At 55.4% G+C, this 105134-nt stretch overlaps 4 protein-coding genes and 4 long non-coding RNA genes across 10 annotated transcripts; 6 read left to right on the top strand and 2 right to left on the bottom strand.

Annotated features, from left to right (window-relative positions):
- Window positions 1-13767: 13767 nt before the first annotated feature.
- LOC138734174 (uncharacterized) lies at window positions 13768-14586 on the top strand. Its single transcript, XR_011339536.1, has 2 exons — window positions 13768-14272; window positions 14361-14586. It is a non-coding gene; the product is annotated as an uncharacterized lncRNA (long non-coding RNA).
- Window positions 14587-22579: 7993 nt separating this feature from the next.
- LOC138734173 (uncharacterized) lies at window positions 22580-23398 on the top strand. Its single transcript, XR_011339535.1, has 2 exons — window positions 22580-23084; window positions 23173-23398. It is a non-coding gene; the product is annotated as an uncharacterized lncRNA (long non-coding RNA).
- Window positions 23399-31372: 7974 nt separating this feature from the next.
- LOC138734168 (uncharacterized) lies at window positions 31373-32170 on the top strand. Its single transcript, XR_011339532.1, has 2 exons — window positions 31373-31856; window positions 31945-32170. It is a non-coding gene; the product is annotated as an uncharacterized lncRNA (long non-coding RNA).
- Window positions 32171-36720: 4550 nt separating this feature from the next.
- LOC138734167 (uncharacterized) lies at window positions 36721-44958 on the top strand. The gene is made up of 3 exons (XR_011339531.1): window positions 36721-36818; window positions 44544-44644; window positions 44734-44958. It is a non-coding gene; the product is annotated as an uncharacterized lncRNA (long non-coding RNA).
- Window positions 44959-45666: 708 nt separating this feature from the next.
- On the bottom strand, window positions 45667-60841 carry LOC138734166 (ranBP-type and C3HC4-type zinc finger-containing protein 1-like). Of its 3 annotated transcripts, XM_069881748.1 has the most exons (14): window positions 60575-60841; window positions 59672-59846; window positions 58921-59022; window positions 55603-55744; window positions 54306-54396; window positions 53087-53366; window positions 52046-52167; window positions 50424-50597; window positions 49325-49485; window positions 48285-48396; window positions 47420-47599; window positions 47106-47204; window positions 46198-46341; window positions 45667-45835 (listed from the first exon to the last, which is right to left on the bottom strand). In XM_069881748.1, the coding sequence occupies exons 1-14, from the start codon at window positions 60830-60832 to the stop codon at window positions 45755-45757; spliced, it is 2121 nt and encodes a 706-aa protein (XP_069737849.1). In that variant the 5' UTR covers window positions 60833-60841; the 3' UTR covers window positions 45667-45754. The 3 variants fall into 3 exon arrangements, with proteins under 3 accessions (XP_069737849.1, XP_069737847.1, XP_069737848.1); XM_069881746.1 differs by lacking the exons at window positions 49325-49485; window positions 50424-50597 and having other exon boundaries at window positions 48277-48396; XM_069881747.1 differs by lacking the exons at window positions 49325-49485; window positions 50424-50597 and having other exon boundaries at window positions 45745-45835.
- A 494-nt stretch (window positions 60842-61335) lies between these two features.
- On the top strand, window positions 61336-75128 carry MAF1 (MAF1 homolog, negative regulator of RNA polymerase III). The gene is made up of 8 exons (XM_069881749.1): window positions 61336-61425; window positions 62119-62239; window positions 64876-65004; window positions 68425-68590; window positions 69444-69565; window positions 70722-70841; window positions 72588-72701; window positions 74098-75128. The coding sequence occupies exons 2-8, from the start codon at window positions 62157-62159 to the stop codon at window positions 74117-74119; spliced, it is 756 nt and encodes a 251-aa protein (XP_069737850.1). The 5' UTR covers window positions 61336-61425; window positions 62119-62156; the 3' UTR covers window positions 74120-75128.
- A 2185-nt stretch (window positions 75129-77313) lies between these two features.
- On the top strand, window positions 77314-82528 carry VPS28 (VPS28 subunit of ESCRT-I). Its single transcript, XM_069881744.1, has 9 exons — window positions 77314-77383; window positions 77498-77526; window positions 79095-79132; window positions 79843-79932; window positions 80500-80605; window positions 80692-80793; window positions 81921-81974; window positions 82051-82142; window positions 82227-82528. The coding sequence occupies exons 1-9, from the start codon at window positions 77353-77355 to the stop codon at window positions 82342-82344; spliced, it is 660 nt and encodes a 219-aa protein (XP_069737845.1). The 5' UTR covers window positions 77314-77352; the 3' UTR covers window positions 82345-82528.
- TONSL (tonsoku like, DNA repair protein) lies at window positions 82464-101091 on the bottom strand (the record flags this gene model as incomplete). The annotated part of the gene is made up of 13 exons (XM_069881735.1): window positions 82464-82678; window positions 82820-82953; window positions 84835-84908; window positions 84980-85152; window positions 88220-88361; window positions 91901-92208; window positions 93443-93521; window positions 93609-93759; window positions 96050-97377; window positions 98287-98450; window positions 99918-99990; window positions 100658-100747; window positions 101027-101091. Coding segments are annotated over 13 exons (2951 nt in total), but the record flags the coding sequence as incomplete, so codon positions are not given.
- Window positions 101092-105134: the final 4043 nt, after the last annotated feature.

The following is a 105134-nucleotide window of genomic DNA, read 5'->3' as shown; positions in this document are numbered from 1 at the left end:
AATCCCTCCTCTCGACACCAAAATCCATCCTGGTGACACCACAACCCTCTTCTAGACAACAAAACCCATCCCAGCAACACCCAAACCCGGCCCGGTGACACCGAAACCCAGCCTGGTGTGGCCAAAGCCCATCCCGGTGACACCAAAACCCATCATGGTGACACCAAAACCCTCTTCTATGGGTGTGGGAGCCGGACCCCGAGTAACGATGAATCTCAATATGAGTATGGTCGTTCTCATTTATTCGTAAACACAACACTCCTTATATACCTTTCCAGCAGAGCATGCGCCAAGAAACAACTTACAATTGGTTCATTCAAACTGTCCACGCCTTAAAAGTTACAGGATTGGTTCACAAGGTTTGAGCGCGCGAAAGGTACCGGGCCGGGCCGGTCCGACCGGTTCAGGGACTTTCCGGCGCTGAGTCCCAGGCTTTTGTTATGCACCTCTCCCGGTCAGCATACCGAGGAAGGCTTAAAGGGGAACGCCAGGTTTAATCCTGAATGTTGAGCCCTGGGTTGTTCACTGCTATTAGATCATATATTCACCCTTCCACACTCTTCTAGACACCAAAACCCATCCCGGTGACATCAAACCCCTCCTCTCGACACCAAAACCCATCATGGTGACACCAAAACCCTCTTCTAGACACCCAAACCCATCCCAGTGACACCCAAACACGGCCCGGTGACACCAAAACCCATCCTGGTGTTACCAAAACCCAGCCCGGTGACTCCAAAATCCATCCCGGTGTCACCAAAACCCATCCCGGTGACATCAAACCCCTCTTCTAGACACCAAAACCCATCCCGGTGACATCAAAACCCATCCCAGTGGCACCAGATCCCTCCCGTAAACAACAAAACCCATCATGGTGACACCAAAACCCATCCTGGTGTCACCAAAATCCATCCCAGTGACACCAAATCCCATCCCGGTGACACCAGATCCCTCCTCTTGAAAACAAAACCCATCCCGGTGACACCAAAAACCCATCCATGTGACACCTAAACCCGTCCCGGCGACACCAAAACCCAGCCCAGTGGCACCAAATCCGTCATCTCGACACCAAACCCCATCCTGGTGTCACCTAAACCCATCCTGGTGACACCAAAACCCATCCCAGTGTCACCAAGACCCATCCCAGTGTCACCAAGACCCATCCCAGTGTCACCAAAACCCTTTTCTAGACACCAAAACCCAGCCCGGTGGCACTGAAACCCAGCCAGGTGGCACCAAAATCCCTCATGGTGAGACCAAAACCCTCTTCTAGACACCAAAACTCAGCCCGCAGTCACCAAAACCCATCCTGGTGTCACCAAAACCCATCCCAGTGTCACCAAAACCCATCCCAGTGTCACCAAAACCCTCTTCTAGACACCAAAACCCATCCCGGTGGCAGCAAAACCCTCTTCTAGACACCAAAACCCATCCCTGTGTCACCAAAACCCTTCCAGTGACACCAAACCCCATCCTGGTGTCACCAAACCCCATCCCAGTGGATGTCTCCATGTCTCAGATCGCCAAGGACATCTGCACCTTCCTGCGCTGGGCGGCCGAGCCCGAGCACGATCACCGCAAGCGAATGGGATTAAAGGTTTTTCGGGGGGCTCCGACCCATCCCCTTCCCCCCCCCCACCTGGGGCCCCTCCTGAACCCCCTTTTTTTCCTTCCTACCCCCCCAGATGCTGCTTCTCGGGGCTCTCCTGGCCCCCCTCTCCTATTACCTGAAGCGGCACAAGTGGTCGGTGATGAAGAGCCGGAAGATGATTTATCGGCCCCCCAAGTAGAAATTAAATAATAAAAAAAAGGGGGGGTGGGAAATGTGGGGGATCCCCCCCCCCAACCAGGTCCCATAGAGGGAGCCCCGAGCTCCATCGCGGGGTGGAAATAAAGGATTCGTTCCAGGGAGGAGGTTGAGGAGCTGGAGGGATCCTTGGGGTCTGAGCCGGGGGGTGGGATCCATGGGGTGAGATCCATTCCGTGGGGTAGGATCCATGGGGTGAGATCCATTCCGTGGGGTCTGAGCCATGGGGTGGGATCCATGGGGTGGGATCCATTCCATGGGGTCTGAGCCGTGGGGTGGGATCTGGGGGGTGGATCCATGGGGTGGGATTGGAGCTGTGGGGTGGGATCCATGGGGTGGGATTGGAGCTGTGGGGTGGGATCCATGGGGTGGGGTCTGAGCCATGGGGTGGGATCCATGGGGTGGGATCTATGGGGTGGGATCCATTCCCTGGGGTCTGAGCCGCGGGGTGGGATCCGTGGGGTGGGATCCATTCCATGGGATTGGAGCCATGGGGTCTGAGCCATGGGGTGGGATCTATTCCCTGGGGTCTGAGCTGTGGGGTGGGATCCGCGGGGTGGGATCCCTGGATTGGGGTCCGTGCGGTGGGATCCGTGGGGTGGGATTCGTGGGGTGGGATCCATGGGGCGGGATCTGTGGGGCGGGATCCCTGGATTGGGGTGCGTGGGGTGGGATCCCTGGATCGGGGTGCGTGGAGTGGGATCCGTGGGGCGGGATCCCTGGATCGGGGTGCGTGGGGCGGGATCCCTGGATCGGGGTGCGTGGGGTGGGATCCGTGGGGCGGGATCCCTGGATCGGGGTGCGTGGGGCGCTCTCTGTGCTGCACACGGTGGGTTTATTGGTCGCCTCCGGAGCCACCGACCCCGTCACGGGGCCACCAGCAGCTCCTCCAATGTCACCAGCAGCTCCTCCGGGGCCACCAGCAGCTCCTCCAGTGTCACCAGTAGCTTCTCCAGGGCCACCAGCTGCTCCTCCGGGGCCTCCAGCAGCTTCTCCGGGGCCACCAGCTGCTCCTCCAGTGTCACCAGCAGCTCCTCCGGGGCCACCAGCAGCTCCTCCAGTGTCGCCAGTAGCTCCTCTGGGGTCACCAGCAGCTTCTCCGGGGCCACCAGCAGCTCCTCCAGTATCACCAGTAGCTTCTCCAGGGCCACCATCAGCGTCTTTGGTGCCACCATCAGCGTCTCTGGGGCCACCAGCAGCTTCTCCGGGGCCACCAGCAGCTTCTCCAGGGCCACCAGCAGCTTCTCTGGGGCCACCAGCAGCTTCTCCAGGGCCACCATCTGCTCCTCTGGGGCCACCAGCACCTTCTCTGGGGCCACCAGCAGCTTCTTCGGGGCCACCAGCAGCTCCTCTGGAGCCACCAGCAGCTTCTCTGGGGCCACCAGCAGCTTCTCCGGGGCCACCAGCTGCTCCTCCAGTGTCACCAGTAGCTCCTCTGGGGCCACCAGCAGCTCCTCAGGGGCCACCAGCAGTGTCTCCGGGGACACCAACAGCTCCTCTGGGGCCACCAGCAGCTCCTCCAGTGTCACCAGCAGCTCCTCTGGGGCCACCAACAGCGTCTCCGGGGCCACCAACAGCGTCTCCGGGGACACCAGCAGCTCCTCTGGGGCCACCAACAGCGTCTCCGGGGACACCAGCAGCTCCTCTGGGGCCACCAACAGCGTCTCCGGGGCCACCAGCAGCTCCTCTGGGGCCACCAACAGCGTCTCCGGGGACACCAGCAGCTCCTCAGGGGCCACCAGCAGTGTCTCCGGGGCCACCAACAGCTCCTCTGGGGCCACCAGCAGCTCCTCCAGTGTCACCAGCAGCTCCTCTGGGGCCACCAACAGCGTCTCCGGGGCCACCAACAGCGTCTCCGGGGACACCAGCAGCTCCTCTGGGGCCACCAACTGCGTCTCCGGGGACACCAGCAGCGTCTCCAGGGACACCAGCAGCTCCTCTGGGGCCACCAACAGCGTCTCCGGGGACACCAGCAGCTCCTCTGGGGCCACCAACTGCGTCTCCGGGGACACCAGCAGCGTCTCCAGGGACACCAGCAGCTCCTCTGGGGCCACCAACAGCGTCTCCGGGGACACCAGCAGCTCCTCTGGGGCCACCAACAGCGTCTCCGGGGACACCAGCAGCTCCTCTGGGGCCACCAACAGCGTCTCCGGGGACACCAGCAGCTCCTCTGGGGCCACCAGCAGCTCCTCTGGGGCCACCAACAGGTTCTCGGTGCTACCAGCAGCTTCTCCACCTCCTATGGGGCCACCAACAGGTTCTCTGGGGCCACCAGCAGCTTCTCTGGGGCCACCAACAGCTCCTCTGGGGCCACCAGCAGCTTCTCCAGCTCCTCTAGGGCCACCAATAGGTTCTCTGGGGCCACCAACAGCTGCTCTACAGACACCAACAGCTTCTGGGTGCCCATGGTGGCATCTCCAGCTCTCCCAGTGGTGTCTCCGGGCTCTCCGGTGGCCGTGGTGGCCTCTCCGGGGGGTCAGTGGCAGTTGTGGCACTGGGGGTGGCAGCGCTGGCCCGACACGTTGCAGCGGCAGCCGCCGCTCGTGTCACCCGGGCCCTGGGGGGGGACACGGGGGTCAAGATCAGGGTCAAGGTTGAGGTTCTGGTTGGGCTGGGGTCAAGGTTGAGGTTGGGGTCAAGGTTGAGGTTGGGGCCAAGGTTGAGGTTGAGGTCAAGGTTGGGGTCAACGTCGGGGTGGGGCCCATGGGGTGTCCCAGTGCCCCCAGTCCCTCCCAGTCTCTCCCAGTCCCTCCCAGTGCCCCCAGTCCCTCCCAGCCCCCTCCCAGTCCCTCCCAGTGCCCCCAGTCCCTCCCAGTGCCCCCATTATCCCCTCCCAGTCCCTCCCAGTCCCTCCCAGTGCCCCCCAGTGCCCCGTGTCTCTCACCGCGGGTCCCCACCGGGGCCCTTTGGTGACCCAGCAGATCTCGGTTTGGCAGAGGCGGCAGCGCAGCCAGTCGCACCCGTCCCGCTTCTGCACCACCACGGCACAGCCGGGGCAGCGCATGGCGTCCCCGCGCTGCACCAGGGTCTGCGGGCACCCGAACCCGGCCCGGTGACACCAGAACCCATCATGGTGGCACCGAAACTCAGCCCGGTGACACCCAATCCCTCCTCTCGACACCAAAATCCATCCTGGTGACACCACAACCCTCTTCTAGACAACAAAACCCATCCCAGCAACACCCAAACCCGGCCCGGTGACACCGAAACCCAGCCTGGTGTCGCCAAAACCCATCCCGGTGACACCAAAACCCATCATGGTGACACCAAAACCCTCTTCTATGGGTGTGGGAGCCGGACCCCGAGTAACGATGAATCTCAATATGAGTATGGTCGTTCTCATTTATTCGTAAACACAACACTCCTTATATACCTTTCCAGCAGAGCATGCGCCAAGAAACAACTTACAATTGGTTCATTCAAACTGTCCACGCCTTAAAAGTTACAGGATTGGTTCACAAGGTTTGAGCGCGCGAAAGGTACCGGGCCGGGCCGGTCCGACCGGTTCAGGGACTTTCCGGCGCTGAGTCCCAGGCTTTTGTTATGCACCTCTCCCGGTCAGCATACCGAGGAAGGCTTAAAGGGGAACGCCAGGTTTAATCCTGAATGTTGAGCCCTGGGTTGTTCACTGCTATTAGATCATATATTCACCCTTCCACAAATCCCCCTTTTTGTTTTTGAACAAGCCAGGCTTCAACATTACGTGCAACATTATTTTTCTTACATATAACATTACACAGCTAAAAGTGCTGTCCCTTAAATAACCATTATCAACAACATTAATCCAACTATAACAAGTACACAAAACATCAGGGTAACAAACTTCTCATCTCATCGCTTATTCACTCGCGTTGTCTTCTTGCGCTGGCAACTGGTCGTGTGCCATAGATGACTCTCGATAGGGTCGAATGCTTCTAGCTGGTACCCATTTTGGACCACCCTCTGTGGAAACACACATATACCCTCAACCATTGAATATAACAGTAACAGGTCCTTTCCATACCCCAGTTATCGGATCCCTATATAGCACTTGAAAGCGAGGAATAGTTGTTTTTTCACTTAACTTTATGCTCTGATGGTGTATCACCACTGATGGCTCTTCTCTGTTACCCATTAAACACAAATAATTCAACGTAAACAATGCTTTACTTAACCTCATTTGCGCATCCATGTTTTCCCCTTTTTGCTTTCGCAAATAATCTTTCAAAACTAGATGCGTTCGCTCTACTAAAGCTTGTCCAGTAGGGGAATGCGGAATCCCTGTAAGGTGTCGAACTCCCCATTTAGACAAGAAGATCCTCGTTTTTTGGCTACCATAAGCAGGTCCATTATCTGTTTTTATAGTCTCAGGCACCCCCATAACCGCAAAACAAGATAACAAATGTTTACAAACATGTTGTGCCTTTTCCCCAGGTAATGCAGTCGCCCAGACAAATTTTGAGAAGGTATCAATTGTTACATGAACATATTTCAACCTTCCAAATTCTGCAATATGTGTAACATCTGTTTGCCAAAGTTCTAAAGATTTTAAACCCTTAGGGTTAACTCCTACCCCTATTCCCGGGCCGTGATTCCCACATTTTGGGCAAGCCTGTACAATACTGCGGGCTTCATTTTCTGTTAAATCATACTGTCGTTTTAAACCTTTGGCATTCTGGTGAAAGTGTTCATGGCTCTGCCTTGCTTGACAAAACTTATCCATGGGCGGCATATGTTGAGCTGGACTAACCAAGCTATCAGCTATTTGATTTCCTTCTCCCAGCCCCACGTCAAGTTGGTGACTACGAACATGAATAATACAACAAGGCTCAATACGTTGTTGAAGTGTTGATTGCAACTGCATAAATAATGTCCCTAGTCTGGGATTGTTTGTTTCTCTTATAAGAGCATCTTCTAACCTGGGCACTACTCCTGCTACATATAGCGAATCTGTGACAACATTGAGAGGAACATTCAACCAATTTAACAAGGCCCAAGCTACGGCAGTTAACTCCAAAGTCTGAAGAGAATCTTGAGGTTGTCCCTCTATAACGTGTTTATGCCATGCGTTGCCATCATGCCATACACAGACAGCACGATGCAATCGTTTTCCGGCATCAGTATAAACAGTAAGACCGTCTGTCAGTGGCTGTGTGCTGACCTTTGTTTTTTCCAACCACTGATTTCGGCACAATATTTGAAACCTTTTCCCTTGTGGATGCTGTGAATGTATCTTCCCTACAAATCCTAATAGGGCTTCCTGAATTGGCGTTACATTTCGTAACCACCACTCCAGGTCTACAGCATTAACTGGGATGCTAATATCTGCAGGCTCTTGTCCAGTGAGCTCAATGATTCGAGATCTACCCTTTCGTACCAATTCTGCTACAGCATCAGGTCGAGTTTGGATACTTGTTTTTGGCTGCACTCTTAGAAATACCCATTCCAAGATGATAAATTCATCAAACCCATCTTTGTCAGTGGCATCACTATCCAGTAAGGTAGAGACTGTCTCCCCCTTTTTGTTTTGCCACTGACAAATGACGGCATACGGTGATTCTAAACCATTACACACTATAAATGAAATAGGTATATCTACGATTCGCCGAGATGACCAAGAAGTTTGCTATTTGCAAACAATTTTTTGCAGCAGGCTATGGTGTTCTGCAGTAAGTTCGATCTCGTGAGCTGGATCCGCATTGCGTAATAACGCAGTCAGCGGGGCAATTTCAGTGTTTGAAATCCCCACACAGTTACGTACCCACTGAATGTCACCTAGCAATGTCTGTACATCTTTCACTGTTTTTAAACAAGTTTTGAGCTCTATCTTTTGAGGCCGAATTTGAGCATCGGTGATATGCCAACCCAAATATTTCCAGGGGCTTGATCTTTGTACCTTGTCAGGTGCAATAACAAGCCCTCTTGCTGCTAACATGTCTATTAAGATTTTTAACGCCATGTCGCTAAAGGGTTGGTTTTCTCTTTTAAACTAGAGAATTAAACAAAAATAATTTCTAAAAAAGAGAGACCACTCCCAGATTCTTCTGGAGCCTATCCCTTTGGGACATGAAAACAAATCATTTTTCAGAATATACCAAATTTAAGATGATCTTTAAGGCACCGATTGCAACATTTATGGAAAAGGACATGTGAAAACAAAATATATTACAACATATTAATACAGTTGGAAAATTCTAATTGAATGTGAGGTCATGAGAGATGCTGTTATCTCCCTCTTTCCTTATCCGTTTTCTTGAATTACAGGAAAGGCTAAGTGCATAAGCCCTTCACTGTTATTTGGAGTCATCAAGTGTCCCTGCATTATAGTATCCTTAATGACCCTGCTACCAGATGTGGGTGGCGCTGAAGGAATCAGTTCCTCGATGGGAGGAGTAGAGGGCCGCAGTGAAGGAGGGGCGCCAGAGCGAGGGCGGCGACCGCAGAAAGCCGTTCCTCCCTCCCGACGCACTTCCGCGTCCTCCTCAGTCGAGCCGGAACCGCTCAAAGAATCAACTTCCGGTTCGATCGGCTGTTGCGCGGTGATCCCGTTCCACTCCTCATCTACTTCATCCTCCCTTTTCAAGTCACTAACGGTTTTACACACAGTTCCTATCATGCCTTTTACCGCAGGCAGTCCGAATAACCGCGAAATCGGACCTGGTTTGGCTGGAACCCTTTCAACGTTAGATGCAGGTCCCAGCATCCGAATTGCTGCACGAGCTACCTCCCTTTCCGCGTTCATCTCCTTTAATGTCTCTAAAACGAGACGCCAATCTGCACGGACGGCCTTAACCGCTTTTCGTTCCTTTTCGGATCCCGAAATAGTTTTGTCCCGCAACGTATCCCCGTAGTTTTGCCAGTCCGTGACCGAAAATATCATCTGCAGGTCTTCAAAATGACCCAATCTTTGACCTAACTGTATTAAAACTACTACCTGCTTTACGGGTATATCATGCCCTCTCTTAGAGAGGATTCCCGCCAGCAGAGTGGCCGCAGCATCTGTTTGCATAGCTGCGCCTAAGGGGTGAGTCGCGACCTCACACTCCAGCATTTATCCTGCCCCGTTGGACCCAGATAATGCTACCCTCAGCCGGTTTGTTCTCCCAACCCGCCTCCTCTCGCTACTTAGAGTAGTCACGGAGAAATTAAAAAAGAGGAACCTGAACCATCCTCTGCTACCAGATATGGGCGTGGGAGCCGGACCCCGAGTAACGATGAATCTCAATATGAGTATGGTCGTTCTCATTTATTCGTAAACACAACACTCCTTATATACCTTTCCAGCAGAGCATGCGCCAAGAAACAACTTACAATTGGTTCATTCAAACTGTCCACGCCTTAAAAGTTACAGGATTGGTTCACAAGGTTTGAGCGCGCGAAAGGTACCGGGCCGGGCCGGTCCGACCGGTTCAGGGACTTTCCGGCGCTGAGTCCCAGGCTTTTGTTATGCACCTCTCCCGGTCAGCATACCGAGGAAGGCTTAAAGGGGAACGCCAGGTTTAATCCTGAATGTTGAGCCCTGGGTTGTTCACTGCTATTAGATCATATATTCACCCTTCCACAAATCCCCCTTTTTGTTTTTGAACAAGCCAGGCTTCAACATTACGTGCAACATTATTTTTCTTACATATAACATTACACAGCTAAAAGTGCTGTCCCTTAAATAACCATTATCAACAACATTAATCCAACTATAACAAGTACACAAAACATCAGGGTAACAAACTTCTCATCTCATCGCTTATTCACTCGCGTTGTCTTCTTGCGCTGGCAACTGGTCGTGTGCCATAGATGACTCTCGATAGGGTCGAATGCTTCTAGCTGGTACCCATTTTGGACCACCCTCTGTGGAAACACACATATACCCTCAACCATTGAATATAACAGTAACAGGTCCTTTCCATACCCCAGTTATCGGATCCCTATATAGCACTTGAAAGCGAGGAATAGTTGTTTTTTCACTTAACTTTATGCTCTGATGGTGTATCACCACTGATGGCTCTTCTCTGTTACCCATTAAACACAAATAATTCAACGTAAACAATGCTTTACTTAACCTCATTTGCGCATCCATGTTTTCCCCTTTTTGCTTTCGCAAATAATCTTTCAAAACTAGATGCGTTCGCTCTACTAAAGCTTGTCCAGTAGGGGAATGCGGAATCCCTGTAAGGTGTCGAACTCCCCATTTAGACAAGAAGATCCTCGTTTTTTGGCTACCATAAGCAGGTCCATTATCTGTTTTTATAGTCTCAGGCACCCCCATAACCGCAAAACAAGATAACAAATGTTTACAAACATGTTGTGCCTTTTCCCCAGGTAATGCAGTCGCCCAGACAAATTTTGAGAAGGTATCAATTGTTACATGAACATATTTCAACCTTCCAAATTCTGCAATATGTGTAACATCTGTTTGCCAAAGTTCTAAAGATTTTAAACCCTTAGGGTTAACTCCTACCCCTATTCCCGGGCCGTGATTCCCACATTTTGGGCAAGCCTGTACAATACTGCGGGCTTCATTTTCTGTTAAATCATACTGTCGTTTTAAACCTTTGGCATTCTGGTGAAAGTGTTCATGGCTCTGCCTTGCTTGACAAAACTTATCCATGGGCGGCATATGTTGAGCTGGACTAACCAAGCTATCAGCTATTTGATTTCCTTCTCCCAGCCCCACGTCAAGTTGGTGACTACGAACATGAATAATACAACAAGGCTCAATACGTTGTTGAAGTGTTGATTGCAACTGCATAAATAATGTCCCTAGTCTGGGATTGTTTGTTTCTCTTATAAGAGCATCTTCTAACCTGGGCACTACTCCTGCTACATATAGCGAATCTGTGACAACATTGAGAGGAACATTCAACCAATTTAACAAGGCCCAAGCTACGGCAGTTAACTCCAAAGTCTGAAGAGAATCTTGAGGTTGTCCCTCTATAACGTGTTTATGCCATGCGTTGCCATCATGCCATACACAGACAGCACGATGCAATCGTTTTCCGGCATCAGTATAAACAGTAAGACCGTCTGTCAGTGGCTGTGTGCTGACCTTTGTTTTTTCCAACCACTGATTTCGGCACAATATTTGAAACCTTTTCCCTTGTGGATGCTGTGAATGTATCTTCCCTACAAATCCTAATAGGGCTTCCTGAATTGGCGTTACATTTCGTAACCACCACTCCAGGTCTACAGCATTAACTGGGATGCTAATATCTGCAGGCTCTTGTCCAGTGAGCTCAATGATTCGAGATCTACCCTTTCGTACCAATTCTGCTACAGCATCAGGTCGAGTTTGGATACTTGTTTTTGGCTGCACTCTTAGAAATACCCATTCCAAGATGATAAATTCATCAAACCCATCTTTGTCAGTGGCATCACTATCCAGTAAGGTAGAGACTGTCTCCCCCTTTTTGTTTTGCCACTGACAAATGACGGCATACGGTGATTCTAAACCATTACACACTATAAATGAAATAGGTATATCTACGATTCGCCGAGATGACCAAGAAGTTTGCTATTTGCAAACAATTTTTTGCAGCAGGCTATGGTGTTCTGCAGTAAGTTCGATCTCGTGAGCTGGATCCGCATTGCGTAATAACGCAGTCAGCGGGGCAATTTCAGTGTTTGAAATCCCCACACAGTTACGTACCCACTGAATGTCACCTAGCAATGTCTGTACATCTTTCACTGTTTTTAAACAAGTTTTGAGCTCTATCTTTTGAGGCCGAATTTGAGCATCGGTGATATGCCAACCCAAATATTTCCAGGGGCTTGATCTTTGTACCTTGTCAGGTGCAATAACAAGCCCTCTTGCTGCTAACATGTCTATTAAGATTTTTAACGCCATGTCGCTAAAGGGTTGGTTTTCTCTTTTAAACTAGAGAATTAAACAAAAATAATTTCTAAAAAAGAGAGACCACTCCCAGATTCTTCTGGAGCCTATCCCTTTGGGACATGAAAACAAATCATTTTTCAGAATATACCAAATTTAAGATGATCTTTAAGGCACCGATTGCAACATTTATGGAAAAGGACATGTGAAAACAAAATATATTACAACATATTAATACAGTTGGAAAATTCTAATTGAATGTGAGGTCATGAGAGATGCTGTTATCTCCCTCTTTCCTTATCCGTTTTCTTGAATTACAGGAAAGGCTAAGTGCATAAGCCCTTCACTGTTATTTGGAGTCATCAAGTGTCCCTGCATTATAGTATCCTTAATGACCCTGCTACCAGATGTGGGTGGCGCTGAAGGAATCAGTTCCTCGATGGGAGGAGTAGAGGGCCGCAGTGAAGGAGGGGCGCCAGAGCGAGGGCGGGCGACCGCAGCCAGCCGCTCCTCCCTCCCGACGCACTTCCGCGTCCTCCTCAGTCGAGCCGGAACCGCTCAAAGAATCAACTTCCGGTTCGATCGGCTGTTGCGCGGTGATCCCGTTCCACTCCTCATCTACTTCATCCTCCCTTTTCAAGTCACTAACGGTTTTACACACAGTTCCTATCATGCCTTTTACCGCAGGCAGTCCGAATAACCGCGAAATCGGACCTGGTTTGGCTGGAACCCTTTCAACGTTAGATGCAGGTCCCAGCATCCGAATTGCTGCACGAGCTACCTCCCTTTCCGCGTTCATCTCCTTTAATGTCTCTAAAACGAGACGCCAATCTGCACGGACGGCCTTAACCGCTTTTCGTTCCTTTTCGGATCCCGAAATAGTTTTGTCCCGCAACGTATCCCCGTAGTTTTGCCAGTCCGTGACCGAAAATATCATCTGCAGGTCTTCAAAATGACCCAATCTTTGACCTAACTGTATTAAAACTACTACCTGCTTTACGGGTATATCATGCCCTCTCTTAGAGAGGATTCCCGCCAGCAGAGTGGCCGCAGCATCTGTTTGCATAGCTGCGCCTAAGGGGTGAGTCGCGACCTCACACTCCAGCATTTATCCTGCCCCGTTGGACCCAGATAATGCTACCCTCAGCCGGTTTGTTCTCCCAACCCGCCTCCTCTCGCTACTTAGAGTAGTCACGGAGAAATTAAAAAAGAGGAACCTGAACCATCCTCTGCTACCAGATATGGGCGTGGGAGCCGGACCCCGAGTAACGATGAATCTCAATATGAGTATGGTCGTTCTCATTTATTCGTAAACACAACACTCCTTATATACCTTTCCAGCAGAGCATGCGCCAAGAAACAACTTACAATTGGTTCATTCAAACTGTCCACGCCTTAAAAGTTACAGGATTGGTTCACAAGGTTTGAGCGCGCGAAAGGTACCGGGCCGGGCCGGTCCGACCGGTTCAGGGACTTTCCGGCGCTGAGTCCCAGGCTTTTGTTATGCACCTCTCCCGGTCAGCATACCGAGGAAGGCTTAAAGGGGAACGCCAGGTTTAATCCTGAATGTTGAGCCCTGGGTTGTTCACTGCTATTAGATCATATATTCACCCTTCCACACTCTTCTAGACACCAAAACCCATCCCGGTGACATCAAACCCCTCCTCTCGACACCAAAACCCATCATGGTGACACCAAAACCCTCTTCTAGACACCCAAACCCATCCCAGTGACACCCAAACACGGCCCGGTGACACCAAAACCCATCCTGGTGTTACCAAAACCCAGCCCGGTGACTCCAAAATCCATCCCGGTGTCACCAAAACCCATCCCGGTGACATCAAACCCCTCTTCTAGACACCAAAACCCATCCCGGTGACATCAAAACCCATCCCAGTGGCACCAGATCCCTCCCGTAAACAACAAAACCCATCATGGTGACACCAAAACCCATCCTGGTGTCACCAAAATCCATCCCAGTGACACCAAATCCCATCCCGGTGACACCAGATCCCTCCTCTTGAAAACAAAACCCATCCCGGTGACACCAAAAACCCATCCATGTGACACCTAAACCCGTCCCGGCGACACCAAAACCCAGCCCAGTGGCACCAAATCCGTCATCTCGACACCAAACCCCATCCTGGTGTCACCTAAACCCATCCTGGTGACACCAAAACCCATCCCAGTGTCACCAAGACCCATCCCAGTGTCACCAAGACCCATCCCAGTGTCACCAAAACCCTTTTCTAGACACCAAAACCCAGCCCGGTGGCACTGAAACCCAGCCAGGTGGCACCAAAATCCCTCATGGTGAGACCAAAACCCTCTTCTAGACACCAAAACTCAGCCCGCAGTCACCAAAACCCATCCTGGTGTCACCAAAACCCATCCCAGTGTCACCAAAACCCATCCCAGTGTCACCAAAACCCTCTTCTAGACACCAAAACCCATCCCGGTGGCAGCAAAACCCTCTTCTAGACACCAAAACCCATCCCTGTGTCACCAAAACCCTTCCAGTGACACCAAACCCCATCCTGGTGTCACCAAACCCCATCCCAGTGGATGTCTCCATGTCTCAGATCGCCAAGGACATCTGCACCTTCCTGCGCTGGGCGGCCGAGCCCGAGCACGATCACCGCAAGCGAATGGGATTAAAGGTTTTTCGGGGGGCTCCGACCCATCCCCTTCCCCCCCCCCACCTGGGGCCCCTCCTGAACCCCCTTTTTTTCCTTCCTACCCCCCCAGATGCTGCTTCTCGGGGCTCTCCTGGCCCCCCTCTCCTATTACCTGAAGCGGCACAAGTGGTCGGTGATGAAGAGCCGGAAGATGATTTATCGGCCCCCCAAGTAGAAATTAAATAATAAAAAAAAAGGGGGGTGGGAAATGTGGGGGATCCCCCCCCCCAACCAGGTCCCATAGAGGGAGCCCCGAGCTCCATCGCGGGGTGGAAATAAAGGATTCGTTCCAGGGAGGAGGTTGAGGAGCTGGAGGGACCCTTGGGGTCTGAGCCGGGGGGTGGGATCCATGGGGTGAGATCCATTCCGTGGGGTAGGATCCATGGGGTGAGATCCATTCCGTGGGGTCTGAGCCATGGGGTGGGATCCATGGGGTGGGATCCATTCCATGGGGTCTGAGCCGTGGGGTGGGATCTGGGGGGTGGATCCATGGGGTGGGATTGGAGCTGTGGGGTGGGATCCATGGGGTGGGATTGGAGCTGTGGGGTGGGATCCATGGGGTGGGGTCTGAGCCATGGGGTGGGATCCATGGGGTGGGATCTATGGGGTGGGATCCATTCCCTGGGGTCTGAGCCGCGGGGTGGGATCCGTGGGGTGGGATCCATTCCATGGGATTGGAGCCATGGGGTCTGAGCCATGGGGTGGGATCTATTCCCTGGGGTCTGAGCTGTGGGGTGGGATCCGCGGGGTGGGATCCCTGGATTGGGGTCCGTGCGGTGGGATCCGTGGGGTGGGATTCGTGGGGTGGGATCCATGGGGCGGGATCTGTGGGGCGGGATCCCTGGATTGGGGTGCGTGGGGTGGGATCCCTGGATCAGGGTGCGTGGAGTGGGATCCGTGGGGCGGGATCCCTGGATCGGGGTGCGTGGGGCGGGATCCCTGGATCGGGGTGCGTGGGGTGGGATCCGTGGGGCGGGATCCCTGGATCGGGGTGCGTGGGGCGCTCTCTGTGCTGCACACGGTGGGTTTATTGGTCGCCTCCGGAGCCACCGACCCCGTCACGGGGCCACCAGCAGCTCCTCCAATGTCACCAGCAGCTCCTCCGGGGCCACCAGCAGCTCCTCCAGTGTCACCAGTAGCTTCTCCAGGGCCACCAGCTGCTCCTCCGGGGCCTCCAGCAGCTTCTCCGGGGCCACCAGCTGCTCCTCCAGTGTCACCAGCAGCTCCTCCGGGGCCACCAGCAGCTCCTCCAGTGTCGCCAGTAGCTCCTCTGGGGTCACCAGCAGCTTCTCCGGGGCCACCAGCAGCTCCTCCAGTATCACCAGTAGCTTCTCCAGGGCCACCATCAGCGTCTTTGGTGCCACCATCAGCGTCTCTGGGGCCACCAGCAGCTTCTCCGGGGCCACCAGCAGCTTCTCCAGGGCCACCAGCAGCTTCTCTGGGGCCACCAGCAGCTTCTCCAGGGCCACCATCTGCTCCTCTGGGGCCACCAGCACCTTCTCTGGGGCCACCAGCAGCTTCTTCGGGGCCACCAGCAGCTCCTCTGGAGCCACCAGCAGCTTCTCTGGGGCCACCAGCAGCTTCTCCGGGGCCACCAGCTGCTCCTCCAGTGTCACCAGTAGCTCCTCTGGGGCCACCAGCAGCTCCTCAGGGGCCACCAGCAGTGTCTCCGGGGCCACCAACAGCTCCTCTGGGGCCACCAGCAGCTCCTCCAGTGTCACCAGCAGCTCCTCTGGGGCCACCAACAGCGTCTCCGGGGCCACCAACAGCGTCTCCGGGGACACCAGCAGCTCCTCTGGGGCCACCAACAGCGTCTCCGGGGACACCAGCAGCTCCTCTGGGGCCACCAACAGCATCTCCGGGGCCACCAGCAGCTCCTCTGGGGCCACCAACAGCGTCTCCGGGGACACCAGCAGCTCCTCAGGGGCCACCAGCAGTGTCTCCGGGGCCACCAACAGCTCCTCTGGGGCCACCAGCAGCTCCTCCAGTGTCACCAGCAGCTCCTCTGGGGCCACCAACAGCGTCTCCGGGGACACCAGCAGCTCCTCTGGGGCCACCAACTGCGTCTCCGGGGACACCAGCAGCGTCTCCAGGGACACCAGCAGCTCCTCTGGGGCCACCAACAGCATCTCCGGGGACACCAGCAGCTCCTCTGGGGCCACCAACAGCGTCTCCGGGGACACCAGCAGCTCCTCTGGGGCCACCAACAGCGTCTCCGGGGACACCAGCAGCTCCTCTGGGGCCACCAACAGCGTCTCCGGGGACACCAGCAGCTCCTCTGGGGCCACCAACAGCGTCTCCGGGGACACCAGCAGCTCCTCTGGGGCCACCAACAGCGTCTCCGGGGACACCAGCAGCTCCTCTGGGGCCACCAGCAGCTCCTCTGGGGCCACCAACAGGTTCTCGGTGCTACCAGCAGCTTCTCCACCTCCTATGGGGCCACCAACAGGTTCTCTGGGGCCACCAGCAGCTTCTCTGGGGCCACCAACAGCTCCTCTGGGGCCACCAGCAGCTTCTCCAGCTCCTCTAGGGCCACCAATAGGTTCTCTGGGGCCACCAACAGCTGCTCTACAGACACCAACAGCTTCTGGGTGCCCATGGTGGCATCTCCAGCTCTCCCAGTGGTGTCTCCGGGCTCTCCGGTGGCCGTGGTGGCCTCTCCGGGGGGTCAGTGGCAGTTGTGGCACTGGGGGTGGCAGCGCTGGCCCGACACGTTGCAGCGGCAGCCGCCGCTCGTGTCACCCGGGCCCTGGGGGGGGACACGGGGGTCAAGATCAGGGTCAAGGTTGAGGTTCTGGTTGGGCTGGGGTCAAGGTTGAGGTTGGGGTCAAGGTTGAGGTTGGGGCCAAGGTTGAGGTTGAGGTCAAGGTTGGGGTCAACGTCGGGGTGGGGCCCATGGGGTGTCCCAGTGCCCCCAGTCCCTCCCAGTCTCTCCCAGTCCCTCCCAGTGCCCCCAGTCCCTCCCAGCCCCCTCCCAGTCCCTCCCAGTGCCCCCAGTCCCTCCCAGTGCCCCCATTATCCCCTCCCAGTCCCTCCCAGTCCCTCCCAGTGCCCCCCAGTGCCCCGTGTCTCTCACCGCGGGTCCCCACCGGGGCCCTTTGGTGACCCAGCAGATCTCGGTTTGGCAGAGGCGGCAGCGCAGCCAGTCGCACCCGTCCCGCTTCTGCACCACCACGGCACAGCCGGGGCAGCGCATGGCGTCCCCGCGCTGCACCAGGGTCTGCGGGCACCCGAACCCGGCCCGGTGACACCAGAACCCATCATGGTGGCACCAAAACCCAGCCCGGTGGCACCGAAACTCAGCCCGGTGACACCCAATCCCTCCTCTCGACACCAAAATCCATCCTGGTGACACCACAACCCTCTTCTAGACAACAAAACCCATCCCAGCAACACCCAAACCCGGCCCGGTGACACCGAAACCCAGCCTGGTGTCGCCAAAACCCATCCCGGTGACACCAAAACCCATCATGGTGACACCAAAACCCTCTTCTATGGGTGTGGGAGCCGGACCCCGAGTAACGATGAATCTCAATATGAGTATGGTCGTTCTCATTTATTCGTAAACACAACACTCCTTATATACCTTTCCAGCAGAGCATGCGCCAAGAAACAACTTACAATTGGTTCATTCAAACTGTCCACGCCTTAAAAGTTACAGGATTGGTTCACAAGGTTTGAGCGCGCGAAAGGTACCGGGCCGGGCCGGTCCGACCGGTTCAGGGACTTTCCGGCGCTGAGTCCCAGGCTTTTGTTATGCACCTCTCCCGGTCAGCATACCGAGGAAGGCTTAAAGGGGAACGCCAGGTTTAATCCTGAATGTTGAGCCCTGGGTTGTTCACTGCTATTAGATCATATATTCACCCTTCCACAAATCCCCCTTTTTGTTTTTGAACAAGCCAGGCTTCAACATTACGTGCAACATTATTTTTCTTACATATAACATTACACAGCTAAAAGTGCTGTCCCTTAAATAACCATTATCAACAACATTAATCCAACTATAACAAGTACACAAAACATCAGGGTAACAAACTTCTCATCTCATCGCTTATTCACTCGCGTTGTCTTCTTGCGCTGGCAACTGGTCGTGTGCCATAGATGACTCTCGATAGGGTCGAATGCTTCTAGCTGGTACCCATTTTGGACCACCCTCTGTGGAAACACACATATACCCTCAACCATTGAATATAACAGTAACAGGTCCTTTCCATACCCCAGTTATCGGATCCCTATATAGCACTTGAAAGCGAGGAATAGTTGTTTTTTCACTTAACTTTATGCTCTGATGGTGTATCACCACTGATGGCTCTTCTCTGTTACCCATTAAACACAAATAATTCAACGTAAACAATGCTTTACTTAACCTCATTTGCGCATCCATGTTTTCCCCTTTTTGCTTTCGCAAATAATCTTTCAAAACTAGATGCGTTCGCTCTACTAAAGCTTGTCCAGTAGGGGAATGCGGAATCCCTGTAAGGTGTCGAACTCCCCATTTAGACAAGAAGATCCTCGTTTTTTGGCTACCATAAGCAGGTCCATTATCTGTTTTTATAGTCTCAGGCACCCCCATAACCGCAAAACAAGATAACAAATGTTTACAAACATGTTGTGCCTTTTCCCCAGGTAATGCAGTCGCCCAGACAAATTTTGAGAAGGTATCAATTGTTACATGAACATATTTCAACCTTCCAAATTCTGCAATATGTGTAACATCTGTTTGCCAAAGTTCTAAAGATTTTAAACCCTTAGGGTTAACTCCTACCCCTATTCCCGGGCCGTGATTCCCACATTTTGGGCAAGCCTGTACAATACTGCGGGCTTCATTTTCTGTTAAATCATACTGTCGTTTTAAACCTTTGGCATTCTGGTGAAAGTGTTCATGGCTCTGCCTTGCTTGACAAAACTTATCCATGGGCGGCATATGTTGAGCTGGACTAACCAAGCTATCAGCTATTTGATTTCCTTCTCCCAGCCCCACGTCAAGTTGGTGACTACGAACATGAATAATACAACAAGGCTCAATACGTTGTTGAAGTGTTGATTGCAACTGCATAAATAATGTCCCTAGTCTGGGATTGTTTGTTTCTCTTATAAGAGCATCTTCTAACCTGGGCACTACTCCTGCTACATATAGCGAATCTGTGACAACATTGAGAGGAACATTCAACCAATTTAACAAGGCCCAAGCTACGGCAGTTAACTCCAAAGTCTGAAGAGAATCTTGAGGTTGTCCCTCTATAACGTGTTTATGCCATGCGTTGCCATCATGCCATACACAGACAGCACGATGCAATCGTTTTCCGGCATCAGTATAAACAGTAAGACCGTCTGTCAGTGGCTGTGTGCTGACCTTTGTTTTTTCCAACCACTGATTTCGGCACAATATTTGAAACCTTTTCCCTTGTGGATGCTGTGAATGTATCTTCCCTACAAATCCTAATAGGGCTTCCTGAATTGGCGTTACATTTCGTAACCACCACTCCAGGTCTACAGCATTAACTGGGATGCTAATATCTGCAGGCTCTTGTCCAGTGAGCTCAATGATTCGAGATCTACCCTTTCGTACCAATTCTGCTACAGCATCAGGTCGAGTTTGGATACTTGTTTTTGGCTGCACTCTTAGAAATACCCATTCCAAGATGATAAATTCATCAAACCCATCTTTGTCAGTGGCATCACTATCCAGTAAGGTAGAGACTGTCTCCCCCTTTTTGTTTTGCCACTGACAAATGACGGCATACGGTGATTCTAAACCATTACACACTATAAATGAAATAGGTATATCTACGATTCGCCGAGATGACCAAGAAGTTTGCTATTTGCAAACAATTTTTTGCAGCAGGCTATGGTGTTCTGCAGTAAGTTCGATCTCGTGAGCTGGATCCGCATTGCGTAATAACGCAGTCAGCGGGGCAATTTCAGTGTTTGAAATCCCCACACAGTTACGTACCCACTGAATGTCACCTAGCAATGTCTGTACATCTTTCACTGTTTTTAAACAAGTTTTGAGCTCTATCTTTTGAGGCCGAATTTGAGCATCGGTGATATGCCAACCCAAATATTTCCAGGGGCTTGATCTTTGTACCTTGTCAGGTGCAATAACAAGCCCTCTTGCTGCTAACATGTCTATTAAGATTTTTAACGCCATGTCGCTAAAGGGTTGGTTTTCTCTTTTAAACTAGAGAATTAAACAAAAATAATTTCTAAAAAAGAGAGACCACTCCCAGATTCTTCTGGAGCCTATCCCTTTGGGACATGAAAACAAATCATTTTTCAGAATATACCAAATTTAAGATGATCTTTAAGGCACCGATTGCAACATTTATGGAAAAGGACATGTGAAAACAAAATATATTACAACATATTAATACAGTTGGAAAATTCTAATTGAATGTGAGGTCATGAGAGATGCTGTTATCTCCCTCTTTCCTTATCCGTTTTCTTGAATTACAGGAAAGGCTAAGTGCATAAGCCCTTCACTGTTATTTGGAGTCATCAAGTGTCCCTGCATTATAGTATCCTTAATGACCCTGCTACCAGATGTGGGTGGCGCTGAAGGAATCAGTTCCTCGATGGGAGGAGTAGAGGGCCGCAGTGAAGGAGGGGCGCCAGAGCGAGGGCGGCGACCGCAGAAAGCCGTTCCTCCCTCCCGACGCACTTCCGCGTCCTCCTCAGTCGAGCCGGAACCGCTCAAAGAATCAACTTCCGGTTCGATCGGCTGTTGCGCGGTGATCCCGTTCCACTCCTCATCTACTTCATCCTCCCTTTTCAAGTCACTAACGGTTTTACACACAGTTCCTATCATGCCTTTTACCGCAGGCAGTCCGAATAACCGCGAAATCGGACCTGGTTTGGCTGGAACCCTTTCAACGTTAGATGCAGGTCCCAGCATCCGAATTGCTGCACGAGCTACCTCCCTTTCCGCGTTCATCTCCTTTAATGTCTCTAAAACGAGACGCCAATCTGCACGGACGGCCTTAACCGCTTTTCGTTCCTTTTCGGATCCCGAAATAGTTTTGTCCCGCAACGTATCCCCGTAGTTTTGCCAGTCCGTGACCGAAAATATCATCTGCAGGTCTTCAAAATGACCCAATCTTTGACCTAACTGTATTAAAACTACTACCTGCTTTACGGGTATATCATGCCCTCTCTTAGAGAGGATTCCCGCCAGCAGAGTGGCCGCAGCATCTGTTTGCATAGCTGCGCCTAAGGGGTGAGTCGCGACCTCACACTCCAGCATTTATCCTGCCCCGTTGGACCCAGATAATGCTACCCTCAGCCGGTTTGTTCTCCCAACCCGCCTCCTCTCGCTACTTAGAGTAGTCACGGAGAAATTAAAAAAGAGGAACCTGAACCATCCTCTGCTACCAGATATGGGCGTGGGAGCCGGACCCCGAGTAACGATGAATCTCAATATGAGTATGGTCGTTCTCATTTATTCGTAAACACAACACTCCTTATATACCTTTCCAGCAGAGCATGCGCCAAGAAACAACTTACAATTGGTTCATTCAAACTGTCCACGCCTTAAAAGTTACAGGATTGGTTCACAAGGTTTGAGCGCGCGAAAGGTACCGGGCCGGGCCGGTCCGACCGGTTCAGGGACTTTCCGGCGCTGAGTCCCAGGCTTTTGTTATGCACCTCTCCCGGTCAGCATACCGAGGAAGGCTTAAAGGGGAACGCCAGGTTTAATCCTGAATGTTGAGCCCTGGGTTGTTCACTGCTATTAGATCATATATTCACCCTTCCACACTCTTCTAGACACCAAAACCCATCCCGGTGACATCAAACCCCTCCTCTCGACACCAAAACCCATCATGGTGACACCAAAACCCTCTTCTAGACACCCAAACCCATCCCAGTGACACCCAAACACGGCCCGGTGACACCAAAACCCATCCTGGTGTTACCAAAACCCAGCCCGGTGACTCCAAAATCCATCCCGGTGTCACCAAAACCCATCCCGGTGACATCAAACCCCTCTTCTAGACACCAAAACCCATCCCGGTGACATCAAAACCCATCCAGTGGCACCAGATCCCTCCCGTAAACAACAAAACCCATCATGGTGACACCAAAACCCATCCTGGTGTCACCAAAATCCATCCCAGTGACACCAAATCCCATCCCGGTGACACCAGATCCCTCCTCTTGAAAACAAAACCCATCCCGGTGACACCAAAAACCCATCCATGTGACACCTAAACCCGTCCCGGCGACACCAAAACCCAGCCCAGTGGCACCAAATCCGTCATCTCGACACCAAACCCCATCCTGGTGTCACCTAAACCCATCCTGGTGACACCAAAACCCATCCCAGTGTCACCAAGACCCATCCCAGTGTCACCAAGACCCATCCCAGTGTCACCAAAACCCTTTTCTAGACACCAAAACCCAGCCCGGTGGCACTGAAACCCAGCCAGGTGGCACCAAAATCCCTCATGGTGAGACCAAAACCCTCTTCTAGACACCAAAACTCAGCCCGCAGTCACCAAAACCCATCCTGGTGTCACCAAAACCCATCCCAGTGTCACCAAAACCCATCCCAGTGTCACCAAAACCCTCTTCTAGACACCAAAACCCATCCCGGTGGCAGCAAAACCCTCTTCTAGACACCAAAACCCATCCCTGTGTCACCAAAACCCTTCCAGTGACACCAAACCCCATCCTGGTGTCACCAAACCCCATCCCAGTGGATGTCTCCATGTCTCAGATCGCCAAGGACATCTGCACCTTCCTGCGCTGGGCGGCCGAGCCCGAGCACGATCACCGCAAGCGAATGGGATTAAAGGTTTTTCGGGGGGCTCCGACCCATCCCCTTCCCCCCCCCCACCTGGGGCCCCTCCTGAACCCCCTTTTTTTCCTTCCTACCCCCCCAGATGCTGCTTCTCGGGGCTCTCCTGGCCCCCCTCTCCTATTACCTGAAGCGGCACAAGTGGTCGGTGATGAAGAGCCGGAAGATGATTTATCGGCCCCCCAAGTAGAAATTAAATAATAAAAAAAAAGGGGGGTGGGAAATGTGGGGGATCCCCCCCCCCAACCAGGTCCCATAGAGGGAGCCCCGAGCTCCATCGCGGGGTGGAAATAAAGGATTCGTTCCAGGGAGGAGGTTGAGGAGCTGGAGGGATCCTTGGGGTCTGAGCCGGGGGGTGGGATCCATGGGGTGAGATCCATTCCGTGGGGTAGGATCCATGGGGTGAGATCCATTCCGTGGGGTCTGAGCCATGGGGTGGGATCCATGGGGTGGGATCCATTCCATGGGGTCTGAGCCGTGGGGTGGGATCTGGGGGGTGGATCCATGGGGTGGGATTGGAGCTGTGGGGTGGGATCCATGGGGTGGGATTGGAGCTGTGGGGTGGGATCCATGGGGTGGGGTCTGAGCCATGGGGTGGGATCCATGGGGTGGGATCTATGGGGTGGGATCCATTCCCTGGGGTCTGAGCCGCGGGGTGGGATCCGTGGGGTGGGATCCATTCCATGGGATTGGAGCCATGGGGTCTGAGCCATGGGGTGGGATCTATTCCCTGGGGTCTGAGCTGTGGGGTGGGATCCGCGGGGTGGGATCCCTGGATTGGGGTCCGTGCGGTGGGATCCGTGGGGTGGGATTCGTGGGGTGGGATCCATGGGGCGGGATCTGTGGGGCGGGATCCCTGGATTGGGGTGCGTGGGGTGGGATCCCTGGATCGGGGTGCGTGGAGTGGGATCCGTGGGGCGGGATCCCTGGATCGGGGTGCGTGGGGCGGGATCCCTGGATCGGGGTGCGTGGGGTGGGATCCGTGGGGCGGGATCCCTGGATCGGGGTGCGTGGGGCGCTCTCTGTGCTGCACACGGTGGGTTTATTGGTCGCCTCCGGAGCCACCGACCCCGTCACGGGGCCACCAGCAGCTCCTCCAATGTCACCAGCAGCTCCTCCGGGGCCACCAGCAGCTCCTCCAGTGTCACCAGTAGCTTCTCCAGGGCCACCAGCTGCTCCTCCGGGGCCTCCAGCAGCTTCTCCGGGGCCACCAGCTGCTCCTCCAGTGTCACCAGCAGCTCCTCCGGGGCCACCAGCAGCTCCTCCAGTGTCGCCAGTAGCTCCTCTGGGGTCACCAGCAGCTTCTCCGGGGCCACCAGCAGCTCCTCCAGTATCACCAGTAGCTTCTCCAGGGCCACCATCAGCGTCTTTGGTGCCACCATCAGCGTCTCTGGGGCCACCAGCAGCTTCTCCGGGGCCACCAGCAGCTTCTCCAGGGCCACCAGCAGCTTCTCTGGGGCCACCAGCAGCTTCTCCAGGGCCACCATCTGCTCCTCTGGGGCCACCAGCACCTTCTCTGGGGCCACCAGCAGCTTCTTCGGGGCCACCAGCAGCTCCTCTGGAGCCACCAGCAGCTTCTCTGGGGCCACCAGCAGCTTCTCCGGGGCCACCAGCTGCTCCTCCAGTGTCACCAGTAGCTCCTCTGGGGCCACCAGCAGCTCCTCAGGGGCCACCAGCAGTGTCTCCGGGGACACCAACAGCTCCTCTGGGGCCACCAGCAGCTCCTCCAGTGTCACCAGCAGCTCCTCTGGGGCCACCAACAGCGTCTCCGGGGCCACCAACAGCGTCTCCGGGGACACCAGCAGCTCCTCTGGGGCCACCAACAGCGTCTCCGGGGACACCAGCAGCTCCTCTGGGGCCACCAACAGCGTCTCCGGGGCCACCAGCAGCTCCTCTGGGGCCACCAACAGCGTCTCCGGGGACACCAGCAGCTCCTCAGGGGCCACCAGCAGTGTCTCCGGGGCCACCAACAGCTCCTCTGGGGCCACCAGCAGCTCCTCCAGTGTCACCAGCAGCTCCTCTGGGGCCACCAACAGCGTCTCCGGGGCCACCAACAGCGTCTCCGGGGACACCAGCAGCTCCTCTGGGGCCACCAACTGCGTCTCCGGGGACACCAGCAGCGTCTCCAGGGACACCAGCAGCTCCTCTGGGGCCACCAACAGCGTCTCCGGGGACACCAGCAGCTCCTCTGGGGCCACCAACTGCGTCTCCGGGGACACCAGCAGCGTCTCCAGGGACACCAGCAGCTCCTCTGGGGCCACCAACAGCGTCTCCGGGGACACCAGCAGCTCCTCTGGGGCCACCAACAGCGTCTCCGGGGACACCAGCAGCTCCTCTGGGGCCACCAACAGCGTCTCCGGGGACACCAGCAGCTCCTCTGGGGCCACCAGCAGCTCCTCTGGGGCCACCAACAGGTTCTCGGTGCTACCAGCAGCTTCTCCACCTCCTATGGGGCCACCAACAGGTTCTCTGGGGCCACCAGCAGCTTCTCTGGGGCCACCAACAGCTCCTCTGGGGCCACCAGCAGCTTCTCCAGCTCCTCTAGGGCCACCAATAGGTTCTCTGGGGCCACCAACAGCTGCTCTACAGACACCAACAGCTTCTGGGTGCCCATGGTGGCATCTCCAGCTCTCCCAGTGGTGTCTCCGGGCTCTCCGGTGGCCGTGGTGGCCTCTCCGGGGGGTCAGTGGCAGTTGTGGCACTGGGGGTGGCAGCGCTGGCCCGACACGTTGCAGCGGCAGCCGCCGCTCGTGTCACCCGGGCCCTGGGGGGGGACACGGGGGTCAAGATCAGGGTCAAGGTTGAGGTTCTGGTTGGGCTGGGGTCAAGGTTGAGGTTGGGGTCAAGGTTGAGGTTGGGGCCAAGGTTGAGGTTGAGGTCAAGGTTGGGGTCAACGTCGGGGTGGGGCCCATGGGGTGTCCCAGTGCCCCCAGTCCCTCCCAGTCTCTCCCAGTCCCTCCCAGTGCCCCCAGTCCCTCCCAGCCCCCTCCCAGTCCCTCCCAGTGCCCCCAGTCCCTCCCAGTGCCCCCATTATCCCCTCCCAGTCCCTCCCAGTCCCTCCCAGTGCCCCCCAGTGCCCCGTGTCTCTCACCGCGGGTCCCCACCGGGGCCCTTTGGTGACCCAGCAGATCTCGGTTTGGCAGAGGCGGCAGCGCAGCCAGTCGCACCCGTCCCGCTTCTGCACCACCACGGCACAGCCGGGGCAGCGCATGGCGTCCCCGCGCTGCACCAGGGTCTGCGGGCACCCGAACCCGGCCCGGTGACACCAGAACCCATCATGGTGGCACCAAAACCCAGCCCGGTGGCACCGAAACTCAGCCCGGTGACACCCAATCCCTCCTCTCGACACCAAAATCCATCCTGGTGACACCACAACCCTCTTCTAGACAACAAAACCCATCCCAGCAACACCCAAACCCGGCCCGGTGACACCGAAACCCAGCCTGGTGTCGCCAAAACCCATCCCGGTGACACCAAAACCCATCATGGTGACACCAAAACCCTCTTCTATGGGTGTGGGAGCCGGACCCCGAGTAACGATGAATCTCAATATGAGTATGGTCGTTCTCATTTATTCGTAAACACAACACTCCTTATATACCTTTCCAGCAGAGCATGCGCCAAGAAACAACTTACAATTGGTTCATTCAAACTGTCCACGCCTTAAAAGTTACAGGATTGGTTCACAAGGTTTGAGCGCGCGAAAGGTACCGGGCCGGGCCGGTCCGACCGGTTCAGGGACTTTCCGGCGCTGAGTCCCAGGCTTTTGTTATGCACCTCTCCCGGTCAGCATACCGAGGAAGGCTTAAAGGGGAACGCCAGGTTTAATCCTGAATGTTGAGCCCTGGGTTGTTCACTGCTATTAGATCATATATTCACCCTTCCACAAATCCCCCTTTTTGTTTTTGAACAAGCCAGGCTTCAACATTACGTGCAACATTATTTTTCTTACATATAACATTACACAGCTAAAAGTGCTGTCCCTTAAATAACCATTATCAACAACATTAATCCAACTATAACAAGTACACAAAACATCAGGGTAACAAACTTCTCATCTCATCGCTTATTCACTCGCGTTGTCTTCTTGCGCTGGCAACTGGTCGTGTGCCATAGATGACTCTCGATAGGGTCGAATGCTTCTAGCTGGTACCCATTTTGGACCACCCTCTGTGGAAACACACATATACCCTCAACCATTGAATATAACAGTAACAGGTCCTTTCCATACCCCAGTTATCGGATCCCTATATAGCACTTGAAAGCGAGGAATAGTTGTTTTTTCACTTAACTTTATGCTCTGATGGTGTATCACCACTGATGGCTCTTCTCTGTTACCCATTAAACACAAATAATTCAACGTAAACAATGCTTTACTTAACCTCATTTGCGCATCCATGTTTTCCCCTTTTTGCTTTCGCAAATAATCTTTCAAAACTAGATGCGTTCGCTCTACTAAAGCTTGTCCAGTAGGGGAATGCGGAATCCCTGTAAGGTGTCGAACTCCCCATTTAGACAAGAAGATCCTCGTTTTTTGGCTACCATAAGCAGGTCCATTATCTGTTTTTATAGTCTCAGGCACCCCCATAACCGCAAAACAAGATAACAAATGTTTACAAACATGTTGTGCCTTTTCCCCAGGTAATGCAGTCGCCCAGACAAATTTTGAGAAGGTATCAATTGTTACATGAACATATTTCAACCTTCCAAATTCTGCAATATGTGTAACATCTGTTTGCCAAAGTTCTAAAGATTTTAAACCCTTAGGGTTAACTCCTACCCCTATTCCCGGGCCGTGATTCCCACATTTTGGGCAAGCCTGTACAATACTGCGGGCTTCATTTTCTGTTAAATCATACTGTCGTTTTAAACCTTTGGCATTCTGGTGAAAGTGTTCATGGCTCTGCCTTGCTTGACAAAACTTATCCATGGGCGGCATATGTTGAGCTGGACTAACCAAGCTATCAGCTATTTGATTTCCTTCTCCCAGCCCCACGTCAAGTTGGTGACTACGAACATGAATAATACAACAAGGCTCAATACGTTGTTGAAGTGTTGATTGCAACTGCATAAATAATGTCCCTAGTCTGGGATTGTTTGTTTCTCTTATAAGAGCATCTTCTAACCTGGGCACTACTCCTGCTACATATAGCGAATCTGTGACAACATTGAGAGGAACATTCAACCAATTTAACAAGGCCCAAGCTACGGCAGTTAACTCCAAAGTCTGAAGAGAATCTTGAGGTTGTCCCTCTATAACGTGTTTATGCCATGCGTTGCCATCATGCCATACACAGACAGCACGATGCAATCGTTTTCCGGCATCAGTATAAACAGTAAGACCGTCTGTCAGTGGCTGTGTGCTGACCTTTGTTTTTTCCAACCACTGATTTCGGCACAATATTTGAAACCTTTTCCCTTGTGGATGCTGTGAATGTATCTTCCCTACAAATCCTAATAGGGCTTCCTGAATTGGCGTTACATTTCGTAACCACCACTCCAGGTCTACAGCATTAACTGGGATGCTAATATCTGCAGGCTCTTGTCCAGTGAGCTCAATGATTCGAGATCTACCCTTTCGTACCAATTCTGCTACAGCATCAGGTCGAGTTTGGATACTTGTTTTTGGCTGCACTCTTAGAAATACCCATTCCAAGATGATAAATTCATCAAACCCATCTTTGTCAGTGGCATCACTATCCAGTAAGGTAGAGACTGTCTCCCCCTTTTTGTTTTGCCACTGACAAATGACGGCATACGGTGATTCTAAACCATTACACACTATAAATGAAATAGGTATATCTACGATTCGCCGAGATGACCAAGAAGTTTGCTATTTGCAAACAATTTTTTGCAGCAGGCTATGGTGTTCTGCAGTAAGTTCGATCTCGTGAGCTGGATCCGCATTGCGTAATAACGCAGTCAGCGGGGCAATTTCAGTGTTTGAAATCCCCACACAGTTACGTACCCACTGAATGTCACCTAGCAATGTCTGTACATCTTTCACTGTTTTTAAACAAGTTTTGAGCTCTATCTTTTGAGGCCGAATTTGAGCATCGGTGATATGCCAACCCAAATATTTCCAGGGGCTTGATCTTTGTACCTTGTCAGGTGCAATAACAAGCCCTCTTGCTGCTAACATGTCTATTAAGATTTTTAACGCCATGTCGCTAAAGGGTTGGTTTTCTCTTTTAAACTAGAGAATTAAACAAAAATAATTTCTAAAAAAGAGAGACCACTCCCAGATTCTTCTGGAGCCTATCCCTTTGGGACATGAAAACAAATCATTTTTCAGAATATACCAAATTTAAGATGATCTTTAAGGCACCGATTGCAACATTTATGGAAAAGGACATGTGAAAACAAAATATATTACAACATATTAATACAGTTGGAAAATTCTAATTGAATGTGAGGTCATGAGAGATGCTGTTATCTCCCTCTTTCCTTATCCGTTTTCTTGAATTACAGGAAAGGCTAAGTGCATAAGCCCTTCACTGTTATTTGGAGTCATCAAGTGTCCCTGCATTATAGTATCCTTAATGACCCTGCTACCAGATGTGGGTGGCGCTGAAGGAATCAGTTCCTCGATGGGAGGAGTAGAGGGCCGCAGTGAAGGAGGGGCGCCAGAGCGAGGGCGGCGACCGCAGCCAGCCGCTCCTCCCTCCCGACGCACTTCCGCGTCCTCCTCAGTCGAGCCGGAACCGCTCAAAGAATCAACTTCCGGTTCGATCGGCTGTTGCGCGGTGATCCCGTTCCACTCCTCATCTACTTCATCCTCCCTTTTCAAGTCACTAACGGTTTTACACACAGTTCCTATCATGCCTTTTACCGCAGGCAGTCCGAATAACCGCGAAATCGGACCTGGTTTGGCTGGAACCCTTTCAACGTTAGATGCAGGTCCCAGCATCCGAATTGCTGCACGAGCTACCTCCCTTTCCGCGTTCATCTCCTTTAATGTCTCTAAAACGAGACGCCAATCTGCACGGACGGCCTTAACCGCTTTTCGTTCCTTTTCGGATCCCGAAATAGTTTTGTCCCGCAACGTATCCCCGTAGTTTTGCCAGTCCGTGACCGAAAATATCATCTGCAGGTCTTCAAAATGACCCAATCTTTGACCTAACTGTATTAAAACTACTACCTGCTTTACGGGTATATCATGCCCTCTCTTAGAGAGGATTCCCGCCAGCAGAGTGGCCGCAGCATCTGTTTGCATAGCTGCGCCTAAGGGGTGAGTCGCGACCTCACACTCCAGCATTTATCCTGCCCCGTTGGACCCAGATAATGCTACCCTCAGCCGGTTTGTTCTCCCAACCCGCCTCCTCTCGCTACTTAGAGTAGTCACGGAGAAATTAAAAAAGAGGAACCTGAACCATCCTCTGCTACCAGATATGGGCGTGGGAGCCGGACCCCGAGTACCGATGAATCTCAATATGAGTATGGTCGTTCTCATTTATTCGTAAACACAACACTCCTTATATACCTTTCCAGCAGAGCATGCGCCAAGAAACAACTTACAATTGGTTCATTCAAACTGTCCACGCCTTAAAAGTTACAGGATTGGTTCACAAGGTTTGAGCGCGCGAAAGGTACCGGGCCGGGCCGGTCCGACCGGTTCAGGGACTTTCCGGCGCTGAGTCCCAGGCTTTTGTTATGCACCTCTCCCGGTCAGCATACCGAGGAAGGCTTAAAGGGGAACGCCAGGTTTAATCCTGAATGTTGAGCCCTGGGTTGTTCACTGCTATTAGATCATATATTCACCCTTCCACACTCTTCTAGACACCAAAACCCATCCCGGTGACATCAAACCCCTCCTCTCGACACCAAAACCCATCATGGTGACACCAAAACCCTCTTCTAGACACCCAAACCCATCCCAGTGACACCCAAACACGGCCCGGTGACACCAAAACCCATCCTGGTGTTACCAAAACCCAGCCCGGTGACTCCAAAATCCATCCCGGTGTCACCAAAACCCATCCCGGTGACATCAAACCCCTCTTCTAGACACCAAAACCCATCCCGGTGACATCAAAACCCATCCCAGTGGCACCAGATCCCTCCCGTAAACAACAAAACCCATCATGGTGACACCAAAACCCATCCTGGTGTCACCAAAATCCATCCCAGTGACACCAAATCCCATCCCGGTGACACCAGATCCCTCCTCTTGAAAACAAAACCCATCCCGGTGACACCAAAAACCCATCCATGTGACACCTAAACCCGTCCCGGCGACACCAAAACCCAGCCCAGTGGCACCAAATCCGTCATCTCGACACCAAACCCCATCCTGGTGTCACCTAAACCCATCCTGGTGACACCAAAACCCATCCCAGTGTCACCAAGACCCATCCCAGTGTCACCAAGACCCATCCCAGTGTCACCAAAACCCTTTTCTAGACACCAAAACCCAGCCCGGTGGCACTGAAACCCAGCCAGGTGGCACCAAAATCCCTCATGGTGAGACCAAAACCCTCTTCTAGACACCAAAACTCAGCCCGCAGTCACCAAAACCCATCCTGGTGTCACCAAAACCCATCCCAGTGTCACCAAAACCCATCCCAGTGTCACCAAAACCCTCTTCTAGACACCAAAACCCATCCCTGTGTCACCAAAACCCTTCCAGTGACACCAAACCCCATCCTGGTGTCACCAAACCCCATCCCAGTGGATGTCTCCATGTCTCAGATCGCCAAGGACATCTGCACCTTCCTGCGCTGGGCGGCCGAGCCCGAGCACGATCACCGCAAGCGAATGGGATTAAAGGTTTTTCGGGGGGCTCCGACCCATCCCCTTCCCCCCCCCCACCTGGGGCCCCTCCTGAACCCCCTTTTTTTCCTTCCTACCCCCCCAGATGCTGCTTCTCGGGGCTCTCCTGGCCCCCCTCTCCTATTACCTGAAGCGGCACAAGTGGTCGGTGATGAAGAGCCGGAAGATGATTTATCGGCCCCCCAAGTAGAAATTAAATAATAAAAAAAAAGGGGGGTGGGAAATGTGGGGGATCCCCCCCCCCAACCAGGTCCCATAGAGGGAGCCCCGAGCTCCATCGCGGGGTGGAAATAAAGGATTCGTTCCAGGGAGGAGGTTGAGGAGCTGGAGGGATCCTTGGGGTCTGAGCCGGGGGGTGGGATCCATGGGGTGAGATCCATTCCGTGGGGTAGGATCCATGGGGTGAGATCCATTCCGTGGGGTCTGAGCCATGGGGTGGGATCCATGGGGTGGGATCCATTCCATGGGGTCTGAGCCGTGGGGTGGGATCTGGGGGGTGGATCCATGGGGTGGGATTGGAGCTGTGGGGTGGGATCCATGGGGTGGGATTGGAGCTGTGGGGTGGGATCCATGGGGTGGGGTCTGAGCCATGGGGTGGGATCCATGGGGTGGGATCTATGGGGTGGGATCCATTCCCTGGGGTCTGAGCCGCGGGGTGGGATCCGTGGGGTGGGATCCATTCCATGGGATTGGAGCCATGGGGTCTGAGCCATGGGGTGGGATCTATTCCCTGGGGTCTGAGCTGTGGGGTGGGATCCGCGGGGTGGGATCCCTGGATTGGGGTCCGTGCGGTGGGATCCGTGGGGTGGGATTCGTGGGGTGGGATCCATGGGGCGGGATCTGTGGGGCGGGATCCCTGGATCGGGGTGCGTGGGGTGGGATCCCTGGATCGGGGTGCGTGGAGTGGGATCCGTGGGGCGGGATCCCTGGATCGGGGTGCGTGGGGCGGGATCCCTGGATCGGGGTGCGTGGGGTGGGATCCGTGGGGCGGGATCCCTGGATCGGGGTGCGTGGGGCGCTCTCTGTGCTGCACACGGTGGGTTTATTGGTCGCCTCCGGAGCCACCGACCCCGTCACGGGGCCACCAGCAGCTCCTCCAATGTCACCAGCAGCTCCTCCGGGGCCACCAGCAGCTCCTCCAGTGTCACCAGTAGCTTCTCCAGGGCCACCAGCTGCTCCTCCGGGGCCTCCAGCAGCTTCTCCGGGGCCACCAGCTGCTCCTCCAGTGTCACCAGCAGCTCCTCCGGGGCCACCAGCAGCTCCTCCAGTGTCGCCAGTAGCTCCTCTGGGGTCACCAGCAGCTTCTCCGGGGCCACCAGCAGCTCCTCCAGTATCACCAGTAGCTTCTCCAGGGCCACCATCAGCGTCTTTGGTGCCACCATCAGCGTCTCTGGGGCCACCAGCAGCTTCTCCGGGGCCACCAGCAGCTTCTCCAGGGCCACCAGCAGCTTCTCTGGGGCCACCAGCAGCTTCTCCAGGGCCACCATCTGCTCCTCTGGGGCCACCAGCACCTTCTCTGGGGCCACCAGCAGCTTCTTCGGGGCCACCAGCAGCTCCTCTGGAGCCACCAGCAGCTTCTTCGGGGCCACCAGCAGCTCCTCTGGAGCCACCAGCAGCTTCTCTGGGGCTACCAGCAGCTTCTCCGGGGCAACCAGCTGCTCCTCCAGTGTCACCAGTAGCTCCTCTGGGGCCACCAGCAGCTCCTCAGGGGCCACCAGCAGTGTCTCCGGGGCCACCAACAGCTCCTCTGGGGCCACCAGCAGCTCCTCCAGTGTCACCAGCAGCTCCTCTGGGGCCACCAACAGCGTCTCCGGGGCCACCAACAGCGTCTCCGGGGACACCAGCAGCTCCTCTGGGGCCACCAACAGCGTCTCCGGGGACACCAGCAGCTCCTCTGGGGCCACCAACAGCGTCTCCGGGGCCACCAGCAGCTCCTCTGGGGCCACCAACAGCGTCTCCGGGGACACCAGCAGCTCCTCAGGGGCCACCAGCAGTGTCTCCGGGGCCACCAACAGCTCCTCTGGGGCCACCAGCAGCTCCTCCAGTGTCACCAGCAGCTCCTCTGGGGCCACCAACAGCGTCTCCGGGGCCACCAACAGCGTCTCCGGGGACACCAGCAGCTCCTCTGGGGCCACCAACTGCGTCTCCGGGGACACCAGCAGCGTCTCCAGGGACACCAGCAGCTCCTCTGGGGCCACCAACAGCGTCTCCGGGGACACCAGCAGCTCCTCTGGGGCCACCAACTGCGTCTCCGGGGACACCAGCAGCGTCTCCAGGGACACCAGCAGCTCCTCTGGGGCCACCAACAGCGTCTCCGGGGACACCAGCAGCTCCTCTGGGGCCACCAACAGCGTCTCCGGGGCCACCAGCAGCTCCTCTGGGGCCACCAACAGCGTCTCCGGGGACACCAGCAGCTCCTCAGGGGCCACCAGCAGTGTCTCCGGGGCCACCAACAGCTCCTCTGGGGCCACCAGCAGCTCCTCCAGTGTCACCAGCAGCTCCTCTGGGGCCACCAACAGCGTCTCCGGGGCCACCAACAGCGTCTCCGGGGACACCAGCAGCTCCTCTGGGGCCACCAACTGCGTCTCCGGGGACACCAGCAGCGTCTCCAGGGACACCAGCAGCTCCTCTGGGGCCACCAACAGCGTCTCCGGGGACACCAGCAGCTCCTCTGGGGCCACCAACTGCGTCTCCGGGGACACCAGCAGCGTCTCCAGGGACACCAGCAGCTCCTCTGGGGCCACCAACAGCGTCTCCGGGGACACCAGCAGCTCCTCTGGGGCCACCAACAGCGTCTCCGGGGACACCAGCAGCTCCTCTGGGGCCACCAACAGCGTCTCCGGGGACACCAGCAGCTCCTCTGGGGCCACCAGCAGCTCCTCTGGGGCCACCAACAGGTTCTCGGTGCTACCAGCAGCTTCTCCACCTCCTATGGGGCCACCAACAGGTTCTCTGGGGCCACCAGCAGCTTCTCTGGGGCCACCAACAGCTCCTCTGGGGCCACCAGCAGCTTCTCCAGCTCCTCTAGGGCCACCAATAGGTTCTCTGGGGCCACCAACAGCTGCTCTACAGACACCAACAGCTTCTGGGTGCCCATGGTGGCATCTCCAGCTCTCCCAGTGGTGTCTCCGGGCTCTCCGGTGGCCGTGGTGGCCTCTCCGGGGGGTCAGTGGCAGTTGTGGCACTGGGGGTGGCAGCGCTGGCCCGACACGTTGCAGCGGCAGCCGCCGCTCGTGTCACCCGGGCCCTGGGGGGGGACACGGGGGTCAAGATCAGGGTCAAGGTTGAGGTTCTGGTTGGGCTGGGGTCAAGGTTGAGGTTGGGGTCAAGGTTGAGGTTGGGGCCAAGGTTGAGGTTGAGGTCAAGGTTGGGGTCAACGTCGGGGTGGGGCCCATGGGGTGTCCCAGTGCCCCCAGTCCCTCCCAGTCTCTCCCAGTCCCTCCCAGTGCCCCCAGTCCCTCCCAGCCCCCTCCCAGTCCCTCCCAGTGCCCCCAGTCCCTCCCAGTGCCCCCATTATCCCCTCCCAGTCCCTCCCAGTCCCTCCCAGTGCCCCCCAGTGCCCCGTGTCTCTCACCGCGGGTCCCCACCGGGGCCCTTTGGTGACCCAGCAGATCTCGGTTTGGCAGAGGCGGCAGCGCAGCCAGTCGCACCCGTCCCGCTTCTGCACCACCACGGCACAGCCGGGGCAGCGCATGGCGTCCCCGCGCTGCACCAGGGTCTGCGGGCACCCGAACCCGGCCCGGTGACACCAGAACCCATCATGGTGGCACCAAAACCCAGCCCGGTGGCACCGAAACCCAGCCCGGTGGCACCCAATCCCTCCTCTCGACACCAAAATCCATCCTGGTGACACCACAACCCTCTTCTAGACACCAAAACCCATCCCAGCGACACCCAAACCCGGCCCGGTGACACCGAAATCCAGCCTGGTGACACCAAAACCCATCCCGGTGACACCAAAACCCTCTTCTAGACACCAAAACCCATCCCGGGGGCACCAAAACTTTCTCAGTGACATCAAAACCTATGATGGTGTCACCAAATCCCATCCCAGTGACACCAAAACCTTCTCAGTGACATCAAAACCCATCCCGGTGTCACCTAAACCCATCCCGGTGGCACCAAATGTGGGTAGCTAGGGCGCGGCGGTGGGAAGCTCTCGCGATGTACGGAAAGGTAGGACCCCCTCCGGGTAGCCAATTGCGGATTAGTTCATGCTGTCAGCGGACGGCAGTGACGTCGCACGCCCAGGCTCTAGAAGGCTGTGTTACGTATCAATAAACGCCATTTGCCGTCCACCACATTGGTGTCTGTGAGCTCATGGACCGAGTGGCCTGGGGTTGGTCACCGTGCCGTTCCTGAACCAGGTCGCCACGGCTCCGGAGGCAACGCCCCCCGAAGGCAACAGATCCGTGGGCTGGAGGCACCTCCAGAGGGTTCTGAGCCTCGATCCATGGGCTGGAGGCACCTCCAGAGGGATCTGAGCCTCGATCCATGAGCTGGAGGCACCTCCAGAGGGTTCTGAGCCTCGATCCATGAGCTGGAGGCACCTCCAGAGGATTCTGAGCCTTGATCCATGGGCTGGAGGCACCTCCAGAGGGTTCTGGGCCTCGATCCATGGGCTGGAGGCACCTCCAGAGGGTTCTGAGCCTTGATCCATGAGCTGAAGGCACCTCCAGAGGGGGTTTTTGATGGGTCCATGGGGTTGAGGCACCTCCGGAGGCTTCCGAGCCCCAAGTTGAGGTTCTCCAAGGGGCTTTTTCCGCCCTGTTAACCCCTTCCTCCCCGGCTCCTCCAGCCACGGGGGTGAGGACTACGTCTTCTCCTTGCTGATGGGCTACTGCGACCCCCCGGCCGGTGTCTCCGTGCGGGAAGGGCTCCACTACAACCCCTACTTCCCCGGCCAGGCCATCGGCTTGGCCCCCCCCATCTACAACGAGGTCCTTGAGTTCGATGACGGTAAAAAAAAGGGGGTCACGGGGGTGTTTAAAGGGTGTTTGGGGGGGCTCTGGGCAGTTTGGGGGGTCTCAGGGGCGTTTAAGGGGTTAATTGGGGTGTTTAGGGGGTTAATTGGGGTGTTTGGGGGTTAATTGGGGTGTTTGGGGGTGTTTAAGGTGTTAATTGGGGTGTTTGGGGGTGTTTAAGGGGTTAATTGGGGGATTTGGGGGTGTTTAAAGGGTGTTTGGGGGTGTTTAGGGGGTTAATTGGGGTGTTTAGAGGGTTAATTGGGGTGTTTGGGGGTGTTTAGGGGTTAATTGGGGTGTTTGGGTGGTTTGTTGGGGTGTTTCGGGGGCACTGGGGCGGTTTGGGGGTTTTTAAGGGATAAATTGGGGTGTTTGGGGGGTTAATTGGGATGTTTGGGGGTGTTTAGGGTGTTAATTGGGGGGTTAGGGGGTGAATTGCGGGGTTTGGGGGTCACAGGGGCGTTTAAGGTGTCAATTGGGGTGTTTGGGGGGTTAATTGGGGTGTTTGGGGGGTTAATTGGGGTGTTTGGGGGTGTTAGGGGGTTAATTAGGGTGTTTGGTGGTTAATTCGTGTGTTAATTGGGGTGTTTGGGGGTTAATTGGGGTGTTTGGGGGGTTAATTGGGGTGTTTGGGGTTTTATTGGGGTGTTAATTGGGGTGTTTGGGGGTGTTTGGGGGGTTAATTGGGGTGTTTGGGGGGTAATTGGGGCGTTTGGGGGTGTTTGGGGGGTTAATTGGGGTGTTTGGTGGGGCACTGGGGCGGTTTGGTGGTTTTTAAGGGATAAATTGGGGTGTTGGGGGGGTTAATTGGGGTGTTTGGGGGGGTTAATTGTGGTGTTTGGGGGGGCACTGGGGCGGTTTGGGGGTTTTTAAGGGATAAATTGGGGTGTTTGGGGGGTTAATTGGGGTGTTTCGGGGGCACTGGGGCGGTTTGGGGGTTTTTAAGGGATAAATTGGGGTGTTTGGGGGGTTAATTGGGATGTTTGGGGGTGTTTAAGGGGTTAATTGGGGGATTAGGGGTGAATTGGGCTTCTTCGGCAGCATCTAGCAGCAGGACGGTGAGTTCTGTGGTGGGGGGGACTTTTTGTGGCGGTGGGAGCTTCCCGGAGCCGGGAAAATCCCAGAAAAATAAAACCCCAGGCGGGGGTCCTGCCAGCCCCACAGGCCGGTCCTGCGCGGTGCCTGACGGGAGGGGGCGGTCCCGGCAGCTACCGCGGGAGATTTAAACTGTGCCCCTGGGAGCACCGCGACCTGGAGCGGGGCAAAGAGGAGCGGGGCAGTTGGAGCGGGCAGGGCGCAGAGAGGACCTAGAGACTAGAGAGAAGACACCGAAGACCATGGTGGCCACCCGGCAGAAGGTTAAAGCTGCTCCGGGTGCTGCAGCAGGCAGGGTGGATGCTGCCACCCAGACGGAGCCACAGTGGGTGCATGCAGCTACCCAGACCCTGGGCTGCAGGCAGTGCCCCCCTCCCACACCGGCTCGTGCCTCTGGTCCTGGCCCCACTTGTGAAAGCTGCGCTCGAGTGGGGGAACTCCTTCCCATGGTGAAGGAGCTAAGGGAGGAGGTAAAGAGGCTGAGGACCATCAGGGAGTGTGAGAGGGAGATTGACCAGTGGAGCAGGGCCCTCTCACTAACTCAGCAGCTGCTGGGGCTGGTGTGACCGAACATCATCCACCTGCAAACTGCAGGGTTGGGGGAACAAGAGATGGGGAATGGCAGCAAGTTCCTGCCAGAGGAAGGAAACCTACTCCCCTCACCCAGACAGCAAAGCCCCAGATCCCCCTGGGGAACAAGTACCAGGTGCTGCAGGTGGAATCCAGCCCTGAGGATGAGGATGGTGGCTCCCACAGCCTAGAATCCTTCCCTAGGCTGCACCATTCTCAGAGAAAGATAAAAACATCCTCCATCAAGAAGAAGAGGAGGGTGATTGTTGTAGGGGACTCCCTCCTAAAAGGAACGGAGGGACCCATTTGCAGACCGGACCCGCTCCACAGAGAGGTCTGCTGCTTACCGGGTGCATCAGGGAAGGAGGTGGCTAGAAAACTTCCTTCCCTGGTTCACGAGACAGACTACTGTCCTCTGATAGTCCAAACTGGTAATGACGACCTAACAAACAAAAAGGCCAAAGCCATCAAGAATGGCTTCAGGGCCATTGGGAGAATGATGGAGGGCTCTGGGCCACAAGTAGTATTCTGCTCCATCCCAATGCTAAATAGAGAGGAGGGGGAAGCCAGGAGGAAGAATTCGATTAATACCTGGCTCCGAGCCTGGTGCGAGGAGAGGGGCTTTGGCTTTTTTGATCATGGGGGGGCTCACGCACCCCCAGGCTTTCTCGCTAAGGGCGGGACACATGGGTCTCCTGGGGGGGCTAAAGCCCTTGCCAGAAACCTAGCCAAGCTCATAAATCGAGCTTTAAACTAGATGTGAAGGGGGAGGGGGTTGAGCCCAGGCTAGACAGGAACGAGCCTGGATGTGGGGCAATGGTGATTGGGAGAGGGTGCGCGGGCGAGGACCACCAGTACCTCACCGCACAAAAAGTGGGGGAGAACACACCTCGGGGTGCTAAGGGAGATGCAGGCACTCTGGTGTCAACTGATCCAGTTACCAGGCAGTTGGGAACGAACCCTGTTCCCTCTAGGAGGGCTGAAGGCTCGGCAGCTCAGCTGAAGTGCATTTACACCAATGCACGCAGCATGGGGAATAAGAAGGAAGAGCTGGAAGCTGTCGTAGGGCAAGGGGCCTATGATGTCGTTGCCATCACGGAAACGTGGTGGGACGACTCATATAACTGGAGTACGACTATGGTGGGGTATAAGCTTTTCAGGCGGGACAGGAAGGGTAGGAGAGGAGGTGGGGTAGCCCTCTTTGTAAGGGAGGACTTGGACATCACTGAGATGGATTGTGGAGATGAGGAGGTTGAGTGCCTGTGGGTCAAAATCAGAGGAGCCCACCAGAAGGTAGATTTTGTGCTGGGAGTCTGTTACAGACCACCCAGCCAAGGAGAAGCAGCTGATGAGCTCTTCTATGAACAGCTGCGGTCAATCTCTAGATCGATGCCTCTCGTTCTGGTGGGAGACTTCAATCTGCCTGATATCTGCTGGGTGTACAACACAGCAGAAAGGAAGCAGTCTAGGAGGTTCCTGGAGTGCGTGGGAGACAACTTCCTCGCACAGTTGGTGAATGAACCAACCAGGGAAGGTGCCCTCCTGGACCTCCTGTTGGTGAACAGAGAAGGCCTTGTAGGGGATGTGGCGGTAGGTGGACGCCTAGGACTGAGCGACCATGAGATGATAAAATTTTCTGTTCTAGGTGAAGTGAAGAGGGTGGTTAGCAAGACGGTAACATTAAATTTCCAGAGGGCAGACTTTGATCTCTTCAGCAGGCTGGTTGTTGAAGTCTCATGGGAGACAGTACTCAAGGGCAAGGGAGCCCAGGAGGGCTGGGAGCTCTTCAAAGGGGTGGTCCTAGCAGCTCAGGAGAAAGCCATCCCCGTGGTCCGGAAAAAAAGCCGGCAGGGGAGAAAGCCAGCTTGGTTGAATAGAGAGATCTTGAGGGATATCAAGAAGAAAAGAAATGTTTATGGCCTCTGGAAGAAGGGACAGGCCTCTTGGGTGGACTACAGGAGGGAAGTGAGATTGTGTAGGGAAAAAATCAGAAGGGCTAAGGCTCAGCTAGAAATTGGATTGGCCAAGTCAGTGAAAGAGAACAAAAAATCTTTCTACAAATATATAAATAATAAAAGGCGGACTAGGGAGACCATACAGTCCCTATTGGACACAGAAGGGACAACAGTAACAGGGGATGAGGAAAAGGCTGAGGTACTTAATGCCTTCTTTGCCTCAGTCTGTAGTCGTAAGGAGGGTCGTTCCGTCTGTGTACAAACCCAGGAGCTAGAGGAGCATAATGAGGCTCGCATGATCCAAGAGGAGGTGGTCAGAGCCTTGCTAGCCCGACTGGACACCCACAAGTCTATGGGGCCGGACGGGATTCACCCTAGGGTACTGAAGGAGCTGGCGGGTGTGCTGGCCAAACCCCTTTCCATCATCTTCCAACAGCCCTGGAAGACTGGGGAAGTCCCACTGGACTGGAGGCTGGCTGATGTTGTGCCCATCTACAAAAAGGGCCGCAGGGAGGACCCAGGGAACTCCAGGCCTGTCAGTCTGACCTCAGTGCCAGGGAAAGTCATGGAGCAGGTGATCTTGAGTGCTATCATGAAGCACATGCAAGAGAACCGGGTGATCAGGCCCAGTCAACACGGGTTCACAAAAGGCAGGTCTTGCCAGACTAACCTGATCGCCTTCTATGACAAAGTGACCCGGCTGCTGGATGAGGGAAAGGCTGTGGATGGATCTTCCTGGACTTCAGCAAAGCCTTTGACACAGTTTCTCACAGCGTTCTGCTTGAGAAACTGTCACCTCTGGGCTGGACAGGCGCACACTCTCCTGGGTGGAAAACTGGTTGGCTGGAGGGCCCAGAGAGTGGTGGGAAATGGTGTGAAATCCAGCTGGAGGCCAGTGACAAGTGGGGTTCCCCAGGGCTCAGTGCTGGGTCCAGCCCTGTTCAATGTCTTCATCAATGACCTGGATGAAGGCATCGAGTGCAGCCTTAGCAAGTTTGCGGACGACACTAAGCTGGGTGGAAGTGTCGATCTGCTGGAGGGTCGGGAGTCTCCAAAGGGATCTGAACAGGCTGGACCGCTGGGCAGAGTCCAATGGCAGGAGGTTTAACAAGGCCAAATGCCGGGTCCTGCACTTGGGGCACAACAACCCTGAGCAGCTACAGACTGGGAGAAGTCTGTCTAGAAAGCTGCCTGGAGGAGAGGGACCTGGGGGTGTTGGTTGACAGCGACTGACCATGAGCCAGCAGTGGCCCAGGTGGCCAAGAAGGCCAATGGCATCTTGGCTTGGATCAGAAACGGCGTGACCAGCAGGTCCAGGGAGGTTATCCTCCCTCTGTACTCGGCACTGGTGAGACCGCTCCTCGAATACTGTGTTCAGTTCTGGGCCCCTCACCACAAGAAGGATGTTGAGGCTCTGGAGAGAGTCCAGAGAAGGGCAACAAAGCTGGTGAGGGGGCTGGAGAACAGGCCTTATGAGGAGCGGCTGAGAGAGCTGGGGGTGTTTAGCCTGGAGAAGAGGAGGCTGAGGGGAGACCTCATTGCTCTCTCCAACTCCCTGAAAGGAGGTTGTGGAGAGGAGGGTGCTGGCCTCTTCTCCCAAGGGACAGGGGACAGGACAAGAGGGAACGGCCTCAAGCTCCACCAGGGGAGGTTTAGGCTGGACATTAGGAAAAAATTCTTTACAGAAAGGGTCATTGGTCACTGGAACAGGCTGCCCAGGGAGGGGGTTGAGTCACCTTCCCTGGAGGTGTTTAAGGCACGGGTGGACGAGGTGCTGAGGGACATGGGTTAGTGTTTGGTAGGAACGGTTGGACTCGGTGATCCGGTGGGTCTCTTCCAACCTGGTTATTCTGTGATTCTGTGATTCTGTAGTTGGGGTGTTTGGGGGGTTAATTGGGGTGTTTGGGGGTTAATTGGGATGTTTGGAGGTGTTTGGGGGGTCAATTGGGGTGTTTGGGGGGTAATTGGGGCGTTTGGGGGTGTTTGGGGGGTTAATTGGGGTGTTTGGGGGGGCACTGGGGCGGTTTGGGGGTTTTTAAGGGATAAATTGGGGTGTTTGGGGGGTTAATTGGGGGGTTTGGGGGGGCACTGGGGCGGTTTGGGGGTTTTTAAGGGATAAATTGGGGTGTTTGGGGGGTTAATTGGGATGTTTGGGGGTGTTTAAGGGGTTAATTGGGGGGTTAGGGGTGAATTGCGGGGTTTGGGGGTCACAGGGGCGTTTAAGGGGTTAATTGGGGTGTTTGGGGGGTTGATTGGGGTGTTTGGGCGTTAATTGGGGTGTTTGGGGGGTTAATTGGGATGTTTGGGGGTGTTTAGGGGGTTAATTGGGGGGTTTAGGGGGTGAATTGGGGTGTTTCGGGGTGTTTAGGGGGTTAATTGGAGTGTTTGGGGGTGTTTAAGGGGTTAATTGGGGTGTTTAGGGGTTAATTCGGGTGTTTGGGGGGTTAATTGGGGTGTTTGGGGGTGTTTAAGGGGTTAATTGGGGTGTTTGGGGGTGTTTAAAGTGTGTTTGGGGGTGTTTAGGGGGTTAATTGGGGTGGTTAGAGGGTTAATTGGGGGGTTTGGGGGGTCACGGGGGCCTTTAAAGGGTTAATTGGGGGGTCACAGGGGCGTTTAAGGGGTAAATTGGGGGGTTTGGGGGGTCCCAGGGGCGTTTAAGGGGTTAATTGGGGGGTTTGGGGGGGTCCCGGGGGCGTGGAAGGCGTTAATTGGAGGGTTTAAGGGGTTAATTGGGACGTTTGGGGGTGTTTAGAGGGTTAATTGGGGGGTTTGGGGGGGCACTGGGGCGGTTTGGGATGTTTAAGGGGTTAATTGGGGTGTTTTGGGGGGTTAATTGGGGTGTTTAAGGGCTTAATTGGGGTGTTTGGGGGGTTAATTGGGGTGTTAGGGGGTGTTTAAGGGGTTAATTTGAGTGTTTAGGGGTAATTGGGGTGTTTGGGGGGTTAATTGGGGTTTTGGGGTTGTTTAGGGGGTTAATTGGGGGGCTTAGGGGGTGAATTGGGGGGTTTGGGGGGTCAGAGGGGTGTTTGGGGGGTTAATTGGGGTGTTAGGGGGTGTTTAAGGGGTTAATTTGAGTGTTTAGGGGTAATTGGGGTGTTTGGGGGGTTAATTGGGGTTTTGGGGTTGTTTAGGGGGTTAATTGGGGGGCTTAGGGGGTGAATTGGGGGGTTTGGGGGGTCAGAGGGGCGTTTAAGGGGTTAATTGGGGTGTTTGGGGGGTTAATTGGGGTGTTTGGGCGTTAATTGGAGTGTTTGGGTGGTTAATTGGGGTGTTTGGGCGTTAATTGGGGTGTTTGGGGGGTTAATTGGGGTGTTGAAGGGGTGAATTGGGGGATTTGGGGGTCCCGGGGGCGTTTAAGGGGTTAATTGGGGGGTTTAAGGGGTTAATTGGGGGGTTTGGGGGTATTTGATGTATTTAGGGGTTTTTAGGGGGCATTTGGGTTATTTAGGAGGGTTTTTAGGGGTTTTTAGGCGGCTTTTGGGGTATTTAGGTGGGTTTTTAGGGGTTTTTAGGGGGCTTTTGGGGTTTTTAGGTGGGTTTTTAGTGTATTTAGGGGTCATTTTTTATATTTAGGAGGGTTTTTAGGGGTTTTTGGGGGCATTTGTTGTATTTACGAGGGTCTTTAGGGGTCATTTGTTGTATTTAGGTGGATATTTAGGCGTTTTTAGGGGTCATTTGTCCTATTCAAGTGGGTTTTTAGGGGTTTTAGGAGACATTTGTTCTATGTAGGTGGGTTTTTAGGGTCCTTTGTTGTATTGAAGTGGGTTTTTAGGGGGTTTAGGGGTCATTTCTTGTATTTAGGAGGGTTTGTAGGGGGCATTTATCCTATTTAGGAGGGTTTTTAGGGTCCTTTGTTGTATTTAAGTGGGTTTTTAGGGGATTTAGGGGTCATTTCTTGTATTTAGGAGGGTTTTTAGGGGGCATTTGTTCTATTTAGGAGGATTTTTAGGGGGCTTTTGTTATATTGAGGTGGGTTTTTAGGGTTTTTAGGGGCCATTTGTCCTATTTCGGTGGGTTTTCGGGGTTTTTTGGGGCGATTTTCCCCATTTCGAGCTTCTTTTGGGGCTCTTTGTCACCCTGACCCCCCTTCTTCCCCGCAGGGACCCCCGCCACCATGTCTCAGATCGCCAAGGACGTCTGCACCTTCCTGCGCTGGGCGGCCGAGCCCGAGCACGATCACCGCAAGCGAATGGGATTAAAGGTTTTTCGGGGGGCTTTGACCCATCCCCTTCCCCCCCCCCACCTGGGGCCCCTCCTGACCCCCCTTTTTTTCCTTCCTAACCCCCCCAGATGCTGCTTCTCGGGGCTCTCCTGGCCCCCCTCTCCTATTACCTGAAGCGGCACAAGTGGTCGGTGATGAAGAGCCGGAAGATGATTTATCGGCCCCCCAAGTAGAAATTAAATAATAAAAAAAAAAGGGGGGTGGGAAATGTGGGGGATCCCCCCCCCCAACCAGGTCCCATAGAGGGAGCCCCGAGCTCCATCGCGGGGTGGAAATAAAGGATTCGTTCCAGGGAGGAGGTTGAGGAGCTGGAGGGATCCGTGGGGTCTGAGCTGGGGGGTGGGATCCGTGGGGTGGGATCCATTCCGTGGGGTGGGATCCATGGGGTGGGATCAGATCCATGGGGTGGGATCCATGGGGTCTGAGCTGTGGGGTGGGATCCATGGGGTGGGATCAGATCCATGGGGTGGGATCCATGGGGTCTGAGCTGTGGGGTCTGAGCCATGGGGTGGGATCTGGGGGCTGGGATCCATGGGGTGGGATTGGAGCTATGGGGCGGGATCCGTGGGGCGGGATCCCTGGATCGGGGTGCGTGGGGCGCTCTCTGTGCTGCACACGGTGGGTTTATTGGTCGCCTCCGGAGCCACCGACCCCGTCACGGGGCCACCAGCAGCTCCTCCAGTGTCACCAGTAGCTTCTCCAGGGCCACCAGCAGCTCCTCCAGTGTCACCAGCAGCTCCTCCGGGGCCACCAGCAGCTTCTCCGGGGCCACCAGCAGCTTCTCCGGGGCCACCAGCAGCTCCTCCACTGTCACCAGCAGCGTCTCTGGGGCCACCAACAGGTTCTTGGTGCTACCAGCAGCTTCTCCAGCTCCTCTGGGGCCACCAACAGCTCCTCTGGGGCCACCAATATGTTCTCTGGGGCCACCAACAGGTTCTCTACAGCCACCAACAGCTTCTGGGTGCCCATGGTGGCATCTCCGGCTCTCCGGGTGGTGTCTCCGGGCTCTCCGGTGGCTGTGGTGGCATCTCCAGCTCTCCGGGTGGTGTCTCCCGGCTCTCCGGTGGCCGTGGTGGCCTCTCCGGGGGGTCAGTGGCAGTTGTGGCACTGGGGGTGGCAGCGCTGGCCCGACACGTTGCAGCGGCAGCCGCCGCTCGTGTCACCCGGGCCCTGGGGGGGGACACGGGGGTCAAGATCAGGGTCAAGGTTGGGGTCAAGATTGAGGTGAAGGTTGGGGTCAAGGTTGACGTTGGGGTCATGGGGTCAAGGTTGGAGTCAAGGTTGGGGTCAAGGTTGAGGTCAAGGTTGAGCTTGGGGTCAAGGTTGAGGTTGGAGTCGAGGTTGGGGTCATGGGGTCAAGGTTGAGGTCGAGGTCAAGGTTGGGGTTGGGGTCAAGGTCAGGGTGGGGCCCGTGGGGTGTCCCAGTGTCCCCAGTCCCCTCCCAGTGCCCCCAGTCCCTCCCAGCCCCCTCCCAGTCCCTCCCAGTCCCTCCCAGTCCCTCCCAGTGCCCCCCAGTGCCCCGTGTCTCTCACCGCGGGTCCCCACCGGGGCCCTTTGGTGACCCAGCAGATCTCGGTTTGGCAGAGGCGGCAGCGCAGCCAGTCGCACCCGTCCCGCTTCTGCACCACCACGGCACAGCCGGGGCAGCGCATGGCGTCCCCGCGCTGCACCAGGGTCTGCGGGCACCCGAACCCGGCCCGGTGACACCAGAACCCATCATGGTGGCACCGAAACCCAGCCCGGTGACACCGAAACCCAGCCCGGTGGCACCGAAATCCAGCCTGGTGGCACCGAAACCCATCCCGGTGGCACCAAAACCCATCCCGGTGGCACCCAATCCCTCCTCTCGACACCAAAATCCATCCTGGTGACACCAAAACCCTCTTCTAGACACCAAAATCCATCCCGGTGTTACCAAAACCCATCCCAGTGACACCAAAACCCATCATGGTGACACCGAAACCCATCCCGGTGACACCAAAACCCATCCCGGTGACACCAAAACCCATCCCGGTGTCACGACAACCCTCTTCTAGACACCAAAACCCATCCTGGTGTTACCAAAACCCACCCCGGTGACACCTAGACCCTCTTCTAGACACCAAAATCCATCCCAGTGTCACCAAAACCCATCCCGGTGACATCAAAACCCATCATGGTGACACCAAACCCCATCATGGTGACATCAAAATCCTCTTCTAGACACCAAAACCCATCCCAGTGACATCAAAACCCAGCCCAGTGGCACCAAAACCCATCGTGGTGACACCAAAATCCATCCCAGTGACACCAAATCCCATCCCAGTGACACCAAATCCCATCCCAGTGGCAACAAATCCCATCCCAGTGGCAACAAAACCCATCCTGGTGTCACCAAAATCTTCTCAGTGACATCAAACCCCATCCCGGTGTCCCCAAGGCCCTGGTGGTGGCCCCCGACCTGCAGCATGGCGTTGGTTTGCCGAGCGGCCGCGTCGTCCTGGGCTCGAGCTTGGAGATCGTCCTGGTACTGGCGGCAGTTCTGGCCCTCGTGGATGGCCTGGAGGGCGAGAGACGGCACCAGTCGGCACCGCGAGGGGCTCCGAGAAGGTGGAGGTGGAGATGGAGCCACTCAACAGCTCCAGGGGCACCTCCAGGGGCACCTCCATGGTCCCAGGACCCCCTGGAGAAGGTGGAGATGGAGCCACTCAACATCTCCAGGGGCACCTCCAGGGGCACCTCCATGGATCCAGGACCCCAGGAGAAGACTCTGACCTTGCAGAGGAGGCAGTTGAGGGCCTGGCAGATGGGACACCGGAACTCGTTGACCGAGTCCTCGTAGAAGCACCAACCGCGGCAGTCGGGCGTCCGGCAGTGGAAGCTGTTGGGGCTTCTCCTCTCGGCCAGGACCAGGCTCCTCTCCAGGAAGAGCCGGTACTCGTCCGGGGACACCAGCTGGAAGGGCAGGAGACACCTCAGGGACCTCCTGGAGACCTTCCGAGTCTCTAATTCAAGGGGTTGGGGTGGTGGGAGCTTGGAATCACGAGTTGGATTGGGTTGAGTTGGCTTGGAAGGGTCTTCAAGGACCATCTAGAGACCTTCTGAGTCTCCAGTTCAATGGGAAGAGGTGGTAGAACCTTGGAATCTTGGCTTGGAAGGGTCTTCAAGACCATCTAGAGACCTTCTGAGTCTGTAGTTAAAGGGGTTGGGGTGGTGGAACCTTGGAATCTTGGCATGGAAGGGTCTTCAAAACCATCTAGAGACCTTCTGAGTCTCCAGTTCAAGGGGTTGGGGTGGTAGAACCTTGGAATCTTGGGTTGGAAGGGTCTTCAAGACCATCTAGAGACATTCTGAGTCTCTAGTTCAATGGGAAGAGGTGGTAGAACCTTGGAATCTTGGGTTGGGTTGAGTTGGAAGGGACCTCAAAGCCCTTGGAGGTCCAGATCCACCTCCTGAGAGATCAAGAGGCCTTCAACCCACCCCACGTGGCCTTCAACCCACCCTTGGGGTGGGTTGAAGGCCACGTGGGGTGGGTTGAAGGCCTCCTAGATCCCTCAGGAGGTGGATCTGGACCTTCAAGGGCTTCAAGGTCCCCTCCCGACCCCTCCTGGTGGCCCCAGCTCCAGGGGGACCTTCTCACCGCCCGGATCTCGCGTTCCTGGAGGTGGCTCCCGCAGGCGTAGGACTCGTCGCGGAAGGGACAGGCCACCAGCGGCTCCTCGCTGTGGTTGATCACCTGGCGGAGACATTCCCTGCAGAAGAACCAGAAGAACCTCAGGTGGCCACCACGGAGCTCTGGGTGGTCCCCATGGAGCTCCGGATGGTCCCCATGGAGGTTTTGGAGCTCGGGGTGGTCCCCAAGAAGCTCCGAGTGGTCCCCATGGAGCTCCGGGTGGTCCCCATGGAGGTTTTGGAGGTCTAGGTGATCCCCATGGAGCTCTAGGTGGTCCCCATCGAGGTTTTGGAGCTCTAGGTGGTCCCCATGGAGCTCTAGGTGGTCCCCATGGAGGTTTTGAAGCTCTGGGTGGTCCCTATGGAGGTTGTGGAGCTCTAGGTGGTCCCCAAGAAGCTCCGAGTGGTCCCCATGGAGCTCTGGGTGGTCCCCATGGAGGTTTTGGAGCTCCAGGTGGTCACCATGGAGCTCTGGGTGGTCCCTATGGAGGTTTTGGAGCTCTAGGTGGTCCTCATGGAGGTTTTGGAGCTCTAGGTGGTCCCCATGGAGCTCTAGGTGGTCCCCATGGAGGTTTTGGAGCTCAGGGTGGTCCCCATGGAGCTCTAGGTGGTCCTCATGGAGGTTTTGGAGCTCTAGGTGGTCCCCATGGAGCTCTGGATGATCCCCATGGAGCTCTAGGTGGTCACCATGGAAGTTTTGGAGCTCCGGGTGGTCCCCATGGATCTTTAGTTGGTCGCCATGGAGCTCTAGGTGGTCCCCATGGAGGATTTGGAGCTCCAGGTGGTCCCCATGGAGGTTTTGGAGCTCTAGGTGGTCCCCATGGAGCTCCGGGTGGTCCCCATGGAGGTTGTGGAGCTCTAGGTGGTCCCCATGGAGCTCCGGGTGGTCCCCATGGAGATTTTGGAGCTCTGGGAGGTCCCCATGGAGGTTTCGGAGCTCCGGGTGGTCCCCATGGAGGTTGTGGAGCTCTGGGAGGTCCCCGGGAGGGGCGCGGTGGCCGCAGTTACCTGCAGAAGCTGTGGAGACACTCGCGGAGGAGGACGCCCTGGCCCGGGGGGACCAGGCGGCAGCAGATGCGGCACTCGAGGGGCTCCCTGGTGGCCACCAGGACCTCCTGCTCCAGCTCCAGCAGCTGCTGCAGGTTCTCCTGCCGCTCGGCCTCCAGCGCCTGCCGGACAAGGACCAAGGTCACCTCGGAGTGGCCACCAGAGCCCTAGATTGGCCACCAGGGCCCTAGAGTGGCCACCAGGGCCCTCAGAGTGGCCACCAGCCCCTTGGATCCATCTCCAGGTCCTCAAGATCCATCACCATGTGACTTGGTGGGAAAAGACCTTGGAGATCATCAAGTCCAACCCTCAAGTGGCCACCAGGGCCCTCAGAGCGGCCACCAGGGCCCAACTCTGAGACCCTCAAGTCCGAGACCCCAACTGGAGGAGCTTTCAGGTCCTTCCAGCCCAACTGGAGGATCCTTAAGGTCCTTCCAGCCCAACTGGAGGATCCTTAAGGTCCTTCCAGCCCAACTGGAGGATCCTTAAGGTCCTTCCAGCCCAACTGGAGGATCCTTAAGGTCCTTCCAGCCCAACTGGAGGATCCTTAAGGTCCTTCCAACCCAACTGGAGGATCTTTAAGGACCTTCCAGCCCAACTGGAGGATCTTTAAGGTCCTTCCAACCCAACTGGAGGATCTTCCAGGTCCTTCCAACCCAACTGGAGGATCCTTAAGGTCCTTCCAACCCAACTGGAGGATCCTTAAGGTCCTTCCAGCCCAACTGGAGGATCCTTAAGGTCCTTCCAGCCCAACTGGAGGATCCTTAAGGTCCTTCCAGCCCAACTGGAGGATCCTTAAGGTCCTTCCAACCCAACTGGAGGATCTTTAAGGACCTTCCAACCCAACTGGAGGATCCTTAAGGTCCTTCCAACCCAACTGGAGGATCCTTAAGATCCTTCCAACCCAACTGGAGGATCTTTCAGGTCCTTCCAACCCAACTGGACGATCTTCCAGGAACTTCCAACCCAACTGGAGGATCTTCCAGGTCCTTCCAACCCAACTAGATGATCTTTAAGGTCCTTCCAACCCAACTGGAGGATCTCTGAGGACTTTCCCCACCTCGTGGTACTTGCGGGTCTCCTCCTGCTCCTGCCGCATCCTCCAAAGCTCCGACTCGTCCGGCTGGTGGCCCCCGGGGACGGAATAATCGGCGGGACGATGGGAGCTGCACATCTCGCAGCCGGGACGCGTCGGCTTGTTGATGAACGTGCACTGGGGGCACGACCAGCCCAACTGGGAGGGGGGCGCTTAGACTGGTTTGTACTGGGAGGGAGGGCCCGGCCCCAGCTGGGGACACGAGGAGCAGGACTGGGGGGACACGGAGGGATCGGGAGCCGGAAAAAGGGGTCGGGAAGCGGGATGGGGACGCGGGAAGAGCCTCCGACCCGGCCCAGAACCTTCAAACTGGGAGGATGGAGCTGGGATGGGGATGAAGGTTACTGGTTTGTACTGGGATTGAGGGCCCGGCCCCAGCTGGGGACACGAGGAGCGGGACTGCAGGGACACGGAGGGAGCGGGAGCCGGAAAAAGGGGGCGGGAAGCGGGATGGGGACGCGGGAAGAGCCTCCGACCCGGCCCAGAACCTTCAAACTGGGAGGATGGAGCCCAGTGATACTGGTTTGTACTGGGATTGAGAGCCCAGTCCCAGTTGGGGACACGAGGAGCGGGACTGGGGGGACACGGAGGGAGCGGGAGCCGGAAAAAGGGGGCGGGAAGCGGGATTGGGACGCGGGAAGAGCCTCCGACCCGGCCCAGAACCTTCAAACTGGGAGGATGGAGCTCAAATAGGGATGAAGGTTACTGGTTTGTACTGGGATTGAGGTCCCAGTCCCAGTTGGGGACACGAGGAGCGGGACTGGGGGGACACGGAGGGAGCAGGAGCCGGAAAAAGGGGTTGGGAAGCGGGATTGGGATGCGGGAAGAGCCTCCGACCCCTCCCGGAACCTTCAAACTGGGAAAAAAGGGAGGATGGAGCCCAGTGATACTGGTTTGTACTGGGAGGGAGGGCCCAGACCCAGTTGGGGACACGAGGAGCGGGACTGGGGGGACACGGAGGGATCGGGAGCCGGAAAAAGGGGTCGGGAAGCGGGATTGGGACGCGGGAAGAGCCTCCGACCCGGCCCAGAACCTTCAAACTGGGAGGATGGAGCTCAAATAGGGATGAAGGTTACTGGTTTGTACTGGGATTGAGGGCCCGGACCCAGTTGGGGACACGAGGAGCGGGACTGGGGGGACACGGAGGGAGCGGGAGCCGGAAAAAGGGGGCGGGAAGCGGGATTGGGAGGCAGGAAGAGCCTCCGACCCGTCCTGGAACCTTCAAACTGGGAGGATGGAGCTGGGATGGGGATGAAGGTTACTGGTTTGTACTGGGATTGAGGGCCCGGACCCAGTTGGGGACACGAGGAGCGGGACTGGGGGGACACGGAGGGAGCGGGAGCCGGAAAAAGGGGGCGGGAAGCGGGATTGGGACGCGGGAAGAGCCTCCGACCCAGCCCAGAACCTTCAAACTGGGAGAATAGAGCCCAGTGATACTGGTTTGTACTGGGATTGAGGTCCCAGACCCAGTTGGGGACACGAGGAGCGGGACTGGGGGGACACGGAGGGAGCGGGAGCCGGAAAAAGGGGGCGGGAAGCGGGATTGGGACGCGGGAAGAGGCTCCGAGCGGGGCCACGGGTCCCACCTGCGCTGGAGAAGGAGGATCGGGAGCAGCCGGGGGGGATCCGAGGTCTCGGAGCTGGAGGGAATCCAGGGCCTGGTTGGTCTCCGCGAGGTCCAACCTCCTCCCGGCCTCGTTCCCGAAAGCTGGAGGAGAAAAAGAGGGAAGAGGAACGTGAAAACCAAGCCTGGAGACCACCTGGAGACCCCAAACCTCATCCTAGAGTCTCCATTCCCACTCCAATTCATCCAAATATGGGATTAGAGGAGCTCCTAGAGCTTCTGAGATGGTTTCCAGGAGCTTCTCCAGCAGAGAAAAAGGTTCTGAGAAGCTCCTGTCTCCTCCAGACCCAGAGGAGAGCACCTGGAGACCCCAAAACCTCATCCTAGAGTCTCCATTCCTGCTCCCATGGACCCCAAAGTGGGATTAGAGGAGCTCCTAGAGCTTCTGAGATGGTCTCCAGCAGCTTCTCCAGAGGAGAATAAGCTTCTGAGAGGTCCCTGTCCTCTCCAGACCAGGTGGAGACCACCTGGAGACCCCAAAACTTCATCCTAGAGTCTCCATTCCCACTCCAATAGATCCAAATATGGGATTAGAGGAGCTCCTAGAGCTTCTGAGATGGTTTCCAGCAGCTTCTCCAGTGGAGAAGAAGGTTCCGAGAAGCTCCTGTGTCCTCCAGACAATGTGAAGACCACCTGGAGACCCCAAAACCTCATCCTAGAGTCTCCATGCCCACTCCAATGGATCCAAATATGGGATTAGAGGAGCTCCTAGAGCTTCTGAGATGGTCTCCAGCAGCTTCTCCAGCGGAGAAGAAGGTCCTGAGAAGCTCCTGTGTCCTCCAGACCCGGTGGAGACCACCTGGAGACCCCAAAACCTCATCCTAGAGTCTCCATTCCTGCTCTCATGGACCTGAATATGGGATTAGAGGAGCTCCTAAAGCTTCTGAGATGGTTTCCAGCAGCTTCTCCAGCAGAGAAGAAGCTTCTGAGAAGCTCCTGTGTCCTCCAGACCAGGTGAAGACCCCCAAACCTCATCCTAGAGCAGAAGGTGGTGGCCCCAGACCTGGTTTGGAGGAGGTCCTGCTGGGGCAGGTGTTGTATTTGCGGCTCTGCTCCCCGAGGTCGCTGGAGAAGGAGGAGACGGAGCCGAGGAGCAGGCGGGCCTGGTCCTCCTCGTAGCGTTGGCGGGTCAAGTGGGCCGCCTTGGCCGAGAGGAGGTAGAGGAAGGCCACGTCCCCGTCGCGGCGGATGCCGTAGGAGGCCACCGTGCGCTCGTCCACGCAGAGACACTGCCCGATGATCCAGCGCTGGAGCAGGGGGTGGAACCCGTAGTCCTGGAAGATCTGGGAAGAGGCCAAGAAGGTCAAAAACATCCAAATAAAGAGGTGGAGGACGAGGTTTTCCCAAGAGGTTTTGAGCCTGGAGGACGTCGGGATGGGAAGGAGGAGGGTCTGGTGAGGATCTCGTGGTGGGACTTGATGGAGAAGCAGGAGAACCGGAGCTGAGGTGGCTCCAAAGAGGGAGAGGAGAAGGTTGGAGAGACCAGGAGGACCATGAAGGTCTAAGGGGACACTGGGAGGGGCCTGGAGGAGGTTCTCCTGATGATCCCGTGGTGGAACTCAAGGGAGAAGCAGGAGAACCGGAGCTGAGGTGGCTCCAAAGAGGGAAAGGAGAAGGTTGGAGAGCCCAGGAGGACCATGAAGGTCTAAGAGGACACTGGGAGGGGCCTGGAGGACACTGGGAGGGGCATGGAGGAGGATCTCCTGCTGCTTCCATGCTGGAACCCAGCAGAGAAGCAGGAGAACCGGAGCTGAGGAGGCTCCAAAGAGGGAGAGGAGAAGGTTGGAGACTCCAGGAGGACCATGAAGGTCCAAAAGGGATCAGAAGGGTCTTCGCTTGCTGGGAATGGAGCTTGTTCCACAAAATCTGTGGAGCCACCATGGCCTGGAGGACACTGGGAGGGGCCTGGAGGAGGTTCTCCTGCTGCTTCCATGCTGGAACCCATCGGAGAAGCAGGAGAACCGGAGCTGAGGTGGCTCCAAAGAGGGAAAGGAGAAGGTTGGAGACTCTAGGTTGACCATGAAGGTCTAAGAGGACACTGGGAAAGGCCCAGAGGAGGTTCTCCTGCTGCTTCCATGGTGGAACTCAAGGGAGAAGCAGGAGAACTGGAGCTGAGGAGGCTCCAAAGAGGGAAAGGAGAAGGTTGGAGAGCCCAGGAGGACCATGAAGGTCAAAGAGGACACTGGGAAGGGCCTGGAGAAGGTCCCCGTGCCCCCTCGTACCTGCTGCTTGAGCTCCTCGATGGTCGTGTGAGCCTGGACCTGGATGGTGATGTTGGCAGAAGAGGTGGAGTCCTCCACGCCGACCTTCATGCTGGAGAAGAAGGAGAGAGGACGTTAGGAAGCTCGGTTCTCCCGCTTATTCCTCGTTCCAGCCTCATCCCAGAAGCCTCCAGAGAAGCTGGAGGTCGAGGAGACCTCCTGGAGCTTCAAGGAGACCTCTCGGAGCTTCAAGGATGACGGCTCTTCCCTCAGATTGGTCCCAAAATCCAGCGCTTCCCAAGTTTTGGAGCCTCCTAGAGCTCCTCAACCCCCTGGAGACCACGTCAACCTTCTCCTCGTGGAGAAACCTTCAGAGAATCATGGAAGCAGCAGGTTGGAGAAGCTCCATAGGGTTAAAGTCCAACCATCCCACAGGTTCCTCACACGTTCTCCAGCTTCTTCTCCAGCTTCGTTGCTCTTGGCTGGACTCGCTCCAGCCCCTCAAGGTCCTTCTTGGGGCGAGGAACCCAAAACCGAGCTCGGATTTGGAGATGGGGCCTCACCGAGTCCAGAAGAACCTCCCTGACCTGCTGGTCACCCCGTTTCTGCTCCAAGCCAAGATGCCCTCCGCCTTCTCGGCCACCTGGGCTCGTGGTCAACCAACCCCCCCAGGTCCTTCTCCTCCAGGGACCTTTCCAGCTGCTCTTCTCCAAGCCTGGAGCTGCTCCGGGTTGAGATCCAAGAGCAGGACCCGGCGGTTGGCCTGGTTGAACCTCATCCCGTGGATCCAAGCTGTCGAGGTCCCTCTGGAGAAGCTCAAACCCCCTCTGGATCATCTCCTTGTGGACTCGGTGAGGTCACACCTTGACTCTTGGCTTGAGTTTTGGGTTCCTCGCTCCAAGAAGGACCTTGAGGGGCTGGAACGAGCGCAGAGAAGAGCGAGGAAGCTGGAGAAGAAGCTGGAGAAGGTGTGAGGAACCTGGGATGGTTCCTCCTGGAGACCTCGTCGCTCTCTCCAACCCCTTGGAAGGAGGTTGCGGAGAGGAGGGAGCCGGGATCTTCTCCCAAGGGGCTTGGAAAAGCATCTCAGGAGGGTTCCCAGAGAGGAACCGAGAGCAACGAGGTTGGAGAAGGACCCAGAGGGTTGGAGAGAAGCCACCCCAGCACGGGATTGATGGGAACGGGGGGAGGAGATGATCCTGAGGGTCTTCTCCGACCTCGAGTCTCCACGGTTTTATGATTCGAGGAGACATCAGGGTCCTGGGGGAGCCAGGAAGGGCCGTGGAGGAGCTGGAAGAAGGTGGTGGGAGCTGCTCACCAGATGGAGTCGGGGGGGTAGGTGGATTCTCTCCAGAGGATGCGGAGCGGGGCCTGCTGGCGCGCCAAGGCCACCGCGGAGCGAGCCGCAAGGTCCTCGTCCCCACACTCGATGGCCTCGCAGAGCTGGAGAGCCAGGTCCTCTGCGGAGGAGGAGAAGGAGAAGGAGAAGGGTCAAGAGGAGAGGCCCTCAACCTCTCGGAGATGTTGCTGAGAAGTTTGGAATTGGAGGACCTTGAAGGTCCTTCCGAGCCAACCGGAGGAGCTCGAAGGTCCTTCCGAGCCAACCGGAGGAGCCCGCAGGTCCTTCCGAGCCAACTGGAGGAGCTCGAAGGTCCTTCCGAGCCAACTGGAGGAGCTCGAAGGTCCTTCCGAGCCAACTGGAGGAGCTTCAAGGTCCTTCCGACCCAACTGGAGGAGCTCGAAGGTCCTTCCGACCCAACTGGAGGAGCTCGAAGGTCCTTCCGACCCCAACCGGAGGAGCTCGAAGGTCCTTCCGACCCCAACCGGAGGAGCTCGAAGGTCCTTCCGACCCCAACCGGAGGAGCTCGAAGGTCCTTCCGAGCCAACCGGAGGAGCTCGGAGGTCCTTCCGAGCCAACCGGAGGAGCTCGGAGGTCCTTCCGAGCCAACCGGAGGACCTCGAAGGTCCTTCCGAGCCAACCGGAGGACCTCGAAGGTCCTTCCAGCCCAACTGGAGGAGCTTCAAGGTCCTTCCAAGCCAACTGGAGGAGCTTCAAGGTCCTTCCAGCCCAACTGGAGGAGCTTCAAGGTCCTTCCCGCCCAACTGGAGGAGCTTCAAGGTCCTTCCAGCCCAACTGGAGGAGCTTCAAGGTCCTTCCAGCCCAACTGGAGGAGCTTCAAGGTCCTTCCAAGCCAACTGGAGGATCTTTAAGGTCCTTCCAAGCCCAACTGTTCTATGATCCTCTTAGAGATGTTCCTGCTCATGGAAAGGGTTGGAACTGGAGGATCTTTAAGGTCCTTTCCAACCCAAACTATTCTAGGATCTAGTTGGAAACGTTCCTCCACCAACTTTCCACAAAAAAAGCATCGACTTTAAACCAAAAAGCATCATTTCCTGAAAAAAAATTACGTTTTCCAACCCAAAATGTTGATTCTCCCCAAAAAGCCCTCGATTCTCCCCAAAAAGCCCTCGATTCTCCCCAAAAAGCCCTCGATTCTCCCCAAATCCCTCAATTTTCCACAAAACCCACGGATTTGCTGGAAAATAAATGACGTTTTCCCACCCAGAACACATCGATTCCCCATGAAAAGCGTCGATTTTCCAAGAAAAAAGCGTCGATTTTCCACCAAAAAAGGCACCGATTTTCCGCAAAAAAAAAAGCATCAATTTTCCACAAAAAAACCCTTTAATTTTCCACAAAAAACCTGTTAATTTTCCACAAAAAAAACTTTAATTTTTCACAAAACTCCTCTATTTTTCACAAAAAAACCCTCAATTTTCCACAAAAAAAACTCAATTTTCCGCAAAAAAAACCCTTTAATTTTCCACAAAAAAAACTCTTTAATTTTCTGAAAAAAACCTTTAATTTTGCACAAAAAAACCCCTCAATTTTCCGCAAAAAAAACCCTTTAATTTTCTGCAAAAAAAACCCCTTTAATTTTCTGAAAAAAAACCCATTGATTTTGCACCAAAAAACCCCTCAATTTTCCACAAAAAACCTCAATTTTCCGCAAAAAACCCTTTAATTTTCCGCAAAAAAAAACCCTTTAATTTTCTGAAAAAAAAACCCTTTAATTTTGCACAAAAAAACCTCAATTTTCTGAAAAAAAACCCTTTAATTTTCTGAAAAAAAAACCCTTTAATTTTCTGAAAAAAAAACCCTTTAATTTTGCACAAAAAACCCTCAATTTTCCACAAAAAAAACCCTTTAATTTTCCGCAAAAAAAACCTTTAATTTTGCACAAAAAAACCCTCAATTTTCCACCCAAAACCCCTCAATTTTCCACCAAAAAACCCTCAATTTTCCACCCAAAAGCCCTCAATTTTCCACAAGAACCATTCTTTCCCCAAAAAATGATGTTTTCCCACCCAAAACATTGATTCCTCACGAAAAGCATCAATTTTCCACAAAAAAGCCTCGATTTTCTGCAAAACAGGCGTCGATTTCCAGTGAAAAAACACGTTAATTTTCTGCAAAAAAAGCCTTAATTTTCCGCAAAAAAAACCCTCAACTTTCCTCAAAAAAAACTTTAATTTTCCTCAAAAAACCCTTTAATTTTCCTCAAAGAACCCTTTAATTTTCCTGAAAAAAACCTCAATATTCCTGAAAAAAACCTCAATATTCCTGAAAAAAACCTCAATTTTCCTGAAAAAAACCTCAATTTTCCTGAAAAAAACCTCAATTTTCCTGAAAAAAACCTCAATTTTCCTGAAAGAAACCTCATTTTTCCTGAAAAAACCCTCAATTTTCCGCAAAAAAACCCTCAATTTTCCGCAAAAAAACCCTCAATTTTCCGCAAAAAAACCCTCAATTTTCCGCAAAAAAACCCTCAATTTTCCACAAAAAAAAACCCTCGATTTCCACAAAAAGAAACTTGATTTTCCACAAAAAAAACAATTTTCCACAAAAAAAACCCCCTTGATTTTCCACAAAAAAAACCCGAATTTCCACAAAAAAACCCCAATTTTCCATAAAAAAACCCCAAAATTTTCCACAAAAAAACCCCAAATTTCCATAAAAAAACCCCAATTTTCCATAAACCCCCCTCAATTTTCCACAAAAACCCCTCAACTTCCCACAAAAAACCAATTTTCCACAAAATCCACTGATTTCCCATGAAAAAAATTCTGTTTTCCTAACGAAAAAAGCGATTTCCCACCAAAAAACCCCAATTTCACATGAAAAAAAAGCCAATTTCCCACAAACAATGAGGTTTCCCCGTGAAAAACGTCGATTTCCTGCAAACCCAGTTGATTTCACGCAAAAAAAATTAGATTTTTGTGTAAAAAAAATGCTGACTTTGCACAAAAAGCCGCCATTTCCCATGAAAAGGCACCGAACTTTCTGGGAAAAAGTCAATTTTTCATGGAAAAAAGTTGATTTTCTGCAAAACCCATCGATGTTCTGCTAAGAACGTGGGTCCTGGAGGCACCTCAGCTCCTCCGGGGCCACCTCGAGCGCCTCCGGGGCCACCTCAGCGCCCTCCGGGGCCACCTCAACGAATCCAGAGTTGGATTTTATGACCCTAAAGGTCTTCTCCAAGCTCAATTCCATGAGAAAGGAGCTTGGAGGGTCTCAACCGCGTCTCCTGGTGGCTTCTCGGAGAAAAAAAGAACCAAGAACCGTCTCCCTCACCTTTCTCCGCGAGCTCCGAGGCCGGATCCGCCTCGGGATGGGGGTCGGAGGCGGAAGAAGGTGGTGGGGACGAGGCTTGGGGCGCTGGAGACGTCTCAGAAGCTGTGGAGACATCAAGAACATCATCAGCGCTCGCCAATCATCCTCCCGACGGAGAAGACAATCCGGGAAGACGCGGAAACGAAGGAAAGAGGAACCCGAGAACGTTTCCAGAGGCGGAAAATCCAGAGGGAGCTGGAGAAACGGGGGCTGGAGAACCTCAGGAGAAGCTCAACGTGAGCTCTTCAAGCAGATGGAGGTTCTCCAAGCTCCATCCCACCTGGGATCTTCAAGAGATGGAGCTTCTCCCTCTCCAACCACATCCAGGATCTCCAACCACATCCAGGATCTCCAACCACATCCAGGATCTCCAACCACATCCAGGATCTCCAAGCTCCAGCCCAACTGGAGGATCTTTCAGGTCCTTCCAGCCCAACTGGAGGATCTTTCAGGTCCTTCCAGCCCAACTGGAGGATCTTTCAGGTCCTTCCAGCCCAACTGGAGGATCTTTCAGGTCCTTCCGACCCAACCGGAGGACCTTGAAGGCCCTTCTGACCCAACCGGAGGAGCTTGAAGGCCCTTCCAAGCCCAACCGGAGGACCTTGAAGGCCCTTCCGACCCAACCGGAGAACCTTGAAGGCCCTTCCAAGCCCAAGAACTCCACGATTCTCCACCAATCCCCCCAGGGCCTCCAGGTCCAACCAGCTCGGACCTTTCTGAGCTTCCCTCAAGGAGCTGCTGAGGATCGTCCACCACTTCTGGGCCTCCCGTTCCTCCTCGAAGTTGAGGATCACGGGATCTTCTGGAGAAGTCGGAACCCTCAGCTCGTGGCACGTGGGGCTCCGGACGCGGTAGGAGATGTCGGAGAGGTTGAACTCGATGAGGTTCTGCGGGAAGAAGAAGGAGAAGAAGGATGGAAATGGGGCTTGGAAGAGAACTGGGGGACACGGAGCTTCTCCGGAGCTTGGAAGGCCTGAAAGATCTTCCAGTCGGGCTGGAAGGACCTTCAAGCTCCTCCAGTCGCGCTGGAAGGACCTTCAAGCTCCTCCAGTCGCGCTGGAAGGACCTTCAAGCTCCTCCAGTCGCGCTGGAAAGACCTTCAAGCTCCTCCAGTCGCGCTGGAAGGACCTCAAAGCTCCTCCAGTCGGGCTGGAAGGACCTTCAAGCTCCTCCAGTCGCGCTGGAAGGACCTCAAAGCTCCTCCAGTCGCGCTGGAAGGACCTCAAAGCTCCTCCAGTCGCGCTGGAAGGACCTTCAAGCTCCTCCAGTCGCGCTGGAAGGACCTCAAAGCTCCTCCAGTCGCGCTGGAAGGACCTCAAAGCTCCTCCAGTCGCGCTGGAAGGACCTTCAAGCTCCTCCAGTTGGCTTGGAAGGACCTTAAGGACCTTCCAGTTGGGTTGGAAGGACCTTAAGGATCTTCCAGTTGGGTTGGAAGGACCTTAAGGATCTTCCAGTTGGGTTGGAAGGACCTTAAGGCTCTTCCAGTTGGAGTTTCCAGCCCCACGGAGCCCGTTAACCCCCCAAACGATCGTTTCCAGCCCCTCAGACCCCGTTAACCCCCCAAAACGATCGTTTCCAGCCCCAAGGAGCCCGTTAACCTCCCCTCAGGCCTCACCTCGCCCCCAGGAGCCTCCGTTCCCCTCAGTCCGAGGCGGAAGCGGCGCCTCCCGCCGGTGCCCGGTTGGACACTGAGCTGGAGCCGGAGGGAGGAGGCGGCGGGGAGCGAGGGGAGGCGGGAGGGCTCGGCCAGCCCCGCCCGCACCGCCATTAACACCGTGGGAGGAGAAGAAGGAGAAGGAGAAGGAGGAAGAGGCGCCGCCGCCTGAGGCCCCGCGGCCACCGGAGAAGGAGCGGGAGCCCCGGGCAGCGCCATCCCTGCTACTTCCGGCGCGAGTGTGACGTCACTTCCGGTCACAGCCCCTCCTCCCCGCGCTTTGAGTGACGGGCGCTTCCGTCCCGCCCTCCGCGCGCCTTTTGTCCCTCGGAGCCAATCAGAGCGCGGAGCGACGCGAGGGGGCGGGGCTCATTATGATTGACGTGCCTTATAGCCAATAGGAGCATAGGGAGCGTTGATTGACAGCTCGTTCAGCCAATGGGAAGCGAGGAAGGCGGGGGGGGGCGGCCCGGGCCGGGAAGGGCGGCGGGTGGGGCCTGTCCGCTTGTTGTCGTCCGGGAGCTGGGAGGGGGAGAAGCGGCGCTCAAGCCCCGAGGGAGCCGGCAGGTGCCGCTCAGCCGCTCGTCCCGAGCTTTTGAGGCTGGGGGGGTGGGTTGGGGGGGGGTTTAACATGGCGAGGTGCGCGGAGGCCCCCGGGGCCGGCGCCAGGCGGCGGGCGGCGGCGGCGGCGGCCGAGGCGAACGCGCCCTCCTCGAGCTTCCAGCGGAGACGCCTCCTCGTAGCGGCGCGACGGGCCTGAAGGAGCCGCCACGGCGAGGAGGCCGCGCCGGGAACGACAGCGGGAAACGCCGGTAAGCCCCGCTTCCCCGTTAATCCGCGGGGAAGGGCGCGCGGACTACAACTCCCAGCATGCCCCGCGGCGCGGGATGGGTTTGCTTGTATTGCTAGGCCGCGCGGGGCACGCTGGGAGTTGTAGTCCGCGCAGAGGCGCTTTTAGCGGCGTCGCGGGGCATGCTGGGAGTCGTAGTCCTCTATGGGGCTTAATGGTGGCGCGGGGCATGCTGGGAGTGGGAAGCCGCAATGGGGAATCCCTATAGGCGCGCGCGAGGCATGCTGGGAGTTGTAGTTCTCGGCTTGCCGCCATTTTCCTGAGGGGGGGCGCGCAGTGACAGGTCCCTCAGCGGCTCATTTAGTTGGATTCTAAGCGTCTCCAGGGAATGTGGCTCCATCACCTCCCTGGGTGACTCTGTCAGGGCTTGATGACCCTTTTTATGAAGAAGTTCTTGATGTCCAGGCTAGTGGAGCCTGGAGATCCCGGCTCCCTCCTCTCCACGACCTCCTCTCAGGGAGTTGGAGAGAGGAACAAGGTCTCCCCTCAGCCTCCTCTTCTCCAGGCTGAACCCCCCTCAGGTCCCTCACGCGTCCTCCAGCTTCTTCCCCTGCTTCGTTGCTCTTGTCCGGCTTCTCTCCAGCCCCTCGAGGTCCTTCTTGGGGTGAGGAACCCAAAACTGAAGCCGGATCCTCCGAGCTGTCTCTCGTTTCAGGAGCCTTCGAGTGAGGAACCGCTGGGGAGCCCAGGACGATGAAGCTGCTGGAGAACTCGAGTTTCGAAGCAATAAACTCCCAGCTGACGGTGGAGACGGGCGACGCTCACATCATCGGCAGGTGGGTCCCAAGGATTGGGGAAGGTTGAGCCAAGGGAGCTTCAACGCCTCCGCTTGCCTCAGTTTTCCCCACTTTTCTTTCCGTTTCCCCCGTTTTTTCCCCAGTTTCCTGAGTTCTCTCAGTTTTCTTTCCTTTTCCCCCATTTTCTCCCTCAGTTCTCTCACTTTTCCCCCAGTTTTCCCACTTTTCTTTCCATTTCTCCCCCAGTTTCCTCATTTTCCTTCCATTTCTCCCCATTTTTCTCCCAGTTCCCTCAATTTTCCCTCAGTTTTCCCACTTTTCTTTCCATTTCCTCCATTTTCTCCCCGAGTTTCCTCATTTTCCTTCCATTTCTCCCCATTTTCCCCATTTTTTTCCCACAGTTCCCTCAGTTTTCCCCCAGTTTTCCCAGTTTTCTTTCCAGTTTCCTCATTTTTCCCCAGTTTCCTCATTTTCCTTCCATTTCTCCCCATTTTCCCCATTTTCTCCCCCAGTTCCCTCACTTTTTCCCTGGTTTTCCCACTTTTCTTTCCATTTTCCCCTCAGTCTCTTCATTTTTCCCCCAGTCTTCCCAGTTTTCTTTCTATATCCCCCATTTTTTCCCAGTTTTCTTTCCATTTCCACCATTTTCTCCCCCAGTTCCCTCCCTTTTCCCCCGGTTTTCCCACTTTTCTTTCCATTTTCCCCTCAATTCCCTCACTTTTCCCCCAGTTTTCCCACTTTTCTTTCCATTTCCCCCATTATCCCCCAGTTTTCCCAGTTTTCTTTCCATTTTCCCCTTTTTCTCCCCTAGTTCCCTCACTTTCCCCCCAATTTTCCCAGTTTTCTTTCCATTTCCCCCATTTTCTCCCCCATTTTCCCCATTTTTCCCTCCAGTTTCCTCATTTTCCCAATTTTTCCCACAGTTCCCTCAGTTTTCTCCCAGTTTTCCCAGTTTTCTTTCCATTTCTCCCCATTTTCTCCCCCAGTTCCCTCACTTTTCCCCGTTTTCCCACTTTTCTTTCCATTTCCCCTCAATCTCCTCATTTTCCCCTCAGTTTTCCCACTTTTCTTTCCATTTCCCCCATTTTCTCCCCCAGTTTCCTCATTTTCCCCCCAATTTTCCCAGTTTTCTTTCCATTTCCCCCATTTTCTCCCCCATTTTCCCCCCCAGTTTCCTCATTTTCCTTCCATTTCTCCCCATTTTCCCTATTTTTTCCCACAGTTCCCTCAGTTTTCCCCCAGTTTTCCCAGTTTTCTTTCCATTTCCACCATTTTCTCCCCCAGTTCCCTCCCTTTTCCCCCGGTTTTCCCACTTTTCTTTCCATTTTCCCCTCAGTCTCCTCATTTTCCCCCCAGTCTTCCCAGTTTTCTTTCTATATCCCCCATTTTTTCCCAGTTTTCTTTCCATTTCCCCATTTTCTCCCCCAGCTCCCTCAATTTTCCCACCAGTTTTTCCACTTTTCTTATCATTTCTCCCCATTTTCTCCCCCAGTTCCCTCATTTTCCATCCATTTCCACCATTTTCTCCCTCAGTTCCCTCCCTTTTCCCCCGGTTTTCCCACTTTTCTTTCCATTTTCCCCTCAGTCCCCTCACATTCCCCCCTATTTTTCCCACTTTTCTTTCCAATTTCCCCTCAATTCCCTCACTTTTCCCCCAGTTTTCCCACTTTTCTTTCCATTTCCCCCATTATCCCCCAGTTTTCCCAGTTTTCTTTCCATTTCCCCCATTTTTTCCCAATTTTCCCACTTTTCTTTCAATTTTCCCCATTTTCTCCCTCAGTTCTCTCATTTTCCTTCCATTTCCCCCATTTTCTCCCTCAGTTCCCTCCCTTTTCCCTCAGTTTTCCCACTTTTCTTTCCATTTCCCCCATTTTCCCCTAGTTTTCCCACTTTTATTTCCATTTCCCCCATTTTCTCCCCAGTTTTCCCACTTTTCTTTCTATTTCCCCCATTTTCCCCTCAGTCTCCTCATTTTCCCCTCAGTTTTCCCAGTTTTCTTTCCATTTCCCCCATTTTCTCCCCCAGTTTCTCCCCCATTTTCCCCATTTTTCCCTCCAGTTTCCTCATTTTCCTTCCATTTCTCCCCATTTTCCCCATTTTACCCACAGTTCCCTCAGCTTTCTCCCAGTTTTCCCAATTTTCTTTCCATTTCTCCCCATTTTCTCCCCCAGTTCCCTCACTTTTCCCCCAGTTTTCCCACTTTTCTTTCCATTTTCCCCTCAGTCTCCTCATTTTCCCCTCAGTTTTCCCAGTTTTCTTTCCATTTCCCCCATTTTCTCCCCCAGCTCCCTCACTTTTCCCCCAGTTTTCCCAGTTTTCTTTCCATTTCCCCCATTTTCTCCCCCAGTTTCCTCAGTTTTCCCAGGTTCTTTCCGTTTCTCCCCATTTTCTCCCTCAGTTCCCTCACTTTTCCCCCAGTTTTCCCACTTTTCTTTCCATTTCTCCTCATTCTCCCCCACTTTTCTTTCCATTTCCCCCATTTTCTCCCCCAGTTCCCTCATTTTCCATCCATTTCTGCCATTTTCTCCCCCCGTTCCTTCCCTTTTCCCTCAGTCTTCCCACTTCTCATTCCCTTTTCCCCTCAGTCCCCTCCCTTTCCCCCCATTTTTCCCCGTTCCCTTTCCGTTTCCGCCCCCCTCATCCGGAAGGTTCCGTGGCTCTGTCTCTCCCTGCAGGATCGAGAGCTACTCGTGCAAGATGGCGGGCGACGACAAGCACATGTTCAAGCAGTTCTGCCAGGAGGGACAGCCCCACGTCCTCGAGGCCCTGTCCCCTCCCCAGACCACGGGGCTCAGCCCCAGCAGGTGAGGTGGCCCCGGAGGGCTCTGAGGTGGCCCCGGAGGGCTCTGAGGTGGCCCCAGAGGCGCTCGAGGTGGCCCCGGAGGGCTCTGAGGTGGCCCCGGAGGGCTCTGAGGTGGCCCCGGAGGCGCTTGACGTGGCACCAGAGGGCTCTGAGGTGGCCCCGGAGGGCTCTGAGGTGGCCCCGGAGGAGCTTGAGGTGGCCCCGGAGGGCTCTGAGGTGGCCCTGGAGGGGTTTGAGATGGCCTTGGTGGCACTTGAGGTGGCCCCAGAGGGGTTTGAGGTGGCTCCGGAGGCGCTCTGAGGTGGCCTTGGTGGCGCTTGAGGTGGCCCCGGAGGCGCTTGAGGTAGCCCCGGAGGGCTCTGAGGTGGCCCCGGAGGGCTCTGAGGTGGCCCTGGAGGCGCTTGAGGTGGCCCCGGATGGTGCTGAGGTGGCCCCGGAGGGGTTTGAGGTGGCCCTGAAGGCGGTTGAGGTGGCCCCGGAGGGTGCTGGGGTGGCCCCGGAGGGGTTTGAGATGGCCCTAGAGGAGGTCTGAGGTGGCCCCGGAGGGCTCTGAGGTGGCCCCGGAGGCGCTTGAGGTGGCCCCGGATGGTGCTGAGGTGGCCCCGGAGGCGCTTGAGGTGGCCCCAGAGGGCTCTGAGGTGGCCCCGGAGGCACTTGAGGTGGCCCCAGAGGGCTCTGAGGTGGCCCCAGTGGTGCTTGAGGTGGCCCCGGAGGGGTTTCAGGTGGCCCCGGAGGAGGTCTGAGGTGGCCCCGGAGGGCTCTGAGGTGGCCCCGGAGGCGCTTGAGGTGGCCCCGGATGGTGCTGAGGTGGCCCCGGAGGTGCTTGAGGTGGCCCCGGAGGGGTTTCAGGTGGCCCCGGAGGAGGTTGAGGTGGCCCCGGAGGCGCGTGAGGTGGCCCCGGAGGCGCTTGAGGTGGCCCCAGAGGGTGCTGAGGTGGCCCCGGGGGCGCTTGAGGTGGCCCCGGAGGCACTTGAGGTGGCCCCAGAGGGCTCTGAGGTGGCCCCGGTGGCGCTTGAGGTGGCCCCGGAGGCGGTTGAGGTGGCCCCGGAGGGCTCTGAGGTGGCCCCGGAGGCGCGTGAGGTGGCCCCAGAGGTGTCTGAGGTGGCCCCGGAGGCGGTTGAGGTGGCCCCGGAGGCGCTCGAGGTGACCCCGGAGGGTGCTGAGGTGGCCCCGGAGGGCTCTGAGGTGGCTCCGGAGGCGCGTGAGGTGGCCCTGGAGGGGTTTGAGGTGGCCCCGGAGGCGCTTGAGGTGGCCCCGGTGGCGCTTGAGGTGGCCCCGGTGGCGCTTGAGGTGGCCCCGGAGGGCGCTTGAGGTGGCCCCGGAGGGCGCTTGAGGTGGCCCCGGAGGCGGTTGAGGTGGCCCCAGAGGGCGCTGAGGTGGCCCCGGAGGGCTCTGAGGTGGCCCCGGAGGGGTTTCAGGTGGCCCTGGAGGAGCTGAGGTGGCCCCGGAGGGGTTTCAGGTGGCCCCAGAGGGCTCTGAGGTGGCCCTGGAGGAGCTGAGGTGCCTCCAAGACCCACGTTCTTAGCAGAAAATCAATGGGTTTTACCAAAAATCAACTTTATTCCATGAAAAATTGACATTTTTTCATGAGAATTTGGTGTCTTTTCATCGGAAATCGCGGCTTTTTGTGCAAAATCAACATTTTTTTCACAGAAAAATCTTAATTTTTTTGTTGTGAAATCAACTGTGCAGAAAATCAACATTTTTCATGGGGAAACCAAATTCTTTATGGGAAATCAACACTTTTTTTCACGTGAAATGGGGTTTTTTTTGCTAAGAAATCTCTTTTTTGGTAGGAAAACAGCGTTTTTTCACAGGAAATCCAGTTTTTTTGGTGGAAAATTGATGGTTTTTGTGGAAATTGGATGGTTTTTGTGGAAATTGGATGGTTTTTTTGTAGAAAATTGATGTTTTTCATGGGGAATCAACGTTTTAGGTGGGAAAGCATCATTTTTTCACAGGAAATGGATGGGTTTTTGTGGAAAATTGATGGTTCTTGAGGAAAATTGATGGTTTTTTTTAGAAAATTGATGGGTCTTGGGGAAAATTGATGGGTTTTCTGTAGAAAATTGACGTTTTTCATGGGGAATCAATGTTTTGGGTGGGAAAACTTTTTTTCTGTGGAAAATTGATGCGTTTTGTGGAAAATCGATAGTTTTTTCTGGAAAATCGATAGTTTTTTGTGGGAAATCGATAGTTTTTTGTGAAAAATTGATTTTTTTTGTGGAAAATTGATTTTTTTTGTAGAAAATCGACGTTTTTCATGGGGAATCAACATTTTAGGTGGGAAAATGTCATTTTTTCAGGGGAAATTAATGGGTTTTATGGAAAATTGATGGTTTTTGTGGAAAATTGATGGGGCTTTTTTGTGGAAAATTGATGCTTTTTTGGTGGAAAATTGATGCTGTTTTGGTGGAAAAATGATGCTTTTTTGTGGAAAAATGATGGTTTTTTGTGGAAAAATGATGGTTTTTTGTGGAAAATTGATGGTTTTTTGTAGAAAATCGACGTTTTTCATAAGGAATCAATATTTTGGGTGGGAAAACGTCATTTTTTTTTCACAGGAAATCCATGGGTTTTTGTGGAAAATTCATGCAGTTGTGTGGAAAAATTAATTTTTTTGGTAGAAAATTGACATTTTCTATGGGGAAATCAGCGTTTTGGGTGGGAAAATGTCATTTTTTTGGGGAAAATTGAAGCTTTTTGGGGAAAAGGGATGAGTTTTTGTGGAAAATCGGGTTTTTTTTGTAGAAAATCAGCGGTTTTTGTGGGGAATCAACGTTTTGGGTGTGAAAGCGTAATTTTTTCACAGGAAATCAATGGTTTTTGTGGAAAATTGATGTCTTTTTGTGGAAAATTGATGCTTTTTTGTGGAAAACTGATTTTTTTTGTAGAAAATCGACGTTTTTCACGGGGAATCAACATTTTAGGTGGGAAAATGTCATTTTTTCACAGGAAATTGATTTTTTTTGTGGAAAATTTATGGGTTTGGTGGAAATTTGATTTTTTTTGTGGAAAATTGATGGGGTTTTTTGTGGAAATTTGATGTTTTTTGTGGAAAATTGCTGCGTTCTTGTGGAAAATTGATTTCTGGGAGCTCACGTCGAGCTTCTCCTGGCCCCCAAATCCTTCTCCTCACCCTTCTCTCCACCCCCCATCCTGGCTTGAAGCCGTGGCTGCTCCCACCCGGCCTGCAGCTCCTTGACCTTGCGGAACCTCTTGAGGTTCTCCAGCTCCGTTTCTCCGGGTTCTTCTGCATCACGAAGCTCCGAGCTTCCAGCCCAACTTAGAATTTCAAGGGATTGAGGTGGCTGGGTTCTTCTCCTGGTGGCCACCTGAGGGTTTTTGAGCCCCCAGAACCCCCCTGAGATGCCTTCAAGCCTCCGTTTCTCCCCTTTTTGACCTTCTCCTCTTCCTCCAGGCTCGGGAAAAGCCAGAGCGGGGACGAGGAAGGTCCCCTGAGCGACACCTGCAGCCGCAAGACCCTCTTCTACTTGATCGCCACCCTCAACGAGTCCTTCCGGCCCGACTACGACTTCAGCGCCGCCAAGAGCCACGAGTTCAGCCGGGAACCGAGTCTCAACTGGGTACGGAGCCAAAACGGAGGAGACGCAGCTCCAGGGCTTCTTCTCCTGCCTCCTCCGGGACCTTCTGGAGATCTCGAGGACAGCTGAGGTGGCCCTGGAGGGGTTTGAGGTGGCTCTGGAGGCGATGAGATGTCGAGGTGGCCCTGGAGGCGCTTAAGGTGGCCCTGGAGGGGTCTGAGGTGGCCCTGGAGGGGTCTGAGGTGGCCCTGGAGGAGCTGAGGTGGCCCTGGAGTAGCTGAGGTGGCCCTGGAGATGATGAGGAGATGTTGAGGTGGCCCTGGAGGGGTCTGAGGTGGCCTCGGAGGGGTCTGAGGTGGCCCCGGAGGAGCTGAGGTGGCCCTGGAGATGATGAGGAGATGTTGAGGTGGCCCTGGAGGTGCTTGAGGTGGCCCTGGAGATGATTGAGGTGGCCCTGGAGGCATCTGAGGTGGCCCCGGAGGGGTCTGAGGTGGCCCTGGAGGAGCTGAGGTGTCCCTGGAGATGATGAGGAGATGTTGAGGTGGCCCCGGAGGCGCTTGAGGTGGCCCCGGAGGCGCTTGAGGTGGCCCCGGAGGTGCTTAAGGTGGCCCCGGAGGGGTCTGAGGTGGCCCCGGAGGGGTCTGAGGTGGCCCTGGAGGAGCTGAGGTGGCCCTGGAGGAGCTGAGGAGATGTTGAGGTGTCCCTGGAGGTGCTTGAGGTGGCCCTGGATGTGCTTGAGGTGGCCTAGGAGGGGTCTGAGGTGGCCCTGGAGGAGCTGAGGTGGCCCCCAAGATCTTCTCCTGACGGAGAAACGTGGCGAGGAGCTTGGTGGGCCCAAGCTTTTGGGGTGGGAGAGCAGGAACGGTTCCTCCTCAACCTCGCCTTCTCCTTCTAGGTGGTCAACGCGGTCAACTGCAGCCTCTTCTCGGCCGTCCGCGAGGACTTCAAGGCCCTGAAGCCCCTTCTGTGGGACGCGGTGGACGAGGAGATCTGCCTCGCCGAGTGTGACATCTACAGGTGAGGGAACATGGACCTTCTGGGTCGCTGAAGGTTCCCGGTGACCTCTGGAGAGGAACATCTCCTCCCTGGAGCTCCCTGAAGGTCCTAAGTGACCTCTGGAGAGGAACATCTCCTCCTTGGAGCTCCCTGAAGGTCCCCGGTGACCTCTGGAGAGGAACATCTCCTCCCTGGAGCTCCCTGAAGGTCGTAAGTGACCTCTGGAGAGGAACATCTCCTCCCTGGAGCTCCCTGAAGGTCCCCGGTGACCTCTGGAGAGGAACATCTCCTCCCTGGAGCTCCCTGAAGGTCCCCGGTGACCTCTGGAGAGGAACATCTCCTCCCTGGAGCTCCCTGAAGGTCCTAAGTGACCTCTGGAGAGGAACATCTCCTCCCTGGAGCTCCCTGAAGGTCCCCGGTGACCTCTGGAGAGGAACATCTCCTCCCTGGAGCTCCCTGAAGGTCCTAAGTGACCTCTGGAGAGGAACATCTCCTCCCTGGAGCTCCCTGAAGGTCCTAAGTGACCTCTGGAGAGGAACATCTCCTCCTCGGAGCTCCCTGAAGGTCCTAAGTGACCTCTGGAGAGGAACATCTCCTCCCTGGAGCTCCCTGAAGGTCCCCGGTGACCTCTGGAGAGGAACATCTCCTCCCTGGAGCTCCCTGAAGGTCCTAAGTGACCTCTGGAGAGGAACATCTCCTCCCTGGAGCTCCCTGAAGGTCCCCGGTGACCTCTGGAGAGGAACATCTCCTCCCTGGAGCTCCCTGAAGGTCCTAAGTGACCTCTGGAGAGGAACATCTCCTCCTCGGAGCTCCCTGAAGGTCCTAAGTGACCTCTGGAGAGGAACATCTCCTCCCTGGAGCTCCCTGAAGGTCCCCGGTGACCTCTGGAGAGGAACATCTCCTCCCTGGAGCTCCCTGAAGGTCCTAAGTGACCTCTGGAGAGGAACATCTCCTCCTCGGAGCTCCCTGAAGGTCCTAAGTGACCTCTGGAGAGGAACATCTCCTCCCTGGAGCTCCCTGAAGGTCCCCGGTGACCTCTGGAGAGGAACATCTCCTCCCTGGAGCTCCCTGAAGGTCCTAAATGACCCCTGAGGCCCTCAAGAAGGAGCTTGGAAGCAGGAGGAGATGTTCCTCACGTGGTGCCCCTCCATCCTGACGTCCCTCTTCCCGGTTGCAGCTACAACCCGGACCTGGACTCGGATCCGTTCGGAGAAGACGGGAGCCTCTGGTCCTTCAACTACTTCTTCTACAACAAGCGCCTCAAGCGAATCGTCTTCTTCACCTGCCGCTCCATCAGGTGCTGGTTCAGACTGGGAACCAGTTCGATTTGGTTGGTTCAGACTGGGAACCAGTTCAATTTGGTTGGTTCAGACTGGGAACCAGTTCAATTTCGTTCCATTTAGACTGGGAACCAGTTCAATTTGGTTGGTTCAGACTGGGAACCAGTTCAATTTGGTTGGTTTAGACTGGGAACCAGTTCAATTTGGTTCCATTCAGACTGGGAACCAGTTCGATTTGGTTGGTTTAGACTGGGAACCAGTTCAATTTGGTTGGTTCAGACTGGGAACCAGTTCGATTTGGTTGGTTTAGACTGGGAACCAGTTCGATTTGGTTGGTTCAGACTGGGAACCAGTTCGATTTGGTTGGTTCAGACTGGGAACCAGTTCAATTTGGTTGGTTTAGACTGGGAACCAGTTCAATTTGGTTGGTTCAGACTGGGAACCAGTTCAATTTGGTTGGTTCAGACTGGGAACCAGTTCAATTTGGTTGGTTTAGACTGGGAACCAGTTCGATTTGGTTGGTTTAGACTGGGAACCAGTTCAATTTGGTTCCGTTTAGACTGGGAACCAGTTCAATTTGGTTCCGTTCAGACTGGGAACCAGTTCAATTTGGTTGGTTTAGACTGGGAACCAGTTCGATTTGGTTGGTTCAGACTGGGAACCAGTTCAATTTGGTTGGTTTAGACTGGGAACCAGTTCAATTTGGTTCCATTCAGACTGGGAACCAGTTCAATTTGGTTGGTTGGTTCAGACTGGGAACCAGTTCAATTTGGTTGGTTTAGACTGGGAACCAGTTCAATTTGGTTGGTTTAGACTGGGAACCAGTTCAATTTGGTTGGTTTAGACTGGGAACCAGTTCAATTTGGTTGGTTTAGACTGGGAATCAGTTCAATTTGGTTGGTTTAGACTGGGAACCAGTTCAATTTGGTTGGTTCAGACTGGGAACCAGTTCAATTTCGTTCCATTTAGACTGGGAACCAGTTCAATTTGGTTGGTTTAGACTGGGAACCAGTTCAATTTGGTTGGTTTAGACTGGGAACCAGTTCAATTTCGTTCCATTTAGACTGGGAACCAGTTCAATTTGGTTGGTTTAGACTGGGAACCAGTTCAATTTGGTTGGTTTAGACTGGGAACCAGTTTGATTTGGTTGGTTCAGACTGGGAACCAGTTCAATTTGGTTCCATTTAGACTGGGAACCAGTTCAATTTGGTTGGTTCAGACTGGGAACCAGTTCAATTTGGTTGGTTTAGACTGGGAACCAGTTCAATTTGGTTGGTTTAGACTGGGAACCAGTTCAATTTGGTTGGTTTAGACTGGGAACCAGTTCAATTTGGTTGGTTTAGACTGGGAATCAGTTCAATTTGGTTGGTTTAGACTGGGAACCAGTTCAATTTGGTTGGTTCAGACTGGGAACCAGTTCAATTTGGTTCCATTTAGACTGGGAACCAGTTCAATTTGGTTGGTTTAGACTGGGAACCAGTTCAATTTGGTTGGTTTAGACTGGGAACCAGTTCAATTTCGTTCCATTTAGACTGGGAACCAGTTCAATTTGGTTGGTTTAGACTGGGAACCAGTTCAATTTGGTTGGTTCAGACTGGGAACCAGTTCAATTTGGTTGGTTTAGACTGGGAACCAGTTCAATTTGGTTGGCTCCGACTGGGAACCAGTTCAATTTGGTTGGTTTAGACTGGGAACCAGTTCAATTTGGTTCCGTTTAGACTGGGAACCGGTTCCATTTGGTTCCTCGTCTCTGTTTCCTCCAGCGGCTTCGCCTACTCGCGCTCGGAAGCTGGGAACGAGCTGGACATGGAGCTCGGAGAAGAAGACGCCGAGGAGACACGAGACAACGGAGAGAACGGAGCCATCGAGAAGGACAGGTACCCCCCAAATCCCTCTCCGAACCCCCAAATCCCTCTTGGAACGCCCCAATTCCCTCCCTGAACCCCCCAAATCCCTCTCGGAACCCTCCTATCCCTCTCCGTAGCCCCCAAATCCCTCTCCGTAGCCCCCCAATCCCTGTCTGAGCCCCCAGATCCCTCTCTGTAGCCCCCAAATCCCTTTTGAAACCCCCGAAATCCCTCTCAGAACCCCCCCGATCCCTCTCAGAACCCCCCAAATCCCTCTCAGAATCCTTCAGTCCTTCTCCGTAGCCCCCCAAATCCCTCTTGGAACCCCCCAAATCCCTCTCGGAATCCTCCAATCCCTCTCCATAGCCCCCAAATCCCTCTCCGTAGCCTTCCAATCCCTCTCGGAACCCCCCAAATCCCTCTCCGAACCCCCCAGATCCCTCTCGGAACCCCCAAATCCCTCTCAGAATCCTTCAGTCCCTCTCAGTAGCCCCCAAATCCTTCTCCGCAGCCCCCAAATCCCTCTTGGAACCCCCAAAATCCCTCTTGGAACCCTCCAAATCCCTCTCTGAACCTCCCAGATCCTTCTCCGTAGCCCCCAAATCGCTCTTGGAACCCCCGAAATCCCTCTCCAAACCCCCCAGATCCCTCTCCGAGCCCCCCAAATCCCTCTCCGAGCCCCCCAAATCCCTCTCTGAAGCCCCCAAATCGCTCTTGGAACCCCCGAAATCCCTCTCCAAACCCCCCAGATCCCTCTCCGAGCCCCCCAAATCCCTCTCCGAGCCCCCCAAATCCCTCTCTGAACCCCCCAAATTCCTCTTGGGAACCCCCAAATCCCTCTCAGAGCCCCCCAGTCCCTCTCCGTACCCCCCAAATCCCTCTCCAAGCCCCCCAAATCCCTCTCCATAGCCCCCAAATCCCTCTTTGTAGCCCCCAAATCCCTCTTTGTAGCCCCCAAATCCCTCTTGGAACCCCCCAAATCCCTGTCCGAGCCCCCCAACTCCCTCTCTGAACCCCCCAAATCCCTCTCTGTAGCCCCCAAATCCTTCTCCGTAGCCCCCCAATCCCTCTCTGAACCCCCAAATCCTTCTCCATAGCCCCCAAGTCCCTCTCCGAACCCCCAAATCCCTCTCCGAACCCCCAAATCCCTCTCTGAGCCCCCCAACTCCCTCTCTGAGCCCCCCAACTCCCTCTCTGAGCCCCCCAACTCCCTCTCTGAGACCCCAAATCCCTCTCTGACCCCCCGAAATCCCTCTCTGACCCCCCCAAATCCCTCTCTGACCCCCCGAAATCCCTCTCTGACCCCCCGAAATCCCTCTCCGAACCCCCCAAATCCCTCTCCGACCCCCCAAATCCCTCTCGGACCCCTCCAAATCCCCTTTTTCCTCCTCCCTCGTGCTCTTAAATCCCGTTTCCTTCCTTCCAGGTTGCAACTTCTTTGCATCTGAGCTTCCTCCCGGCTTCCCAACTTCCCGTTTCCCTTTTCCGGAGCCTCCGTTCCTCCTTCCTCTTCCTCCCGGCCTCGTTTTTTTTCTCCGTACACTGGATTTTCCGGCTCGTTTTGGGATCCCGAAAGCCTCCAACCCCCTCCAGTTTTATTCCCCTCGTCCTCCAATTTAATTTGCTCCCAACTGGAAGCCTCTTCCGGACAATTTCATGGGAATTTCGAGACGCTTCGCTGCACTTTATCCTGATTTTTCTGCACTGATCCCGCAAATTCTTAGCGACGCCGGAGCCGGGATGGATTTCCCGGAGGACTTTTTCCATCCTGGTTTCCGTCCATCCGTCCATCCGGAAGCGAAATCTCCGACTTCTCCATAAAAACCTTCATTCCCGGTGGGAAAATCCGCTTATTTCCGAGATTTTTCGCTTCGCTCGTAACCCACAAACTGAATTTTTTCCACTTTTTTTGATTCGCTCGGATGGATTTTTCTCCTCGCCGGAGCTTCCGGATGGAATTTTCTCCCGGAGAAGCGGACGCTGGGTTCATCCCAAGCTTCCAAAACTCTTTTGGAGTCGTTTTGATTCCTCCGCGCTTGTTTTTTTGGGGAAAATTTGGATGCTGAGGACACGGCACCAGGTCCAGCTCGGCCTTTCCGAGGCTGATTTTCCGTTAGGGATGAGCTCGGCTGGAATTCCAGCTCCCGCCACGGCTCCTTCCGGCCTCAAAGTTCTCCAGGAGCTTCTTCCAAGCCGCTTTTGCCGACTTCTAGTGATTCCAACACCACCAACTCAAAGCCGGAAGGTTCCGTGATGCCTTCCTGGGATTTTCCAGCTTCCTCGTGCTCCTCAAACCTCCTCAAGAAGCTCCTCGAAGCTCTCCGGGACGGACCCCGGCTCCTTTTCCTTCCGGGACGGAGCAGGATTGGGGCCCCCGGGGCGGCTCGAGCCCTCGGAGCGTTTGGATTTCCCGGCGTCGCGATGTAGCCTCCCAAAAATAAAGTTTTTCTGTGGTTGGGTCCGTCTTCTTTCCCTTCGGGAAGCGACGAGGAGGGAGCTCCAGGTCTCCTCCGACCCAAAGTCTTCTACCATCCCACTCGAAACGTTGAGTCCCCATGGAAAATGTCGATTTTCTACAAAAAAACATCAATTTTCCACAAAAACCCATCAATTTTCCACAAAACCCCATGAATTTTCTACAAAAACCCATGAATTTTGCACAAAAAACCATCAATTTTGCACAAAAAAAATCGATTTTCTACAAAAACCCATCAATTTTCTACAAAAACCCATCAATTTTCCACAAAAACCCATCAATTTTCCACAAAACCCATCAATTTTCTACAAAACCCCATCAATTTTCCACAAAAAAATCCATTTTCCACAAAAAAATCCATTTTTCATAGAAAACATCAGTTTTCCACAAAACACAACCATTTTCCATGAAACCACAACAATTTTCCACAAAAAAAAATCCATTTTCCACAAAAAAAATCCATTTTCCACAAAAAAAAATCCATTTTCCACAAAAAACCATCAATTTTCTACAAAAAAAATCAATTTTGCACAAAACCTCATCAATTTTCTACAAAAACACATCAATTTTCCACAAAAAACATCAATTTCTACCAAAACCCATCAATTTTCCACAAAAACCATTTTGCACAAAAACCCCATCAATTTTCCACAAAACCCATCAATTTTCTACAAAACCCCATCAATTTTGCACAAAAACCCATCAATTTTCCACAAAACCCATCAATTTTCCACAAAAAGCCCATCAATTTTCCACAAAAACCCATCAATTTTCTACAAAAAAAATCAATTTTCCACAAAACCCATCAATTTTCTACCAAAACCCATCAATTTTCCACAAAAAAACATGGATTTTGCACAAAACCCATCAATTTTCTACAAAACCCCATCAATTTTCTACAAAACCCGTCAATTTTCCACCAAAACCCATCAATTTTCCACAAAACCCATCAATTTTCTACCAAAACCCATCTATTTTGCACAAAAAACATCGATTTTCCACAAAAACCCATCAATTTTCCACAAAACCCCATCAATTTTCCACAAAACATCAATTTTCCACAAAAACCCATCAATTTTCTACAAAACCCATCAATTTTCTACAAAAACCCATCAATTTTCCACAAAAACCATCTATTTTGCACAAAAAACCATTGATTTTCCACAAAAAAACATTGATTTTCCACAAAAAAAACATCAATTTTCTACAAAACCCCATCAATTTTCCACAAAAAAATCCGTTTTCCACAAAAAAATCCATTTTTCATAAAAAACATCAGTTTTCCACAAAACCACAACCATTTTCCATGAAACCACAACAATTTTCCACAAAAAAAATCTATTTTCCATTAAAAAATCCATTTTCCACAAAAACCCATCAATTTTTTAACAAAAAAAATCCATTTTCCACAAAAACCATCAATTTTCTACAAAAAACATCAATTTTCTACAAAAACCCATCAATTTTCCACAAAACCCCATCAATTTTCCACAAAACCCATCAATTTTCTACAAAACCCATCAATTTTCCACAAAAACCCATCAATTTTCTACAAAAACCCATCAATTTTCCACAAAACCCCATCAATTTTCCACAAAACCCATTAATTTTCCACAAAACCCATTAATTTTCCACAAAAACCCATTAATTTTCCACAAAACCCATCAATTTTCTACAAAACCCATCAATTTTCCACAAAAACCCATCAATTTTCTACAAAAACCCATCAATTTTCCACAAAAACCATCAATTTTCTACAAAAACCCATCAATTTTGCACAAAACCCCATCAATTTTCCACAAAAAACCCATGTTTTCCACAAAAAAAACCCCATTTTCCACAAAAAAAATCCATTTTTCATTAAAAACATCCATTTTCCACAAAACCCCTTCAATTTGCCACAAAAAACCACAACAATTTTCCACAAAAACCATCCATTTTCCACAAAAAAATCTATTTTCCATTAAAAAATTATTAAAAGTTATTTTCCTGCTTCCTCCCAGGCGCGATCAATCGATGGCCGCGCAACCCCCCCACCCCCCTCCTCGCTCCTCCCAGGCGCGATCAGTCGATCGCCGCGCAATCCACCCGGCTTCACGTCGCCGCTACGGGCAGACGCGATCAATCGAGCTCGGCGCATGCGCCTCCCACCCCCCCCCCCCCCCAGGCACGATTAATCGAGCGGCGGCTCCGCGAGCTTCCGGGATGTTTCACGGGATCGCGGGGCCCGTGGGGGGTGAGGAAGGGGGGGGGGACCCGGTACCGGGATGGGGGGAGTGGGGGGGGGGGTCTCGGTGCCCCCTGACCCCCCCAACCCCCCCCTAACCCCCCTCTTCGTCTCTATTCGCAGCCCCCGCGAACAAACCGGAGCTCTACGAGGTGAGCGGGGAGCGAATCGAAGCGGGTTGGGGGGGGATCGAAGCGAATTGAAGCGTTTTTTGGGGTTAAACTGGATCCTGGGGCTGATCCGAATGGAATTGAAGCGGATCAGGGGGGAATTGAACCGATTTGAAGAGGTTCTTGGGGTTAAACTGGATCCTGGGGCTGATCCGAATGGAATTGAACTGGATTAGCGGGGAATTGAAGCATTTTTGGGGGTTAAACTGGATCCTGGGGCTGATCCGAATGGAATTGAAGTGGATTGGGGGGGAATCGAACCGAATTGAAGAGGTTCTTGGGGTTAAACTGGATCCTGGGGCTGATCCGAATCAAATTGAACGGGATCGGGGGGAAATTGAAGTCTTTTTTTGGGTTAAACTGGATCCTGGGCCTGATCCGAATGGAATTGAAGTGGATCGGGGGGGAATCAAATCGATTTGAAGAGGTTCTTGGGGTTAAACTGGATCCTGGGGCTGATCCGAATGGAATTGAACCGAATCACGGGGGAATTGAACCAAATTGAAGCGGTTTTGGGGGTTAATCTGGATCCTGGGGCTGATCCGAATCGAATTGAAGCGGATCGGGGGGAATCGAACCGATTTGAAGAGGTTCTTGGGGTTAAACTGGATCCTGGGGCTGGACAGAAGCCAATTGAAGCGGATCTGGGGAGAATTGAAGCGTTTTTTAGGGTTAAACTGGATCCTGGGGTTGATCCGAATGGAATTGAAGTGGATCGGGAGGGGAATCGAACCCATTTGAAGAGGTTCTTGGGGTTAAACTGGATCCTGGGGCTGATCCGAATCGAACTGAAGTGGATCAGGGGGAAATGAAGCGTTTTTTGGGGTTAATCTGGATCCTGGGGCTGATCCGAATGGAATTGAACTGGATCGGGGGGGAATCGAACCGATTTGAAGAGGTTCTTGGGGTTAAATTGGATCCTGGGGCTGATCTGAATCGAATTGAACTGGATTAGGGGGGAATTGAAGCGGTTTTGGGGTTAAACTGGATCCTGGGGCTGATCCGAATCGGATTGAACCGGATCAAGGGGGAATTGAAGCATTTTTTGGGGTTAAACTGGATCCTGGGGCTGATCCGAATCAAATCAAAGCGGATCAGGGGAGAATTGAACCGATTTGAAGAGGTTCTTGGGGTTAAATTGGATCCTGGGGTTGATCCGAATGGAATTGAAGCGGATCGGGGGGGAATCAAATTGATTTGAAGAGGTTCTTGGGGTTAAAGTGGATCCTGGGGCTGATCCGAATGGAATTGAAGTGGATCGGGGGGAAAATGAAGCGTTTTTTGGGGTTAATCTGGATCCTGGGGCTGATCCGAATGGAATTGAACTGGATCGGGGGGGAATCGAACCGATTTGAAGAGGTTCTTGGGGTTAAACTGGATCCTGGGGTTGAACAGAAGCAAATTGAACCAGATCAGATCCTGGGACTGAACCGAATCGGATCCCTGGATCGGAACCAAACCGGATCCGGGATCGGAACCAAACGGGATCCGGGATCGGAACCAAACGGGATCGGCTCCGGGGCTGAGCGGCTCCGTCTCTGTTCCCGCAGGAGGTGAAGCTCTACAAGAACGCGCGGGAGAGGGAGAAGTGAGTCCGGATCGGGATCGGCTCCTCGCGGCCTGGGCTCCTCCCGGTCCCTTCTCCTCCGTCCTGGTCCCTTCTCCTCCGTCCTGGTCCATTCTCCTCCATCCTGGTCCCCACCTTCTCCCTCCTGGTCCCCCCTTCTCCCTCCTGATCTCCTCCTGGTCCCTTCTCCTCCATCCTGGTCCCCCCTTTCTCCATCCTGGTCCCCCCTTCTCCCTCCTGATCTCCTCCTGGTCCCTTCTCCTCCATCCTGGTCCCACCTTCTCCATCCTGATCCGATCCAGGTCCCACCTTCTCCTCCTGGTCCCTTCTCCCTCCTGGTCCCCATTTCTTCCTCCTGGTCTCCTCCTGGTCCCTTCTCCTCCATCCTGGTCCCACCTTCTCCATCCTGATCCAATCCAGGTCCCACCTTCTCCTCCTGGTCCCTTCTCCCTCCTGGTCCCCCCTTTCTCCATCCTGGTCCCCCCTTCTCCCTCCTGATCTCCTCCTGGTCCCTTCTCCTCCATCCTGGTCCCACCTTCTCCATCCTGATCCGATCCAGGTCCCACCTTCTCCTCCTGGTCCCTTCTCCATCCTGGTCCCCCCTTTCTCCATCCTGGTCCCCATTTCTTCCTCCTGATCTCCTCCTGGTCCCACCTTCTCCATCCCGGTCTCCTCCTGGTCCCTTCTCCTTCCTCCTGGTCCCTTCTCCTCCATCCCGGTCCCTTCTCCAGGTACGACAACATGGCCGAGCTCTTCGCGGTGGTGAAGACTCTGCAGGCGCTGGAGAAGGCCTACATCAAGGATTGCGTCTCGCCCAACGAGTGAGTCCTCAGGGGACCCGATTCCCAGTCCGAACCCTCCAAATGGAACCGGTTCCCAGTCCGAACCCCTCGAATGGAACCGGTTCCCAGTCCGAACCCCCCGAAGGGAACCGGTTCCCAGTCCGAACCCCTCGAATGGAACCGGTTCCCGGGGCTGAACCAGTTCCCAGTCTAAACTGAATCAAATTGAACCAGTTCCCAGTCTAAACCAACCAAATTGAACTGGATCCTGGGGCTGATCCGGATCCCGGGTCTGAACCGAATCGAATTGATCTGGATTGGGGCTGAACCAAAGCGAATTGAACCGGTTCCTGGGGCTGATCTGGATCAAATTGATCTGGATCAGGGATGAACCAAAGCGAATGGAACTGGATCCTGGGGCTGAACTGGATCCTGGGGCTGAACCGAATCAAGTTGAACTGGATCAGGGATGATCCAAAGCGAATGGAACTGGATCCTGGGGCCGAACGGACCCAGTTCCCGGGGTGGAACGGACCCGGGGGTGGCTCGGGATCGGGTGCGACCCCAACGGGAGTCGATCCGGATCGGGGTCCCTCTCTCCGGCAGGTACACGGCCGCCTGCTCCCGCCTCCTGGTGCAGCTCAAGGCCGCCCTCAAGCAGGTCCAGGGCTCGGAAATCAGCTCCCTCGACGACTTCTGCCGCCGCTTCCGGGTGAGTCCGAGCGTCTCCGTCCCCCCCGGCCTCTCCGGGTGCCTCCGGGCTCCGGCGTCTCCTCTCACGGCTTCTTCGTCCCCCAGCTCGATTGCCCCTTGGCCATGGAGAGGATCAAGGAGGACAGACCCATCACCATCAAGGACGACAAGGGCAACCTCAACCGCTGCATCGCGGACATCGTCTCCGTACGGGGCCGGGGGGCTCGGAAAAAGGGGGAGGTTGGGAGGGGGTCGATCCCAACGTTCCCGTTGAAGGGAACGTCCTGGAAGGGTTGGTCTCGGTGGAGGGGGTGGAGGAGAAGCAGGTGATGAGGTCCAGATCATGAAAGGTCTCGCTAAACGAACTTAATCGGCTTCTAAGATGAAGCGATTCGCGTCCTGGAGGAGGGAAAGGGTCGGGATGGAGCTTCTCGGAGCTTCTCCAAGCCTTGGAGATGGTTTCTCCTGGAACTCTCCTCCAGGAACTCTCCGTCTCCAGCCTGGAGAGGAGAACGATCTCCTGGATTGAAACCTGGTTGGGTGGAGGCTCCAAAGATTGATGGATAATGGAGTTAATCTCGCTTAACGAACCTAATCAACCTTCTAAGAGGAAGCGATTCGCGTCCTGGAGGAGGGAAAGGGTCGGGATGGAGCTTCTTGGAGCTTCTCCAAGCCTTGGAGATGGTTTCTCCTGGAATTCTCCTCCAGGAACTCTCTGTCTCCAGCCTGGAGAGGAGAACGATCTCCTGGATTGTCAATTAGTTGGGTGGAGGCTCCAAAGATTGATGGATAATGGAGTTAATCTTGCTTAACGAACCTAATCGACCTTCTAAGAGGAAGCGATTCGCGTCCTGGAGGAGGGAAAGGGTCGGGATGGAGCTTCTTGGAGCTTCTCCAAGCCTTGGAGATGGTTTCTCCTGGAATTCTCCTCCAGGAACTCTCCGTCTCCAGCCTGGAGAGGAGAACGATCTCCTGGATTGAAACCTGGTTGGGTGGAGGCTCCAAAGATTGATGGATAATGGAGTTAATCTCGCTTAACGAACCTAATCGACCTTCTAAGATGAAGCGATTCGCGTCCTGGAGGAGGGAAAGGTTCGGGATGGAGCTTCTTGGAGCTTCTCCAAGCCTTGGAGATGGTTTCTCCTGGAATTCTCCTCCAGGAACTCTCCGTTTCAGCCGCATCCTGAATCTTGAGTTCGGTTTCGGGTTCCTCGCTCCGAGATGGACCTTGAGGGGCTGGAGCGAGCGCGGAGAAGGGAACGGAGCCGGGAAGCGGGTGGAGAAGACGAGGAGCGTGTGAGGAACGTGGTGACCCCACGATTTTTCTCCCGTAGCTCTTCATCACCGTGATGGACAAACTCCGCTTGGAGATCCGAGCCATGGACGAGGTGAGACTCCCATCCTCCCGCTGAGAAGTCCGTGAATCCCGGCGCGGAGCCTCCTTCCGATCTCTCCCTTCCCTAGATCCAACCGGACCTGCGGGAGCTGATGGAGACCATGAACCGCATGAGCCACCTCCCTCCGGACTTCGAGGGCCGCCAGAAGGTCAACCAGTGGTGAGTTTGGAGTTGGTGGCTCCGACGTCTCCGGGTTTGGAGGCTCCAGAGGTATTTTTTCCGCCTTTTCCGCCTTTTCCTCAGGCTCCAGACGCTGAGCGGGATGTCGGCGTCGGACGAGTTGGACGATTCCCAAGTCCGGCAGATGCTCTTCGACTTGGAATCCGCCTACAACGCCTTCAACCGCTTCCTCCACGCTTGAACCTCCGCGTTCCTCTCCGGTTCCTCCCCAGTTCCATCCCCGGTTCCCTTCCCAGACTCCATAAATAATAAATCCCGTCTCCGGCGATGCCGAAACCACCAAAAAAACCCAGGATAATTGCGATAAATAGAACATTTAATGGATTAAAATGGTCTGGAGGAGCTTCAGAGCTTCTTCCAGAAGAGCTTGTGGTGCCGGGTGATGATTCCCAGCTCGGAAAAGGCGTCTCCTTGGTGGCTCCGGCGGACGCGGCGCCCGCAGAGGCGGAAATCGTGGATTTTGGAGAAGGTTTCGCTCCAGGTGGAAGCGTCCGAGGGTCCTTCCACGGAGCAACCTGGGGAGAAGAAGAAGAAGAAGAAGGAGGAGGGTGGGGATGGTTCCTCAGAGGTTCCTCCGTGGTTCCTCACCGGATACGGAGAATTCCCGGTCTCGGGGACGTCCCGGTGATGGGTAATTAGGGGTGATGGGTCCGAACCTGCTAAATTGAGGAGTTGGAGCCCCTCGTTGCGTTGGGCCAGGGCGGAAAGAAGCATCCGGAGCCCCTCGGAGGTGATGCCGGGATTGGCCGACAAATCCAGGGAAACCAGAGAGGGACAACGAGGGAGGGACCTGCGGGAGGGGGAGACAAGAGGCTTCGAGGTGGTCCCTGGGGCTCCAAAAGTGGCACCCAAAGGGTCGGGTTGGCCCCCAAAAGGGGCATTTTTGGCCCCAAAAGGGGCATTTTTGACCCCAAAAGGGTCATTTTTGTCCTCAAAAGGGTCATTTTGGTCCTCAAAAGGGTCACTTTGTCCCCAAAAGGGTCACTTTGTCCCCAAAAGGGTCCTTTTTGAACCCAAAAGGGTCATTTTGTCCCCAAAAGGGTCATAAAAGGGTCATTTTTGTCCCCAAAAGGGTCATTTTGTCACCAAAAAGGGGAATTTTTGCCCCAAAAGGGGGAGTTTTGTCCCCAAAAGGGTCATTTTTGACCCCAAAAGGGTCACTTTTGTTCCCAAAAGCGGGAATTTCTGCCCCAAAAAGGGGAATTTTGTCCCCAAAAGGGTCATAAAAGGGTCATTTTTCACCCCAGAAGGGTCATTTTGTCCCCAAAAAGGTAGTTTTCTCCCCAAAAGGGTCATTTTCCTCCCCAAAAGGGTCATTTTTGTCCCCAAAAGGGTCATTTAGACCCCAAAAGGGTCGTTTTTGTCCTCAAAAGGGTCGTTTTTGTCCTCAAAAGGATCATTTTGGTCCCCAAAAGGGTCATTTTGGTCCCCAAAAGGGTCATTTTTGTCCTCAAAAGGGTCATTTTTCTCCCCAAAAAGGGTCATTTTTCTCCCTAAAAGGGTCATTTTTGTCCTCAAAAGTTGCATTTTTGTCCCCAAAAGGGTCATTTTGACTCCAAAAGGGTCATTTTTGTCCTCAAAAGGTGCATTTTTCTCCCGAAAAGGGTCATTTTGTCCCCAAAAGGGTCATTTTTCTCCCCAAAAGGCTCATTTTTGTCCCCAAAAGTGTCATTTTTGCCCCCCAAACCATCATTTTTCTCCCCAAAAGGCTCATTTTGGTCCCCAAAAGGGTCATTTTTCTCCCCAAAAGGGTCATAAAAGGGTCATTTTTGTCCCCCAAAAGGTCATTTTTGCCCCAGAAGGGTCATTTTTGTCCCCAAAAAGGTCATTTTGACCCGAAAGGTGCATTTTTCTCCCCAAAAGGGTCATTTTTCGCCCCAAAAGGGTCATTTTGACTCCAAAAGGGTCATTTTTGTCCTCAAAAGGTGCATTTTTCTCCTCAAAAGGGTCATTTTGTCCCCAAAAGGGTCATTTTGTCCCCAAAAGGGTCATTTTTGTCCCCAAAAGGGTCATTTTGTCCCCAAAAAGGGGAATTTTTCCCCCAGAAGGGTCGTTTTTTGCCCCAAAAGGGTCATTTTTGGCCCCAAAAGGGTCATTTAGGGATTTTAGGGATGGATAAAGGGATTTAGGGATGGAAAAAGGGATTTGGAGACGGATAAAGGGATTTTAGGGATGGATAAAGGGATTTTGGGGCTGGATAAAGGGATTTGGGGGATGGAAAAAGGGATTTGGAGACGGATAAAGGGATTTGGGGCTGGATAAAGGGATTTGGGGATGGATAAAGGGATTTGGGGTCCGGATAAAGGGATTTGGGGGATGGATAAAGGGATTTGGGGATGGATAAAGGGATTTGGGGGATGGATAAAGGGATTTGGGGGATGGATAAAGGGATTGGGGGACGGATAAAGGGATTTGGGGGATGGATAAAGGGATTTGGGGATGGATAATGGGATTTGGGGGATGGATAAAGGGATTTGGGGGATGGATAAAGGGATTTGGGGATGGATAAAGGGATTTGGGGATGGATAAAGGGATTTGGGGGATGGATAAAGGGATTAGGGGATGGATAAAGGGATTTGGGGACGGATAAAGGGATTTGGGGACGGATAAAGGGATTTAGGGATGGATAAAGGGATTTGGGGATGGATAAAGGGATTTGGGGTCCCCTCACCTGGCGATTTCCAGCACATCCCGGTCCTGCAGGCGATTCCCGGCGAGCGTGAGGTGGCCGAGGACGTTCCCCTCCTGCCGGACGGAGACGGCATCAAATCCCAAAATTCCCGTTATTTCCAACCCCCCTTCTCAGCGATTCTCACCCCTTGCAGGAATTTCCGGAGGGTCGAGGCGAGACTCGAGGATCCCGGAAGGACGACGGCTCCGAGCTCCAAGCGGCTCAAGCTGCGGCGCGAGACGCTTCCCAACAAACGTTCCAGAGCCGGAGACCCCAGGGAATTCCGGGAAAGAGCCAAAGAATTCAAGCGCGACGCCCCTGGGAAGGAAAATCCCGGGAATTTCCACAACGGGGGGCACCCCAAAACTCCGGAGAGCCCCTCGGAGCTTCCCAAATCCCATAGAAACCCCCCCGGACACCCCTAAATCCCATAAAAATCCCACCAGACACCCCTAAATCCCATAAAAATTCCATTGGAGACCCCTAAATCCGATGGAAACCCCACCGGAGACCCCTAAATCCCATAAAAATCCCATCAGAGACCCCTAAATCCGATGGAAACCCCACTCGGACACCCATAAATCCCATAAAAATCCCATCGGAGAATCCTAAATCCCATGGAAACACCCCCTGACACCCCTAAATCCCATAGGACCCCCCCCGGACACCCCTAAATCCCACAGAGCCGCCCGGACACCCCTAAATCCCATAAAAATCCCATCGGAGACCCCTAAATCCCATAGGAACCCCCCCAGACACCCCAAAATCCCATAGGAACCCCCCCCAGACACCCCTAAATCCCACAGAGCCGCCCGGACACCCCTAAATCCCATAAAAATCCCATCGGAGACCCCAAAATCCCATGGAAACCCCCTCCGGACACCCCTAAATCCCATAGAAACCACCCCAGACACCCCTAAATCCCATGGAAACCCCACTCGGACACCCCTAAATCCCATAAAAATCCCACCGGACACCCCTAAATCCCATAAAAATCCCACCGGACACCCCTAAATCCCATAAAAATCCCACCGGAGACCCCTAAATCCCATAAAAATCCCATTGGACACCCCTAAATCCAATGGAAACCCCACTCGGACACCCCTAAATCCCATAAAAATCCCATCGGAGAATCCTAAATCCCATAGGAACCCCCCTGGACACCCCTAAATCCCATAGAGCCGCCCAGACACCCCTAAATCCCATAAAAATCCCATTGGAGACCCCTAAATCCCATGGAAACCTCACCCGGACACCCCTAAATCCCATAGAAACCCCCCCTGGATACCCCTAAATCCCACAGAGCCGCCCGGACACCCCTAAATCCCATAGGAACCCCCCCAGACACCCCTAAATCCCATAGGAACCCCCCCAGACACCCCTAAATCCCATAGGAACCCCCCCAGACACCCCTAAATCCCATAGGAACCCCCCCCAGACACCCCTAAATCCCATAGAAACCCCCCGGACACCCCTAAATCCCATAGGAACCCCCCCAGACACCCCTAAATCCCATAGGAACCCCCCCGGACACCCCTAAATCCCATAGAAACCCCCCTCGGACACCCCTAAATCCCATAGGAACCCCCCCCAGACACCCCTAAATCCCATAGGAACCCCCCCCAGACACCCCTAAATCCCATAGGAACCCCCCCAGACACCCCTAAATCCCATAGAAACCGCCCTGGACACCCCTAAATCCCATAGAACCCCCCAGGACACCCCTAAATCCCATAGGAACCCCCCCTGGATACCCCTAAATCCCATAGGAACCCCCCTCGGACACCCCTAAATCCCATAGGAACCCCCCTCGGACACCCCTAAATCCCATAGGAACCCCCCTCAGACACCCCTAAATCCCATAGAAACCCCCCCTGGACACCCCTAAATCCCATAAAAATCCCATTGGACACCCCTAAATCCCATGGAAACCTCACCCGGAGACCCCTAAATCCCATAGAAACCACCCCAGACACCCCTAAATCCCATAGAAACCGCCCCGGACACCCCTAAATCCCATAGGAACTGCCCCCGGACACCCCTAAATCCCATAGAAACCCCCCAGGACACCCCTAAATCCCATAGGAACCCCCCCCAGACACCCCTAAATCCCATAGGAACCCCCCCCGGACACCCCTAAATCCCATAGGAACCCCCCAGACACCCCTAAATCCCATAGAAACCCCCCCAGACACCCCTAAATCCCATAGGAACCCCCCAGACACCCCTAAATCCCATAGAAACCCCCCCAGACACCCCTAAATCCCATAGGACCCCCCCGGACACCCCTAAATCCCATAGGAACCCACCCAGACACCCCTAAATCCCATAAAAATCCCATTGGACACCCCTAAATCCCATGGAAACCTCACCCGGAGACCCCTAAATCCCATAGAAACCACCCCAGACACCCCTAAATCCCATAGAAACCGCCCCGGACACCCCTAAATCCCATAGGAACTGCCCCCGGACACCCCTAAATCCCATAGAAACCGCCCCGGACACCCCTAAATCCCATAGGAACCCCCCCCAGACACCCCTAAATCCCATAGAAACCCCCCTCGGACACCCCTAAATCCCATAGGAACCCCCCCAGACACCCCCAAACCCCCCAATCTGCCCCCAGACCCCCTCAATCTGCCCCCAGACCCCCTAATCTGCCCCCAGACACCCCCAATCTGCCCCCAGACCCCCCAATCTGCCCCCCAAACCCCCTTTATCTGCCCCCCAAGACCCCCTAATCTGCCTCCAGACACCCCTAATCTGCCCCCAGACCCCCTAATCTGCCCCCAGACCCCTTCAATCTGCCCCCAGACCCAATAATCTGCCCCCAGACCCCCCCAAATCTGCCCCCAGACCCCCCAATCTGCCCCCAAACCCCCTTTATCTGCCCCCAGACCCCATAATCTGCCCCCAGATCCCCCCAATCTGCCCCCAGACCCCCCAATCTGCCCCCAAACCCCATAATCTGCCCCCCAAGACCCCCAATCTGCCTCCAGACACCCTCGATCTGCCCCCAGACCCCCCAATCTGCCCCCCAAACCCCCTTTATCTGCCCCCAGACCCCCCTAATCTGCCCCCAGACCCCCCCAATCTGCCCCCAGACCCCCTTTATCTGCCCCCAGACCCCATAATCTGCCCCCAGACCCCCTCAATCTGCCCCCCAGACCCCCTCAATCTGCCCCCCAAACCCCATAATCTGCCCCCAGACCCCCTCAATCTGCCCCCAGACCCCCTCAATCTGCCCCCCAAACCCCATAATCTGCCCCCAGACCCCCTCAATCTGCCCCCAGACCCCCTCAATCTGCCCCCAGACCCCATAATCTGCCCCCAGACCCCCCCAATCTGCCCCCAGACCCCCAAAAATTGAGTCTCCGGCGTTTACCAGGAAGGTCGAAGGCTTCGGAGAAGCCACAAGCTTCGATTCGGAGCGTGGTCAGCGCCGGACACGCCTGGAGGAGCCGAGCTAGAGGGCGGCAGGCGGCGTCCCCGAGAGGGTTGAGGCTCAAATCCAGCTCCTCGAGGCTCTAGACGGGATCGGAAGAGGGAAAAATTGGATTTGGGGGGTGGGAAAAGGGGTTTGGGGGGTGGAGAAAGGGGTTTGGGGGATGGAAAAAGGGATTTGGGGGATGGATAAAGGGATTTGGAGGATGGAGAAAGGGATTTGGGGGGTGGAGAAAGGGATTTGGGGATGGATAAAGGGATTTGGGGGATGGATAAAGGGATTTGGGGACGGATAAAGGGATTTGGGGACGGATAAAGGGATTTGGGGGTGTAGAAAGGGATTTGGGGGACAGAAATGGGATTTAGGGATCGAATAAAGGGATTTGGGGGCTGGATAAAGGGATTTGGGGATGGAAAAAGGGATTTGGGGGACGGATAAAGGGATTTGGGGGACAGATAATGGGATTTGGGGCTGGATAAAGGGATTTGGGGGATGAATAAAGGGATTTGGGGACGGATGAAGGGATTTGGGGGACAGATAATGGGATTTGGGGATGGATGAAGGGATTTGGGGGACAGATAATGGGATTTGGGGCTGGATAAAGGGATTTGGGGGATGAATAAAGGGATTTGGGGATGGATAAAGGGATTTGGGGCTGGATAAAGGGATTTGGGGGATGAATAAAGGGATTTGGGGACGGATAAAGGGATTTGGGGGACAGATAATGGGATTTGGGGCTGGATAAAGGGATTTGGGGGATGAATAAAGGGATTTGGGGACGGATGAAGGGATTTGGGGGACAGATAATGGGATTTGGGGATGGATGAAGGGATTTGGGGGACAGATAATGGGATTTGGGGCTGGATAAAGGGATTTGGGGGATGAATAAAGGGATTTGGGGATGGATAAAGGGATTTGGGGCTGGATAAAGGGATTTGGGGGATGAATAAAGGGATTTGGGGACGGATAAAGGGATTTGGGGGACAGATAATGGGATTTGGGGCTGGATAAAGGGATTTGGGGGATGAATAAAGGGATTTGGGGACGGATGAAGGGATTTGGGGGACAGATAATGGGATTTGGGGATGGATGAAGGGATTTGGGGGACAGATAATGGGATTTGGGGCTGGATAAAGGGATTTGGGGGATGAATAAAGGGATTTGGGGATGGATAAAGGGATTTGGGGGCTGGATAAAGGGATTTGGGGGATGAATAAAGGGATTTGGGGATGGATAAAGGGATTTGGGGGACAGATAATGGGATTTGGGGCTGGATAAAGGGATTTGGGGGATGAATAAAGGGATTTGGGGACGGATGAAGGGATTTGGGGGACAGATAATGGGATTTGGGGATGGATGAAGGGATTTGGGGGATGAATAAAGGGATTTGGGGATGGATAAAGGGATTTGGGGGCTGGATAAAGGGATTTGGGGGCTGGATAAAGGGATTTGGGGGCTGGATAAAGGGATTTGGAGGTGGATAAAAGGATTTGGAGGATGGATAAAGGGATTTAGTGCTGGATAAAGGGACTTGGGGGATGGATAAAGGGATTTGGGGGACGGATAATGGGATTTGGGGGATGGAAATGGGATTTAGGGACAGATAAAGGGATTTGGGGGTGGAAAAAGGGATTTGGGGGATGGATAAAGGGATTTGGGGGATGGTTAAAGGGATTTGGGGACGGATAAAGGGATTTGGGGGTGTAGAAAGGGATTTGGGGGACGGATAAAGGGATTTGGGGGTGTAGAAAGGGATTTGGGGGACAGAAATGGGATTTAGGGATCGAATAAAGGGATTTGGGGGCTGGATAAAGGGATTTGGGGATGGAAAAAGGGATTTGGGGGACGGATAAAGGGATTTAGAGGTGGATAAAGGGGTTTGGGGGATGGAGAAAGGGATTTGGGGGATGGAAATGGGATTTAGGGATGGAATAAAGGGATTTGGGGGATGGATAAAGGGATTTGGGGGCTAGAGAAAGGGATTTGGGGGACGGATAAAGGGATTTGGGGGCTGGATAAAGGGATTTGGGGGCTGGATAAAGGGATTTGGGGATGGATAAAGGGATTTGGGGGACGGATAAAGGGATTTGGGGGTGTAGAAAGGGATTTGGGGGACAGAAATGGGATTTAGGGATCGAATAAAGGGATTTGGGGGCTGGATAAAGGGATTTGGGGATGGAAAAAGGGATTTGGGGGACGGATAAAGGGATTTGGGGGACAGATAAAGGGATTTGGGGGACAGATAAAGGGATTTGGGGATGGATAAAGGGATTTGGGGGCTGGATAAAGGGATTTGGGGGATGAATAAAGGGATTTGGGGATGGATAAAGGGATTTGGGGGACAGATAATGGGATTTGGGGCTGGATAAAGGGATTTGGGGATGGATAAAGGGATTTGGGGGATGGATAAAGGGATTTGGGGACGGATAAAGGGATTTGGGGATAGATAAAGGGATTTGGGGGACGGATAAAGGGATTTGGGGACGGATAAAGGGATTTGGGGGTGGATAAAGGGATTTGGGGGATGGATGAAGGGATTTGGGGGACAGATAATGGGATTTGGGGCTGGATAAAGGGATTTGGGGATGGATAAAGGGATTTGGGGGATGGATAAAGGGATTTGGGGACGGATAAAGGGATTTGGGGATAGATAAAGGGATTTGGGGGATGGATGAAGGGATTTGGGGGACGGATAAAGGGATTTGGGGACGGATAAAGGGATTTGGGGGTGGATAAAGGGATTTGGGGGATGGATGAAGGGATTTGGGGGACGGATAAAGGGATTTGGGGGATGGATAAAGGGATTTGGGGGATGGATGGAGGGATTTGGGGGACGGATAAAGGGATTTGGGGGACGGATAAAGGGATTTGGGGGATGGATAAAGGGATTTGGGGGATGGATGAAGGGATTTGGGGGATGGATAAAGGGATTTGGGGGATGGATGGAGGGATTTGGGGGACGGATAAAGGGATTTGGGGGATGGATAAAGGGATTTGGGGGATGGATAAAGGGATTTGGGGGACGGATAAAGGGATTTGGGGGTGGATAAAGGGATTTGGGGGACAGAAATGGGATTTAGGGATCGAATAAAGGGATTTGGGGGCTGGATAAAGGGATTTGGGGATGGAAAAAGGGATTTGGGGGACGGATAAAGGGATTTGGGGGACAGATAAAGGGATTTGGGGATGGATAAAGGGATTTGGGGGATGAATAAAGGGATTTGGGGATGGATAAAGGGATTTGGGGGACAGATAATGGGATTTGGGGCTGGATAAAGGGATTTGGGGGATGAATAAAGGGATTTGGGGATGGATGAAGGGATTTGGGGGACAGATAATGGGATTTGGGGCTGGATAAAGGGATTTGGGGGATGAATAAAGGGATTTGGGGGATGAATAAAGGGATTTGGGGGATGGATAAAGGGATTTGGGGGTGGAAAAAGGGGTTTGGGGGACGGATAAAGGGATTTAGGGGATGGATAAAGGGATTTGGGGATGGAGAAAGGGATTTGGGGGATGGATAAAGGGATTTGGGGGATGGATAAAGGGATTCGGGGATGGAAAAAGGGATTTGGGGGCTGGATAAAGGGCTTTGGGGTCTGGATCCCCCGTATCCCTCACCTGGAAGGCTCCGTGGGCGCCGGGCTCGGCGGGCAGGAGGCTCCGTAGCCCCCCGGCTCCCAGGCGGTTGCCGGCCAGGTCGAGCAGGGCGAGGGCCGGCAGCGTGGCCACCGCGGCCAGCAGCTCGGGAGCCAGCGCGTCCGAGAGGCCGCAGGCGCGAAGCCGCAGGCGCCGGAGCGACGCCTGCAGCTTGAGAGCTCGGAGCAAGGGAGGGAGGTGGGGGGCAGGCACCCCCAACCCCGCCCCGAACCCCAATTCCGGGCTCTGCTCCTGCAGCTCCGTCACCTTCAGCAGCAGCCGGTGAGGTTCTGCAGGGAAAAGAGGGACTTGGGTGGCCTTTGGTGGCACTTGGTGGCCCTTGGTGGCCTCTGGTGGCCCTTGGTGGCCTCTGGTGGCCCTCGGTGGCCTTTGGTGGCCCTCGGTGGTCACGGGGACCCCCCCAAACTCCTTGGGGAACCTCCTCATCCCATAAAAAAGCTTTAAATGGGAGAGGGATGCGTGTTCTCATCCCTCCTTGGGGACACGGAGGGGACATGGAGGGGACAGGGAAGGGGGACAGGGGGGGTTTGGTCCCCAAGGGGGGGTCAGAGGGGACAGGGAGGGGGACAAGAAGGGGACAGGGGGGATTTGGTCCCCAAGAGATGCTCAGGGGGGACCAGGAGGGGACAGGGAGGGGGACAAGAAGGGGACAGGGAGGGGACAGGGGGGGTTTGGTCCCCAAGAGATGCTCAGGGGGGACCAGGAGGGGACAGGGAGGGGACAGGGGGGGTTTGGTCCCCAAGAGATGCTCAGGGGGGACCAATACTGAACAGGGGAGGGGACAGGGGGGGTTTGGTCCCCAAGGGCTGCTCAGCGGGGACCAGGAGGGGACAGGGAGGGGGACAGGGAGGGGACAGGGAGGGATTTGGTCCCCAAGAGATGCTCAGGGGGAACCAGGAGGTGACAGGGAGGGGACAGGGAGGGGACAGGGGGGATTTGGTCCCCAAGTGATGCTCAGGGGGGACCAGGAGGTGACAGGGAGGGGGACAGGGGGGGTTTGGTCCCCAAGAGATGCTCAGGGGGGACCAGGAGGGGACAGGGAGGGGACAGGGAGGGGGACAAGGGGGATTTGGGTCCCCAAGGAGGGGTCAGAGGGGACAGGGAGAGGACAGGGAGGGGACAGGAGGGATTTGGTGCCCGAGAGATGCTCAGGGGGGACCAGGAGGTGACAGGGAGGGGACAGGGAGGGGACAGGGAGGGGACAGGAGGGATTTGGTCCCCAAGAGATGCTCAGGGGGGACCAGGAGGGGACAGGGAGGGGACAGGGAGGGATTTGGTCCCCAAGAGATGCTCAGGGGGGACCAGGAGGGGACAGGGAGGGGACAGGGAGGGGACAGGGGGGATTTGGTCCCCAAGAGATGCTCAGGGGGGACCAATACTGAACAGGGGAGGGGACAGGGAGGGGTTTGGTCCCCAAGGGCTGCTCAGGGGGGACCAGGAGGTGACAGGGAGGGGACAGGGAGGTGACATAGAGGGGACAGGGAGGGGACAGGGTCTCCTCACCCACATCCAGGCTCCGACAGGCTCGTCGATAGCGCTCGGCCAAGGGGGGCAAATCCCATCCCTGAACCTCCGCCAGCACCTGCGGTGACACCAGGCGGCGATGTCCCCTCTTTGTCCCCAACCCCATCCCCTGGGGACCCCATGGTGGGGACAGGGACCCCCTCACCTCCTCGTTGCTGCGCAGGACGTCGCGGACGGCGTCTTGGGGGGCCAGCAGGGCCCCCTCTTTCTTCAGGGTGAGGCGGGGGAGCAGCCCCAGCGCCTGCTGGTAGCGCTCGGCCGCCCGCGCCGCCAGCCACCCCACGGCACACGGCTCGCTGGGGACGTCACCGCGTCACCCCGGGGGTGGGGGGGGACACCGGGACACCCCCCCAAAAAAGCAATGAGCCACCCCCAGGTACCCCAGAGCCACCCCCGGGACCCCCAGAGCCACCCCTGGGACCCCAGAGCCAATCCTGGGACCCTCAGAGCCACCCCCAGGTGCCTCAGAGCCACCTCCAGGTCCCCAGAGCCACCCCTGGGACCCCCAGAGCCACCCCTGGGACCCCCAGAGCCACCCCCGGGTCCCTTAGAGCCACCTCCAGGTCCCCAGAGCCACCCTTGGGTTCCCCAGAGCCAACTCTGGGACCCCAGAGCCACCCCCGGGACCCCCAGAGCCACCTCCGGGACCCCCAGAGCCACCCCCAGGTCCCTCAGAGCCACCTCTGGGACCCCAGAGCCACCCCAGGTCCCTCAGAGCCACCTCCAGGTCACTCAAAGCCACCCCCAGGTCACTCAGAGCCACCCCCAGGTCCCTCAGAGCCACCCCCAGGTCACTCAAAGCCACCGCCAGGTCCCCCAGAGCCACCTCCAGGTCCCCAAGAGCCACCCCCAGGTCCCTCAGAGCCACCTCTGGGACCCCAGAGCCACCCCTGGGACCCCCAGAGCCACCCCTGGGACCCCCAGAGCCACCCCCGGGACCCCCCAGAGTCACCCCCAGGTCACTCAGAGCCCCACCCCCAGGTCCCCAGAGCCAACTCCAGGTCCCCCAGAGCCACCCTCAGGTCCCCAGAGCCACTCTTGGGTCCCCCAGAGCCACCTCTGGGTCCCCAGAGCCACCCCTGGGACCCCCAGAGCCACCCCCGTGTCCCTTAGAGGCACCTCCAGGTCCCCAGGAGCCACCCCCAGGTCACTCAAAGCCACCCCCAGGTCCCCCAGAGCCACCCCCGTGTCCCCCAGAGCCACCCCCGGGTCCCCCAGAGCCACCCCTGGGACCCCAAGAGCCACCCCCAGGTCCCCAGAGCCACCTCCAGGTCCCCCAGAGCCACCCCAGGTCCCCCAGAGCCACCCCCAGGTCCCCCAGAGCCACCCCCAGGACCCCCAGAGCCACCCCTGGGACCTCCAGAGCCACCCCCAGGTCCCCCAGAGCCACCCCTGGGACCCCCAGAGCCACCTCCGGGTCACTCAAAGCCACCCCAGGTCCCCCAGAGCCACCCCAGTGTCCCCCAGAGCCACCCCAGTGTCCCCAAGGACCCCCCCAAAGACACAGGGACCCCTATAATGTCCCCAAGGGCCCCCATAATGTCCTCTAGGACCCCCCCAAAGACACAGGGACCCCTATAATGTCCCCAAGGAGCCCCCCAAAGACCCCAAGGACCCTCCCAGTGTCCCCAAGGAGCCCCCCAGAGACACAGGGACCCCTATAATGTCCCCAAGGACCCCCATAATGTCCCCAAGGACCTCCCCAAAGACCCCAAGGACCCTCCCAGTGTCCCCAAGGACCCCCCCAAAGACACAAGGAGCCCCCCAAAGACACAGGGACCCCAATAATGTCCCCAAGGATCCTCCCAGTGTCTCCAAGGACCCCCCCAAAGACACAGGGACCCCTATAATGTCCCCAAGGACCCCCATAATGACACCAAGGAGCCCCCCAAAGACACCGGGACCCCTATAATGTCCTCAAGGACCCCCATAATGTCCCCAAGGACCTCCCCAAAGACCCCAAGGACCCTCCCAGTGTCCCCAAGGACCCCCCCAAAGACACAGGGACCCCCATAATGTCCCCAAGGACCCCCATAATGTCCCCAAGGACCTCCCCAAAGACCCCAAGGACCCTCCCAGTGTCCCCAAGGACCCCCCCAAAGACACAGGGACCCCCATAATGTCCCCAAGGACCCCCATAATGTCCCCAAGGACCTCCCCAAAGACCCCAAGGACCCTCCCAGTGTCCCCAAGGACCCCCCCAAAGACACAGGGACCCCCTCAATGTCCCCAAGGACCCCCATAATGTCCCCAAGGAGTCCCCCAAAGACCCCAAGGACCCTCCCAGTGTCCCCAAGGAGCCCCCCAAAGACACAGGGACCCCCTCAATGTCCCCAAGGACCCCCCCAAAGACACAGGGACCCCCTCAATGTCCCCAAGGACCCCCCCAAAGACCCTAAGGACCCTCCCAGTGTCCCCAAGGACCCCCCCAAAGACACAAGGAGCCCCCCAAAGACACAGGGACCCCTATAATGTCCCCAAAGACCCCCATAATGTCCCCAAGGACCCCCCCAAAGACCCAGGGACACTCGGGGGGTGCCGGTGACACCAAAAAGGGGTGGTGGGGGGGGGACACCAAGCTGTCACCTCTGGGGCACCGGGATGAGGAAGACGCTGTCCTGGATGCGGACGCGGACACGGAGAGTGGGAATGGCCGGGGGCGTCGCGGTTGGATTCGGCGTCACCGCGGGCTCCGGGGTCCCCTCGGTGTCACTCTCGCTGGGACACGGGGTCTGACATTCCCGCTCCGGCATCCGGCGTTGCCGGCTCCGTCCCGTTGGGATCCTCCTCATGGAGAGGCGGCTCCGGCGGCGTCGCCGCGGTGGGTGCCGAGTCCCGGTGATCTCCAGCTCCGGCTCGTCCCTCGAGGCCATCGCCGCGTCCCGGCGTTCCCGGGATTCCCGGCGCGGGCGCTTCCAGCTCCCTCGGCAGCTCCCCAAGTCGTCTTCCAACCAATCCTCCTGGGCCAGGTACTGCTCCTCCGGGATCAGAGCCGGCTGCCGGCACGAGGCGGCGGCGGCGCCAGAAACGGATTCGGAAGCATCGAGGAGGGATTTGGAGGCATCAAAGTCGGATTTGGAGGCATCAAAGTTGGATTTGGAGCCTCCAAGGAAGGATTTGGAGGCTCCAAGTTGGGATTTGGAGCCATCAAAGTTGGATTTGGAGCCTCTGAGAAGGGATTTGGAGCCACCAAGGAAGGATTTGGTGCCTCCAAGGTTGGATTTGGTGCCTCCAAGGGATTTGGTATCATCAAAGAAGGATTTGGAGCCACCAAAGTTGGATTTGGAGCCATCAAAGTCGGATTTGGAGCCTCCAAGAAGGGATTTGGAGCCACCAAGGAAGGATCTGGCGCCTCCAAGGTTGGATTTGGTGCCATCAAAGAAGGATTTGGAGCCATCAAAGTTGGATTCGAAATCTTCAAGAAGGGATTTGGAGCCACCAAGGTTGGATTTGGAGCCACCAAGTCGGGATTTGGAGCCATCAAGGTTGGATTTGGAGCCATCAAGGTTGGATTTGGAGCCAACAAAGTTGGATTTGGAGCCATCAAGGTTGGATTTGAAGCCAATAAAGTTGGATTTGGAGCCACCAAGCTGGGATTTGGCGCCATCAAGGTCGGAGTCGGAGCCCCCAAAGAGGGATTTGGTGTTTCCGAGGTTCCGGATGGCGTCTTCGTCCTCCTCCTCCTCCCCATCCTTGTCCCGTTGCCGTTTCTTCCCCGGCTGCTCCGGTGCCGACGCCGGCTCGGAGAGTTCGGCGTCGAAGAGGGGGTCGGAAGGACCTTGTGCCGAAGGTGCCGCGGCCGCCGCCTCCAGGAGCAGCCGCTCGGCCGCCCGGCACCGCTGCCAGGTCTCCTCGTCCAGCTCGGGGCCGTAGGTGCGGATCCAGTCCCGGAGCGTCCCCAGCGGCGTCAGGCCCTGCCGGGGACAACGGAATCGGGGGCGTCTTCTCCAGTGTCCCCAGCCGACCCCTTCCTGGTGTCCCCAGCCCATCCCAGTGTCCCCAATCCCAGTGTCCCCATCCCATCCGACCCCTTCCTGGTGTCCCCATCCCATCCCAGTGTCCCCATCCCATCCCAGTGTCCCCATTCCCAGTGTCCCCATCCCATCCGACCCCTTCCTGGTGTCCCCATCCCATCCCATCCCAGTGTCCCCATCCCGTCCCAGTGTCCCCATTCCCAGTGTCCCCATCCCATCCGACCCCTTCCTGGTGTCCCCATCTCATCCCAGTGTCCCCATTCCATCCCAGTGTCCCCATCCCATCCCAGTGGCCCCATTCCCAGTGTCCCCATCCCATCCGACCCCTTCCTGGTGTCCTCGTCCCATCCCAGTGTCCCCATCCCATCCCAGTGTCCCCATTCCCAGTGTCCCCATCCCATCCCAGTGTCCCCATCCCATCCCAGTGTCCCCATTCCCAGTGTCCCCATCCCAGTGTCCCCATTCCCAGTGTCCCCATCCCAGTGTCCCCATTCCCAGTGTCCCCATCCCAGTGTCCCCTTCCCAGTGTCCCCATCCCAGCGTCCCCATTCCCAGCGTCCCCATTCCCAGCGTCCCCATTCCCAGTGTCCCCATTCCCAGTGTCCCCATCCCAGTGTCCCCATTCCCAGTGTCCCCATCCCAGTGTCCCCATCCCAGCGTCCCCATCCCAGTGTCCCCATTCCCAGCGTCCCCATCCCAGCGTCCCCATCCCAGCGTCCCCATTCCCAGTGTCCCCATCCCGGTGTCCCCATTCCCAGTGTCCCCATTCCCAGTGTCCCCATCCCGGTGTCCCCATTCCCAGCGTCCCCATCCCGGTGTCCCCATCCCGGTGTCCCCGCTGTCCCTTACGGCGCTGTTCCGGGCTCGGAGCGAGGCCCCTCGCCGCACGAGGACCTCGGCCACCTCGAAGTGACCGCAGGCCAGGGCGTCGTGCAGGGGGGTGACCCCCTCGCAGCCGGGGCCCCCCGCGTCGTCCAGCGCCGCCCCCGCCCCCAGCAGGGCCACCACCACCTCTGGGGGGGACACCGCGGGGTCACCGAGGGACCTGGGGGGGCTCGGAGGGGGTTTGGGGGGGCTCGGAGGGGTCTGGAGGGGGATAGGGGGGGCTCTGAGGGGTCTGGAGGGGGTTTGGGGGGATCTGGAAGGGGTTTGGGGGGGCTCTGAGGGGTCTAGAGGGGCTTTAGGGGGGCTCAGAGGGATCTGGAGGGGGTTCCTGAAGGATCTGAGGGGGCTTTTGGGGGGCTCTGAGGGATCTGGAGGGGGTTTGGGGGGGCTCTGAGGGATCTGGAGGGGGTTCCTGAAGGATCTGAGGGGGCTTTTGGGGGGCTCTGAGGGATCTGGAGGGGGTTTGGGGGGGCTCAGAGGGATCTAGAGGGGGTTCCTGAAGGATCTGAGGGGGCTTTTGGGGGGCTCTGAGGGATCTGGAGGGGGTTTGGGGGGGCTCTGAGGGATCTGAAGGGGGTATGGGGGGGCTCTGAGGGATCTGGAGGGGGTTTCTGAAGGATCTGAGGGGGCTTTTGGGGGAGCTCTGAGGGATCTGGGGGGGCTCGGAGGGATCTGGAGGGGGTTTGAGGGGATCTGGAGGGGGTTCGGGGGGGCTCTGAGAGATCTGGAGGGGGTTTGGGGGGGCTCTGAGGGATCTGGAGGGGGTTTGGGGGGGCTCTGAGGGATCTGGAGGGGGTTCCTGAAGGATCTGAGGAGGCTTTTGGGGGGCCCTGAGGGATCTGGAGGGGGCTTGGGGGGGCCCTGAGGGATCTGGAGGGGGTTTGGGGGGATCTGGAGGGGGTTCGGGGGGGCTCTGAGAGATCTGGAGGGGGTTTGGGGGTGCTCTGAGGGATCTGGAGGGGGTTTGGGGGGGCTCTGAGGGATCTGGAGGGGGTTCCTGAAGGATCTGAGGAGGCTTTTGGGGGGCCCTGAGGGATCTGGAGGGGGCTTGGGGGGGCCCTGAGGGATCTGGAGGGGGTTTGGGGGGGCTCTGAGGGATCTGGAGGGGGCTTGGGGGGGCCCTGAGGGATCTGGAGGGGCTTTGGGGGGGCTCTGAGGGGTCTGGAGGGGGTTTGGGGGGGCTCTGAGGGATCTGGAGGGGGTTTCGGGGGGGCTCTGAGGGATCTGGAGGGGGTTTGGGGGGGCTCTGAGGGATCTGGAGGGGGTTTCGGGGGGGCTCTGAGGGATCTGGAGGGGGTTTTGGGGGGCTCTGAGGGATCTGGAGGGGGGTTTGGGGGGGCTCTGAGGGATCTGGAGGGGGTTTGGGGGGGCTCTGAGGGATCTGGAGGGGGTTTTGGGGGGGCTCTGAGGGATCTGGAGGGGCTTTTGGGGGGGCTCTGAGGGATCTGGAGGGGGTTTGGGGGGGCTCTGAGGGATCTGAAGGGGGTTCAGGGGGGCTCTGAGGGATCTGGAGGGGGTTTGAGGGGGGCTCGGAGGGATCTGGAGGGGGTTTTGGGGGGCCCTGAGGGATCTGGGGGGGCTCCGGGGGGTCTCACCGAGGTGCCCGTGGTTACAGGCCTCGTGGAGGGGGGTCCAGCCGCAGTAATCCCGGGGGTTCACGGGGTGACCCTAAAACACAACAGGGGGTCCGGGAGTTTTGGGGGGTCCCATGGGTTGGGGGTCCTCGATTTTTTGGGGTTCCCATGAGTTGGAGATCCTGGATTTTGGGGGGTCCCATGGGTTGGGGGTCCTGGATTTTGGGGGTCCCATGGGTTGGGGTCCCATGGGTTGGGGGTCCTGGATATTTGGGGGTCCCATGGGTTGGGGACCCTGGATTTTGGGGGGTCCCATGGGTTGGGGGTCCTGGATTTTTGGGGGTCCCATGGGTTGGGGGTCCTGGATTTTTGGGGGTCCCATGATTTGGGGGTCCTGGATTTTGGGGGGTCCCATGGGTTGGGGTCCAGGATTTTTGGGGTTCTGGGGGTCCCATGGGTTGGGGGTCCTGGATTTTTGGGGGTCCCATGGGGTGGGGGTCCTGGATTTTGGGGGGTCCTATGGGTTGGGGGTCCTGGATTTTGGGGGGTCCCATGAGTTGGGGCTCCTGGATTTTTTGGGGTTCCCATGAGTTGGAGATCCTCGATTTTTGGGGTGTCCCATGAGTTGGGGCTCCTATCACTCCGCAATCCCACGATTTGGGGCTCCCGGCTCCCCCCACAACCTCTCGGGGACCCCCATCTCCCTCTCCCTAGCCCCCCAAAAAAGTTGGGGTGCCCCCCCACCCCTTGCACCCCCAAACCTGTTTGAGGAAGAGCTGGACGCGGCGCAGGTCGCCCTCGATGCAGGCTCGATGCAGGGGGGTCTCCCCCCTCTCGTTCCTTCGCTCCCACTGCCACAAAAGGGGGTTCAGGGGGGTCCCCCAAAACCTGGAGACCCCCCAAAACCCCAGGGAACCCCCCTTATAACTTTAAAATTTGGGGGGGAACCAAGAGACCCCCCCCATCCCCTAATTTTGGGGGGTCAGGAGAGCATCTCCTATAATTTGAAGAGAGAAAGAGACCCCCCCAGTCCACAATTTTGGGGGGTCTGGGGGCCCCCAAGGTAATTTGGGGGGTCAGGGACCCCCCCGTGCACCCCAAAAAAATATTGGGGTGCCCCCCCCCCCCACCTTGCTCACTCGCCGGCGCCCGGGGCCGCTCTTGCTGTACCCCTCGAGCTCCTCCTCTTCCTCCTCTGGGATAAAAAGAGACACCCCCAAAGTCTGAGGAGCCCCCCAAAACCGACGGTGACCCCCGAAATCTCCCCCAGACCCCTCAGAATCTCCACAAAAGGCAAAGGACCCCCCAAAAATCCCGCAGAACCCCCCAAAAAACGCTCAGAACCCCCCAAAAGACCCTCAGAATCCCCCGAAAACCCCCTCAGAACCCCCCAAAATGCTCCTGAGACCCCCCAAAACCCTCAGAACCCCCCAAAAAAAACCCTCAGAACCCCCCCAAAATGCCCCTGAGACCCCCCAAAACCCCCCTGAGACCCCCCGAGACTCCCCAAAACCCTCAGAACCCCCCTAAAAACCCTCAGAACCCCCCCAAAATGCTCCTGAGACCCCCCAAAACCCTCAGAACCCCCCAAAAAAACCCCTCAGAACCCCCCAAACACCCACAAAATGCCCCTGAGACCCCCAAAACCCCCTCAGAGACCACCCAAAACCCTCAGGACCCCCCAAAAAAGCCCTCAGAACCCCCCAAAAAACCCTCAGAACCCCCCAAACCCCCACAAAATGCCCCTGAGACCCCCCAAAACCCCCCTGAGACACCCCGAGACCCCCCAAAACCCTCAGGACCCCCCCAAAAAACCTCAGAATCCCCCAAAAAACCCTCAGAACCCCCCCAAAATGCCCCTGAGACCCCCCAAAACCCTCAGAACCCCCCTAAAAACCCTTCAGAACCCCCCCAAAATGCCCCTGAGACCCCCCAAAACCTCCTCTGAGACCCCCCGAGACCCTCAGGACCCCCCAAAAAAGCCCTCAGAACCCCACGAAAAACCCCTCAGACCCCCCAAAACCTTCAGAACCCCCAAAAAAACCTCTCAGACCCCCCAAAACCGACCCAAAATGCCCCTGAGACCCCCCAAAACCTCCCTGAGACACCCCGAGACCCCCCAAAACCCTCAGAACCCCCCCAAATCCACTCAAACCCCCCACAGAGCCCCCCAAAACCCTCAGAACCCCCCGAGACACCACAAAATACCCTGAGACCCCCCCAAACCCCCCTGAGACACCCCAAAACCTACTCAAACACCCCCTAGAGACCCCTCAGCCCCCCAAAACCCCCCTGAGACACCCCAAAACCCACTCAAACACCCCCCAGAGACCCCTGAGCCCCCCAAACCCCCCCGAGACACCCCAAAATCCACTCAAACACCCCCCAGAGACCCCTCAGCCCCCCAAAACCCCCCTGAGACACCCCAAAACCCACTCAAACACCCCCCAGAGACCCCTCAGCCCCCCAAAACCCCCCTGAGACACCCCAAAACCCACTCAAACACCCCCCAGAGGCCCCTCAGCCCCCCAAAACCCCCCTGAGACACCCCAAAACCCACTCAAACACCCCCCAGAGACCCCTGAGGCCCCCAAAACCCCCCTGAGACACCCCAAAACCCACTCAAACACCCCCCAGAGACCCCTGAGGCCCCCAAAACCCCCCTGAGACACCCCAAAACCCACTCAAACACCCCCCAGAGACCCCTGAGGCCCCCAAAACCCCCGAGACACCCCAAAACCCACTCAAACACCCCCCAGAGACCCCTCAGCCCCCCAAAACCCCCCTGAGACACCCCAAAACCCACTCAAACAGCCCCCAGAGCCCCCTAAACCCCCCAAAACCCCCCTGAGACACCCCAAAACCCCCCTGAGACACCCCAAAACCCACTCAAACACCCCCCAGAGACCCCTGAGGCCCCCAAAACCCCCCTGAGACACCCCAAAACCCACTCAAACACCCCCCAGAGACCCCTGAGGCCCCCAAAACCCCCGAGACACCCCAAAACCCACTCAAACACCCCCCAGAGACCCCTCAGCCCCCCAAAACCCCCCTGAGACACCCCAAAACCCACTCAAACAGCCCCCAGAGCCCCCTAAACCCCCCAAAACCCCCCTGAGACACCCCAAAACCCCCCTGAGACACCCCAAAACCCACTCAAACAGCCCCCAGAGCCCCCTAAACCCCCCAAAACCCCCCTGAGACACCCCAAAACCCACTCAAACACCCCCCAGAGACCCCTGAGGCCCCCAAAACCCCCCTGAGACACCCCAAAACCCACTCAAACACCCCCCAGAGACCCCTGAGGCCCCCAAAACCCCCGAGACACCCCAAAACCCACTCAAACACCCCCCAGAGACCCCTCAGCCCCCCAAAACCCCCCTGAGACACCCCAAAACCCACTCAAACAGCCCCCAGAGCCCCCTAAACCCCCCAAAACCCCCCTGAGACACCCCAAAACCCCCCTGAGACACCCCAAAACCCACTCAAACACCCCCCAGAGACCCCTGAGGCCCCCAAAACCCCCCTGAGACACCCCAAAACCCACTCAAACACCCCCCAGAGACCCCTGAGGCCCCCAAAACCCCCGAGACACCCCAAAACCCACTCAAACACCCCCCAGAGACCCCTCAGCCCCCCAAAACCCCCCTGAGACACCCCAAAACCCACTCAAACAGCCCCCAGAGCCCCCTAAACCCCCCAAAACCCCCCTGAGACACCCCAAAACCCCCCTGAGACACCCCAAAACCCACTCAAACAGCCCCCAGAGCCCCCTAAACCCCCCAAAACCCCCCTGAGACACCCCAAAACCCACTCAAACACCCCCCAGAGGCCCCTCAGCCCCCCAAAACCCCCCTGAGACACCCCAAAACCCACTCAAACACCCCCCAGAGACCCCTGAGCCCCCCAAAACCCCCCTGAGACACCCCAAAACCCACTCAAACACCCCCCAGAGACCCCTCAGCCCCCCAAAACCCCCCTGAGACACCCCAAAACCCACTCAAACACCCCCCAGAGACCCCTCAGCCCCCCAAAACCCCCCTGAGACACCCCAAAACCCACTCAAACACCCCCCAGAGGCCCCTGAGACACCCCAAAACCCACTCAAACACCCCCCAGAGACCACTGAGCCCCCCAAAACCCCCCTGAGACACCCCAAAACCCACTCAAACACCTCTCAGAGACCCCTCAGCCCCCCAAAACCCCCCTGAGACACCCCAAAACCCACTCAAACACCCCCCAGAGACCCCTGAGCCCCCCAAAACCCCCCTGAGACACCCCAAAACCCACTCAAACACCCCCCAGAGACCCCTCAGCCCCCCAAAACCCCCCTGAGACACCCCAAAACCCACTCAAACACCCCCCAGAGACCCCTGAGGCCCCCAAAACCCCCCTGAGACACCCCAAAACCCACTCAAACACCCCCCAGAGACCCCTCAGCCCCCCAAAACCCCCCTGAGACACCCCAAAACCCACTCAAACACCCCCCAGAGACCCCTCAGCCCCCCAAAACCCCCCTGAGACACCCCAAAACCCACTCAAACACCCCACAGAGCCCCCTAAAATGCCCCCTGAACTCCCCCCGAAATCACTCCCTGCTCTCCAACGGATCCTCCTCCTCCTTCCTCCTCCTCCTCTTTCCTTCCTTCTCCTCCTTCCTCCTCCACCTCTTTCTTCCTCGTCCCTCTCCCTCCATCCCCCTCCTTCCTCATTCCTCTTTCCTCCTCTCCTTCTTTCTCTTCCCTCCTCCTTCTTCTTCCTTCCACCTCCTGCTACTTCCTCCTTCCTCCATCCGCCCCCTCCTTCTTCCTCCTCCTCCTTCTTCCTTCCTCCTCCTCCCTCCTCCTTCCTCCTCCTTTTTCTTCCTTCCTCCTCCTCCCTCCTCTTTCCTCCATCCTCTCCCTCCTTCTTCCTTCCTCTTCTCCTTCCTCCTCCTCCTTCTTCCTTCCTCCTCCCTCGTCCTCCTTCCTCTTCTCCTCCTTCTTCCTTCCTCATCTTCTTCCTCCTCCTCCCTCCGCTTCTCCTTCTTCTCCTTTCTCTTCTCCCTCCTTCTTCCTCCTCCTCCCTCCTCTTTCCTCCATCCTCTCCCTCCTTCTTCCTTCCTCTTCTCCTTCCTCCTCCTCCTTCTCCTTTTTCCTTTCTCCTCCCTCCTCGTTCTTCCTTCCTCCTCCTCCTTCCTCTTCTCCTCCTCCTTCCTCTTCTCCTCCTCCTCCTTCTTCCTTCCTCCTCCTCTTCCTC

This window comes from Phaenicophaeus curvirostris, unplaced genomic scaffold (assembly GCF_032191515.1).
Source record: "Phaenicophaeus curvirostris isolate KB17595 unplaced genomic scaffold, BPBGC_Pcur_1.0 scaffold_68, whole genome shotgun sequence".
Lineage (NCBI taxonomy): Eukaryota > Metazoa > Chordata > Aves > Cuculiformes > Cuculidae > Phaenicophaeus > Phaenicophaeus curvirostris.
This window is presented reverse-complemented; position numbering and strand designations above follow the sequence as displayed.

Bases quoted from the DNA above. Each gene is read 5' to 3' on its own strand.
- VPS28 (XM_069881744.1), top strand. From the start codon at position 77,353: ATGTTTCACGGGATCGCGGGGCCCGTGGGGG. The intron at 80,794-81,920 runs GTACGGGGCCGG...TTTCTCCCGTAG, and splicing joins GCATCGCGGACATCGTCTCC to CTCTTCATCACCGTGATGGA. The intron at 81,975-82,050 runs GTGAGACTCCCA...TCCCTTCCCTAG, and splicing joins AGATCCGAGCCATGGACGAG to ATCCAACCGGACCTGCGGGA.
- MAF1 (XM_069881749.1), top strand. From the start codon at position 62,157: ATGAAGCTGCTGGAGAACTCGAGTTTCGAAGCAATAAACTCCCAGCTG. The intron at 62,240-64,875 runs GTGGGTCCCAAG...CTCTCCCTGCAG, and splicing joins GACGCTCACATCATCGGCAG to GATCGAGAGCTACTCGTGCA. The intron at 70,842-72,587 runs GTGCTGGTTCAG...TGTTTCCTCCAG, and splicing joins TTCACCTGCCGCTCCATCAG to CGGCTTCGCCTACTCGCGCT.
- LOC138734166 (XM_069881748.1), bottom strand. From the start codon at position 60,832: ATGGCGCTGCCCGGGGCTCCCGCTCCTTCTCCGGTGGCCGCGGGGCCT. The intron at 55,745-58,920 runs GTGAGGGAGACG...CCTCCTCCGCAG, and splicing joins CTCGGAGCTCGCGGAGAAAG to AGGACCTGGCTCTCCAGCTC. The intron at 48,397-49,324 runs GTAACTGCGGCC...GTTCTTCTGCAG, and splicing joins TGTCTCCACAGCTTCTGCAG to GGAATGTCTCCGCCAGGTGA.